General features: G+C 49.7%; 3 protein-coding genes, 2 long non-coding RNA genes and 2 pseudogenes across 14 annotated transcripts in view; 3 read left to right on the top strand and 4 right to left on the bottom strand.

Annotated features, from left to right (window-relative positions):
* Positions 1-5,521: 5,521 nt before the first annotated feature.
* Positions 5,522-46,827, top strand: PLEKHM1 (pleckstrin homology and RUN domain containing M1). 2 transcript variants are annotated; one of them, XM_039846791.1, is made up of 13 exons: positions 5,541-5,649; positions 8,051-8,263; positions 11,550-11,630; positions 13,575-13,822; positions 15,493-16,119; positions 22,692-23,091; positions 28,571-28,844; positions 31,508-32,428; positions 34,833-34,978; positions 38,385-38,578; positions 42,949-43,012; positions 43,576-43,733; positions 44,615-46,827. In XM_039846791.1, the coding sequence occupies exons 3-13, from the start codon at positions 11,583-11,585 to the stop codon at positions 44,724-44,726; spliced, it is 3,192 nt and encodes a 1,063-aa protein (XP_039702725.1). In that variant the 5' UTR covers positions 5,541-5,649; positions 8,051-8,263; positions 11,550-11,582; the 3' UTR covers positions 44,727-46,827. The 2 variants fall into 2 exon arrangements, with proteins under 2 accessions (XP_039702726.1, XP_039702725.1); XM_039846792.1 differs by lacking the exon at positions 8,051-8,263 and having other exon boundaries at positions 5,522-5,649.
* A 1,092-nt stretch (positions 46,828-47,919) lies between these two features.
* ARHGAP27 (Rho GTPase activating protein 27) lies at positions 47,920-76,142 on the top strand. 4 transcript variants are annotated; one of them, XM_039846793.1, is made up of 18 exons: positions 47,920-48,394; positions 49,338-49,471; positions 50,794-51,471; positions 66,447-66,848; positions 66,981-67,163; positions 67,401-67,481; positions 67,553-67,636; positions 67,981-68,048; positions 68,327-68,417; positions 68,887-68,991; positions 72,003-72,101; positions 73,056-73,161; positions 73,289-73,411; positions 73,485-73,583; positions 73,778-73,855; positions 73,956-74,090; positions 74,225-74,330; positions 74,435-76,142. In XM_039846793.1, the coding sequence occupies exons 3-18, from the start codon at positions 50,812-50,814 to the stop codon at positions 74,610-74,612; spliced, it is 2,598 nt and encodes an 865-aa protein (XP_039702727.1). In that variant the 5' UTR covers positions 47,920-48,394; positions 49,338-49,471; positions 50,794-50,811; the 3' UTR covers positions 74,613-76,142. The 4 variants fall into 4 exon arrangements, with proteins under 4 accessions (XP_039702727.1, XP_039702728.1, XP_039702730.1 ...); XM_039846794.1 differs by lacking the exon at positions 47,920-48,394 and adding an exon at positions 48,453-48,700; XM_039846796.1 differs by lacking the exons at positions 47,920-48,394; positions 49,338-49,471; positions 50,794-51,471 and adding an exon at positions 54,321-56,087.
* A 12,821-nt stretch (positions 76,143-88,963) lies between these two features.
* LOC120589254 (uncharacterized) lies at positions 88,964-90,134 on the bottom strand. The gene is made up of 2 exons (XR_005649431.1): positions 89,602-90,134; positions 88,964-89,410 (listed from the first exon to the last, which is right to left on the bottom strand). It is a non-coding gene; the product is annotated as an uncharacterized LOC120589254 (long non-coding RNA).
* Positions 90,135-91,043: 909 nt separating this feature from the next.
* LOC120589253 (uncharacterized) lies at positions 91,044-124,547 on the bottom strand. Of its 4 annotated transcripts, none has more exons than XR_005649427.1 (5): positions 124,368-124,547; positions 122,424-122,515; positions 121,949-122,027; positions 118,916-119,037; positions 91,044-93,858 (listed from the first exon to the last, which is right to left on the bottom strand). It is a non-coding gene; the product is annotated as an uncharacterized LOC120589253 (long non-coding RNA). The 4 variants fall into 4 exon arrangements; XR_005649428.1 differs by lacking the exon at positions 118,916-119,037 and adding an exon at positions 99,442-99,536; XR_005649429.1 differs by lacking the exon at positions 118,916-119,037.
* LOC120589306 (uncharacterized) lies at positions 95,819-95,936 on the bottom strand (annotated as a pseudogene).
* On the bottom strand, positions 102,874-102,992 carry LOC120589299 (uncharacterized; annotated as a pseudogene).
* A 255-nt stretch (positions 124,548-124,802) lies between the features above and the next one.
* Positions 124,803-126,397, top strand: part of MAP3K14 (mitogen-activated protein kinase kinase kinase 14) — a 40,319-nt gene continuing 38,724 nt past the window's right edge. Inside the window, exon 1 of one of the 3 annotated variants that reach the window (XM_039846788.1) lies at positions 124,803-124,950. The gene's annotated coding sequence lies outside the window, so the exon portion shown is untranslated. The remainder of the gene's footprint in view (positions 124,951-126,397) is intronic. The other 2 variants (XM_039846789.1, XM_039846790.1) reach the window with 2 other exon arrangements.

The raw sequence follows: 126,397 nt of genomic DNA, 5'->3' as shown, positions 1-126,397 counted from the left end.
AGGGAAGGAAGGAAGGAAGGAAGGAAGGAAGGAAGGAAGGAAAGGCTGATCCTGGACACTTCCCCTTGTCAAAAATAAAACCAGGTACCACTTAAAGCAGTAAGGACAGACTTCAATTAGTACTATACTACTGCAATAGTATAAGAGAAAGAGTCCATCATGAACTTTGTACTCTAAAGGGGAACCACTTAAAAGGAAGGAAGCCATGATTAACCCTAAAGAATGCCACCATCACCATTGAATTCTAGGCACGGGGCATGTGGGTGGAAAGTGTATTTTATGGCAGTGACACCTGGTAAGGTGTTTCCTCAAATCTCTGAAAGGGACTATTTAATGTCATGCTATCTCAGGCTCAGCCTCAGGCTGATGAAAGTGGAGGAGTGGGGAACGAGTGTCGTCATGAGGTGCGTTGGTTATGATAAATGTAGATTTTCGAGCTTGTTATTAAAAGTGATGGCCCATTGCTTTCTGAGCTGAGTAAGAGATTGCCTTAGTGGATTACAAGAGGATGTTATGCAGCAGCTTTTAAAAATAAGGCAGACCGGAACCATCTGTCTTCAAAATATATGTGTTACGTGAACAAAGCAAGATGTGGTGGGTATTTATAGTATGCTACTATACACTGTGCATCATATGTATAGAACTGCATGGTCCAATATAGTAGCCACTAGCCACGTGTGGCTGTGTAAATCCAAATTTAAATTAATACAAACTAACTGAATTTTAAAAATTAGCTCCTAAGTTACACGAGCCACGTCTCAAGTATTCATAGTCAAGTGTGGCTAATGGCTACCATACTGGACTGCGCAGATGGACTGTTTTCATCATCATAGTTCTGTTGGATGATGTTGGCACTAAATATCTCTGGAAGGACATACAAGCAATTTGTAATGGTGGTTGCTCTCCCAGAAGGAAACTGGGAGACTGTAGCACTGTATTCTTTTGTATTATGAGTTTGTATTAAGTATTTAAAAGATAAGTTTCGTTTTCATTTATTTACTTATCTATTTATTTATTTGTTTGTTTGTTTGTTTGTTTATTTGGCAAGGCAACCCTTGGCTGACCTCACAGATTGCAAGGACCTTGTCAGTTTACAGTCCCTTACTTTATTATTTTTTATGCCTACAGCACCTGGTCTTCCTAGGTGGTCTCCCATCCAAGTACTAACCAGGCCTGACTCTGCTAGCTTCCGAGATCAGCCAGTATCTGGCTTGTTCAGGGTAGCATGGCCATAGACTTAAAAGATAAGTTTTAAAAAACAAATTGGGATTTAAGAATCCCCATGTAGAGTCACTGTATCAGGACAGTGATTCCCAGGAGCTTACCTTGCAATTTGCCTAAAACAGTTACTAGGTATTATGATTTCATGTTTAATTTTTTTTTCACAGCTTAAATTTTTAACTCCTTCCACCATCTGTCTGCTCTTGTGAGCTCACAGCCATCAAAGTAAGCTAATCAGTAGCAAGGGGATGTTAAAGGAAAAACTCAACCAACTGTCAAGCACAGCTTTTTTTTTATTCTGAGATGTGTGAGGATGATCTTGATTTTATTCTGCATGAACAGCAGCCACAGTACCTGTTGGTGAGATTATTCCTAGTTCTGTAACAGAAATAAGTGTTGTGCCGAATGCAAACTTCCAAGTGCCTTGCCTCCCGAGCAGGTTTGAGAATCGGTGTAATAGGGGAAGGTGATCCTGCTTGTAACCTGTATCCAGGCCAGATAAGGTGGGAATGGGGGTACAAGGAGCTGACCAACACCAAATGATGCTTTGAGAGAAAGAATAAACACAGACTGAAAGGGGACAGGAGAATACGCATTGCTCTGCTCAAAAGGCAACTCCTGGAGCAGTAATTTCCAAGTTGTGGCCACAGGTCCTCAGAAGGGCAGTCACAGCAGGAGACTTGTCAGTGCGTGTGTGTACCAAGCTCTGTGTGCAGAGCTAATAAATCCTGTGTTTCCCACACATATAATTATTACATCACTAATAGCGATCATATATTGAGTGTGTATGCATGTTATCTCATTGAAATCTTACAGCTACCTGTGAGGTAGATCTTATTCTCCCCAGTTAATAGATGAGGAAACTGAGAGGGGGGAGGAGGAGAATAACTTGCCCAAGTTGACAAATTTAATATATTTAGTCACGAATCTTTATGTTCCAAGTGAAATATTTCCAAGTAAAATATGCTTAAACCAAAAATGACATATAACCAGGAAGCCCAAGGGCTTAAAGCTGGCTGCATCCAGGGCTTAAAGTTAAACATCATCCTCTCCCCATCTGTCCCTCCACCCTGCTTTCCTGTGTGATGGCTTCAGCCTCTGGAGGACTCATGCCCCTTGGCTTCAAAGATGGTCATTAATAATTCCAACTCTACACCACTGTAGAGCAAACATCTCAGAGGAAAGCCTATCTTCCAAAGGCCTCTGATTGGCCTGCTTGTACCATGTGTCAGGGAAAGGAGACTTTGACTAGTCAGCCATGGTCACGTGTACATGCGGGGGGCGGGGGATGGGATGCCTTGAACCAGTATTTCCCTCCTGTTTAATCACGGGTTGTAGAGAAGGCTTGACTAAAAGTCAAGAGGGAGTTTCTGTTACTGGCAAACAGGGATTGAGGTGGCAAATGGAGGAGGTTCAAAGACTGAAGCTAGGTTGAACTAATCCTTAATCCTAAACGCTCATCAAGTTTTCGCATGTTCATATATGCTATCATAAGTAAAATTCATTTCAAAGCATCAGTGCCTTCATGGTAGTTTTTGGTCGTTATATAGTTTTTCCCCAATTAATGGATACGAAAGGTATAACTACTATCATGAGGAGGTCCAAAGACAGTTCTGTTTTTTGATTAGAAGAAAGGGCTTCTTAACTGAGCCAACAAAGAAATTATAGAAAGAAAGAAGAGAAGAGAACCAGGAAAAGGCCCAACCCAGAAAGCAGTGAGGGGAAGTTTCTGGATGGCAGCTGAGTGACAGGCTGAGGAAATAACTAGAACACACTGGAAGACAGAACAGGGAGAGAGGGCTCTGAGGGAAATGGGAGGGGAACTGGAGATGTGATCATGGCAGACAGTACAGAAAGAGAAGGCCAGAAAATTAAAAATGAATGTAATCAGAGTACATTATTAAGCTCTATGGTGAGCAATATTTACATAGTCACAATTTTGTAAACCCAAATAACTGGAAATAGTAATAGTTAACTTCAAGAACGGACTGGGGAGTAAGGATGTAAAAGAACTAGCTCCTTGCCTATGTTACTGGAGATTCAGTAGACAGGCTCTAAAATGCATAAATCAAGAACTAGAAGTGCGAGAGACATGGAGATAAGCACCAGAAGATTCTGCTAAAAAGTCTGCTCCCCAGGAGTAACCAGGCCTAGTGAACTGGCTCAGGAAGATGGGAGATTGTTGGGGCAAGGAACTCCTGTGGATCATTGTTTTACCACCATTTCATTTCATTTAGTACTACTTCAACTGTAAACTATTTGTGCAATAAATTTTTCTTTAATTCATTATTTTGTGATCATTCTTTTTTCCAGCTTTATTGATGTGTAATTGAAAAATAAAAACTTTTAAATCCATTTTTTAAAAGTGAGCATGAGAAGAACCAGTTTCCTACAAGAGAACCCGGAAGAACACTAGCTATTCCAGTATCAACAGATGGTTTACATTAATACTAGTTTGATGATTCCAATCAGATACCAAGTAAGGATATATCTGGGGTTCAAACTAGAAAGGATCTCACTCCCGTGCTCAGAAGAGCAGTTAGAGGCAGAGACCTGACTAGATAGAGAAGGTGGGAATTGCCAGAACTGTAATAATAATCATCTTCCAGTGCTTACTACAGACCAAACACTGCCCTAAAGATGTTATCTATTTACTCCTCACACATCAACTGATATTCCCCCCCCCCACCTTTTCAGATGAGGAACTAAGGCTCAGAGAGTTTGGAACTTCTCTAAAGTCACACACTTTGACCCCTCTGCCTAAGGCTAAAAAGGGCCATAGGTGGTGTGACTTGACTTCTCTTTTCTGAATATAATAAAATTCAATTGTGAAATTTCTATCTTCAGTGCTATCTCAAGGGACCTATAAAAATACTGACACTGGGGCAGTTGTCTTAGCCCCACACTTGTTGGGTTGCCCTGGGCCTCTCAGAAGGCCCAGAAAATAGCATGAGGTAGATAGAGCTGGGACCCAAACCTAGGCATTCCTTGCTCCAAATCTCTCTTGCTCTGTCACCTCTCCAACTAGAATCAGAAAGAGCTGGGTGAGAATCCTGTTTCTACCATTTATTAGTTGTGTGGCCTTGGGCCCCCAAGTTATTTCTCTTAGGCTTGTTTTCTTATCTGTACTATGGAAAGAACAATGGAACCTACTTTCCAGGTAGTTGGTAAGGACGAATCACAGTTCCTGCCCCCAAACAGTAGGAGCTTCTGTTTTCCAGGAATGTTAAACTCCTGACCCCTCACCTCCTAGGTTAGGGCAGAGATTCTCACATTTTATTTCTAACCTTCCTGTTCAGCCATTAACCATAGAAGGGCACTCAGCACTCTCATCTATCTTAAAACAGAGCAGGGGCAGTTTATATTCCTGTGCAAGAAAGAATTACTGAAGGGGAAGCAGCCCCCACACAGTGTGGGGACGGGGGGACACCTCAACAGCACTGGGGCCTCGTCCGTCTCCGAAAGACCGATGGAGCACACACAAGAACAACAATCCCACCCCGTCCCCACCCCGGATCAGCGGAGCTTGCTACCAAGAACTGGCCTGTTCCCCAGCCAGCCTTGTAGCCACTCCTAAGGTCACCCCTGGAAATGCATCTTAGGGATATCTCCGCACCCCTACTCACACTCAGACCCTAGGCTCCCAGCTGAACAAAGCTTCGTCTGCAGTGTCTGAAGCACAGCAGTACACCCCCCACCCCCCACTTTTGTTGAGTCTATTTGAAAGAGAAATGTCACTTCTGCGATAGAAAGCAAACATCTGCAAGGGTAGATGAGTTTTGTGTCGCACCTCCGGGTTACATGAGAATGCCCAAGGGGCAGTCTCCCTTTGGGTGTAAAGGTGTAGTCAAAACATGTTTTTCCTGAGAACCACCAGGCGGGTGGCTCCAACTCAGGCCTGGGCTCTGCACTCCGGGCTGCGCTGATGCCCTCGGGAAGGCAAAAATAGAGTAGGCGTTATTTGTCCCGTTTTACAAGTGTACAACCTTCGCTGAAGGAGGCCAAGCGACAGCCCCAATGCTACGCAGATAGCGGTGAAGCCAGGCGAGGTCAGGAACCGAGATGCCAGGGCCTTGTCTGAAGCAGACCCTAAGGGAAGCGGGCAGTGAGGATGCATTCCGCCGGATCCCGGTGGCCATGCTTCTCAGCACTCCCTCTAAGATAACGGAGTCCTAAGCCTCCCAAGACCACACGTCTGCTCGGGGCTGGAAACCCTTGGGCATCCGGGAGCGCTGGTCTCACCCCGCCGCTCCTCCCGGCTCCGCGATTGGCTCTGCGGGCGGGGGGGCGTGGCCGGACACCAAACCTACGTGATGGCGTCAGGCGCCGTCGGCGCCGCTTCCTGTTGTCAGTAGCCGGGAGGCCGAAGTCGGAGGTTTTGGGGTGTCACGGACGGGAGTACCCCCGCCCTGCTCCCCTCTCTCTTTGGTGAGTTAAGGGGGTCGAGGGCGAGGAGGGCAGCGGAAGGGCGGCGAGGCTGAGATGCGAACGGGCGATGGGCCAGCAGCCCTTGCCGTGATCCCAAACCCCGGGTTGCCTTGAGACTCTCCTGCTTCAGAGCCCTTCCCAGCCCAAACCCTGTGCCCTCACTTCGCGCTCCGATCCTAGCCTGAGGGCCCCACTGCCACTGCTGGCCCGTCCCTATATCTTCTCCCACCTGTGACCTGACTCCAGCCCTTTCTCCCACCCCCCTCACCACTGGTCTTGGCGTAAATGCAGCCTTAGCCTGGACCCCACTCTAGCCCAGTTCCAACCGCGATCTCGGCCACATCCCTCCGCCTCCCTTTAACTATCTCATCCTCACTCCTCAACTCCTTTGGCAATCCCGATGCTCCACGCAAACCTCCTGGAGACCCATCATTCTTGTTTGCCGTTTTCTGAATCAGCTTTCTTATCCCTGTCTCCCACACCTCCCTATTCGGCTCCCCAAGATCTGCTCCTCCTAAACACCCCATCTCTGTCCCACTCACATTTAAGACCCACCACCAAAGTAGATGCCCTTATGAATTGACCTCTTCGTTGATAATTCTCATCACATCTCTGTCCCAGGTAACTTCCTAGCCCATGATGATACTTCCTTTCCATCTCCAACCCTCCTGAGGACATCCCCCATCCCTAAGTCTTTGCTAAACTGCTCTCAACTTTTGCTGCCCCAGTTCCTACCACCCTTACCCAATCTTAATTAAAATGAGGTCTCTGTGTCCTTTCACTTCTGCTGTCCCCACCTCAACCTTCACCCCAACTCTGCACCCATTCTTCCCTTGATGCTGTCCCCATTCAATCTGAGAACAATGCAGAGTCCCATGTCAGTCACACCAGCTGCCTCTCAACCGTCAAATCTAGGTGCTTGCTCAGAGCCTGGCAGTCAGAGACTGAGCAGCTTGACTGGTGTGGGCAGGGCCTCAGATGGTAAATAAATGGGGGGGATGGGGATAGAGATTCCCACCTTGGGTCAGGGGCTATTCCTAGGTGTCTGGTCCCCTGTACCTGTCCCGAGGGACTATGATTTTAGCATTTATATTGAGTTACTTGTGCTGACTGCAGGAATCATAGGTATCTTCCAAAAGCCTGGAAAGTGAGGAATCGCCATTCAGCCTGGAACAACAGAAGCCACCACTTATTCTTGGCTGGTGTTCTGGCCTTGCAGAAACTCAGGGAATAGTGCCGTGTGAGGTTGGCTGTGGTCTCAAAACCATATCTGTTTGTGTTGTCCTGGTACTTGTAAAGGACCCTCACCCAGTGCTCCTCCCAGCCAGAGCTGATAACAGATCAATTCTAAAACTGAACACAGGGAACACTAGATGCCAGAGATGATGTTACATGTTGTAACAAGTACAGGTGAGTCCTGGGGATGCTGAGACCTAAGTGTATATGGAGGCCGTTGAATCGCTTTCTCCTTTTTGCAGGGGCTGGATCATTGAGTTTTGGCCACCTTGGTTACCTGTGAATACAGGGAGCTGAGTTATCTCAGAGTAGCTGAGGCAAAGAGATACTCCTGAGACAGGCCTCATGCTCAGCATTTATAATCTGGGTTTTTGGATGCACATTCTCTCAAAATTCTGGTGACCTGGTTTCAGCGGGTCAGTCATTTGACAGTAAAGGGTCCCAAACAGGACCATATTCTTTGCTTGCCATTTATAGTCTTGTTCCTTTGAAAATTGAATGCCCTTCCACCTTCAGGATCTCCCCATTATATATATATAAATGAATGGTTTTCAACCTGTTGGCAGCTTGGTTTAATGGAAGGAGTTCCATAATGGCCCCTCCTCAAAGGAGTTGTATAATTCAGCTTTCCACAGTCTATGAAATGGAGAAAACTGCCCTGAGCCTTATTTTTATTTTATTTTATTCATCAGTTCAATTCAGCAATTATTTTTTGAGCACCATTATGTTCCATGCACTGTTCTAGACAATAGAAATGCAATGGTGAATGAGTCGGGCAAAGTACCTGTTTTTATTTATTCAGAGTGAGTGAGTTTTCATTTATTCCTAAGAGATATAAGACAAGAATATGGGGAAGATGAATGTTATTCAATGGAAGGAAAGAGGAAGGAAAAAAAGATACCCAGTGTTAACTGACTTCACATTTCCTGCCTCAGCCATTTGCCTTTGGTCTGGGAATCACAAGCTAGATGTTTCTCAACCTCTAGCTGGCATTCAGTTGCTTCAGAGTTCCCCCAGCACACCCCATGACTTCAGTATTCTTCAGGTAGAAGGAGGTGCTGTTTACTCATTTATCACTCACATGGCTGAAAGATCAGCTGACTTTCTGAATCAGAAGATAACTTTGTCATTCTTTTCCAACTGCTAACTTTGTCATTCTTTCCAGCTGAAAACTATGTCTTATCAATTGGTACAGCAGCTGGATGGCTTAGACACCAGGCTGTTGTTCTGAACAGCCAGGTACAGGATTGGATGTAGGCCATAGAGAGGAGCCTGTTGGGAATGGCTGAGAAGTCTCTGAGGAGAAGAGGTTGCTGTTTACTGATGGCTGGAGTGTTTCAAAAGTGTTGAAGCCAGGTCATCCATTTCTTCTTTTAATGTAAGTCTCATATAAGACATTTTTCTTTTTTTTTCTTCCTTGGTCTCTGGAGGAAGTGAAATCGGACATATAGAGGGCTAGGCCGTGTAATGAAGAAAAACAACCAGAACGCTTTGTTCCTGTGTGTTGGAACATTTAGGAGAGGACAGCTCTGAAACTTGGGTACTGTGGAAAGGACTTAGCCTCCACTGGTTGGGGCTACAGATCTAACGGGCAAGATTGTTTCTTGTTAATTTTAAACCTTATTCAATAACATGGAGTTTCTGAGTGCCTCTTAAGAATCTATAAGTAATAAGTTTGCCTGAAACTCTCTGAACCAAAAACCTGAGGTAGTTTGGGCTAGCGAAAGGTACAGGAGTTGGAATGAGGAAACCAGAGAATTCTGTCCCTTACCTGGGGCCTGTTTGTACTGAGCCTTGGTCTTCTCTGTATAACGGAGATAATCATCCTTCTCTTCCAGGATTGTTGTAAGAATTAAATGAGATCAGAGACTGAGCTCAGAGAAGCTTGGAGAGGGTATGTCAGTGCTTCTGGGGAAAAGCAGACTTAGCAGGGTTTGGAGTTCCCTAAAGGGCAGACAGAAGCCACTTTTTCTGCTAAACCCCACCTCTGCTCTTTGAAGAGCCCTCTGGTAGGACGGCCCAAGTTCTCTCCTTACTCTCTTCAGCCTCGGTCTCCTTGAAGCCACATCTCTCTTTGGTTTGGTTCTTGGTGTCCATGAAGAGTGTTGAGGACAGGAAGTGAAACCAATCCCATGGGATGGTAGATAGGGGGTCTGGGCCACCCAAGAGAATGATGCAGCACTGACTAAGCAGTCAGGAAACCCAAAGTCCTGTTCTGGTTCCACCAGCTTGTTCTCAGTCTAGACTGTCACATTCCTGCCTCTGAGTTGGTTTCCTGCTTCCTTGAGGGGTTATAGAACACACGCCATGGGTAGGGTGCTTTGTCTTCCTACGAAGAAAGATGTGCCCTAAATTGTGGCCCAAACTCCAAAGTCTCAATCCTGTTTTTTGAATTGTCCGGTGGCTCTTCTCCTTCTGAATCCCTCTATGCTGCTGTCATTTTGTGGCTTTTCTGACACTTTATTTTAGGTGACAGTTTCTTGTCTCTTATGTGACCCTACTCTGACCTCTCAGCATCAGTTTACTTTGGTTTTTCAGGAGACCATTACTTGGCTGGAGCACCCACTTACTGCAAAGCCTCCCTACTCCAGTGAATATTATTTTCAGTTAGTTAATGAGGGCTTAATGGGCCCAGGATATTATTCAGATTGTTGAGGTCTAAGCCCGTAAGGGCCTGACCTTGTGGCTGGCCGAAGGAAGGGCCGCTTTGGAGCTTGAGGCTCTGTCTAGTAGGGCAGGCCTGAGGGAAGGCCTTAGGCCACTGGAATTGCTGAAAGGGCTGAGCATTCAGGGTCTTGGAGCCAGAGTACCTGGACTTGGCCTGCTGGGCTGTGCAAGGTAGCCTTAAAAGAACCCAGCCTCCAGGACCAGACACACTTTCAGGAGGAACAGAAGCACAGGCCCCTTGCCCTGTTGCCCTGGTGGCCAGAAGGTGGAGCTGGTCTCCAGAGGGGGCCCTGAGGATTCCTGGGAGGTGGCAGCGGGAATGTGGTGGAAGGGCGAGGCAGCCAGACAGGGCTGCAGCCAGGGCCCAGTGTTCTTCCTGGCGGTGTGTCACACCCTGACTAAAGCTGACTCTGCAGGGCCATCCTCCATGTACACCTGCCTCCCTCTGCATGTCCTTACTTAGGGTACTTGACTCAGGGTCCAGTTTGCCTCGTGCCAACACCAGAGGCCAGGGATTGAATCAGAGCACCTTCCATCAGGGCCCCCAGCTGATGAGCCCTCCCCCAGTCCCCTGCTGTCTTCTTTGCCCCCCCACCTTTCCCCCACCCTTTAGCCCTCTTCCAGGAGGGCGGTGATTACACTCACTCAGGAGCCTGGGGTTTCCCTTGAGCTGGGGTTGGTGCCACCCTGGCGGCGGGTGGAGGAGTCAGCCATTTCAGCCCGGGGATCTTGGGAAGTTCCTTGACCTTGGTCAGCTTCTATTTCTTAGCTGTCAGGTAGAGGTAATAAAAGCACACGCCTAGGCAGTTATGAGAAATGGAATGAGACAATACATGTAAAGGGTACAAAATCCATTTAGCATGCCTTGGTTTTATCAACTTCTTTAGGCCGTGAGTTTTTTGAGAGCAGAGATAGCAAAAACCTTTTATTTTTGATGTCCCCTCATACTCAGCTGTGTGGTCACTAGAGATTTGTTTAGATGTGAATGTGCCTGCTGGTCCTGGTCTGTCCCAGTTGCTGGGGTGGGGTGAGGCCAGCCAGCAGCCCCCTCAGGCTCAGGCGGAAGCCTCCACCTCCAGCCCTCACAGCCAGCAGCCCCCTCACCCTCAGCCCCCACACCCCAACACACACACACACAGGAAACCAGCATCCCTGAAGGATTCGTCTGTGTACTGACTTCAACTACTTGTTCATATTCATTGAGACAGTGGCATTCTCTGCATGTAGATTTAGGTGGCCACATCCACTGGGATTATAGATACCGTTTGTCCTTGGTACATGTCGGGCTTTGTGCTAAGTGTTTTCCACTGTCATAATCTCCATTTCAGCAGTCCGATGCAGTGCCCCAATGTGCCTAGCTGGTTAATGGCAAAATTGAGATTAGAACCCATGTTATCCCCCATTAGACATGTCCTCGTTCTACTGAAAAGCTAGACCCTCTCAACCCAAGATATGTAGAAGATGTGTAGCAAGAGAGCCCCCCATTTGAAACTGTTCAGTTGTACTTTTCACTGCTGAGCTGGCAGACAGAGGACTGAGACAGAGGCCGAGGGGGCAGTTGCACGGCCCAGGCCCTGAATGGGACTTGTGAGGCCTGCTTCCTGGTCCCTGGTTGTTCTTGGCACCTTCAGCTGCAGCCTCCCCTTGCACCCTCAGCTCTGTATCTAAATGATCAGCCTTTCATTCCCTGGTCTTCGTGCCTCGTTTGGTGTGGATAGAGTTCTTTCTACCCACTCCTTGGGGCGGACCCACCGCTGGCACACAGGGCTCCTCACTTCCCAAGAGCCAGGCCCTCAGATTTTTTTTCTTCCTTGTTTCCTTTGTTAAAATCCGCTCTCAGTTTTCACTTTTGTATTCAGAGGCCTTTCAGTTGCAGTTTGAGTAAAACAGCTGGACATCTTGCTGCCTGCTGCGGGGCAGGATGGAGGGGTTGCGAGAGATTGGCTGGAGTCAGTGAGTTGGGACCTTGCTCATCTGGCCACCATCTGTCTCTGCAGGTGTCATGTGATTCCGCTGCTGCACGAGTGGAAATGCTCTCTGTGGTGGAGAATGGACTAGACCCCCGGGCTGCCATCCCGGTAGGTGGCAAGGGAGGGTCGAGGGTGGGGAAGGGGTGCACAGGACAACCATTCTATTGGTTTTTCGCACTTTAAAATGAATGGACACGGTCCATAAAGAGAGGAAAAAGTTATAGGAGACACAGGCTTTGGGAACCTGCCCTTTCCAGATCATCTTATTGGTGATAAAATGAGAATTTACAGAAAACAGTGATTTAACATAGATTACACGAAGACTAAGGATTTCATCACAGAAGATAAAAAATGACCAATAAGTACATGAAAAGAGGTTCAACATCATTAGACATTCGGTAAATGCAAATCAAAACAATAATGAGATAGTTCTTCGCACCCACTAGGATGGCTGTGATCGAAACGGCAGACGACATTCAGTGCTGGTGGGGTTGTGGAGAGATTGGAGCCCTCATACATTGCTGGTGGGAATGTAAAATGGTGTAGCCACTGGGAAAACAGTCTGATAGTTCCTCAAAAAGTTAAACGTGGGGTTACATATGACTGAGCAGTTCCACTCCTAGGTATATACCAAAGAGAACTGAAAACATGTATCTATACAAAAACTTGTGCATGAATGTTTATAGCAGCATCATAGCCAAAAAGCAAAACAGCCCAAATGTCTATTAATTGATGAATCAATAAATAAAATAGGGCATATCCATGCACTGAAATATTATTTGGCATAAAAAGGAATGAAGTCCTGATCCATGCTATCACATGGATGAACTTTGAAAACATGCTGAGGTGAAAGAAGCCAGACGCAGGGGCTGCATATTGTATAATTCCATTTTTATGAATTGTCCAGAATTGGCAAATTCATAGAAACGGAAAGTAGATTAGTGGATGCTAAGGTTTAGGGGAAAGGGTATAGGAAGTGACTGCTAATGGATTTCTTTTGAGGGCATTGAAAATGTTCTAAAATTAGATAGTGGTCATGATTGCACAATTCTGTGAATATTTGAAAAACCATCGAATTGTTTATATAAGTGAATTTGATGCTATGTAAATTACGTCTCATTAAAGCTCTTATAAAAAAAGAACATTTAACTTTTCAAAGAACATGAACTGTTTGGGCTAAAATAAAACAAAACAGCAAGATATTTATCCAAAATCTTATCACCTAACAATTTAAACCAGTTTTTCTGCGATCCCTTCCAGTTCTTCTTCAAACACTTAAGATAATTTTAACATATTATGATAGAACTATCTTTATATTTCTAAAAGAGTTATTGAACAAACATTTCTAATTTATCGAACAAACATTTATTGAGTACTTATACATGCCAGGTGTTGACACAGGTTAAATAAAAACTAGTCCTGCCCTTGAAGAGGAGGCCCCCACGTGCTGTAAACCAGGAAGTATCATTTCCATTTAACAGGCAAGGAAATCGAGCCTTAGAGTGGTTAAGTGGAATGTCTGAGGTGATTCAGCTGGTAACTGACAGCTGGGACAGAACCTGGCCGCCAGGTCTTTCTGAATGTAGACCGTGCTCCTGTTTTCTTGATCTTTTTATTGTTCTAAAGCAACACTTTTTGCCTCTCAGCTTCTTGATGCTCTGCAGAATCTTGGTCCCATAACTAAGGTGGAAAGCCCCGTCCTAGATGGATTTACCCAAGTCCTATCGCTGTAACTCTGATGAAGCCAATATTTAAACATAAGATTTATATGGCTATCAGTTCATAGAAGTTCAGCTTAAAAAACAAAAGATACACAGATATCTTTGCACAAAAATAATAACAGTATCTTTAGATGGTGTGTGTGATTTTCCTTTACTTTGTGCTTTATCTTTGCTTTGTATAATTAGCATGTGCTAGTTTTGCAGAAGGTGTATATAGATATACATAGGTGTGGACGTGTGTGGCTGTGCATGTGTTTGGCAACAGGCAGTTACATTCCCAGGGCCACCGTAGGATCTTCTGAAGGCCTGTGTTACGGTTGTTCCTACCTAGGTCATCAAGAAGAAGCTAGTGGGATCTGTGAAGGCGCTGCAGAAGCAGTATGTGTCCTTGGACACGGTGGTCACCAGCGAAGACGGAGATGCCAACACCATGTGCAGTGCCCTGGAGGCCGTGTTTATCCATGGCCTGCACGCCAAGCACATCCGAGCCGAGGCCGGAGGGAAGAGGAAGAAGAGTGCCCACCAGAAGCCTCTGCCTCAGCCTGTCTTCTGGCCCCTCCTGAAAGCTGTCACCCACAAGTGAGATCGGCTGGGGAGGTTTTGTTTTGGGGACGAGCTCCAGAGTGTGGGACGCTGAGTTCTTCTCCAGCTGTTCGGGAAAGCAATCAGAGGCACTCTGTGTTCTAGAATACAGATGGCTAAGGTCGGAGTTACTGTCAGACCAAGCCTCATCAGCGCCTCAGCCGTCAGGTAACAGCCTGGGCTGCTCCGAGGCCCCAGGCTGGCCACCATATTAGCAGGCGCTGCCATTTTTACCACACCCTGGCAGAGCTAAGTGGTTGCAACCGAGGTTGTGTGGCCTGCAAAGCCTAAAATCTTTACTGTCTGGCCCTTTACAGAAGAATTGTGCCGACCCTGCCTTAGAACGTTTGAACATCTGTGTGCTAAGTATTATACTCATAACAAGGTATGGCTTTTTTAAGAAAAGAATGGAATCCAGGTAGAGTATTTGAATATTCACCCTGAGACATTTGTCTTTGTGGCCCTGCTCCTAACCGCCTAGGCTTTGGAGCAAGTAGCTGGCACTGTGCCTCTAAGGGCTATTAAATGCCACCTTCAGCCCGAAGGTGCCTTGTGAGTCTCTTCCTTTCCATGCCTACTGCCATTGCCGTATCTCAGGTTCTTGCCTCACTCTGGGTGACAGTAGCTTTCTAATTGTTCCCCTTATCTCATTCTTTCTTAACATTTACTGAGCGTAAGCTAACCGGAGCCAATCACTGAGTCCTGCAGAGCATGGTCTGCACTCCCATATAAGAGACGTGCACGCAGGCTGTGCGAGTTGGAGGCGGGCATTGGCACCAGACCGAGGCAGTCAGGAACCGAGCTTGGCACACCTGAGTTCTGATCTTATCCAGAGCAACCCACCCTAAAGTGCGTGTAGCTGGGGTCAAGCCACTTTCCCGTGCAAAAACCTGTAGCCACAAGCTCCCAAATGCTAGTTTGGAGTCTAGTTCACTGTCGGGGCCCCAGAATCTGTATTCTGACCAGTTGCCCTGGTGATTCTGAGGCACAGCCAGGCATGGGGACCATTGCTCTACTTGGCCTCACCAGTTTGATACTCAAGACCCTGCATTACCTAGCTTTGCAACCGAATCACCCACTCCATGTTGTAATCAGAATACTCCCCAGTCCTGTTACAGGTCTATTGCTTTTCTACCCTTTATGCCTTTATTCTCAGTCCCTTTTGCCTAGAAGGTTCTCCTTCCATCTTCGCTTGTTGAAATCCCATAAGGCCCAGCTCAGATACTGCCCTCTCTATGGCATTTTTCTTATTCCAACCCAGAAAAGATCGCCGAGCCCCCACCCCAGCTCTACTAACAACAGGTGTGCCATCAAAAGGCGGTCACCTAGACGGAGGGCAGGGACCATGTCTTTATCCTGTGCCTTCACAGCTCCAGCAACCTTGCACTTAAAGGCACAGCAGACGTGTCCTGGATGTGAGCAGATAATAGAAGGAACCCAAAGGGTAGTTTAATGAAAAAGGCAATTATCCTTTATGACACCAACCTCAAAAAGTTGGGGGTTATAGCTTAACATTTCTCAATTCCCCTTAGAACACTATTATCCAAGAATTTTTCATGCCTACATCTATTTGCAGTCATTATTGTCTCTAGCCAACCAGTGGATAGGACCACATCTCAGTGATTTGAAGTCGTTTCTTAAAACAAGTCTGTTCTTCCCATTCCCAGACACATCATCTCGGAATTGGAACACCTGATCTTTGTCAGCACGGACGTGGGCCGCTGCCGGGCCTGGCTGCGGCTGGCCCTCAACGATGGTCTGATGGAGTGCTACCTGAAGCTGCTCCTCCAGGAGCAGGCCCGACTGTGCGAGTACTATCAGCCCACCGCCCTGCTTCGAGACCCCGAGGAGGGCGAGTTCCTCCTCAGCTTCCTGCAGGGGCTCACGTCCCTATCCTTCGAACTCTCCTATAAGTCCGCCATCTTAAACGAGTGGACGCTTACCCCACTGGCCCTCTCTGGGCTTTGCCCGCTCTCTGAGCTCGACCCCCTCACTACCTCTGGGACAGAACTACAGCGTAAGGAGTCTCTGGACTCCATTTCCCATTCCTCAGGCTCGGAGGACATCGAAGTTCAGCACTCGGGCCATAAGATCCGACGGAACAGGCAGCTCACCGCCTCCACCCTCAGCCTGGACACGGCCAGTTCGTCCCAGCTGTCCTGCAGCCTAAACTCTGATAGCTGCCTGCTCCAGGAGAATGGCTCCAAGAGTCCCGACCATTCTGAGGAGCCAATGTCCTACGATTCAGACCTGGGGATAGCAAATGCCGATGATTCAGACCCATCTCTGCAGGAGTGAGTACCCCTCCTCCACTCCTTCCCCTCCCTCTTCTTCCTTCCTTCTTCCTTCTCTTCCTCTTTCCCTCCTTCCTTCCCATCCTTCCTATACCATGTGATCATCTGTCACTGAGCACTGAACTCTTAGGGCATAAAGAAAGAAAGGGAACACTGACTGGCTTCCTCAGGGATTGGAGTTGCTGGGAGTTATAACTGGAAACAAAATGGGGGCAGCCAGGAGAGTGGATTTAGACAGGGCTCAGCTGGTTCAAGCTCCAGCTCGGTCCCGGGTGACCTTCAACAAATTATTTAATCTCTCTGATACTCAGTGTAAAATATCATCATCTAGATAGGAAGAAACTAATAGTTCAAAGCTATATTTACACCTTCCAAAAAATACGGTGAAGCAGGATGCATAAGGAGATTTTCTGTGACCCCACAGAAGACCTCCTGGGGGACACAAAACCTGAATGATGTGTGGAGAGGGTGGTAGACAAATGGGGCCAAGCACGTGTGTGGAAGGGGAGTACATGGAGCTACGAACTGGACTAGAGAAGGGAGCCTGGGCAGAGCCTTCTCGATTAATTTTTGAATAGATAATCTATTTTTATTGTTTAAAGATTCTAATATATATACAGTGAAAAGTCTTTCCTAACCCCGTAACCACATAATTATTAATTTCTTATATATTCTTCCGGTGTTTCTAAAAGCATTAACAAATATGAATATACAGATTTTTAAAATTTCTTATTTCTTATTCTCCCACCTCTTTCCACCAAAACTTGTATAAATACACTACTCTACACCTTGTTTTAGAAGAGATTTTTCATATCAGAGCATCTTCATTTTTTTTCCTATGGTATAGTTTTCCGCTGTATGAACATACCTTAGTTTATTTAATCAGCCCCGTATTTAATGGACTTGAGAGTTCGGTGTTTTAAATAAGCCGTGCATGTGCTCTTTTAGTTCTATGCAATTATCTCTGTTCAGTAAATTCCCAGAAGGAAAATTGCTGAGCCAAAGAATAAATGAATTTGTAATTTTCACAGATATTGCTTGTTTAGACTTCATCAGAAATGTTCCTGAGGCTTCTCGGCCTTGTCAATAGAAGGTATTATCAAACTTTTGGTGTTTGCTCATCTAATAGGTAAAAAATGCTAACCTTTTATTCAGCACTGCATTCAGTTGGACCCGTGTTCCTTCAGCCTGTATTTAGGACCTTCTTGCTGTTCCCTGCCACCTCCCACCTTCGGTTGAGGTCTTTACAGGATTCCCTCCTGGCATGTAAATAGCATAGGATTAGATGGTGTTATGGACCAGCTTGGAGCAGATCTGGTTTCAAGCCCCATTCCACCACTTACAAGTTCAGTAACAGTGGTCTCCAACCTTTTTGGCACCAGGGACCGGTGCTCCTATGAGAATCTAATGCCCGATGATCTGAGGTGGAGCTGAGGCGGTGATGCTAGTGCTGGGGAGCGGCTGCAAATACAGATGAAGCTTCTCTGGCTTGCCTGCTGCTCACCTCCTACTGTGCCTATCGATTCCTAACAGGCCACGGACCGGTGCTGGTCCATGGCCCAGGGGTTGGGGACCCTGCAGTAACATCAGGTAAATTGATGACTCTTTCTAAGGTTCTGTTTTTTCATCTTTAAAATGGAGAATCCTTTTAAAGATGAGGGCTGTTTGAAGATCAAATCAGATGCCTCTTAGTGAATCGCATACTCTAGAATGTCTGATAGCCCCCAGAAATGGCTTCTGAGCACATTAGATAGAATTTTCAAATGTCAGAAGGAAGGATTTAGATAGAACATCTAAAAGAAAGAAGCAGTTCCCCCCCAGTGTGGCTGGGCCTGTGGCGTGACTTACGCTCGTTCTCGTGTCTTAGTCTTTGTCTCTCCCTCCTCCCACAGACCAGCCAGCCTCCTCTCTGTCACATGTCTTGCCTTTATCTTTCAAGAGTCTTGTGATTGGAAAATTCCAGCTTAAGGTCGTTGAACCAGAGACACTCCACCATGTATGGGAAGTGTTGTCCTGGATATTATGCGGAACTCAAGAGAAGAGAGTCGGGATGTACAGACAGTGGACAGTGACAGTGAGATGGGGAACCAGCAGACTAAACACACAGATGCACAAACGCACATCCAGCACCTTCATTCCCTGAGCATCCACAGAGACCAGCATTTCTTGGAGTGTTATGTGTTAAGGATAAAGCTTCTTACCAACACTAAAGAGTTCGCTTAAGTTATTTTTATTATGTTACTTAAATGTTTGTAACTTAAAATGAGGCATAAATACCCAGTGCTTCTAACTATAAAATGAAAACATCTACAAATGAAACAAAGTATAAAACCCACAATATTCAAAATGAAATTTATCAATGTAATGTTTTGCTGAAACTAAGTTGCAGTTTGCCTTGTGAAGAGAGGATTAACTCTTCTGAGTAGCTTCTTTTATGTTCCTTGGGTCTGAATTATAATTATCACCGAGAAGCATAGTTGCGTGAGTAAGAATGGACTCAGGAGCCAGATTGCCTGAGTCTTCCATTAACTAGCTTTTTGACCTTGGGCAAGTTACTCAAATCTTTTTGACCTTGCTGTCCACATCTGTAAAATGGGATAAGAATGCTTCAAAGGAGTGCCTGGAAGATTAAATGAGTTAAGGTAGGTAAAATGCTTAGAGCGGTGCCTGACACATGGTGAGTACCCAATAGGTGGTGTTACTGTCCTTTACTGCTGAGTTCCTGTGGCATCAGTTTTCCTACAACTTGTCTCCGTAAACACCACTGCAAAACCTGGTTACTAATATTTGTCAGATGTCGTTATGAGGCCTTCCCTTGAGGGAAATGATTCTTAGCGTGTTGCAGCCCACCTTTGTGCATTTATTAGTGGCCCTTGACTGCCAAATATTACCACAAAGAACCAACATGATAGTCCACGTGATCAGGAAAACCAGAGGCTCAGAACCACGTGGCAAGGGTTTTCTATAAGGTGGCCATCCAAATTCTCCAGGCCAAGCTTTCTGTTTATTTCACACGTGTGTGTGTGTGTGTGTGTGTGTGTGTGTGTGTGTGTTGCATGTACTTTTTCATATTGTTTTCTAAATGAAAGTACAGAGTTCTAAAATTTTTGAACAGAAAGTTTTTGAAAAACACTGCCCTGAGCCAGACAGAAGTGAAAGGACTATAGTAGTTTCACTGTTTCATTTTTACGTTGCATTTCCTTCAAAATTTTTGAAATTTTTTTCTTTTGCCTTTCCTTCAAAATCTCTAGCACTTTTTCCACTTGATATACCGGGCTCTCTTCTTCTCATTGGGTGCTGAAGACCAGAACTGATTCTGGTGAAGCTCCGTGAACTTGATTTCACCTTGACTTTGGTTTTGATTTGGTGGAAGCTCTGATTTATCACATAAGCTTCTTGCTGTTTGGTGGTGTTTCTTTAGGCATTAAGTTTACTCTAACACCCAGTCTGCTCTGTCATTAAAATCTTTCTTATAGATTAGGATTCATTTAGAACTGATAACCATTTTGGTAATGCTGGTGAGCATTTCCATAATTCTGCTCCTTTCCTTAGATTTTTATATTTGTGTACATGGAGGCTAAGCAGTCTTATCAATGATAATAGAAACAGCTACAATCACAAATTGAGGTTAACATTTATTGAGTCCTTAACTTGTGCAAGACTCTGCTAAGCATTTTACCTATATTATCTCATTTAATCTTTGTCACCATCATAAAAGTGAGTGCTGTTACCATGCCTATTTTATAGATAATGGAATTAAATCTGTGAACTCTAGGTATCTGTTGTAAGGCACTTGGCAATGTGCTAACCAAGGCAAGAAGGATTCTGGAGCCCTGCTTTTAATCACCCACTTCACCACTTCCCAGGAGCCCATGAGGAGCTGGGACCTTGCAGGAGACATATGTCAAAAATCTGTCTCCATAGTTCATTTTAGGAGATGGCCTCATTCTGTTACAGTGGTTTGGACACATACAACCGGTTAGCGAATGTCCCTTCCTTCTTTGCCTATGGAAGTTAGCCCTTTGTTTCCAGAACTCATCATTGCCTACTCCCTGCAAGTTTCACTCCTAGATTTTTTTCAGTCTGTTTTTAGATGAGGCCGTAGAGCAAGAACTAGCACCCACCTGCCTCCCGCGTAACTATTCCACAAACACATTTACACCTTTCTCTGATGGGTTACTTTTTTGTTTATTGAGGTATGATTTACATACCATAAGATTCACCATTTTTAAGTGTACAATTCAATAGTTTGTAGTGTAGTCATAAGATTGTATGACATCGCTACTAGTTCAAGAACACTTTCATCACCCTGTAAGGAAACCCCTTACCCATTAGCAATGGATTTACCTGTTTTGGACATTTCATATCAATGGAATCATACAGTATGTGGCCCATTGTGACTGGCTTCTTTCATATAGTATATTTTCAAGATTTACCCATGTCGTAGCATGTATCATGGCTGAATAATGTCCCATTGCATGGATGTACCACAGTTTTCTATTCATCAGTTGAGTTGTTTTCCACCTTTTAGCTATTATGAATAACGTTGCTAAGAACATTCACGTACAAGTTCTTGTGTGAACATATATTTTTAATTCTCTTGGGTATATACCCATGAGTAGAATTCCTCAGTTATATAGAAACCTTATGTTTAACTTTGAGGAATTACTAAACCACTTTCCACAGAGGCTGCACCATTTTAAAGCTCCACTAGTAGTAGATGAGGGTTCCGATTTCTCTACATTTTTGCCAACATTTGTTATTCTGTCTTTTTTTTATTATTATTATTATAGCCATTCTAGTGGATATAAAGTAGTATTTCACTGTGGTTTTGATTTGTACTTCACTACTTTCTAATGATATCAAGCATCTTTTTATGTGCTTACTGGCCATTTGTATATCTTTGTTGGAGTAATATCTATTAATATCCTTTGCCTGTTTTTTAATTGGGTTGTCTTTTTATTATTGAATTGTAAGAGCAATATATATTCTGGATACTAGACCCTTATCAGATATATGATAATATTTGCATATAAGATATGCAAATATTTTTCCTATTCTATGAGTTGTCTTTTCACTTTCTTGGTAGTATCCTTTTGAAGGACAAAAGTTTCTAATTTTGATGAAGCCCAGTTGATTTATTTTTTATTGTCGCTTATGCATTAGATATCATATCTAAGAAACCATTGCCTGGTTCAAAGATCTGAAGTTTTACACCTGTTTCCTTCTAAGAGTTTTATAATTTCAGCTCTTACCTTCAGGTCTTTGATCCATTTTGAGTTCATTTTTTAATACAGTGTGAGATAGGGGTCCAACTTCATTCTTCTACATTGAACTATATACTTATCTCGGCACCATTTGTTGAAAAGACAATTTTTTCCCTATTGTAATGTCTTGGCGCCCATGTTGAAAATCAGTTGCCCATAAATGTATGGGTTGGTCACAAGTTCTTGACTAGAATGTCTTGAAGTGTTGCTTAGGGTTATGATGGTATAGATAAGGGCAGAGTTGAGCCAGAATACAATCAGATTAAAACTTGAGTTCTAAGGTCCTAGTTTGTGTAAACCCACATTAAAAGGAGTTTGATGTGTCTTCTGGACTCAGTCTAAGCCTTTAGAGCATATGTGTGCAAACTCTATAGCTCCAGACAGCTTTATTGTCATCTGAAAACCAGTGTTCATCAATGACGGAATCAACTGGATTCATAAGCCGAGGAAGGGACAGCAAATAGGTTCACTTCAGAAATGGAACTTGGATTCTCAGAAGCCTCAGGAGGAGGGCAGAGCAGCCACTAGCCAGAGCACATTCCAGAAGGCCCAGAAGTATGTTTTTGCACACGTGCGTGTGTATATGTGTGTGTGTGTGTACACAAAGGCAGTAACACTGGCTTCCTGTGGCCCCAGAAGCACCACTTAAAAGGAAGAGCCGGTCCTACTGGGAGTAGTGAGCAGGTGTACACCCCATACATACTTGTATATACACTCGCACACTTGTGTACACTGGTCTCCAGCAGCAATTTCTGGGAATGGGCGCCTTCTCTGACTCCACACTCAGTCCAGCTCTTAGGTAGACCAACTCTTGCACCTCCCTCAACCCTGCTTCCCAGTTCCTGTTCCGGGAACAAAGTGGGCCCTCACTTCAGCCAAGTCCATGTCCCAGGGAGTGGAGTCTTGGTGCTTCGGCTGCTGTGCTCGGGACCCCAGCTCTGAGACGCTCTTCACCGAGGCTCTGCCGCAGTCAGCTTGGAGAAATGATTGCCCACACAACCGTTTGGCCGAGTAAACACTCCAAGCTCACAGTTAGTCTGTTCGAAAAGTAGAGGCGGTCAGTTTCCATTCCCATCAAGTCTTTTTTCTCTGCTTCGTGAGCTTTTTCACCCAAGATTCTGGGCTCCACAACTCACCTGCCGACCCCATCAGAGAAGGAGGGCTGTGAATGATGAAGAGAGTCTTGTTTCTCTTTGTTTCTTAAACCACAGGACAGCAGTTTTCCATTCTCCCCACTGCCCCCGTAGCCTTGGGCATTCTAGCTGACAACCTGTCTTACAGGTTTCTTTGTTTAAAAACTTCTAGGGTGTTGTCGGAATTCAGCAAAGCCCAGGTAGACACTGTGCCAACCAACAGACTGAGCCGAGAAACGGAGATCCCCACACCGCAGGCCTCACTCTCCTTCCACGGCCTCTGCCTCAACACCAGCACACACCTGCACTTTGTTGTGCCTGCAGATCCCCTCCCCGCCCAAGCATCCTTCGGGACTCAAGATGGTGGCCAGGAGCAGGAGCCGCTTTCCCAGGTAGCTGGCACGCTGGGCTTGCAGCATCTGGGCTCTGCCCAAGCTGTCCCTTCAGGGAACACTTCAGACCAGCACCCTTCTAGTCCTGTGAGAGAGACGACCAGAGCAGTCGGCCAGCAGAAGCCTTCGGTGGATGACAAAGCTGTACTGAGCCTCGTGGTTTCTTCACCCACCAGTCTGGTGAGTGGTACAGGCTGTTGGCGGGGAGCTCTTGGGGAAATGTCTCAGAGTGGCTTCTGCCTTCTCTCTGTTAGCACCCTCTCCCTGCCTGGTGTTAGTGCTAATAGTGCCATGATAACAGAGCTAGTGTTTCTTGGTGTGTGAGCAGCGGATATGAGCCAGGCACTGCGCTGATCACTTCCCATGGGTACCTACTGTCACCTTCACATCAACCCTGAGAGAAGATAATTCTCATCTGACCACAGAGTCTCTGCTCTTAACCACTGCCGCTTAGCAGCTTAAGGCCTTGAAGCTTGGATGAGATGCTTTACCTTGCTGAACCTCGCTTTCTCTTCAGTACTTGTTATTATTAAATTAATATTGTCATATAACACCAGGCTTCGAAAATGCTCGTTTTGCAGCATGAACCACATTTAGAACTGTGCTATCCAATTTGGCAGCCACTAGCCACATGAGGCTACTGAGCACTTAAAATGAAGCTAGACCAAATTGAGATACAAGCTGTGTAAAACAAACACTGGATTTTGAAGACCTAGTATGGAAAAAAATAAAATTTTTCATTAATAATTTGTTGATTACATATGAAAATATTTTGATCTCTTGGGTTAAACAGAGTATATTAACATGAATTTCACCTTTTTACATTTTTTTAAAATGTGACTACTAGAACATTTAAAATGACCTGTGTGGCTCACAGTATATTTCTGTTGGACAGCACTATTCCAGAATAACAATCCACCATGTTGATAACCAAGGGAAGCCAGGCCTGGGAATGTCCTGGAGAGAACCGTGGGTAGTGAGACTTGAGAAGTGTCAGCCTGGTGCAGCAGTAGTCGAAGCTGTGAACCCAAGCTCTTGACCATTTCACATTTGTCCTTGTGCCATGGAAAGCAGAGATAGGAGTTGGTATGCACGTGTGCACATGGACACATAAAGCCTGGAGATTTCCCCAGCTGCAGTCTGGGGCTCATGTTGAGACAGTCTTACTTTTTCAAGTTCCATCCATGTGCTTTTCTCCTCTGGCCTAGAGCGTCCAGATCCTATAACTCAGGGTGGGACGGGGCCATGAAGTAGACTAGAAGAGGCGCACCCACAGCTCTTTTGAAGGTCAGGTTCTCCAGTTTTACAATCCCGAAGATGTCTTCAGGGCCCAGAATGTTACGGGACCCTGAAGGTTGGGACAAAGAAGTTGCCAACACGTGCTGAAGGTTGAAGAAAGGCTCTACAGCCCCCAGCTTGAGCAGGGGACAGAGAAGTGTCCCCTAGGAGCAGTGGCTGTGTGCCCCAACATGGCTCCACAGAGTGGCATTGCTCGTATTGAGTTCACTACTGTCTAGGATCTGGCTTCTGCTTTGCCGGCTCAGACATATTGTCTTGCCAGGGTCCCAGAGCTGATGCGGCAGGGCAGCTCACCTCGTTAGCTAAGCTCTTCCTCTGCTCACCAAGTTTGGACACTCTGGCCTCCTTGCAGCTCCGGATAAAGTATGCTCCTTCCAGTGCCAGGCGTTTTCACTTTCTGTTCCCCCGGCCTGGACCTTTCCCAGCTCCTCTTCCTCACTGTCATCTCAGCCTTCCCTGACCGCCCTGCCTCCAAAGCATCATCCCCCATTTGCCTTCTTCACTTTGTCTGTAAGAGTCATCACTGCATGGAATTATATTATCTCTTTATTTGTTTGCTTATTTATTTTCTATCTTCCTAACTAGACTGTTTGCTCCATGATGTGAAAGACCATGTCTGTTTACTTCTGTATTGTCAGCTCCAAGCACTATACTTGGGAGAGAGTAGGTATCAATGAACAGTTCTCGAACTCTCTGGAGACTCTTGAAATGCCAGCCTGTACGTTTACACTGAGAAGTGCACCATCAAGTACAGAGGATGGGCAGGCTGGATGACCAGGGCAGACCCCACGCAGGCCCCAGGGGAGTCTGGTTGCTGGAAAGTTGCTTGGGTAACACGGACTCGAAGCACCTGCTGCTGAGTCTAGTGTGAGCACCTTGGACGCCCACGTGCGGAGTCCATCTCCCTGGGGGAGCTGTGGGTCCCTTCATCCCTTCATGCAGTAGGTAGTCACTGGGCAGCACTGTGCAACCCGCCCGCTCACACTGGCCTGGTGAGCCCCCTTTGGACAGGGCGGGGCTATGCCTGTATGGTTTTCATCTTTCTGTGATTCTATCACTTAATCCCTGCTCTTTATTTGACACTTTGGGAAGGGGGTTCACTGTCAAGAGCCATTCAGTCTTTCTTTAAAAATTTTTTAAAAAATTTATTCAATGCAAAGCCCCTGCTATGGGCCAAGCACAATGCTTGGTACAGTGATGGAACAGGACAGACAAGGACCCTGCTCTTTGGGGACTGACACTAGATTAGACATCAGCATTGCACTGTGAGAAGTGCTGGGAAGGGAAGTTGCAGGGATGCGGGAGCTCGCTAGGATGACTGTATTTGTGAGATATGGAGGGGTGTAAGTTGGTGTCTCAGCTTAGCACACAGAGGACAATGTAAATCCCAAAACGTGGCCCTAATCACTACCCTATGGACTGCCCTCCCATTGCACGTGGCCCCTTCCTCCAGGTAGGGGGTAGAGGCAGACCCTTTGCCTGACGTAATGAGGACACACTGGACAAAAAGTGCTTTTTTGAAAGCAGTCTTGAGACCTGGTATCTCACTCCTCAGCCAGACCCCTCTTTTGGGTTTAGCTGTTATATGAAGTGTCCTTCTCTGCTTTATAACTGGGGGCCCCGGTGTGGGACATGGCCCCAGAGCTCAGTCCAGGCCAGTGTGCAGAAGCTCGAGGACCCCGCTTTGCCACTGTTCTTCTCCATTGCTTAAGAGAACAAAAGACTTTTTCCCCTGGAGTATGACCTTGGTCACTGGAGCGTGTCTGACCACTTCCTCACAGTCCCCTCACAGAGGTGCCCTCACCAGTGAGCATCCATCATCTCAGAATTCATATTTGTCTCTTTCTTTCCAGTTCCCTTACCTACTTTTGTTATTTTCTGTTAAAAATGTTTGGAAAGTCAAGATCTATTCCCTCATTCCTTATAATCCTGTACCAGGCACAAAGAAAAATGACCGTCTAGAAAGCTTTGTAGGTGCTAGGACAAAGATAAGCATGAAGGCCATGGGAGCCTGGGAGTAGGAGCGGGTAGGCTCCTGACTCAGAACTCCCACTCAGCTGACAGAGTCTTATAGCATCTAAATGGATTAAACTATCAAAACCAATCCTTCCGCGGCAGCCCCGGCCCTGCTCCCCTTCCTCGCCTAGGGTAGCAGGGATGGCAGCCTTGATTTAGCGGTTGGAAATAGCAACATCAGGGTGAGGTTAGTGGCACTTAACAAAACAGCTGCACTTGGTCCCACCCCTTGCGTGATTCATTTCCTCTGTGTAGACAGCCATGCAGGGTGCCCCAGCCATCTTCCTTACTTCTGTTCTTCCACACTTAAGCACAAAAAGGCAGGGAGCACTTGAAATAGTAAAGGAGCTGGAATCCATTCCCACAAACCCCCAGACCCCAGACCCACCCTAATTCCCCCAGCCAGTGAGCAGCTTCAGACTCGGAGAGACAGCCACAGAAGGGAAGGCACAGGGCCTGGCTGCCTGGGGCCTCAGGGCCCTGCTCCTAAGTGGGGAGCAGAGGCAGAGGCGGCCAGTGAAGACTCTGGGTCCTGCTCGCTCATGCCTCACTTATCTCAAACCCTACAAGCCAGGCCAAGAAACTCTACATCTCTTAGACAAATGGTGCTGGGACAACTAGCCTCCACTTAGAAAAGAATAAAAGTAGACCCCTTCTTCACGCCATACAAAAATTAACTCAAAATAGATCATAGACCTAAATGTAAGAGCTGAAACAATAAAGCCCTCAGCAGAAAGCACAGGAGTAAATCTTTGTACCTTGGCTCAGGCAGTGGTTTCCTAGATACAAAAGCAGAGATAAAAGAAAGAATAGATGAATTGGACGTCATCAAAATTTTTAAATTTTGTGCCTGAAAGGGCACCATCAAGAAAGTGAAAAGACAGCCCTCAGAACTGGAGAAATTATTTGCAAATCATGTATCTGATAATGGCCTAGTATCCACAATATATAAAGAACCCTTATAATTTATATTTGTTTCCTAGGGCTTCTGTAACAAAGTGTCATAAACTGGATGGTGTGAAACCACAGAAATATATTCTCTGCTAGTTCTGGAGACTCGAAGTCCAAACGCAAGATGTTGGCAGAGTTGATTCCTTCTGGAGTTTCCAGGAAGAATCTGTTCTACACCTTTCTCTTAGCTTCCGGTGTTGCCAGCCATCCTTGGCACTCCTTGGCTTGTAGACTCACCACTCTAGTCCCTCCCACCGTCACCACGTGGCCTTCTCCCTCTGTGTCTCTGTCTTCACTTGGCATTCTCTGTGTGTCTGTCTTTTCTCCTTTTATAAGAACACCAGTCACACTAGATGAAGGGCCCACCCTACCCTAAGTGACCTCATCTAACTAATTACATTTGCAACAACTCTATTTCCAAATAAAGTCACAGTCTGAGGTACTGGGGGTTAGGGTTTCAATATATCTTTTTTGGGGGATTCAACTTAACCCATAATACAACACAAGAATAAAAAGACAAACCAGTTTTAAAAAGGGCAACAGATTTGAATAGACGTTTCTCCAAAGAAGATATACAAATGACCAATAAGTATATGAGAAGATGCTCGGTGTCATTAGACATTAGAGAAATACAAATCAAAACCACAATATTGTACTTCACACCTATTAGGATGGCTATAATAAAAAAAAATAATAATAATAATAACAAGTGTTGGAGAAGATGTGGAAAAATTGGAACCCTCATACATGGCTGATAGGAATGTAAAATGGTGCAGCCACTGAGGAAAACAGTTTGGGAAGTTCCTCAGAACATTAAACCTGGTGACCATATAACCTATCAGTTCCACTCCTGGGTATATATCCAAGAGTACAGAAAACATAAGCTCACACAAAAACTTGTACATGAATGTTCATAGCAGCGTTATTCATAATTGCCAACATGTGGTACATCCATACATTGGAATATTATTTGGTAATAAAAAGGAATGAAGTCCTAATATATGCTACAACTTGGATGAACCTTGAAAATATGCTAAGGGAAGGAAGCCAGTTACAAAAGACCACATGTTATAAGGTTCTATTTATACAAAATGTCCAAAGTGGGCAAATCTATGGAAACAGAAAGTAGATTATTAGTTGCCTAGAACTGGGGGGGTTGAGGGGAGATAGGAAGTGATTGCTCATGGATATCGGGGAGGAGGGACTTCTTTACAGAGTAATGGAAATGTTCTAAACTTAGATCTTGGTGATGGTTGCACAACCCTGTGAATATGCTACAACGATTGAATTGTATACTTTATGGGTTAATTTTATAGTATGTAAATCACGTCTCAATGAAGATGTTTTTAGAAAACTTTGAAAACAGCCTATGTCTTTTCTTCTTTCCCCATAGAAAAGCAAGAGTTGGATCTCAGAAGATGACTTCTACCGCCCGCCCCAGGAACAACCCTCAGAGAGTCCTCCTGCACATCGCTCCGTGGCCCCTTCCACAGCAACTCCGGAGTCGAGGCCTGGTCTCCTCAGGCACTTTTCTCAAGGACCAAGGAAAAGCTCCTCCATGGGAGCCTTAGACAAAGCTTGTGTGCCTTCTCCAGAAAGCAGGAAAAGCAAGGCGCCTGCGGCACTGGAGCATAAGAACTTCAGGGTGGTGCACCGCAGGCAGATGGGTGAGTGACAGCCGAGTTCTGGGGTGGCCTCATTGCAGGGGCGCTGCCTGTCCGAAAGCAGTTCTGAAGTCCTCTTTTCCATTACCATCTGGGTGGTGTCTCCTCACAAGAAAAACCTCATCCCGAAATGGAATAAGGAGCACCCTTGCTGAGTCATTCAGGAATGCATTTCAGAAAAAAATACTATATTTTTTCAAATAATCTTAATAAAGTAATGCTTAAAATTGCCTACAGAGTACAAAGATACTGTTTCATATATTGAAATGGAAAATATTTTCCCTGAAACTACCCTATAAATCTTATTATACAGAATCCTGATTCTATCTATAGTCCAGAGCAAACCCTGCCTCTGGAAGGTCCAGGAGTTTCAAGTGCTCCTTCCCAAGGCCTTTATCTTAAATGGTTTATTTAACAGCTCTGGGCACTTTATCAGATCAGCTGTTTGTTTAGCATCCTCCATGTGCTGTTTACAATGAAGCCAGCTTAATCTCCACACCCTGTGAAATTCCAGAAAGCGTTAAATAACCATAACCTAATTTTTCTGTAACCTTCATAAATCACCTTCTTATTTCAAACAAACAGAAAAATGTGCCCTGGAGTCAGTCTCTTTCTCCAATTTTCTGTTTGGAGTGACCCAGCAGAGGATTCTGGCCAGATTCCTAGGGCCCTAGCTTAGGGAGAATGGATAGGGCCCCGGTCTCCATGCTGGCTTCTTTTAGGTTTTCCTCTCAGCCCATGTGATGGCCGTAACCATTGCCAGAGCAGGTGTGCTTTGTGCCTGAGCCGTCAATTTTCCTGAGGAGTAGGGAGACCCTCTACAACGGTTTGAAATCGCCAAGGCTGGTCCAGGCTGGGAGAGAGGGAATTGTGTGCCCTTTGGATCTCTTGGTGGCAGACCCCTGGGGAGCAGAGAGCATTGAGCAGTGTGTGGTACATAGGCACCCACTCACTCACTCATTCAGCAGCTATTTATTGAGCATCTATGATGTGCCAGGCACTGTTCTAGGTGCTAGGGACACACCAGGAAACAAAGCAAAGTCCCTATCTTCATGAGACTTATACTCGAGTGTGAGATGGACAAGAAATAAGAAAATTAACAAGAAAATGTATAGTACAGGCAAGTGATCATGACTGCTGTGGAAAACAATAAATTGGGGAGTGCCAATGTGGGGAGTGTACTGTTTCCTATAGGATGGCCAAGGGAGCCCCACAAATCAGGTGACACTTGCAGAAACGTGAAAGAAGAGAAAGGGGAAGGCAGGAGGCGATCTCTGTGGTTCCAGCACGGAGACCCTGTGATGGGAACATACTTGATGTGCCCAGGAAACTGGAGACCAGCGTAGCTGGAAGAGGGAGTGGGAAGGAGGCGGTTAGAGATGAGGTCAGAGTGAAGGACGGCCTGTGGGCCACGGAAAGGATGCTGGCTTTTACTCTGAGGGAAGTAGCAGCCATTGCCAGGTTTCGGGCAGAGGGGCATGCTCTGGTGTATTTTAAATGGGGGCATCATCCTGGCTCATATGTTGAGGGACAGCAGGGAGAGAGAGACCAGTTAGGAGGCTATCGCCATAACCCAGGCCAGGGATGACAGTGGACTAAACCCATGAGGTGGTGGTAGAGGTGGTGAAAAGTGGAAGATTCTGGATACACCAGCAAGATTTGCTGATGTGTTTGATGTAGGATGTAAAAGAATGAATATCAAGGATACATTCAAGGTTTTAGCTCAAGCGACTGGAAGGATAAAGTTGGCCACGTTATGAGATGAACGTTAGGAGAGAAGCAGGTTTGGAGTGGGACTCGGGAAGTCATTTTTGGGCATGTTAACTTTGAGAAGCCTGTTAGACATACACGGAGCAGATGGAGATCTGAATCTGTTCAAGGTAGGGTCCAGCCTGGAGATAAAAATTGGGGAGTTGTTGGCATAAAGCCCCGAGAGTAGATGAGATCACCTACGAAGGGTTTGTGGATTTGGCCACAGGGAGGACCTGGTGGCTTTCCCGATGGCAGTTTTAGCGGAATGAGGAAACAAAAGCCTGATTGGAGCAGGTTCAGGAAGGAATGGGAGCCAGGGAACTAGAGACGGTTCTAGTACCTCCTTAGGGGGTTTTCCATAAAAGGGACAGATAAACAGGGTGGTAATTAAAGACGCGAGTGCAGTCAGAGAGGTATTTTTAAAGACGGGAGAAATAGCAGCACGTGAGTGTGCGCGCACGTGCGCAGACGGGAATGATCCAGTAGAGAAGCGAGAAGATGTGGACGTGGGAGGGAGGGAGAAAATCCTTGTTTTTGAGTAGGTGGAGAGGACGACTCCTGCACAGATGGAGAGGTTGGCCTCAGACAGAAGCACAGTCAGTTCACCCCCGGTGACAGGAGGAAGCAAAGTGTGGGTACAGATGCTGGAAGTGGGGGAGATGGAGTAAGGGACATGTAGAGGTAATCTTTTGAGTGCTTTTATTTTCTCAGTGAAATTTAGAAACAAGGTCAGCAGCCAAGGGAGAGGATAGGGCGAAGGCACTCAGAGAATGTCCCCATGCAGCCCCGTGGCTGGCCTGTGTTCTAGCGGCAGTCACTTCGTCTGCACCCAGTATAGGACCTCAGGCTCCGGAGGTTTGCTCGAGTGGTGAAGGGGCAGGCCCATTGTGTAAAGTGCCTCTTTCTGCCTCCAGGGCTGTCCAACCCGTTCCGGGGTCTCATGAAGCTGGGCACGGTGGAGCGACGGGGGGCGATGGGCATCTGGAAGGAACTCTTCTGCGAGCTGTCCCCACTGGAGTTCCGCCTCTACCTGAGTGGCGAGGAGCGCACCTGTGTCGAGAACTGCTCCCTGCTGCGCTGCGAGTCTGTGGGGCCAGCCCACAGCGACGGACGCTTCGAGCTGGTCTTTTCCGGCAAGAAGCTGACCCTGCGTGCCTCCTCCCAGGATGAGGCCGAGGACTGGCTGGACCGGCTGCGGGAGGCCCTGCAGAAGTGCCGGCCCCAGCAAGATGACGAGTGGGTGAACATCCAGTACCCAGAGCAGCCCAGTGACACCCCAGAGGCTCCCCAGGGTGGCCTCCCCTCCCACTCGGACCTGCTTACAGAGCCCGAAACCCTCCAGGGCACACAGTTCGATTGGTCCTCTACCCAAATTCCAGAGCCAGACGCTATTAAAGAATCCCTCCTATACCTGTACTCGGACAGGACCTGGACGCCCTACATTTTTTCCCTGTCCTTGGAAACTCTGAAATGCTTCCGGGTGAGAAACAACGAGAAGATGTTAAGTGACAGCCATGGAGTTGAGACCATCCGAGATATCCTGCCAGACACGAGCCTCGGGGGCCCGTCCTTCTTCAAAATCATCACGGCCAAGGCCGTCCTGAAGCTGCAGGCCAGCAATGCCGAGGAGGCCGCACTGTGGAGGGATCTCGTGCGCAAGGTCCTGGCATCTTACTTGGAGACTGCCGAGGAGGCAGTGACACTGGGAGGGAGTCTGGACGAAAACTGTCAGGAGGTCCTGAAGTTCGCCACGGGAGAGAACGGCTTCCTGCTGCAGTACCTGGTGGCCATCCCCACCGAGAAGGGCCTCGACTCCCAGGGCTGCTTCTGCGCAGGTGCCGACTTGCCCTCCTTCTGCCCCCAGCTCACCAGCCTCCCTTTGCCTCCGGTGGGGTTCTTGGAGTAGACTCTGCACCCCTTCCTGATCCTCCCCAAGTGCCCCCATCCCACCCCTGGGGTGTTGCAACAAATGAGGCTGTTTGCAGATGTTTGCAGGAAATAGCGTCTGCTCCTCCCCAGCACTCACTGGGGCCAGCACCCCTGCTCGTGGGAGCTCCCTCCTGCCACCTCCTTCTGAGGGTTGGGACCTGTGGGTGGCAGCTCTGTTGCGTGCTGCTCTCTGCTTAGGGAGTTCTAGGGAGCTAAGCTTTCCACTGCCTTTGTTATATTACTTATGATCAAATGCTTTGGGAGCAGGGGCATGGTACCCTTTCAAATCTTTTTGCATGCTTTTACAAGTGCACACAATTTTTTTTAATTACAAAAATGGGCTCATACTACTCAGTGCTATTAGAACTTTCAGTGATAGCGAAAATGTCCTAGATTTGTGCTGTTCAATATAGTAGCCACAAGCCACATGTGACTACTGGGTAATTAAAATGTAGCTACTGTCACTAAAGAACTGAATTTTCAATTTTATTTAATCGAAATGGATTTAAAATTAAAAGGGCATATGTGGCTCACGGCACTATGTTGGACAGCACAGCTATAGACATTGTTTTGCAAGTTGGTTTTTTTCTAAAGATACATTATTGATATTGTTCCAAGACAATACATTTGCTATATCATTATTATTCTCAAATCTAACTCTTCTGAGCCAGATACTTTATTTGGATTGTCTCATTTAATCTTCTCAATCACCCTGTAGGTGTAGGTGCTACTATTATCTCTGTGTATAGCTGAGGACACTGAGTCACAAGGCTAGAACCTCGTCCTAAGTTCACACAGCTATTAAGTGGCAGAGCCAAATGAGAACCATGATGGTCCCAGAACCTGTGCTCTTAGCCAGGTCTCCATAGGCCCTCTCCACTCCCTTGTTTTCAAGACTTTGCGATATTCCCCTGTTCCCGTCCCGTCTTCAGCTCTTCTCTCCAATCCAGCCAGCCATTTCCTTCACCCTGGGCCCTCCAGGTGAACTGCGAGCAGTTTGCCTGCTGCACAATGCCAAGGCGAGAGTCGTGACTGCAAGTGGTTTAGGAGCTGCCCTGTCAGGGTAGAGCCTGTGGGATCGGAGGGGAAAGCCTGCTTCAGGCGTCTGGAAGGAAGTGGTCTGTGGTCAGTACCCCTGGAGGATAAGAGAAGCTAGGCAGAGCAGAGCTTTCTACAGAAACATCTTCAAGCCCATCCCATTCCACCCCTGCTCACCCCTCGCCCACTGCCCAGCAATTCACACTCGGTGCAAATGAATGTTAGGGGAGCAACTCTCACCCGTGCCTACCACTTGCCAGCCTGCTGGTGAGACGGGAACTGGGGAGCTTGGGCTTCCTCTCTGCCTGTAAGCACATAGCTCAATGTCCAGGCAGACACCAACTGCTGCCATTTGGCTCGTATTTCATAGTTAGCAGTGCACTTTTAAAACCTGTCCCATTTAATCTTTGTAATAACTCCACAACATAGGCAGTAGTAGCTGAATTGTACAGATACTGGAATAGAACCTGACGAAAATTTGGTGAAGGTCAGGATGAGGCAGTTGTTAAGCAGAAGAGCCAGCCCTTCTGGTCTCGAGGCTGGAAGGACTCTTTCCCCGGCTCCATGAGAGGCTGGGCGTCTGTCAGGATTTGAGCCAGGCCTTTGATTTGCCCTAAGCACACCCCACTTCCATGCCCTCTGCCCCCCATTTGGGAGGACCACCCACCTAGGGGCTGAGGCTGGGCCCCTCGCCACTGTCCTGAGGTATCCAACAGCTCTGGCTTCAAGCTGGCACCAGGTAGTGTCCAGACTGCCCTGCTTCCTGGGGCCTTCCTACCTGTTCTCTATGGCTGACCCCATGTCCCCAGCTCCTTCCCTGCTTGCCGAGGCCCTGACTTAGTTGCTTCCATTTCGGGGCCTAGTGGAGGGGTGGACCTAGAGGAGGCTGGTATTGGTGAGCAAGCAGTGGGAACGCCGAACAAGGCAGCTATGTCTAAGAGTACGTGTGGGCTCTAGGACCAACGCGACCCAACTTTGAATCCCAGCTGTGCCACTTAATCATGTGACTGGCAGGTTTCCTAACCTCTGTGCATCAGTTTCTTCCGCTGTGAAATGGCAGTGGTAATTCTTACAGTGTTTTGCTGTAAAGATTAATCAATAGGCTTGATTCTGAGTGGTGGGAATATGGGTGGCAGTTGTTCTTGTCTTTGTACTCTCCCTTTTTATCTTTATATCCTCTTGAAATAGCGAGCCCTTTCTGCCTTATTAGTCTGTTATTCAGGAGCTGGCTCTGGCCACGCCGCTGCTCACTCCCACCATCCTTCTCCTCAGGCTGCTCCCGGCAAATTGGCTTCTCATTTGTACGACCCAAGCTCTGTGCCTTCTCTGGCCTCTATTACTGTGACATCTGCCATCAAGATGATGCCTCAGTGATTCCAGCCAGGATCATCCACAACTGGGACCTCACCAAGCGCCCGGTACGTCTCGAACCCAGCCTGTCATGGCCACACAGGGCTGCTGAGTGACAGAGGAATGGTCACTGCTCTTTGCTGCTGCTGTTCATCTGTCAGGTTTGGCTCTAAGGAAGCCATGGTTCAGGCCCCATGATGCTGGGGAGCTGACCAAGAAAAATACTTGATGCTAATCTATAGCCCTGGGCAGCGCTCTGTCAGTGCCTGCCTCGGTCCTCAGTTAGGAGTCTGAGGGTGGTTCTCTGTAGCTCCCCATGCTGCAGACAAAAAAGTTTAGGCACCTGCAACTAGATAGCTGAATGGATAGACAGGATAGATCGGACAGATGAATGGATGGTTGGACGGTTGGATGTTTAGATGGGGATGGATAGATCGGCTGGCCAGCTGGCTGTACTTCCCCTTTTGTGCAGCAGTCAGCCTTTTGTGTTGTTGACATAAGAACCTGTAAAGAATTTTCATAACAATTTATGAGCCAAATTACGACAGTTGTGGGGAAGCAAGATCTCATATGCTCCGGAGAATGACAGTTTTGCGGTTTATTTTATACATTTGGAATTAAGGAGAGAATGTAAGGAAGATTACCTGAGGGTGAAAATTGGATTCCAGGATAGTTAATGTTGTGGGTGGTCCTGCCTGAGGAGGAGGGGTCTGAAAAGAGGCATTTCAGAAGTGTGTTAAGGCACACAGAAACCTTAGACAGGGCTTGCTTAAGGCAAAGATAAAGCTTTTACTAAAGAAGTTACAGGCGTGGGGCGTGATACCCACCATGACCTGGCCAGTTAGGGACTGACGATCAGGTCACCCTGTGAGGTTATTGTCAGTTAGGTTTATACAGCGCCCCTTTTTTGTCCACACTGTGCATCTATTTACATACGTATCTACTTTCTGGGATTATCCTGGACTCATACTGCTTTATGACGTGGTTTGTTCACTTAGTATTACATCTTGGGTACTTTATTATGTTCGCCAAATGCTTTTGAATAAGATGTGTTCTAAGATCGTTCAGGTTTTCCTCTTCTCCAAATGAGCTTACCCACTTTTCTAGCTGTGTTTCCATGAGCAAATTATGTAACTTCAGTTTCTTCTTCTGCAAAGGGGATTTATAACAGTGTCTGTCTTGGGCTCGTGTGAGGAATAGAGGAGATGCTACCCGCCAGCCACTTAGACAGTGCCTTACATTAGTACCCTTCCCCTCTCCTGAGACCGTCACACCTTCTGCCCCCTCATTCACATGGCCAGGGTTTGTCTCCAGCGGCACAAACTTGACTTCCTCCCAAAGGCACAGATTTTTTCTAAAACAGACACAGAAACACGAGGAAGCTATTTGCTTCTCTCAAGACTCAGGCCCACTGGCCATGCGTCCTGGGATGTGGACATGCGCTCATCCCAGTGCAAGGGACATGGCGCCCAGCGTCTGTGCCACCCCAGCCTCCACCTCCTGGAGACAAGAGCCCTAAAGATGTCAGCTTCACTTTGGCTTTTTTGTTGGTTACCTCATCCCCACCCCTACCCTCAGTGTTAAGTATTTAACTACGTGGAGAAAATTAAACCTCCAAATCACTACAGATGCAAAGAACTCTTTGTCCACAGAACACACTCACTATTTACAACACCCAGATACTTCTGTTGAGACATCTCCTTATTCATTGCTGCAATTCTTGTGCCACTTCCTTTCCAACTAGAAAATTACAGTGCTTTTCTCGGCATATCTGAGATCAGGAAATATTTAGCGCTCTCTCAAAGATCCCTGGCTTGGGAAAGACAGGAAAATTCAAACTAGAAAGTGGCTGGCTCGCGGGTTAGGGGCCTCTGGCTGACCCGCTTGTGCGAGGCCCGCCTGGCACTTGGCAGGACGTGAGCCCAGGACTGGGGCTTCTTTCTCGGTCTGTCACTTCCACGCCCACGAGATAGAAGCCGTCCCCGCGGAGCACAAAGCCCCCGGCTCGCCCGCAGCGCTCGGCGATTTTCCATGCACATTCCTGCGCATTATTTCATCTGTGCCTCACCCATGGCCTCAGGCCAAGTCCTGGGTAGGGCTGGGCCAGGGCTGGGGACCAGCAGCTTGACCTAGGTCACCTGTGCTTTGCCAGGTGGGCTGCCCCTCAGCTAAGGGCGGTACCTCACGGCTCTGTGCAGTGGGAAAAAGGAGTCTTCCACTGCTAGGGAGGTAAGAGATACTGGGGGATCTGGGAGACAGGAGGCCAGAGGCCTCCCCAGCCCCGCCAGTAACCATCTCCTGAGGGCCCTGTTACGTTCCTGACCCTCCAAGGGAAAGCTGGCCACAGCAGGCATTCGCCGAATCTGCTGGCGGCCCCCATTCACTGAGGGTACGCTACATGCCAGAAGCGGATGTAGGTTATCTTTTAATCTAAACTTAAAATAATCCCAGAAAGTAGGTTCTTTTATTTTCTCCATTTTACACATGAGGAAACTGAGTCACAGAGAGGTTAGGGAAGTTTCACAAGGTCATACAGCTAGGAAACGGTAGAGCCAGGATTCAAATCCAATTCTAACGTGAAAGCCAGACTCCTAACCACCGCACAGTAGTTGACAGAGGAGACTGTCTCATCTCCTCCAGCCTTCTTATCACAGCAGGGGGTAGACTGCAGGGGAGAGAGGCTGCGCATTAGTTGGTGTGGCTGCCTGGTGTGCAGAGACGATGCCTCAGTTCAGACCTGGGCTCCACTTTCTACAGGTGTGTTGGATAAGCCACTTTAGCTTCTCAGAGCCTTAGTTTCCTCATCAATAAAGTGAGATGATGACACCTTCCCCTTTGGGTTGTTAACGGGATGAAGAAGGGATACGGTCAAGGTCCTTAGCCCAGTGTCTAGCAAATAATATGTGCACAGTAATTGGCTTCGCCGTCAGGTCGGGCCTGAGGGTAGAACCTTCAATGCCCTATCTGTCAGGTGGAAGAGGCTGACATTGCTCACTCAACTCCACACGGAGACTTGGGGGAACCCAGGTGGTGCTGCCTGCAAGATCTGAGGAACCGGGGAAACCACTTGTTAAGCTATGTCTGATCTGCAGCTTCCTGTGGTTGGAGCGTGACTCACACCAGTCACCTGGTTACTGAGTCAGCCCAGGGGACAGTGCCTGTTTCCTTTAGGCAGGAAAATGGGGGCTGGGAGGACAGGAAATAATGGGAAGGGTCTGTGAGGCCCAGATGGTCCAGGAGGATCAGGAACTGGTGCCATGGAGAGTGGTTTGGGGGTCAGATAAATTGGGTTCAAATCCTGGCTCGTATGAGCTGTGGGCCTAGGCCAAGTCACTTCATCTCTCTGAACGTCAGTTTCCTCATCTGTAAAATGAAGATGGCACCACTTCCCTTGGAGGGTGGTTGGAGGGTGAGTGAGTGAGGTGCTCACCGGATGGCCTTTCTGTCCCACCCCCACTGCCTGGTGGTGCCCAGATCTGCCGGCAGGCCCTGAAGTTCTTGACGCAGATCCAGACCCAGCCCCTCATCAACCTGCAGCTGGTGAATGCATCTCTGTACCAGCATGAGGAGAGGATGCACCTCATTGGGCGAAGCCGAGAGCAGCTGAAGCTTCTTGGGGATTACCTGGGCCTGTGCCGAAGTGGAGCCCTCAAAGAGCTAAGCAAGAGGTGAGCGCCCTGGACACGGACACACACAGACACGCATGCTCACAGACACGCATGCACACACATACACATGCAGAGGGCCAGTGCATGCTCAAGGTGTCCTCTTGGGAGACGTGCCAGAGCTGGGTGGAAATCTCCTGCCCACTGGGCTCGGGGAATTCCCCATACATTTTAGGAGTGGCTTTTATTTGTTCATGTGTTCATTCATCTAAGCAGCAAATATTTATTGAGAATATACTAAATGCCCAGTACTGGGCTAGGTATGTGGGATACAACATAGAGCAAGGTAGGCCTGGGTCCTGCCCTCTTGAAGGTTAGGCAGATGAATCAGCTGCAGCTACAGCCAGGGCTGAGGGCCAGGAAAGAGAGGTCGGTTCTGGCAGTACAGAGGGGGTCGGCTAACTGGATTGGAGCAGGGCAGAGTGGGGAAGACTTCCTGGAGGAACTGGCATTTAAGATGAAACCTGAAAAATCGGTAGGAATAGAAAGGGGAAGAGAAGCAGGAAAGAGTGTTCCGGACAGAAAGAACAATGTGCGTGGGCCCCATACGTGGACAGAACAGAGAGAACTTTGGAGGGAGTGAGAAGGGAAGCGGGGCATGTGGCGAGAGGAAGGCTGGAGAAGCAAGTGAGGTCCAGACACAAAGGGCAGGTTGCCCTGGCTTCTCCCTTCCCCGGCCAGTCCTCCGTCCCGTGGCTGCTTTGCTCTCGTCCATGGCAGCATCCCTCCCACAATCCTCAGAAGACGGCAAGATTGGGGCGGGACCCTCAGGATGCCTTTCGAGAAGCTTCTCGGTACCCAGGGCCTGGGAGCCTGCTCGGGAGTGGGAGGTGATGCTGGGCTTCACTACAGACTTAGAAGGTCTTTCGGTGCCCATCATAAACACCTCCTAGCCCCTAGGTCACAGCCCAGGCTGTGGCCTTCTGTGGGACTGTGCTATCCTGGGGCCCTCAAGAGGCCTCAAGTGGAAGAGCTGGTGTGTACTGCCCAGGGGGCTTCATTGCTGTGTTTCTGGGGACTTGAAGAAGCTCACAAGCCCCTATACATTCTGCCCCCCCAGCCACTCCTCCCCACAAAGGTGGCACAGAGACCACCTATCTGATGGGCCGTACCTCCTCTGTCCTGGCTCCCTCACGGCACCTCAGGGCCAGGGCGGTACCTAGTGCAGGTCCCCTAGGACTCTCAAGGGGGCTGCTGCTGGGAGCTCTCTCTTAGTCAAAGGTCTCCTTCGCAGGGCCTGGAAGAACAGCCCTCTGAGGGTCACCATGAGGGGCCCTAGAAGGCTGTCTTCCTGGGAGGCTCTACCCATCTCTGCCTGGTGGGTGCCTGGGTCTTCACTCACTCCCATCCTTTCTGAGATTCCAGGACCCAGGGCTTCAGAGTCTGTTCCTCTGTCCCCCGTGACCAGAGTGGTAAAATCTCAGGTCAGGTGGGACCCTGTCACCTGACCCAGTCAGGGGGTCTCTGCAGACCTGAGCAGACCAGCTGCCTACTCGGGTTGAATCCTGGGTGTTGTTCCCACTCACATGTCCCCACCCTGCTGAGATTGGTCACTGGCCTTACTGACCTGCCTGGGCTGACCTGTGCTGGGGGCAGTCCCACCTCTTTCTCCCTGGCCCTGCTGTTCTCATCTTTGGGCAGCAGCCCTGCATACCTACTGTGTGCCTGGCCTACCAGAAGGCAGGGCAATGCCTGTATAAGTCCCCGTATAGAAGCAGGGCAGATGGGAAAGAGCGCACGAGTAGCCTCTGCCTGGCCTCAGACCTGCTGTGTGACTCAGGGAAGTTGCTTCACTTCTCTGAGCCTCGGCTTTCTTGTCTATACAATGGTCAGTCATCCCTGTGTTCACATAGCCTTCCTGAATTGTGACGAAGGCCGCGTGAGAGTCTGGGAAGGGACACAGACAGGCAGACAGATGGCCCTGGATTAGGGTGGCAGGTGCCGTGAAAAAGGGCACCTGATCCCACCTTGGCAGGGCCCCGAGGGCCAGGGAGGCTCCCGGAGGAGATGGCATCTGAGTGGAGGGTTGGTGGAGTTTCTTTTCTTCATTAAAGAAAAGAAAATGCTTTTCTTCTTTACAAGGATAGTACTCAAACAGTACAAGAAAGAATCAGGCAGAAAGTTCGGAGCACACCTTCTCCAGTCCCACCCCCACAGTACTGTTAGAGTGTGCTTCCAGACCTCACTCTGTCCTTACACAGAGGAAAACAGCAGTGCCACAGCACAGATGGCATCCCACAAGTAGTTAACTGGGGTTTAGAAGAATAACTAAAGAGAAGAAATGGGAAGGTCTTTCCTGGCTAAGGGGGCCTGTGGCATGGAGTGGGAGGGCATGCAACTCGCCAGGATCCACGAGGGGCTGAGTGCAGCTGGATTGTGGGTACGGGGGCCAGACCTAGAAGGATTTTGAGCATGGGACTGTCTCATTCTGACTGAGAGTTTAGAAAAGACCCACTTTGGCAGCAGTGGCACCCGGGCTGGTGTGGGCGAGGAGGCCTGGACCGCGTGGCCAGCGTGGAGAGTGAGAGGGTGAGAAAGGTTGAGAAGTAACGGGCAGCTCTGGGATCCCTTTTCCCTCAGCGGACCCAGCCAGGCGGCTGCCACCGGCAAAGGGGAACTCTTCTCTGACTTTACTTCCCACATCAGTTGTCAGGCCTGTCTGTGTGTGACAGGCCCCGGGCATGGTGGCTTGCAGGGTGGGCCCTGGGCCTGGCCGGCCCCCAGGCCTTCCATGACTGTGAGCAGAGGGCAGGTGACAGAGGAGACTCTCCATCCAAATCAGCTCCACCCTTCCTGCCGGTTCAAGGACAGCCTGTGCAACAGTCCCCCACTCCCACCCTGCATTCCCCCCCACTGCGTTTTCCTGGTGATAAATAGTGGCTTCCTGTTCCCAGAAAGCTGGGGTTTTCCTGAGGAGACCAGCATAGCGAACTGAGCGGCTGGTCGGCAGTGTCCTTACCCCACGGGACACAGTGCGGCCTGCCCAGCTGCTTGGTGGGACTCACTGTGTCCACCCTAGATTGGGTTCCCCCCAGAACACAACTGAGGCCGTGGGGTGAGCCATGGCCAAGCCCGAATTCCAGGTGCCCCAGGGCCTGGCGTCATCCTTCCCCCAGGCGTCTGGAGCATCCTGGGGCAGGTTCCCAAGCTTCCTTGTATTCGGAACACCCCCACTTCCCCCGCCCCCAAATCCAGCACCACAAAGACACACATAGCAAGGCCAGGCAGGCTTTTGTACCAGGGGAATTTCTGCAGATGTTTCCTCTCCATCCCTCAGGATGTAACGCCTGGGATCTCTGCCACTGGCAAGGTGGAAACTGGAGCCCAGTTGGTGGTTGAGCCTTGTCCTCCGTCTCCCCACCTCTGAAACAGGATCTGCCATGGTGCTGAGGACAGGTCTCAGTTCCTCTCACATAGCACCGAAACCAGATGCTCAAATATCTGCCTCTCAGCTGGATCAGGGGCTGTAGGAGGGTGGAGGCCACATCCTGTGCATTTCTATCCCCAGCATGGTCCCTGGTATGTAATGGTGGCAGGAACGACAGTAGCTGACACCTACAGGCATTCACTAGGTGGATAAGGACGCGGGCTCTGGAGCCAAGTCCCTGCATCCAAACCCCAGCTCTGCCACTTAGTAGCTGTAGGCAAGTTATTTAACCTCTCTGTGCCTCTCCTTCTCAGAATGGGTGTTATAATAGTGCCAACCTCACAGGATTACCGTGAGGATTAAAAGAGTTAATATATGTAAAACTCTCAGCCTAGTTCCTGGTACCAGTTATTAGCTTTCATCATCATCATCCTCATTATTATTTTTCATAGACATGTATTTTATTCGTTTATATAATTTAAAAATTTTTAGCTTTATCGAGGTATAATTGACAAATAAAAGTTGTCAATCATTTAACACGTACAGCATGGTGATTTGATAAATGTGTACATTGTAAATAGATTCCTCACACCTGGTTAATTAACACCCTCATCACCTTATTGTTTATTTATTTATGCATAATTTTTTTGGTGAGAACATTTAAGTTCTACTCTTAGCAAATTTCAGTTATGCAATATAATGTTATCAACTATAGGAGATAATTATTCATTGTTTACTATGTGCTATATACACTAAGCCAAATGCTTTAAATAAATTATTTAATCCTCAAAACAGCTCCATTTCTCAGGGGAGGAAACCCGAAGCGCAGGGAGGTTAAGCAGCTTGCCCAGGGTCCCAACGGCTAGTCACCTGGAAGCACAGGTGCCAGCCCAGGCCAGCCCAGGCAGGTCTTTCCTCCTGGCCAGCAATGTGGAGGGACGAAAACAAACAGACTAGCCTTGGGCTTGGCAACCCTCTTAAGGAACCTCTTGTGTTTTCTTTGAAGGCTCAACTACAGGAATTATCTCTTGGAGTCTCCCCACAAGTACAGTGTCGCCGACCTCCAGCAGGTGAGATATCATCCCCCTAGAACTCTCCAGAGAGACCCCATTCTGGGGAAATCAGAAAGGGAGATGGGGGGTGGTGCCTGAGTTTGCTGAGGCAAGACAGCCCTCTTCAGTTTCTCAGGACCTTGGAATGGGTGTCCCACTGTCTTTTGCTTTCTGGGGCAGTGAGTGAGCCCCCAGCCCTCTCCCAGAATAAGCAGGCACGCCAGCAAAGCCCAGGGTCACAGGGGCGCCTCAGCCCCTGCTCTGCATCTGGACTCATCCCTGGCTTGGAGGGCAGAGGGAGAAAAGGCCACAGGGCTGAGAGGTTGGGACATCCACTTCCTCAGGGGAAAGAACAGTGGGTTTGGGTCTCACCTGTCAATCCTGTTATCCCCAGGATGCACAAGGGCTGGACGTCTGCATTGCTCGGCCTGATTCAGGGGGGATTTCTTGCCCAAGTGGAAAGACACTTCTGTTGGGGTACAAGTCCTCAGGCAGGGTGCCATGGGCAGCAGCAGGCCACGTTGTGCAGATGGCCACAGCCTCAGCACAGCTGCCTAAAAGGCCTGCACTTACCCTCACAGATTGCAGAGGGGGTGTATGAAGGATTCCTCAAGGCCCTCATCGAATTTGCCTCCCATCACGTGTACCACTGCGACCTGTGCACCCAGCGTGGCTTCATCTGCCAGATCTGCCACCACCATGACATCATCTTCCCCTTTGAGTTTGACACCACAGTCAGGTATGTGGGACACCCAGCCAGCCGCCCCACCTTCACCCCCACCCACAGCTGGCCCCAGTGTTCCAGGGTGGCAAGCCCTGCACCATTATTCAGGAGCACAGAACAGCCCCTCTGTGCCAGTGCCACGGAGCGGTGAGCTTGTCCAGAGCAGCTGACACCCTGGGCAGTCATGACCAGCCCTAGTCCAGCTAGGGACAAGACAAGCCCTCACAGAGCTCCCCTGCTTCTCCTGAGCTATCATCTTCCTGGAGACAAGGTGGCTGCTGGCTCTGTCAGTGGGAGGCCTCCCGGGGCCTCAGTGTTGTCATCTGAATGGATTGAGGAGGGACTGAATGAGTTACTGTCCTGGAGAGTTGGCATAAGGCCCAGCACAAAGCGGGTACCTCGTAGGTGGTGCCTACCCCTGCCTCTGCTCCTGTCATAATTGTTCTTGTCCCCAGTTGTTGCTCATTACCAGAAGCTGTTAAATGAAAAAATTCATCAAACCTCCATTCCAACCCGTGTGGGAGTGGAAACCTGAACTGGTGGGAGCATTAATTCATTTTCAGTAGGTGTCCCCTGGCCCGGATTCAGCCCCTGAACAGACCGAGAGCTGAGTTATTTAAACTGCAGAGTGCCTTAAACATAGGAAGAAGTCATTTAGTGAGTCTCAGCAGATTTATAAAAATGAAAGAGAGAGTACCGTGTGTATCACGCGACCTAGGGGAAGCATTGCTGCAAGGCTCTCTTGTCCCGGGAAGGAGAAGTAGCGCCCACACGCCTGTGGTTGTGGGTAGAACACAGCCTGACTGCGGGGTCTGATCATGAAAACTAGCCAGCCTCAGGTCCCAGGGGAGGCCTCCGGCCCATTGGCACAAGGAGCACTTGCCGCTTTCTCCCAGGTGTGGTGAATGCAAGACCGTCTTCCACCAGAGCTGCCAGGCCGTGGTGAAGAAGGGTTGCCCCCGCTGTGCCCGCCGGCGCAAGTACCGAGAACAGAACACTGTCGCCTAACCCAGTCTCCTGTCCCCACCTGGAAGGCCTCAGGGTGAGGGTTCAGCTCAGCCATACCAGCTGGGTTTGCCCTCAGCCAGGCTACTCTCTCAAGGTGTCACAGCTGTCTCCCTTGTCAGGAAGACTCTCAGATGTGACCAGAGCATGAGCCTACCAGAGGGAGCCCTTGATGATGTACCCTGCACTTTCACATCTGCTCCAGGAAGTGGGAACACCAGCAGACGCCCCCTGTCTGGGGTGTGGGGGTCTTTGCTCTAATCAGGCCCTGGCTCACTGTGCTGATGTGGCACCTCCCGCAGGGCTGTTCCCACGCTGTGGAAACAAGACTTTGCAATTCCACGTTCCTGATTAAAAGGTCTAGTTTTTTAAGGTGGGTTTTTTCCCCTTCATATTTCAACAGAAATTATTTTTTTATTCTTAATCCTACACAAGTCACCCAAGTAATCCAGGCATTCTCACCCTGAGCAGATGCGCAGGAACTGCTCAGGCCTGGTCTGCAGGCGGGTGGGCGGCTGGGCGGACAGGCCACCCCCGAGACAGAGCCCGTCAGCGGGACCAGGTGCCTTTCCTTCACTTGCCAGGCGCTCGCTGCCAACAGCTCGAGCGCAACGTGCCAAACCGCCCATGAGGCCAGGTGGGGTCAGTCCCGATGACCACCTGCTTCCTCCCCGTCTCTACTCCCTGCCCTCATCGTCCCCACCTGAAAAGCCCATCACCTTTCTTCGTGTCAGAGCCCCCTGGCTCTTCTGTAGCCCGAATCTTGGTCCCTGCAGGAGAAGGGGGATGATTCGGAACCAGCACTGTCAGCACTTTGCACCTTCCTTAGTCCAGGGAAGGCTGTCACCTTGCCCACCGCCCTGCCCCATGCCCTCCTCAGCTCTTACCACACACAAGCAGCCAGATGGACAGGGTGCTGCTGCAGATGCTCTCAGGGGACCCACCTCCACCTGACGGCCCCCTGCTGGGACAGAGGAAGGCTGGGCACACAGAAAGGGCAGCAAGTGCCAGCCCTGCCGCTGAGATGTGCAGGGACCTGTGGGAGAAGCACCTTGTGGAACGATGCTTTATCTCAGTTTACAAAGCCATGAATTCACACAGCTTTGCTGGACTGGCCCAGGAGGGGCACTGCCAATGACTAGAAAATTTCTTTGGAGCACCATTGCCTTTTGAGAGGGTCTTGGGATGGGGTGGGATTCTGGAACTGTTTTTAATGTGATATTTAGACCCCTGGGGCGTGGGGGAATTCTAGGCATGATTTCTCTGCTGCCTTCCCCTCCCTCTCCTGGACCCAGCAGCCCTGGGATCCTCTGGCCATCCTCTCTGCGCTCAGCTTGGATTGGGGCCCTCAAGTGGAGATCCACCTGTCACTGTCAAGAGATGAACCTACTCCCACCTCTCCCTTGAGGTGATTCGTCTGCTGAGTCACCTGCCCAGCCCTGTGGAGCTGGATAAATTGTGCAATAGAACAGAGGAGGTACTAGGTAGGTGGGGGAGAGGGCTGTCACACAGCTTCTCTGTCCCCTCAAGGAAGATGGTGCACACCTGTGCATGGTACACCAAAGCCTCCGGAACCGGAAAGTGGATCCTTATCCCCATCCCACGCCCTCACAGCAGCATTAATGCTCCACCACAAACAGCCTGATCAGAGCCGGAATCGCCCAGAGCCCTGAGTGGGCAGGAGCTCAGCCTGGGGTGGGCAGTGCCACTTGAATCTGGCCTTGTTTCCTTGGGCCTGTGAGTACATTCTATATTCCAGAAGATCTGCCCTAGGAGGTGGCAGGAGTGTGGCCCTGGAAGAGCTCGCTTCAGTCCCCCCTACCCCTACCCTCCTGGTGATTAGTAGCATTAGAGCTGACCCTCTCCCCTTTACCAAAAGCTGCTGATGCTTTCAAATGAAGTGACTTTTACCCTCCACCCCCACTACCAACGGAAAGCTGATGTGAACCTCAGAAGTGGCCACACTATTTTTAAAATGTTGAGTTATGCAATAAACTGCAATGAGGGGCCTTGGCCCCAAGGAGTGCTTTGCAATGTATTGAAGAAACTGCTGCCATGTGATTTTTGAATGATTTTGCAGTAAAGATCTGATCTTTCTAATCTCCGGCCTTGCTTCTGAATCTTAATGTTGCCACTGACTTGGGGAGACCACGGGCCACCCATTACCATCTGAGAGGGCTCCACTCTCCTTCACTCTCCCGTTAGTCCCTAGGCACGGGAAGGGGGAACAGTTACAAGCAGGGGGCGTGAAGGAGAGGAAGTAACAAGCTAGTCTATAGCCACCCTTGCTACTCTGAGGAAGCAGGGACCCTGTAGGGCCAGATTTCAGGGGCTTTGGGAGGTTTACTCAATTACACTCATACGTAAAGTAACAACTGAAGCTGATGCCTGACATTCCACCACAATGACTTCTTTCCTGTGCCTTAAATGTCAAAGCACAGACTCCTGACACGAACGTGTGAAACCTTGGACTGTATTTCCCACTGGGCTGAGAGAGAAGGGTCTCAGGAAGAATGGGCAGTTAGTGCAGGGTCCCTAATTCAGGGTATGTGGTTTGCGGGCTCAAAGTGGCATTTACTTGGCTGCAGATCTTCCTCTGAAATTCCAGGAGAAGTCTAGGGGGTTCCTGCAGGGAGAAGACCACCACTGCCCATTGTGTGGATAGAAGAAACAGACTAACCCGCAAGGAAATCAGGTTGCAGGAAAATGGGGCTGAAAAAGATGACATTCAGGTCTGCAGTTTCCTGTTCTTTCAGCCCTCTGCCCATCCCATGAGCCCGGCTCACTTCCCTCCAGGGGGCAGTAGGTGGTGGGCTTCAGGAATGTAAGAGAAACCTGTTTTGGGGGGTGGTGTTTGGCAGGCCCACCAGAGGTCCAGGGACATGTGACCTACCTTGCCTTTGGACTCTGCCTTCATCCTCAGCAAAGTGCCTCTGAGGACACCTGTCCCCCTCCCCACCAAAGGAGGTCTGGAGACCTCAGTCCAACCCCAAAGAGGACACCTCCTCTCATAATAAAAGTTGTGATAATCATAACTAATATATTGTGTGTTCTTACAATAATTGTTCTTGGTGGATCTCTTTTAATCTTCCCAACAATCCTATGAAGTAGGTGTTACTGTCCCCATTTACAGGAAAGAAAAACAGATGCAGCGATTCGGCGAGGATCTTGAGTCCAGCCCCAGGAGGTTGCTCTGATGTTACCCTATAGACAGATTGGAGGGTGGCCCTCCTCCGCGACGAAGATCAAGGAGGGGGTGGGGATCAAGAAGTGGGAGGGAAATCTGGCCAGAAATTAGTGCGGAGGCTCCTTGCCCCCTTATCCCACCGTCCTGGTCCTGCTGCCTCCACCTCGGGGGAGACTGCCAGGTGTGGCCCAGGATCCCAAGAGGTGCAGGGGGAGGGGTGGCGTCTCTGCTCCTGGGGCGCTGGCCCGGCCCAGAGGGGACAGGAAGCCAGGACACCGGGGATTGTCTCTCGCAGCCGCAGCCCAGCCCCAGCCCGGGAGGAAGTTCTGCCGGGTGCTCTCCGCTGGTGCCTCCCTCGCTATATTGTTGAACAGGAAACCCGGCAGCGCGGGCGCTGAGCGGTGGAGGAGGGAGCGCCGGACGCCGAGCCCACGCGCGCCTGCCGGCACAAGTGGAGGCGAGGCTAGCGAGTGGACACCCCGAGGTGCCAGAGCCGCGCCGGACCGGGAGGGGGCTGCTGAGCCGAGGGTAGTGGCTGGGGTGCCGCAGGTGGTGGGTCCTCACCCGGGAGCACCCGGCGCCTGCCAGCGTTCGCACCGCGCTGGGACGGGAGCTGCGCGGGCCCGGGGGAGGCCGTGCGGAACGGGTCCCCCCACCCATCGGGAGAACGGGAGAGGCGAAGGGCGGCCCCCGTCTTGGGGCAGGAAGGGCCCCAGCGCCGACCCAGGCGTTGGCGCCGCTGTGGCTCGCGTCGCCGGAGCAGTGGACGCAGGGAACCTCCTGGCGAAGGGTTCGTCCTCGAACTCCAGGGATCCTCCCCGCTCCCCGCTTTCCTCCCCTTCTCTTCGCTCTTCCAGGGTCAGGGAAGGAGACGAGGCCCGGGTATCCTCCCCCCTGGGCCCAAGCTCCTGCGCTCTGGTGTGCGTCTCTGCCGTGGGAACCCTCTCCGAGCTTTTCCAGGCCCGGCTGAGCTGCTCCGGGACAGGGCCTGGGGGAGGGCGGAGGTGGGCCCGGAGCCGGTAGTGCCTGCAATCCGGCTGGAAAGGGCTTGTAGTTGGTGATTCAGAATGCAAGAGGCCTCGCTCAGATTGGGAACGCCCGGGCGAGACAACCAGCGCAGGTCGAGCAATCCCCGGGACGCAGAGGCGGCTTGCGGACAGCAGATCCCTCGTAGGGGGCGGGGGCAGGGTAGGGGCAGGACAATACCTTCCCTAGGCTCTGCTTGCGACCTGCTAGCGCCGCTTCAGTCACAGCCCTCCCTGCCACTGCCCCTCCCTCATGCCTTCTCTTGCTCGGGGCCCCGCTTCCAACGTCCTCACCGGCCCAGACTCTTTCAGGCTCCTCCTCGCCCCTCCCAGATACAGCTGCTTTGGTGATTGGGAGCAGCCCTCCTGAGGGTCCCTCTCCCTCTTTGCTTCCCTTGCCAGCTCCTGCCCCGCGAGGTCTCTCTAAGTCTAGCCCTTGGAAGCCCCGCCCAACGAGATGGCAGGGGACTAACCTGCGTCCATCCGCCGGCTCCGCCCATCCAGCCCATGGGCTCCCAGCCGCCCGCCCTACCGTGGTGAGTGAGCCGCGGGGGGTGGAGGGGGTGGGCAGGAGGTGAGGAGATGGGGTGTCCTCGCGGCTTTTGTTGGTTTAGCTCCTGGCAGCTCGCCGACCCCACCTCCAGGGCCGCGCGTGCTTAGTGACTCAGTTTACACCTCTTCTCTCATCGAGGAAAGCTTGAGAAAGTAGAGAAGGAGCGCTATGCGCCCTGCGGCGGGACCCTGTTACTTGGCTCCCTCAGCCTCAGCAGGCAACTGAGCTCCCAACTGCTGGTTCCTGGCCACCTTTGTGGGGCAGAAGGTGTGGTCAGTGTGAAGGTTTGAAGGGACCAATCATTTCCGGAGGAAGCCACGGACGCCTCGCTTTGATGGAGGGACGCAGGCAGATGTAGTTAGGCTCTGACCCCCTCCCACACCAGGAGCCAGGCTGAGCCGGCATGGAGTGAGTGGGCTTTGTGATGATCACTCCAGGAGAACTATGAGGACCCTCGGAGACACCGCATGGGTAGTCACTGACACAGGGCGTTCTCTAGGAGCCCCTCTCATGTGGCAGTATAGAGATCGCAGGGCTTGTAGGCAGGCCACAGGGGGTGCGGACGTGGAGGTGGGAGCTGGAGAGCAGGGGCGGTGCGGGCCGGTCTGGGCGGGCGGGGCTCCAAGTTTAGGTCTGCGGCGCAGTCGCTGGGGGAGGAAAAGAAAAACCGAGAGAACCGGTTCCCAGGCGCTCGCAGTCGCGGCCCCTTACGCCCAGGCTCTTAGACTAAGCAGAGAAGGGATACTCCCAGGGTAGAGCGGCGCGGGGCCGCTCCCAGAGCTGGCGCCCCAACCCTGACCCTTCAGGCCCGGGGCACAGACGCCTGGAGGGAAGAGACACTGTGGACGCGGATTCCCTGAGGGCTGCAGGTGTTAGGACGGGACGGCGCGGGGAATGGGCTGTTCTTTCCACTTCACAGACCGGGAAACTGAGGCCCAGTCAACTTTTAGGCAAATTGTGGCGTCGACTTTATCGCGGGCAATCGCCCCATCTGAGCCAAAGCGTCCCTAGCGGTAAAATTGGACCAGTATTACCCATAATCTCCACCCCAAGGGATTGAAGTGAGGCTCAAATTTAGTAACCAACGCCACAGAATGAAAGCATTGTCATAATTCCATCACTGTTATAAGAATGCGAACCTAAGTGATTATTTTATCCAAGTCTCCCGTTTTAGAGACAGGAAAACTGAGGCCTAAATTTACACGACGAATACAACTTCGGGACTCGGAATCAAGGTCTTCTCTAGTGCTGTGAGCTTCCCGGCTCCGTGGACCTGACCTCCTTGCTCCTCCTTGCTGTCCACAGGGAGAGGCCGTGGCCGCGATGGCTGCGGACGTCGAGGGGGACGTGTACGTGCTGGTGGAGCACCCCTTCGAGTACACGGGCAAGGACGGACGCCGCGTCGCCATCCAGCCCAACGAGCGCTACCGGCTGCTGCGCCGCAGCACAGAGCATTGGTGGCATGTGCGGCGAGAGCCTGGCGGACGCCCCTTCTACCTGCCGGCACAGTACGTGCGCGAGCTGCCGGCGATCGGCGACCCTGTCACCGTCCCGCCGCTGCCCGCGCCTCACCCCGGCCCTGCAGCCCCGGAACCGCTTGCCTACGACTACCGCTTCGTGAGCGCGACGGTGCCCACAAGCTCCGACGGCACGTCCACGGAGCCCCGCGGTCGTGCGGGCTCCCTGTGTGGCCCTGCGCTGCGTGGCGCCGCGACCCAGCACAGCAGCCTGGCGCCGGGCCTGCCCACCAGCTTGTACACGCGGCCTGCTGCGCGGGTGAGGCCCACGCAGTCCCTGGACGACCTGGCGCGCGCCTCCGCCGCGCCCCCTGCCGGCCTCCTGGGGAGCGCCGGCCGCTTCAAGGCCTGCAGCGTGGCGGGCTCCTGGGTGTGTCCGCGGCCCCTGGTGCGCAGCGACTCTGAGAACGTGTACGAGGCCATCGAGGACGTGCGCGGCCCGCCGCGGGAGGAGCGTCCCGGGCAGGTACACCGCTGGGAGCGGGTAGCCGGAGGCGGGCGGGGGAGACCCACTCGGCTTGGCATCGGGTTCAATGCGGAGCAGCAATATCCGCGGGTTTTGGATCAGCTCCCTCACACCGAGCCCCACTTTCCTCAACCACGAAATGAGGGGTACAGGCTCACAATTTCTCACCTGCAATTCCGAAGTGCCAAAACTCTCTGGAACCGAAAGATTTTTCGTAATTCAATTGATGGCAATATTTGACTTGAACTGACGTGCGATCGTTGATGGTCTTTTTTTTTTTTTTTTTACCCCATTTAGTGTGAATATTCAAATTTTGCTGCATAAATGCAAATGAACTTGATTAGAGCCGAGCTGGGAGCATTATGTCAACTAATAGCAGGTGTCTGCGCCGTATTGCCTTTCTAAAATCCGAACCACTCTGAAACGCATCTGGCGTGAAATAGGGGATTGTGGGCCTGCAGCTGGTTCTCACCTGCTTCGCCTTTCTTCCTGGAGTTTGGGTGTTCGGACGAGATAATGGTTAAGAAAGTCAGGGTTCTGCTTCCTTTTTGGCTGCTTCCAACATTTCAGTTCCCTCTTTAAAAAAAAAAAAAACTTGTTAGGTTTATTTCAGAAAGAAGTCCAGTTATAGTATTTTCTTTCTCAAATGTTAATTTGAGAAATCGAAAATAGAACATGTTTTAGAAACACTCTTATCCTCAGAATTCTGCCGGCGGCTCTGGGGTCTTGAACTTCAGGAACTTTTCGGAGGGGAGAGGAGGAGAATGCAGACCCCCTGTGACATCTGCCACCAGCGGAATAATGGTGGGCAATTCACTCCCTCTCTCAGGATCTGAGTTTGTCCTTTAACTCAAAGTGGTGAGGAAGGGGGCTGGATGGCCCTTGAAGCTTGTGAGGCTCTGATTTCTTTCTTTGTACTTAATGTAGTTACAATAAACATTGATGCCTACCACGTGCCAGGACAGAGTCCGAGATGTCCAGAGGAAGGAGGCACGGTCCCAGTCAGCCAGCTCCTCAGTCTTCCTTCTGCCGGTCTGCTTATAATGCAGAGCTCGGGATTTGAGGGTACAGAGAGTCGAATTTGACTCCGCTGGGTCACTGGCCAGCTGCTGACGAGCCACTTAATTCTCTCAGCCCCAGTGCTCTCGTGTGCAAAGGCAGGAAAATACCTAAGGATTAAGGTTGTTGATAGCTTTCAACAAGGTGAGGTGTGGACGAGCATGGCACGTAGTAGGCTGTCCACCAAGACTAGCCGGAGTTCCACTTGGTATCCGATGTCCTTTCCTCCGGCTCTGCGCGGCCTTCGCGCCGGTTTCTGCAGCGGGCAGCTCGCCCCCTTGTGGCTAGAGCGGAGAACAGCATCCGGCGGGTGGGGATGGGGACCCGGGACTGGGCCTAGGGAGTGTCGGCCGGGAGTCCGGGGGGTGAGGGGCGGGGACCGTGAGATCCTGGTGCCCCGAGCCTCTGCCGGCCAGCCGGACTCTGGGATAGATGCCTGGATGTCTGCGCTCCTTCTCTCGGCGCCCCTCAGTTCTCGGCGGCGCGCTCTGGGCCTCTCAACATTTTCTGTCCTGGAGATGGTGGGAGTGTCTGTTCCTCCAAGGTGAGCTCCTCGAGGTGGAGGACTGGCCTTGCCTTCTGAACCCCCGCCTCCCGCACAGGGCCTGGCCCAGAGCGTGTGCAAGAGTATGTTGAGGGGCAGCAGCGCCCTTTTCCCTGAGTCCCGGCTCTGCAGGTCTGCCCAAGGGACACCACCCCAGAGCCCAGGACCAGAGCGGAAGAAGGAGTAGGAGAAGACCCCAAGCCTGGTTACTTCCTGAGAAGAGAAACCACTCCAGCAGCCATGGTGGCTGCAGGGTGGTATCTTTGCTCCGCCCTCCCCCAGCTTCTAGCAGTTGCAGTGGTGTGTTGGGGGAGGGGCACCCAGGTGATGGTGGAGGTGGTGCCTCCTTAAGAAGGAACAGGCATCTGCCAGAGACTTGGGTGTTGGCAGAGAGGCTCTGCCTGGTCCCACTTGTGTCCTTAATGCACTGTGTGACCTCAACAAGTCGCTTAGCATCTCTGGTCCTGTTTCATCCCTGTGTGATAGGTATAATACCACACTCCCTGTACTGTGGTTTCTTCAGGTGTCCGCTGTGGGCCTTCCTGACAGCCCATCCCCAACACACCTCAGGAGTGGGGAGTTGGTTCTCTCCTGGGAAGGAAACCCCACTCTGCTCTTAGTTGTTCAAAGCAGCGTTTAGAGAAGGAATTTCCTGAAAGGTGAGCCTGCCTGTTTTCCTCTCGGAGGAGGCAGGAGAAGCAGGTCCTACCCTTCCCCGCATTCACTAAGCATGAATTGGTTGAATACCTGCCAAGTGCCAGATGAGTCTTCGATTCTACAGGTGACCGAGGCATAGCTTCAGCCCTGGGAAGGTCGCTGTCTGAGACAGGAGGCTGGCAGGAGGGTACAGATGCCTCAGTCCAGGATGGCACAGGCTGTTTGTGATAGAGATGCATAGGTGGAGGTATAAGATGTGGCACCTTTGAGGCCTTGCAGCCCCACCCCCACCCTGTGCACCTGGGCTCAAGGATGGGGCTCCGGTAAGGAGTGGGTGCTGTCTGGTGGGCAGAACCTCATGGACTGTCACCAGGAATTTGGACTTTACCCTGCAGCTGTTGGAAGGCTCTCAGCAGAGAGGGGAGTGGGGTTGAGAAAAGACCCCTGTGGTGGGGGCTTCAAGAATGGCAGACCTTCGTGGTCTCCCGGACATTTGGCGATGACAGGAGATTTGGGAGGGAGACTTGGTAGGACCCGGTGGCTGATAGCTGATGGGGGATGGGTGGATGAGAGAGAAATCAAAATGAGCTCCAACCTCCCACTTGGCACACTGAGGGGACAATGGGGAGCAGAAGGAGGGAGGAACAAGGCCGAACCTCTTTGGCCCTGCTGAGTTCAGGAGGCGGTTGGATAGCCGAGTCTGCCGCCCAGAAGAAGGCCTTTGGCTTGTGATGTCGGAGTCGGTGGACGCGGAAAGAGTGTGGACATGAGAACAGAAGTGCCTGAGACAGCCCTGGGGCCACCATATTCGGGCGACACACAAAAGGAAGAGAGAGGAAACTGCGAGAAAGGAACAGTCAGGGAACAAGAAGAAAACCAGCAGAGCGCTGGCCCAGAGGCCGAGAAGTGTCCAGACGAAAGGGGAAGTTAGATAAAGGCCACCAGACATCTATCGAAGTGGCCACCAGAAGTCAGTGGCCACCTTAGCAGGAGCTCTAGGGGGTTGCTAAAGGCAGATGGTCAGAGGCATGAAGGGGAGGACTCGGGCTGAGAGTGCAGACATCTCTCAGAAGCTTGACAAGGAAGAGAGAGACACTGTGTCCAGAGGTGGCTGTAGGTCAAGGGTGGAGCCTCCTGAGGCCTAAGTAAATGGGCAGGAGCTGGAAGAGGAGGAGGCTGAGGATGGCGAGGAGGTAATTGATGAGATGGGGTCCCCAGGAGAAAGGAATGAGGGAGGGGCCCAGAGAAGAGGAGGAGGAGGGGCAAGGATGTGAGGATGGAGATGACATATGGCCATTAGGGAGGGTGGGAAACAGCACCCAGTCGGTGGACCGCTGGACGAGGGGACAGGGCAGGTGGAAGGCAAGACAGTCGGCAGAGGCAGGGACCGCCTAGAAGAGAGGAGCCTCAACACTGTCCAGCATCTCACAGCCTTGTTATTCACCACTCACTCAACCAGCACACAGTGAGCATCCAGTGTATGCTGGTCACCCAGCTGGACACTAGGGACAAAAAGCGTCATAAGATATGACACAGTTCTGTGAGCTCTCACTCAAAGGCTCATTCCGCCAGCAGCTCAGAAGGCAGGCATAGATAACTGCATTTGCCCCAAGTACAAGTAGAAGTTCAGAGAGGTTCAGTGAGTAGCTGTAGATCGCACAGCCAGGAGGTGGCAGCATTCATGTCAGTTCCAGGCCTCCTGACCCCAAACACCACCCTCGCTACCAGGCTCAATCTCAGTCTGGTGGGCTTCAGGTTTGGTCACCCTGTTCCCCTCAGCAAGGACGGTATAAGCCAAAGGCAAAGAGGTGTTCACTTTTCTGAGTGGCCTGTATGTGCCCAACCCTGTCGTGGGCATGGGTGGCAGGGAAGGAGGCATGAATTCCAAACCCTCACCTTACCATCTGCAGCTGAGGGTGTAGTAGGAGAATGAGATGCCCCAGAAGAGGGCATAAGCACCTCCTTCTGCAGAGGGAGAGTTGGAGGAGAGGGGGCAGTAAGCTGGAGCACGCTACCTCTCCTCCCCGGTCCCCCTCTAGAAGGTGCTCCAGGAGCCGGTGAATTCTGGCAAGGAAGGGGCCTGAGACTCCTCCCTTGTGGCCGTGGGACCCACCCCTGGGTGAGAGGCCCTCCTGACTTAGGGATTTCAGGGTGCGGTCACCATCCCCGCCCAGGCTGGCCATCTGGACTGAAGCCCGCCCCTTCTGCTGGGGCATTGGCCACAGAGAAGAAAGAGTTACAGCCTGGGCCTCTGCAGCTTCTTATGCAAACAGCCTAGGAGGCACTTCACCTGAGTAGGCGGCCTGGACTGGAAGGAGCCCCAGGGCCCTCTGTTCTCCCTCCTCTTCCAGGAACTGTGAGTGACCCACAGAATGGAGTTGGGACCCTAGGGGCGAGGGGGCGTGCCAGGGCAGTTCTCCCACTCTCTTCCCTCCCTCCTCAGCTCCCCACCAGTCTTTCCCGGCACCCGTGCTAAAACCTACTGTGAAGGTGCCTTGCCCTCCCCTCTGGATCCCAGGCCTGGCGCCCAGTCCCTGGGGCAAACTCCAAGGGCAGCCCAGGCAGCTGTGATTGAGACAGAAGAACTGGCCTTGCACAGACCCACCTGGATTCTCCTTTGGGGCCAGCCAGGTGGCCTTGAAGAGAGCGTGAAGGTGGGGTGCTGGGGGGGTGGTGGAGTGGTAAGAACAGAGAGCTGGAGCCAAATAGAGGGTCCAGCAAGTCCCCTTGTCTGTATCCCCTCCTTTCAATAGCTCTCCCCACCCTCCTGGGCTGGCCCAACTGGTTTCTTCACACTTGGCCTGACCTTTCCCTCCCCATGACTCACCTGCAGTCCAGGCTGATCCAGGAGCCGCTGCCCAGCTGCCCGGCCTGTGACGGGATTGTGAAAGAGCAGGTTCCTCCGCAGCCCCCTCCCATCCTCACCTCAAGTTCTCAGCCACCAAGAGCCCTCCCCACCCACTGCTCCCAAGGCAGAATGGTACAACCTGTCACTCTGCAGGCTGGTAGTGGCCCCTTTGTCCCCTGGCGGGTCTCCCCCAAGCCTGGGCCTCATTTCACCTCTCAGTCTCTGGTTCTCTTCAGCCCCTGGGTCCAGGCCAAGCCCACCTGCCTCCCCACTTCCTTCCTGAGCCCCAGCAGCTGGCCTCACTCTAGACCTATTTTTCTCCGCCCTTCCTGGAGCTGTGTCCAGCAGTGGGAGGAGCCAGGTGGTCGGTACCGAATGTCGGCCCTGACGGTTGGTCAGTGCCAGGTCCTGGACATGGAAAAGTCCATCGTCATAACCAGGGTAGCTGATGATCAGAAGGCGGTCAGGGTTCCACATCAGCGCATTGGGGAGCAGGGGGACAATTGATGTTGGTTGGTGTTGAAGGAAATGGGGCTGCCAGGGCTGGGTCCCAGGGGCATCAGCGTTCTTGCTAAAATTCAGGAGGCTGTTTCCAAATTGAGGAAGGATTGTGGTGTCGAAGGGGGATTTCCAGAGCTGCTGACTAGGCGAGGTGACACCTGCAGGGCCCTTCTGCCCAGGCCAGGCTCTGGGCTCTTGTGGATGCCCGTCCACCGTGAGGCATGCAGGCGAGTGGGGCAGGGGTCTCTGTCTAGGCCTCCTCCTCTGTCCTGGGGGCTGGCCCGACTTGGACCTGAGAGAGGAAGCGAGGTGCCAGAGGAGGCTGCCTCCAGATCCTCTCGGCCATCACCCTCCCTCTTTTACAGAACTGGCATATACTCCTCACCTTGTCTGAATTTGTAAATTACTATACCGCTCCCCTAAAAAAAAATTTAACCCCATTGCAAATATTTAGCTAACAGGGGGAAAGTTTCAATCTAACGAGTCAGCATTTTGGTTTCTTTCTATCCGTTCTGCTTTCCTAGGCTTGTGTGTTAGGCAGTTTTACAGATACAGAGTTATAGTGGTGTTCAGTTGTCCCATCACCTCTTACTGACAAGTTCCTCTTTCTGCCATGATTTATGATGGTATCTTTAGCATGTCCTGGGCCCGGCCACGTTGTGGTCTGAAAGCAATGGCTGGTTTGGTTGTTCTGTTTGTTCCCTCTCTCCAGCCACTGGGCTGCCAGGAGTGGACTTTATATGTCTTCGCTTACCGGGGCTAGGGTCGAGATGTTGGAGTACCCACTTGATGAGGGACCCTAGAGCGCAGAATGAGTGGTGGTCTCTGTCGGTGGGCCTGGGCTGGCCCCTGCCGTCTAAGACATCAGCAGGAATTCTGCCCGCCCCTGCGTCCTCTGTGCTCCCAGCCTTAAGGGCAGAGAGCGCCCAGCCCACCTGCTTGCCTCCCTGTCAGCGTCTAAGGGCAGAGGGTCTGGTATGAGGGTGTGGTATGAGGGTCACCAGGCGGGCCCTGTCTGCCCCGGGACTTCCCAGGTTCTAGCCTCTGTCCCAGGCACTCTCCCTTGTGCCAGCCAGTCCTGCCCACCTGGCGCCCCCAGCCCCTGCTTGGCTTGGGCAGCAGAGGGTAGCAGTTGGGAGAAGAGGAGAAGCAGGACATGTTGAAGCTGACATATTCCCAGAATCCCTGGCCCCTGCATCTCAAAGGGAGAGAAACTGCTTTGTCTTTGGTAGGTTAGGGTTAAGGGAGAGCGGGAAGGGCCAGTCTGTCTCCAGATAAGAAATAATGACTACCTCATAAAGGAATAACACAGGATGCAGAACAGTAAAAACGTTGGAGGAGTTTTTTCCTAACTTTTTATTATGAAACTTTTCAAACAAAAGAGCAAAAAGAATATTAAAATAAATATAACTATACCTATTACCGAGATTTAACAATTACTATTTGCCGTGTTTGTTCTTTTTTCCCCAAGAAACGGTAAATTCCAAACTTCATCATATTTCACCCCTAAAAACATCAGCGTGCATCTCTTAATAAGGTTTTCGCCATAACCACGATACCATTATTACATCTGGTGAAATTAACGTTAATTTCTTAAGCTCGTCGCAGAGACGGGCCATAGTGAAATTTCCCTCACTGTCCTAAAACAAGTCTCTCACCGCCTGTTCCTTTGAACCAGGATCCAGTCAAGGGCGGTGCATTTCATTGGGCTGTCTCTTAAATCTCTCTTGACAAGCCCCTCCCTCTCCTTCTGCCCTGACAGAGACTTGGTAAAGAGACCAGACCAGTTGTTCTGTAGAAGGTCTATTTTAGATTGGAATGTTTGCTTCCTCGTGGCAATGTTCCCGTGTTCCTCTAACCCCTGTGTTACCTGGGGACTGGTAGGTCTGAGAGGCTTAGGCAGGTTGGGTCACCAGGGCTCAACAGCAGATGATCTAAGGGAAGCGGGGATCAGGGACGGCCCTTGGTCTCTGCTGAGCAACAAAAGTGATGCTGACATGGGGAGAAGGAGGGGCGTGAAGACGAACCCTGTAGCATTTCAGTGTACCAAAGACGTCCAGGTGGGCAGGTGGATTTCTGAACCTGGAGATGCGATTGTGAGTTGTTAACCTAATTAAGTCAGTTGAGCTTTCTCGGGACAGTAGAGTGAGAAATAAAGATGAGGAGCATCAAGGAGATAGGCAGAGGAAGCGGAGTATGGGCCCCGAGAACGGGGATGTAGCAGCTGCAGGAAGAGGAAGCCAACGAAGAAGCCATGCCTGAGGCAGTCCGGGAGGGAAAGGATTGTAAGGACTAAGTACCAGAGAGGAGTCAGGCCAGACAAGGACCAAATTAGCCATCAAGGAAGTTGTGGGAGACCTGAGCAGTGGGCTGACTGTCGGAGTGAGCGGATGGCGAGACAGTGGGGCACACGCATGCCTTCAAGAAGTTGGCTCTAAAAAGGAGGAAGGGAAAGCCGAGAAAGCACACTTTCTCTTTTCAAGATGGAGAGACCTCGAGTCTGTTGAAATGCCAAGGGGACAAAGCAGTCAGGTGGAGAGGGTTGGGGATTTCTGCTGAGGCAGCTTCTCAGCAAGATAGAGGCAATAAGGTTCCCTAGGCCCAGGTTGGGAGGTTGGCTGGGATGCAAGGACCCTGCACCCTCCGCTGGGGGAGAAAAGGAACCGGGTTGCAGATGCAGGTGCGTTTGACGGGGTGGGCAGAAGTGAGCACTGCTGTCACCTTTTCTCACCTCCTGAGGTTGGCTCATAATGGCAGTCGTTGCTGGCCAGCAGCTTCCTTGACAGGCCACTTCTGAGCCCTCCTGACCCAGCAGCAGGAGACCTCCTGGGTGTCTGCCAGCCTTGCTCAGAGCACAAGGCCTGTGAGCCGTGAAGGGGCTCCACCCCGGGGCCCACCCACCCTGGAAGAGCAGGCCAGGAAGGCAGCCTCATGAGGTCACTGAGAGGCTGGGGCAGAGTCCAGAGCGAAAGGCGCTCCAGCAAAACCCAAAGCCAGAAAAGCAGAAGTGCAGCCCTGCCGTCTTCCCTGTGTCCTGGTGGGTGTGAGAACTCCGGGCCCTGCTCATCTCTTTCATAGAAACCTGCCCTGTGAAGCGGGAGGGAATGACAACCCATCCTATAGATAAAGAAACTGAGGCTCAGAGATTCAACGGGTTGTCCAGAGCAAAGCCAAGGCAGAGTCTGCACGAGAAGCCAGGTCTTTGGACTCCTGCTCCTTTTTTTTTTCCTTTTAATCGAATGAGGCTTCTGCCCCAAACCCAAGGGAAGAGCCTTTCCCCAGGTCATTGTGTTTAGAATCTCATGCTACATGCATGAGGTGAGATCGCACTGAGCCACCTGGCGTTGACACAACATGTACTGCCCAGGCCCCAGCCTTGACCCGTGACTTCAGACTCCCAGAGGGTGGGGCCAGGCATGCCTTTTCCAGTATTCTGAAGCTCGAGGACCCTGCAAGTGACACTCAGCCTGCCACTACACATAAGTGGACACATTGCCCAGGGCCGGGATAGATACGGACAGACCTGGACTCTGTCCTAAAGGTGTGCTCAGGAGACAGACAGACGCCAGCACAGTTCTGTGCCTGTGGCTAAGCTCCCAGAGGCAAAGATCACAATTCATTCCCACTCTCCCTCCTCCCGCTCCAGGCAGCACGGAACAGGCTCAGAGTCAGCGAAGAAGGTCCTGTCCCCTCCCTAGACTCCTGAGCCAGGCCCTAGGCTCTAGTGGTGGGTTTGCAGGTATTTTTTTTTTGCCTCTGGCCCCAGAGAGCTGATAGGATTTTCTGGCTGCACCTGCTTAGGTTACCACAACACGGGGAGAGTTTGGGAGAAAAGGGATAAAGACAGAGGACTGGAGAGATGGGTGATGTGCAGCTGGCTTGTTCTGTCCCCTCCCCCACCATGTGCCTCTCAAGACTTGAGGGTGTGGTTGAGGGAGGAGGACCCTACTGGGGAGTCGCCACGTCCTCTTGCTGGGGGAGGGGAAGCCCAGAGAGGAGGCCTGAGGAGTCAACCTCAGTGACCAAGAGCAGGTCAGAACTGTGTGGGTTTTACTTGGTCCCAGTAGTATGGGGCCAGAGCCCAATGAGAGACCCCAGGCACGCAGGACAGGCCACTTCCAGGAGAAGAACAGCAGGTGGGGTCCTGGCTGCCTTTTCTGTGGTCCCAGCCCCTGAAACTGTCACTCCTGGTCCTGCCACATGGATACTTTGCTCTTCAATTCTTCCTGCAGGGCAGAGCTGAGGTCTTGGGTTCCCATACCTGCCCTCCTCTCTCCCCTTCCCAACCCCAGACCCTCCCTGGTGGCTCATAGTTTCTGGCTGCTTTGCAATTTACAGCTGCTCCCATCTCCTGGGCCTGGCTCCATCAACCTTGTTGACCTGTCACGTGTGTGTGTAGGGGATGGTCCTAGCCCTAAGAATATGGCAGTGTGCTGTGTTATGTGTGTGACAAGTATTCTGGGGGATTAGTCTGCCTCTGGGGTTCTGGCCTTCTGAATCGGGGCACAGGGGACAGTAGGGGAGCTTTTGAGAGTAAGGCATAGACCCCAGACTTTCTCTGGATGTGATCTCTCCAAGTGTCCCACACCCCAAATCTATATCATGCCTAGTTTACTTGGGTGTCCCTGTCCTGAGCCCATAGTGGGTACAGGAAAAGAGAGGCTTGGGGGGACATGGACGGGGAGAAAGGGGAGCCAGGTCTGGGGGGGCAGGAAGATTACTGAAGTAAAAGAACGAGGGATGAGGGGTCTGGGATCCACGGTGAGATGGTGAGGGTCAGAGCCTGAGCTGGGAGCTGGATAGCTTCTGGGGGACAGGCTTCAAGCTGGCGGGGGATGGGCAGTTTCTGCCTCTGGACTAGGGAGAAAGCACCCCTGAGGGGATTGAGATAGTTTCCAAGGGGTTGGGGGAGGAGCCACAGCTTCTCACCTGCTGTGCATGGCAGGGTCTGAATACCTACCTGCATGAGAGGGTTAAGGGAGGAGAGGCCAGGAGGAAGCTCTTAGGATAGGGTGGGGGAGCTAGTTCCTGGCCACCTTCTCTGGGTCCTTGGAGAATGGGGGAGGGGCACAGGCATACTTATTTATGTATGTAGACATGCAGTGAGGGTGTGTGCATCCCTCTTGGTGACCAAGGCTGAAGGAAGCAGACCCAAGTGGTCAGGTGGGTAGATGGTGGTGTGGTCAGGATCCCGCTTGTCTTCCACGTGGCTGGAGGAATCCAGACACCAGTTCTTTCTGATACCACATCTGCCCAGGCCCCTTCCTCTTTGAGACACCCCTCCCCCCTCCACAAGCTTCCTCTTTCCCATCATACCATCCCTGGGCCTTGAGGGAGTTGACAGCCACTCATTGTCCTGTCTACAACAGCTCAGGCTCCAGCACCCAGCTACCCCCTTGCTTGTCCCAGTCTGTGCAGCCTACCCCTTCCCCACCCATGGCTCCAGTGCCGTCCTCTGTGGAGCCTGCTTGGTGGCTGTGTCTGGGCTTGGGATTCAGAACTTTTGGTAATCAGAGCACTGAGTGGGGCAGCCAGTGGTGTCCCTGGACACATAAAAATGCCCCAGATCTGAGGCACACCTACCGTGTCTCAGTCTGTCTCAGGCAGCACTTCCGCAGCCCTGACAGGAAATGGGCTGGAGGCTTAGTCTCCCGCCATCTCAAGGCAACTTCTTGTTTCCCTGCTGCCCTGTGCCAGCCCCGGGGTTGTGCCCCTTGGCTCCACCCACAAAGCCTTCCCAGGGCTCTGTCCCAGCAGCTCAGAGGGGACAGGATGGTAGACATGATTGCCAAGCTGACCAGGAGGCAGAGTCGGCCGCCGCGGGGACAGGTAGGGGACCTTTGCATTGAGGGCTCTGAAGGGGACAGCAGAGGAGCCTACGAGGTCAAAGGGGCTGCCAGGGGCCTCCATTTCCTGGCCCTCTCAGGAGCTGGGAAGCTGGGGTCTGGAGTAGGGCATCTCATGGAGCGTCGGAATCCTCCTTTCCTTCCTTTTCCCTTCCCCGAGGCCTTGCTTTTCTGAGGGGGTGCTGTAAAGAGTTGCTGAGAGGTGGTGAGCAGCTTGGGGGAAGAGAGGCTGGCCTGCCATCTGCTTGTGGGAGAGAACTGAAGACAAGAGAAGCACTAGGGGCTGGGAAGCTGTGTGTGGTGAGAACTGGGCCCCTCTTGGCTTTATCCTTTGTCCTGAGGTGGAAGGATACTTCCTCTTTCCCACTCATTGTCTCCTGTGTCTCTGTCATGACGGGGTCTGGGCCCCTTGGTGTCCTACTCAGGCTCCCGTCGGTGGGCTACGTCTGGGTCTTGTCTGAGCCCTCCAGGAGTTGGGGTGGGAGTGGCAGGCCTGCTTTAACCTGGTGAGCTCCCCCTTGAAGGCCAGAGAGCATGGAGGGACTGGCCCCATCTGGCCTGATCCTGGCTGAGGCTCTGCCAGAAGAAGAAAGTGCCTCTGTCTTAGCACTGTGGGGCTCTATAGAGAATTCTAGAGTTTGAAGGGGCCTCAGGGCAGCCCCAACTCCCTCACAGGACTGCCACATCCCTCACAGGGGGTGGGACTCTGCCTCCTTGCCTCCAGTGAAGGCCCCTCACTACCTTCTGGGACAGCCCCAATCCTGAGAATGAGCATCCTTCAAAGGGGCACTGCCCTCCCCGCATTTGGCCTCTGCCTCTGATCTCCAGTCTGGAGCCCCAGAGTGTGATTCTACATCTTTTCTTCCTTGTGACAGCCCTGTCATGCTGGGAGTCTAAATTTCTACCTCCTAGATCTCTTCTGTACCTACTGGGGGTGATCCCCGTCAGCCTGACCAGCCTGGGACTCCCCATGGACTCAGACCAAGGCCAACAGCCTGGCCAAGTGGAAATCCCTGCTCCAAAGAATCTGGCTCCTTCCTGGCCGGTCCACCATCCATGTGCCCTTCCCACCTGCTGTCCCAGGGATGGGCAAGACCACTGCCTCGCTGAGTCCGGCTGGGGTACGTAGGAGGTGTGTCTGGTCATCCACCTTCCTAGACTACCTCTCTCATGTCCTCCCCAGAAGTCCCTTGTTCCTGTGCTTGAATTCTCATTCTCAGGAAGTTCTTGCTCAAAGCTAACCCCAGTCTTTCCTGTAATGTCAGATGTGTTTTTTTTGCTTGTTGCTAAAGTCTGGCATGGAACTGACTGGTGTACTCAAGCAGTAAGTGCTTTTGGTGGATCTGCTGTGTGCTTTAGGGCATTGGACCACTTGCTGGGGTGGGGGTGGGGTGACTCGGGTTAATTACATTATCTTAGGTCTTGTTCTCAAGAAACTCCTGACTTTTGGGGGGCAAAGAAGGTAGACAGATTGATGGACAATGAACTGATCACTAAGGCAGAATGCCATCCAACCCCACCAGAGTAGAGTGCCAGCAGGTTAGACTTCTCTCTGCAGGGAGAAAGCCTCACCCAAGGGAGGCTTCTGAGCTGGGCGCTAACGGAGGAGCAGGATTTGGGTAGGCAGGAATGAGAGCAGGGAGTTCCAGGCTGAAGGCACAACTGGATCAAAGGCACAGAGGTAGGAAGATGCCTTCGTGTTTGGGGGAGGGTCCACAGACTGGTGTGGTCAGAATACAGTATGCCACAGGAGGGCCGTAGTGGGTGGAGAGAATGGAGAAGTGGGGTGGAAGGTCCATCTCAGCCACACAGGAGCTGGTGGGGTGAGAGACAGGAGTGATAAACTGAAGGACTGGTGTGTCCAGCTCTTCCTTCCCCCTACTCGCCTGGGACCTGCCACCCTGTGTAAAACTGCCACACCCCCTTCTCCAACAGCATTTTTGTTTTCTTGTTAGCAGCAGTCATCATTGACATGCTGTGCATGTCACCCTTCACCCTGCTTCGCCCCCTCCAGCCTCCCCCGCCATCTGCACACATGTTCAGGCTGCCAGAGCAGGGACCCATGTCCATCTCTTCACTGCTATACTCCCAGTGCCTAGAACAGTACCTGGTGCTGAGCAGGCGAATCTTTGTTGGACAAATGAATATTTTTATAGGTACCTGCCCAGGGAGAGGCCTCCTTGAGCAGTAATGCTTCCTCTCTTGAGGAATTTACAGCTTAGTGAAGGTGTTACAGCAACAGCAACTTCTGCGATTAAAAAAAAAAAAAAAAAAGTTCATTGTACAAAATGTCTCACTTCAGAAAAAAAATGTTTAAAGGAAAAAACTAAACTAATCCAATCCCCATAATTACACCACTGAGATGACCTCTATTAGCATTTTGGAGGGTTTCTAAAAAACAATTGGAATTATGCTAAGTTTACCATCTTGAAATTTGCTTTTCTCCCATAGCATTATGTCGTCTTAGAAAACACAATCTCCTTGTACTATTCTGCTGCCTGGTAGTGCGGTTAATTATCCTGCTAGAGGGCTAAAGGTGATAGGCTGTGGTGGACACACAGGAGAAATCTCGGGAAAGATCTTGAACCTGACACCTGAGCTGAGTCCTAAAGAAGGACTAGGAGTCAGCCAGGTGGGAATGGGGGGGGGGGGGGGAATGGGGCCTGGGAAGGCTGCGAAGGAGCTGAGGCCTGTAGGAGATATAGCAGAGAGGCTGGAGGCCTCCAGCAAACTCACGGAGCTGCTGGAGTTTAAAGTTCAAGGCAAGGGGTAAGGAGTGGCAGAAAATAAAGTGGAAGACTGGCCGGTGATGGGCTGCCTCTGATGCCCTGTTAGAGGCTTAGACTTTGCCCTGCAGGCAGCAGGGAGCCCTGAGGGTGTGAAGCATGACTAGGCTTGTACTTGTTTAGACCAAACCCTCCAGCCCACCTCACTTTCCTCTGGAGGAGGAAAAGGGACTCTCCTTTCTTTACCTCTCCTTCCTCCCTCCCATCTGGCTCTCCTTTGTCTTTCCTTTGTCCGGAGCTGATTCTGAGGCCTGCAAACCCCATATCCAGGAAGTTCCAGCCCCAAATCCAAAGGCAGGACTGATTCCAGTCCGGGAGCTTTCCGCGGCCAGGAAGGAAGGAGGGGTGGGGGCTCTAGGTGGGGGCTGTAGAATGCGGCAGGGTCCTGCTCCCATGTGACATAAATGGGGGCGGAGAAAGGATGGGTTCCAAGCAGCTTCTCTGTTCTTCCCCAACCTTTGACTGCCCCGTGAGTACACAGCTGGGAGAACTCTGTGTATCCATATTTTATTACTAATAAATAATTCGTGTAATTGTCCTACGCATCTGGGGTATTTTATACTTTACAAATCACTTTCAAGAACTTTTCCTCATTCTCCTTTCGCTACGATTTCTGGGTAGACATTTGGCAGCCGGCGGAACTGAGGCAGGGAGTGACTCGCTGAAGTTTGCCCAGGTGGCAAGAGGCCCGGTCGGGACCCCGGAGCTGACCAGTCTCCTTCCTCTTCTCACAGGTGGACGACCCCCCGGAGCCCGTGTACGCAAATATAGAGAGGCAGTCCCGGGCCACTTCACCGGGCGCCGCCTCAGTCCCCCACCCTGACTCGGTGTGGGAGACGCACACGGACGCGGGCACCGGGCGGCCCTACTACTACAACCCAGACACGGGCGTGACGACCTGGGAGTCACCCTTTGAGGCTGCCGAGGGTGCTGCCAGCCCGGCCACCTCCCCGACCTCGGTGGGCAGCTGCGAGAGCCCCAAGAACGAGTGGGACCAGTACTGGGATGAGGAGAGTCGCAGGGTGTTCTTCTACAACCCGTTGACGGGCGACAAGATCTGGGAGGACGAGTCCGAGGACGAGGACGAGCTGGAGATGCAGCCGGGCCTGAGCCCCGGCAGCCCCAGGGACCAAAGGGTGAGGGGCGGTCTGGGAGGGCGGGGCTGGCTTTGAGAGCCTCTCCAGGTCTACTCCCTCCATCCCGCGGACTGCGGGCCAGGGTCAGTATTGGCTCTGAGAACCTCTAACTCTGTCTTCTGCTCCCTGCAGCCCCCTACCCCCGAGACGGACTATCCCGACTCGCTAACCAGTTACCCTGAGGAGGACTATTCCCCTGCCGGCTCCTACAGTGAGCCGGGGCCAGCCTCTCCCTTGGCCACGCCCCCTGGTTGGTCTTGCCATGTGGACCCGGACGGGCAGACGCTCTACACCAACCACTTTACCCAAGAGCAGGTAGGGGCAGCCAGTAGAGGGGCCCAGACAGCCTTGGGGACACGTCCCCAACCCTTCCTTTCTCACTAGTAGCGCCCCTTAATACTAAACTGCAGCTCTTGCGCGGGCTGTGTGCCAGCCCAGGACACTGACACCTGCACTTGACTCTCCAAACTCCTTGGGGCTATATTGGTTAGAGGAACGTTTTCCTCCCCTCTCATGAGGCGAGCTGGGACCTGACCTTCCCTTTCCCCACAGTGGGTAAAGCTGGAGGACCAACATGGGAAGCCCTACTTCTACAACCCAGATGACACCTCTGTTAGGTGGGAGCTGCCCCAGGTAACCAAATGGGGAAGGGAGAGTCCTGGGGGTAAGGAGGGGATTATATGTGACAGTGTCTTTCTCACCAGGTCCCAGTTCCTGCCCCTCGAAGCATCCGCAAATCCAGCCAGGACAGTGAGACTCCAGCCCAGGCCAGCCCCCCTGAGGAGAAAGTAAGGGAAAGGGGCACACAGGCCCTGGCAGGACCCCACAGAAGAAATAGGGGGCGTTCTGGAGGTCCTGGGGGCTGGCACTGGGTCAGGCATGTCTCCCGCGTGGGCCCCAGCACTAGCCGGGGCTGAATGAACCTGCACCTCGGGCATCCCAGGCTCGGAGCTGGGTGGGGTGGAGAGCTGAGAGGGATCCTCAGCTCCAGGCACCCCGGCAGCAGCAGCTGCAAAGAGAGTTCAGGAGAAACTCAGGCTCAGCCTACACGGAGTTGCTGGTTGAAGGGAAGACCCGCATCTGTCCACCGTGATTCACCTCCTTAACTGTCTCCTCTTTCTCTTTCTCTAAGATCAAGACCCTGGACAAAGCTGGCGTGCTCCATCGCACCAAGACAGTGGACAAGGGAAAGCGGCTCCGGTGAGAGTCTGTCTGTACCCAGAGCAGGGCAGGGTGGGCCCTGATGACGATGTTAACTGAACACTCCCTATGCCAGGCTCCTGTTAATCCAGGAGGATTAACAGGAGGACGCTGAGGACACTGAGGTTACCAGAGAGATGATGGGAGTCCACCCCTCACCGTTGGGTGCCCCAAGCTGTATTAAACTCTGTGCTCTGCTCCTGGGGGGTGGGAGTAGGGGCCTCAGCTCAGGGCCTAATCCAAGCCCTGCCACCCCGCACTTCTCCACTCCCACCCAGGAAGAAGCACTGGAGTGCCTCCTGGACAGTGCTGGAGGGCGGCGTCCTGACATTCTTCAAGGATTCCAAAACCTCAGCTGCAGGCAGCCTGGTGAGGCCCAGGCCCCCGGGGCAGGGATCACCCCATCTGCTCATGACTCCTGCGTCTTTATCTGACCTAGCTTGTCAGAGGCCAGGTCTGAGAAGGTGAAACATGAATGTCAAGGGAGCTGGGCCTTTGACAGGGGGTGACAACATCACATTCACCCCAGGACAAGCACTTACAGCCACCCTGGGCGGGCAGCTGGGGACTGGGCGCCCTGCTGGAAGGGATGGGGGCTGCACACTTTTCTCCTTTCCTCTCCTGGGTGGACAGGCAGCAAAGGACCAGCCAACCCGCAGGCTCTGTGGTTAAGAAGTACCAAAATCTCTGGGTTCCAGGAACCCTTGGGCCCCCTTCCTCTAGAGCTGTGACCCCATCCTGTCACTAGAGCCAAGGGAGCCTGGTGGATTGGAGCCAGGGCGCTATGGCAGGCCTGTCTGAGCTGAGGGCGCCCTCACCCTTCCTCCGTCTCTCACAGAGGCAGCCTTCCAAGCTCTCTACTCCCGAGTACACGGTGGAGCTGAAGGGGGCCTCTCTCGCCTGGGCCCCCAAAGACAAATCCAGCAAGAAGAATGTGCTAGAGGTGAGTTGTGGAGGTGGGGAGAAGAAGAGGGGCCTTACTGGTAGGTTGGGACCCAAACTAGGCAAGCCCCAAGAAGGGAGACCTGGGGGAGAATCGGGGCTAGAATTCTCAGGGCCCAAAGCCAAGGTCGCCTCCATCTCAGAAATCCATCCACAGTATTTCTGGCACGATAGGTTCTGCAGTTTCCTCTCCAGGAGCTGAGTTCACCAGTCCTTGGACCTGGAGGGTGGTGAGGAGTAGGGGTTCTCTGGGGGATGACACTCTGTCATGCCCAGAAGGGCAGCTCTCAGCCCAGCTGCTCTGGCCTGAGACAGGAGACTCCCCGCCCCCTGGCTACTTTGACAGGCTGGGAAACCTGCTCTGTCTAGTCAGAGCTCAGCTTCCTACTGGATTGAGTCTCCAGTAAATAAACCAGGGCAGTGGACACATTTCTCAGTTCCCCAGCAGAAAAAGAGAGGCCAGGTGGGGCAAAGGCGAGGACCCTCACAGTGCCACGCCCTTCACTGTCTTCATGTTGTCTTGTTTTTAAACTACTTTTACCCTCATCTCAGTCTCCTGACAACACATATGATCAGTTGGTAAAATCCACTGAAAAGCCAGGCAAAACAAGTCGGAGAAGGGGATCAAAGTGGAGAGGGATTAGGGGATAGATGAAGCACAGATGCGTAAGTTGTTGGGTCTTAAAAAAATTCCTGGTAGCCAAAGTGAAGAGAAGGGCGATCAGTTACATGGCTCTTAATATTGGGGTGGGGGTGGGGAACATTCTCAGACCTTGAGGGAAATCAAAGCTTTTTCCTAACCTTTAGCCCCTGAAGAAATTTTTGATGGGCAGCTTCATGCTAGTTTAGTAAGGGACTCTTGGGTCTGCTTCAGATGATGAAAGCCAAAAGCATGACCTCATATCTCATGCCGAAAAAGAAATTCTGCAAAGAGCTTGAGGGTATAGTTTTCTGATGACTCACCAAGCTTCATTTATTTCTAGACGGAGGGTATCCACAGAGCAGGGTTGCAGAACTGGTTTCATCTCATAAGCTACTCTAATCTGTAGGTCTGAAGTCTTCTCCAGGCTTAGCAGAGTAGAATGCTGTGATCAGCTAGCAATGTCTGCCATGGGTGTCAAATCGAGGAGGGACATCCATTTTGCTAGGTGTGTTTCTTCCCTGAGCTAGAAGGACCTCTTTCAACCAATGCTCTAGAAAGCGTCACCTCTATGACTGGGCTTTTGATGAAACTGAATTCAGAATTAACACTTCTGAGTTGTCTTTTCTGGCAAGGACTGGAAGGCAGATGGTACCCCCTGGAAGCTCCTCAAGCCGATGGGAAGGCTGGCAGTCCTGAATGAAAGTTGAGGAGCCGCCTCCTGGCTGGCAGGTTCCAGCCTTCCCTCTACTCAGGAGTGGCCTACAGGCAACTCTAAGATTTTTCTCCAGAGACAACCACCAATTCTATACCATGGCCAGGTTAGCTGGGCCTGGCAAGATTTTACAGCTGCTGTTCCTAGTCACCCCAGAGCCACAGAAAACTTCAGTAATAGTCCTCCGAAAACAGTTGGTTTGGGACAGCAGAGCTCACCTGTCCATTCAACAGGATAAACGTTTTGTGAAATATATTGCTATGTAACTATATGGCTTTGCCTTCTGCACGAAACTTTCAAAATATGAATCAATTATGTTTTGAGAGAGCTTCCAAAAATAATAATTGTTTTAGAAGCATCGTTAGGCTATTCTCTGGGATAATAGAGGTGGAACTCTGTCAGCTTAGAGTGGGGCTGTGCTAGCTGCCTGCTGAAGGTTTACTATTCTTTGTCGGGATGGGGGGTGGGGTGGAACATGCATTATCTTCTTTTTAAAATTTTTAAAAGCAGTTTAAATAGCATTCAAGTCTAAGTTTAAAAGGTGGGCAGTCAAAGATTCTATGATTCTAGAAGTTGTATCCTGTTGTCCGCCGACTCTGGCTCTCACTGGACCCAGGGGGCACGGTTGTTGTGAGCTGGCACAACCAGACGTTCACATTAACCTTGAACTCTTGGTCCTCACTCAGAGCCAGAGGCTGATGAGAGATCTGTCCAAGTTGCCGACCACCTCACTCTGTTCTTCGGAGATTTGTTAGGGAATAAGGACACTCGACAGCAGTCAGTTTGCAGATGAGCCTGGGCTGTTGATATCTGCTGGCTTCTCAAAAGTATAAAATAGTGGCTTTGGAAACCCAAACTCTGGGGCTCCTTAAGGAAGAATATGGCCTGTGGTCAGGATGAAGCATCCAGCAGACTTGTAGGGCAGTACTTCCTCCAGCTCACAGACCTCTCCAAACCATGTACATGTTTCCTTGGAGTGAATAAGAGTAAGTGGGTTGGTGCTCCCAACCTGCTAGTCAGAAAGAGCTTTGAGCAGTCAGAAAGCTTTCCCCTTGGGTTTTGTTCAATTTGTGTTTCTTGATAAAGATGGCTCTAAGAGGATGCATTGCCCAGGCCGGAGGGTGGGAGAGGGGTAGGACTTGTGGCTGCAAAAGGGAGACAACACTCCTAGGTCCCCAGTGTGTATATGGGGTGGAGGGAATGCTTGATTTCTCTGGGATCAGCCATGATCTGCCGTCAGGGCCTTTCTTCCTAATATTTTCTTCATTGTTAATTCTAGTGACAAGGGCCTCCACAGGGAGTTTCTTTCATTGCCTTTTTTTGCTGGCCAGTGCTCTGGGCAAGGCCTGCCATGTTCTGTGGTTCACGAGGAGGTGGGATGGGCATGGAAAAGTGTACCAGACAATTGAGCCATGCAGATCTGGTTCACTCAGATCTTTCCTCCATCATGCACTAGTTTTGTATCAACAAGGCCATTGTGTAAAGTCACTGAGCCTCAGTTTGCTTATCTGTAACAGAGATGTTGTCACCTACTGCTTTTAATGACGTAGAACATCTTGACCTGGGGTGAGACCCTTGTTCCATTAGGCTCTGAGTTCCTGGGGACAGGGATAGACCCAAGGAACCAGAGGTGACTGAGTGATTTGTGTCCCTCCAGCTGCGGAGCCGAGATGGCTCAGAGTACCTGATCCAGCACGATTCGGAGGCCATCATCAGCACCTGGCACAAAGCCATTGCCCAGGGCATCCAGGAGCTGGTAGGCAGAGCCTGGGGCCTCCAGGGCTGGTGGGGGAGGGGATGGCTGGCCATTATGCAGGGCAGCTGTGCCTACTGTGGGTGGAGCCCTCTACTTAGGCACTGGGAGCTCCATGGCACCAGTGGGTAGTGCCCCTCCCTACGGATGCAGTCCCCCCTCATGGCTGGATGGCAAAAGAGCTGTTGAAGAAACAGCCTTTCTTAAGTATGTGAATCCAGCCTCTGAGGATGGCCCTGCAGGACTCTCCAGGTAGGGGTGGAGGCACGTCCTACATGGATGTCCCATTTCAAGGGAGGCAGGAGGAAAAGAAAATATCTAAGAAACAGCCTGAGCTGGAACGACAGGCTGAAACTAGAAGATAAAACTTAAAAGGGTTGAATTGAAGAGTCTATCATTCAAAATATCAAGTGCATAAGTAGAGGTAGGACAGGCCCCATCTGACAGCTATTTACCTGGAAACACCTTGGGCTTTTTGACCCTTCATTCCCTAGGAGCCAACATTGGGTGTAGTGTTTGGCTATACTACTAGAGGTAGGAATCCAGATTCAGGGAGGTGATGCTGGTGTAGTTGTTGGTAATGCTCAGGTCGCAGCTGGAACTGCAAGCTCAAAACTGGGAGCCGCATAGGGAGGAATCTGACCTAGTGGGGTGTGTACAGAGTTGCTGAGTAAAAATATAGGAAAAAGGGGCCAGGAACTGGGAGGTGGGTAGGGCAGAACAAGATGACTGTCTCCAACACCTGAGGGGCTCTATGCAGCTAAGGGAGGTGAATGTTCTGAGGGTCCCTGGTGGAGGCGAGAGGAGTTAACCTGGTTAAGGGAAGAGTGAAATCTGCGGGGATGGGGTTGAGGGTATCGCCAGGCCTGCTGGGAGGGCACTTTGGGTCCTTCACCCTAACCCCAGAAGGATCCTCAGCTGGCCCCAGGCTGTCTCTCTCAGGCTGTGCGATTCTAGTCCGCAGACCTTCCCCCGGAGGAGGAAAGCGAGAGCAGCAGTGTGGACTTTGGGTCCAGTGAGCGCCTGGGAAGCTGGCGGGAGGATGAGGCGCGGCCCGGAGCAGGTGTGCGTGGGGACAGGGGTGGGGTAGGGGATGGAGGGCATCTTTTGGGGGGTGGTAACGATCAGGCTGGGGCCTACCGGGCCACCCCGGTGCCACCGACTGACTCGCCCCGCATTCCCTGCGGTAGCTGCGCCCACCCTGAACCCTGGGAGCCAGGAGAGAGACTTGAGCAAGGTCCGGCACAAGCTCCGCAAGTTCCTGCTGAGGCGGCCCACGCTGCAGTCGCTGCGGGAGAAGGGCTACATCAAAGGTACTGGAGGGACCGGGCGAGCGGGGCGCCTGCGGGCTCTGGGGCGCGCGGCGCTGATGGGCCTCTCCCCTAGACCAGGTGTTCGGCTGCGCACTGGCCGAGCTGTGTGAGCGCGAGAGGAGCCCGGTGCCGCGCTTCGTGCAGCAGTGCATCCGCGCCGTGGAGGCCCGCGGTACGTATGCGGCGGGCTGGGTGGGCCTCCGAGCGCCTGACGGCCTCCTTCCAGGACCCCATGATGGGGACACCCCGGGTGGGCGCAGGGGTGCGGGGGGTGGAGGGAAAGACCGGGAGCTCCTAAGTAGGGATCATAGATGGGGCTTTAGCCCCATCCCATTAAACCCAGAGTCAGCGCCTCTCTCTCTCCAGGGCTAGACATCGACGGGCTGTACCGCATCAGCGGAAACCTGGCCACCATCCAGAAGCTGCGTTACAAGGTGGACCACGGTGAGGCCTGTCCCCAGACCCTGCCCCAGGGCCTGAAGGCACGAAGGGGTGCTGACCTTTTTTTCCTCTCGTTCCCTCCCCCGACCCCCGCTTGCCTCAGATGAGCGTCTTGACCTGGACGACGGGCGCTGGGAAGACGTCCACGTTATCACTGGTGCCCTGAAGCTCTTCTTTCGAGAGCTGCCGGAGCCCCTCTTCCCCTTCTCGCACTTCCGCCAGTTCATCGCAGCCATCAGTAAGTGCCCGGGAGACGGGGCAGATGGGGTAGGGGTGCAGCTGGTCTGCCTCGGGCATCGCCTTGGCCAGGACCCCCTCGGTTCCCTTCGCCTAGCCGACCCTCTCTCTCCCTCTGACCCTTCCCGTCCCCAGAGCTGCAGGACCACGCCCAGCGCAGCCGCTTTGTGCGGGACCTGGTGCGTTCGCTGCCCGCCCCCAACCACGACACCCTGCGGCTGCTCTTCCAGCACCTGTGCCGGTGAGCGGGCAAGCTGCGGGAATGGGGAGGTGGACCCTGGCGGGATCCCCCCAGCCTCCTCCAGCTCTGTGCCCTGATTCCATCCCACCCCAACCCCGCTGCAGGGTGGTCGAGCGCGGCGAACAGAACCGCATGTCCGTGCAGAGCGTGGCCATAGTGTTCGGGCCCACGCTGCTGCGGCCGGAGACAGAGGAAACCAGCATGTCCATGACCATGGTGTTCCAGAACCAGGTGGTGGAGCTCATCCTGCAGCAGTGCTCAGACATCTTCCTGCCGCACTGACCCCCACTGCTGGCGCTGGGGACACTGGACTGGGGGAACGATGGTGGTCTTAGGACGCCACAGAAGCTGGAGGCCACACGACTGGACTCTATTTCTGAGACTCTCGGCCTCCCACCTGTCTCCAGGCCGCTGCGAACTCTGCACCCCTCGGTTCTGAGGGTATAGTGACCCCTGGTGGGCAATTCACAAAATGTGATTTTTTTTTCCCCTCATCTGTCCTGTTTTGAAGTTAATCGGGTTCTGTTCTTTATTACAGCACCACCTACTGTGCCTGTGCGAGAGTGTGGGGGTGGGTGAGGTTGTTTTCTGGGACGGCCCATGCCCCATGCTGGGAAGAGGAATTTGGGTGAGGGGCTTCCTGGCTTCCTCAGGCCTGCACCTGGTTGAAGCCTGCACCGAGACCCTCTGGGGTCCCTGGCACTGTGCGGTTCATGAAGCAGCCACCGACAACTTCCCTGCTGCGGAAATAGGACTGACCCTTGGCCTCCAGCATGGGGAGCTGAACGTGCCTTCCCCTCAGGCCTCAGGGCTGAAACTCCGGCCCCGCCCTCTCACTGGCTGGCTATGGACCATTTTCATCTGCTTTCTCGTTTGGCCTTCCGGGCCTCTGCCCCACCTGACCCATTTGTGTTCTGTGCAAGGGTTCTTCCTATTCACTAAATGTGTGCCCTGCACCTACCACCTGACATGTACCATTTCTATGCACAATACTATTTTACAGATGAGAAAACTAGGGCTTGAAGAGGCAAAGTGACATGTGCATGGTCCAGTGGGTGATCTGACTACCCACCTCAGGCTCCTCTCACACCAGGGCACAGCCTCCTGAGAGGGTGAAGTGGAGTCTTTAGGCTACCCTCCCCTCCACCAACCACAGAATGAGCTTATGGATAAAGCAAAAGAAACTAAGCTGGGTGGGTTCTGTCTGGGCTTGGGGAGGTCCCTGAAGGCGAGGAGGGAACCCACCCAGCTGTTTTTCCCTGGTGAGGAGGGGAAATAGCACTGGCAGGAGCGCCTAGCTCCTCTCAGCTCTCTGGCTGTCAAGTATGCCTACCTGGTACCTACTTTGCCACATAGAGCTGGGAGAGGCCTGCAGGGTGGGGGGAAGGAAAGCATAACCTCAGTAAAGGAAGTATGGGCCCTGGAGTCAGCAGCCCCTCTTCCCTCATACACAAACCACCTCAGTTTATGGGTCTCAGCCCCCTGCTCCATCCACCCATTCATTTATTCAACAAGCAATAATAGCTAATATTTATTGACATTTGCACCATGCCAAGCATTTTACTTGGATTCTCTCATTTGTTTCTCACAGCCTATATTTATTATCTGCTCTTCTGTGCCAGGCTCTGGGGCAGGGGAGCTGCACATTGCCTCCCTGGTGGAGTTTACGGTCTGGCGGGTGAGGCTGACCCAAGCCCACCCCTAATGCCAGTGGGATTGGGGCAAGAGTACAAATGGAGGCCTCATACGTCGACATAAAGTTATAAACCAAGCTAACAGCTGTTCAATAAAATATGTTCTATTCTCCCACTTTGACAAGTACCTTTTCATACTGACCTGGAGGGCCAAGTTCTAGTGTAAACTTTTTGGACTCTTTCGAATTCTCTGCCTAAATACGATGGCATGAGAAGAGTTTCCCACTTGCAGAGCTATCCTACCCCAAGGAGAGGTTCACGTGCACACACGTGTGGACACTCCAGGCCACGAGTGCAAACTGCCAAAACCCCTGGCAACCTGCTGCCCTACATGATCCATCCTTGAGAGGATGAGCCCAGGGCCATTTGTGCAGGGGATTCTGGATTTCTGCATATCAGGAGCATGGTCTAAAGGGAAGGGCCTGGGTTCTAAAGGGGCCCCACAAATTCCTCGTCCTGTGGGGAGAGGCACAGAGAAGGTACATGGCTGGGCAGGGACCCCCTCATCTAGGCCTAAGGGCAGAACCAGACATATATTAAACAGCTGATTACTTGGTGCTCTGAAGCAGGGTACTCTGAAAGTGTGTCACTGGGATGTGACTGTCCTCCAGGAACACAAGATACAGCTGCAGAACCCACATTTGAGCCAGCACTAAAGAATGAAGAGGGGTCAACAAGTTGAGGAATTAAAGGAAGAGTGTCTAGTCAGAGGGAACAGATATGCGCAAAGGCTCTGCAGCAGGAAGGCTTGTGGGGAGAACAGAATCTAAGACCATTGTGGTGGGAGCCTAGAAATCCAGTGGGCATGGGTGCGATGTGATGCCAGAGAGGCTGGCAGAGGACACAGTGCACAGGGCATTATGGGCCACAACGAATGGGGTCCTATGGCACCCACTGGTCATCAGGACAACAACAAGAAGATCTCTGGGCAGGGAGGTCTTGGGAAGTGTCAGCTCAGTGTTAAGATATTCCCACCTACCTCAGAGACTTGTGTGTATGCAATACACATGGCCCAGAACCTGGAGCAGGAGCATTTGTGAACTCTCCGTGGTTTTCATCCTGGGCCCTGGGGTGAGATAGCCTCTGTGGTGGAACCAGTGGGAGCCAGACACGAAAGTGTCCTGGAGGAGCCCCAGGGTACAGCTAGAATATTTGGTGGGCAGGACAGCACGTTGGACAGTGACTCACTTCTCAGAGCTCCAGAGCAGCCTTTTTTTTCAAGACTTTGGCCTGAGTCCCAGCAGCACTAAGGGAAAGGTACTTTGTCCTTTTGAGGGCCAGAACATCAGAGGTGGAAAAAGTACCCCCTTCAGGCCAGTACAGGAGAAGACCCATTGAGATCATCAAGCAAGGCCCCTCTGCCAGGCAGAACTGGGGCTATGAGGTCCAGTTCTCCTGCCCCACTCACTCCCTGCCCCACCCCACCACCTCCAGGGGATATTCTGTCGCCAGCCTCAGCAGACTGTTTGGTTTATTAAGGAAGTCGGCAGATTTCCTTTCATGGGCATCACCCTGTGCATCCCAAAGGTGCCACTAGGTTGAGAAGAGCAGATGGATATGTCCAGGGATTTTTTTCTTTTTATAAACTTTTTATTTTGAAAGAACTATTGACTCAAAAGAAGTCATATAAATAGTACAGAGAAGTCCATGTACCCATCACTTAGCCTCCCTTGATTGTGACAACTTGTTTATGTTTTGTTTTGTTTCTATGTCTTTGTGCATAATTTCATGGCATTTTATCATATACATAGATTTATATAACCGCAATCAAGATATAGAATTGTTCCATTGCCTTAAAAGCAGTCCCTTATGCCACCCCTTTATAGCCACACCTTCCTTCCCCTTCCCTAAGTCCTGGCAATCTTGTCTGCTCTCCATCTCTATAATTCTGTCGTTCCGACAAAGTTACATAGATGAAATCATAAAATATGTAACCTTTTGAGACTGGCTTTCTGACCTTCGTCTTGGTGGGGCTCCTAACCACCTCCCTGCCACTGAAAGAGGCCCCAGGTGTGTTTAGGCCATGAGAGTCAGGGTGGGCCGCGGGATTGAGGAATTGGAGTGTTGACGCATAACTGCCAGTAGGGGGCGCCAGAGGTCTTTTTTGTCCAAGGGGTTTATTCTCAAAAGTGAACGCAGAGGGCTCCAGAGAACTTTGGGGCTGCTGTGCGCGTGGACCAAGGGAACCCTGAAGTCTTGTCCCCCTCCAGGTTCCAGTCCCCAAGTTTCAGTGCATCCCTGAGCTCCAAGGCTGGGGGATGAGGCTGACGACGTGTAGTGGAGGAAGAGGCAAGGCGGGCCTGAACCCGTAGGAGGTGGGATGACGTGGTGCAGAGGGAGAGGCCTCTGGCTCTGCGCTGGCCCAGGGCTCCTGCTCCTAGGGTGGTTCTGAGCTCAGGCTGCCAGGCTGGGCCTTGGCGCCTCTGCCCCGTCCATCCCTCCCCATCCCTGATAATTGCCCTCAGTTCCTTGCCCACTTCTCCCAAGATAACACTCCCAAGCCCCTGGAGCGTGTGCTAAGCCCTCTGTACCCATACTCTACATCCCTCTCTTGCACTGCGGCATGCGCCCATCTGCTGACTCAGGCCTTATCCAGCAGGCACTGGGCTGTGTGGAGCTGGCATTCTCCAGTCTTTGTGAAACGTGTAGAGTGGGCACTTACTGGGATGGGCACCTGCTAACCGCTAGGGGAGGGGAAGAGAAGCCCCCCGGCAGCGTTCCCAGGGGCTCTGGCTCCTGCCTGCTCGGTGGTACAGTGCGCAGTGGCAAACACTCTAGGAGAAACCTGCGATGGCCCCATTGCCTTCCAAATTCAGCCCACTCTCTTGGCATGACCTCAACTCCGTCCCAGGCTTCTTGTCCCCAAGTGCTTGCAGATGCCCGGCTGCCAAAATGGTGCCAAGCAGCTTCCACATCCTTGTTCAAGCCCTTTCCCCTTTGTCAAGGGCCCCTGCTCTCATTCTCTAGCTCCAGGACCACTCTCCAGGAAGCCTTCTCCAGTGCCTAACACATAGTAGGTCCAAAAAGTGAGTGCTCCCATAACATGTCATCTGTACTTCCATAATAGAATCTTTTTAATGTGGCCTTGCCTAAGAATCTGTAGTTTACACATCCGCTTTCCCCAGAGACTTCTCATTCATCTCTTATTTCCTGGAGCCTGGCATTTGGAAGGGTTAGGCTAAGTAAAGTTTGATTGAATAAATGAATGAGTGCATCAGTGACAGACCTTTGAAACCCTCTTCCTGTGACCAGCTTCTGCCCTCCAACCCCTCTGATTATTCCTAGGATGTTCTCTTTGCTGGCACTTGTTCCCCTGCTGCCTCTAACACTGGCATTCCACCTCACCCTCTGCCAGGCTTACTCTGCCCTTCTTCCTTGGCAAGCTCACCTACTCTGACTGACAGCTTTAACTGCTGTACTTGCTCTAAGCCCAGAGCCCTGAGCCCTGCGTATACCTTGCTTGTCCTCATTTGTCTTTCCAACTATCTATCTTTGCCACAAACATTAAGTTCCATGAGAGCAGGAATTTTATCTGTCTGATCAACTGCTGCACCCCTGGCACCCGTACATGCTTAGCAAATATTTGTGAAATGAATCTCCTTCTGAGATCCTGTGAACAGTTCAAATTCAACACATTCCAGATTAATTTCATTATCTCTTCCTTCCCCATAATTTGCTTCTCCGGTCTTTGCTACCTCTGTCCTCTTAGTCATCCAATTTAGAAATCCCACAGTCACCCCCGACATCTTTTACTCCCTTGGCACATCGCTCAGCCACTCATTGCCTAGATACTACTGCCTATCTTTCCTGTTCCCATATCCACCCCAGTCCCTGGCACATCGCTAGTATGGACCCTTGACATTGACCACCTGGACCTGCTCAGCCTCTCCTAACTTGAGTTCCTTACCTCCGTTTTTGCTTTTCTTCACATTGCCACCTGAATGATTTTTCTAAAACATCAATCTCATTATGTCGACCCATAGTTAAAACCCTCATCGCATCCACATCCTTGACTGTTGTATTTCCCAAAGTGTAGAGCTCAGACAGTGGGTGGCAGGTGCAATAATCATAGGAGGTTCAAGGACAAAGGGTGGGGAAGGGTGACACGAGAAGTTGTAAAATGAGGTTATTTCTTTGCTGATTCTTTCCAGCCTTCTGAAGACCTGGAGGAGAAAGTCTCCGTGTGGTGCCAGAATGTTTTCGACACCTGTTTTTCCCTTGCTAATCTCTGAACACAGATCAGGACTCTAGCCATGCTGCCAGCCACAGATATTTAGCTAGAATATAATCATATTGTCTTATTTTTATATTATTTATTTTACAGGTACCTTCTACCTATGACATGCGATATTGGGTTTTTTAGTTATGGTAATAATGGTTTATAAAATAAATTGATTTAGGAAAAGATATTGCAAATCATATATCCGTCAAAGGACTAACATATATAAAGAACTCTTACTTACCAATGAGAAGAATCAATAGAAATTAAAAAATCAAATAGCAAAATGAGCAAAAGACTTAAACACTTCATAAAAAGAGGATATATAAGTAGGCAATACACAGATGAAAAGTGCCCAACTATATAAGTCATCAGGAAAATGTGAATTGAAGCCACAATTTGATAGCCCTGTATACCCACCAAGACTAAAACGAAAGACTTTCAGTATCAAATGTTGGCAAGGATGTGGAGCAATCGGAGCGCTGATTCACTGATAATGAGGATGTAATTTCCAACAACTACTTTGAGAAACTGGCCAAATCTACTAAAGCTGAGCATACCCATCCTACCTTCTGACCCAGGAATTCAACTCTTGGGTAGCCAACAGAAATGAGCACATGCGTTCACCAAGAGTAATGCACAGGCATGTTCATAGCAGCTTTCTTCAATGATAGCCAAAAATTGAAAACAATCTATATGTCAGCAGTAGAATGGATAAATACATTCTGGTATATTCACATAATGGAATACTATGTCAAAGTGAGAACGAATAAATTAAGCTATACAAGTGTTGAGCCAGACACACACATCACACACACAACACATCACAATACACACACACACACACACAAAAGAACAGTCTTTCTGGTTCCATTTATATGAAGTTCGAAAGCAAACAAAACTAATTTATGTTGTTACATGTTAGAGAGTGGTTACCTTGTGGGGCTGGGAGGAGGCACAAGGCCAGCTGCTGGGGGAATGGCTCATAATATTCTTTTTTAATCTGGGTGAAAAATGTGTTTGTTACAGGGGTGAAAAGTAATTGATTTGTGTATTTCTTCATATGTATGTTATACATCATGAAAAATTTGCTTAAATTTAAGTTTTTAAAAATTGAAACATTTAAAGACAAGCATTAAGAAAATGAAAGTCTGAGGATATGACAGGTCTCTCGAAAGTGGAGTGCAAATGGCAGGTGTTCGGGGCACTCTGCCCTCTAGAACCAAGTCCAAATGGCCATCCCTGGCTCCTCAGAGCCTGGGTGTGGTGGTTAGCAGCACAGAGTTTACACCTGAGCTCTGCCACTGACTGTAGGACTTGAAACAAGTTACCTAGCCTCTCTGAGCACCAGCTTCTTCATCTATAAAATCATCTTAAAGGGCGATGCACCTGATCAGTAGAACCAAGTGGCTCAGCACTGGGCGCACAAGGTGGACTTGATGAATGGAGCCACGGCCAGCTCCCTTCAGGTCCCTGAACAAGACCTGCTGTTTCACACCTTTTTGCACCCCCAAGAGTCTGTACATGCTGTTCCCCTGGAATGCCCTTCCGCCTGGTGATCACACTGCCCATCCTCCAACACTCAGCTCAAGCACCTCCTCCTATACAATGCCACGCCCCTCTGCGCCATCAAGGACACGTATAATTTACATGGTTTGCTATTCCTTTAGTGGTTGGCACCTGCTTATTAGAGAAAGCTCTCAATATATACCTGCCAAATGAAAGAACAAATGCTCTTGGAATGATTCTAATTTCTCTGCAGTTTCCTGGGGAGGCAGGGTATGAGCTGGTTCCTTTTGCGTGCTCATCAGAACATCAGACGTGCAGCCCTCCCTGCCTTAGGGACCTCATCCACCTCTGTAGAGAACTGGCACCACGAGATGTGTTGTGGGTGAGTGGTTATGACCATGACGTCAGCCTCAAAGGTTAGGGATGTCCCCACGTTATCCCAGTTCCCCTTACCAGCCTATATGGATAGGTCACCCATGAGAGCGCCTCCAAAGTCTGCTTAACTTCTCAGTAGCTTAACAGGTTCCCGAAGCCAAGCACTTGCTGAGTGAGACAGAGACAGTTTGTTTGAAACTTTTACAAGTCATTGGTGAGGCAAGGAGGAGAGCGGGGCAAGTCGTTCAGATGTGACTTCACACGTGACCAAGTCCATGGCACCCTTGGTGGTCTGGCAAATCGAGACATAGTCCCTTAACAAGACAAGTGCTCTAGAACCCCATGTGACACCTGTGCACTGAGACCCGGCGCCAACGAGCGCGCCACTCTGCACCACCCCCCTGCACCCTGTGCCCTCTGGGAACACGCAGCCACGTGAGCTGAGGCTCTGCTCCTGCCAGCCCCTCAGCCCACAACATTGTGCCTGACCTTTTGAGCCTATGGAATTCGACCCAAAGGTACAGTTACCACCAAGTGATGGCCCTGTGCTGGTTGGGATAGGGATGGCAAAGACAGGAATCTCAGCCTTCCTATTTCTTAAGTGGAGACAAGTACAGATGGAAATTCACAGTACAGGGCAGTGAGTGTAGTGGGGGAGGGGCACAAGGCCCTGAGGGCAGGCAGAGAAGAGGTACCAGATTTAGGAGGTGGCGGGGTGGGGTGATGGGGCAGGTGAGGGGGCGAGGGGGGGTAGAGAAAGCTTCTGGAGAGGTTAATGTTTTCATTGCTGATCATGTGCCCTCTGTCCCACCCACAGAGTATAAACTCCACAAGGGCAGGGACCTCACTTCTTGTCCTCAGCTATTTTCCCAATGCCTGAATGTCTGGGACTGTGATAGGCACAAAATAGGTGTCCAATTAATATCCATGAGGTTAACTGGGTAATAGCTGAGCTAAGTTGTGAAGGATGAGTGGATAGTGCAGAATGCTTTCTGAAGGTTACTACGTCAGCGAAGGGCTGGCAGTGGGAAACAGCAGGATGCAGCTGGGGTGGGTACGGCAGGGACTGGCCTGGGTGAGGCAGGCTGGGCAGGAAAGGCCAGCCAGGGTCCTCCCCTCCCCCACTCCTTTCTCCTATACAGCCCCCCTGCCCCTGGCACTTCGTCTACACTTTCTTCACATCTTAAATCTTGCCTCCTGTCACATGAGTTCATTCATCAGCACTTCCTTAGTATCTACTATGTGCCAGGTGTGGTACTGGAGCCAAACACCAACTATGTGTGGCTCAGGCCAGTTTCCAGAGTGATTTTCCACCCAGTATGGTAGCTCATCCTCACAGCAACCCTAGAGAAAGAAACCCATCCATCCATCCATCCATCCATTCACTTAGACATTTAACAACTATATATTGAGTGCTTAGTATGTGCCGGGTGCCAGGGATGTAAAGCAAGCAAGATGAACAAGGCCCCCACATTGGGAGTGGGGTGGGGAAGAATAAACTCAGAAGCAAACCTACAGGTCATCTTAGGTTATGATAAGTTCTGTGAAAGACACGACAAACAGGGTGATGTGATGGGCCGTGACTTGGAGTGACTGGCGGGCTGCACTGGGTGTGTAATAGGGAAGCCTGTCGGAGAAGGTGACATCTGAGAAGTCGCCAGCCATGGAAAGAGCACAGCAGACCGAGGGCACAGCAAATGCAAAGGGGCCGGGGCGAGGCAGAGCCCAGGGCATCGGAGGAGCGGGAGGAAGGTGCTCCTCAGAGCTGGAGAACCAGGCTGTTCGATGGGGTGAAGTGGGGAGTGGAAAGGACAAGGTTGAAAAGGGAAGCCTCAAAGGTTAGGGATGAGCCAGGTTACGAAAGGCCTGTAGACATTCGGATTAACTGCACAGTGAAATGGGAATGCACCAAAAGGTTTTACGAGGTGAACTGATAACATTCTGATCGATGTTTTAACGAGACCACCAGGCCAAGGTGGAGGCAGCGGAGGTGATATCTGCTTTGACCTGTGATCTTTGTGGGCAGTGAAACTATCAAAACCAGCTGTAGGAAGCCTTGGCTTCTCTGCCAAACCTCTTTCTCCCCATCTCGCCCCATCTCAGACAATGATAGCACCGTACACCCTATCGCCCCAGCCAGAAATTTCTAAGTCCTTCCTGAATCCTTTATTTCTTTCACCTTCACACCCGACCAGCACTGTCCATGTTCACACCGGGAAAATGGAACAGTTCCTGGGCAGGGCCCATTGGAGTTGAAGCCCAGGCCGCCTAGCTATGGGATTGTCTCAGCAGCTTCCTGCCTCTCTGGTGCAGATGGGGAGAAAGTGGAGAGCTGGCTTCAGCCACAGTGAAGCTCTGCCAGGCGAAGATGACAAAGGGAGCAGGAAACAAGAGTTGGGGTTGTTGCAGGAGCACAATCAAAATGGTAGGCCACGGACTCCAGGGTGGAAAGGAGAGAGGACAGAAGGGCAGGGGGTTGGTGATGGCAGGTGAGGAGATGGGAGAGTCACTGGGTGGGGGCTTTTTAAAAGGAGCCTGCCTGGGAGAAAGTGAGCTGGAAGGCTACGAGGTATGGTCAGGGTGGAAATTCGGGGACGGGACTGTCAGCAGTGAGGGCAATGTCTGGGGTGTGACCCTGGGAGTGGGCAGCTGGGTGGAGTGGATAAAGTGATGTCTGGAGGGAAGGAGGTCGGGGTGCTGATGAGGCATCCGTGTGGGTGGTGGAGTCACTGAGAATGAGGCTGGGCAGGTGGCAGGCAATGAGCGCCCCCAGAATGCGGGAGAGCGGCTGGGAGCTGAGGGCTGCCAGCGCTGGCAGGGGCATGGGCGGCATAGCTGGTCGGTGTGTGTTCAAGGAGCCAGAGGGTTGCAGGAAGGAGGAGGATTGGTTTGGAAGCTGCACAGGAAACGAGGAGGACACTCTCTCCAGCTCCGGCCTGAAAGGTGCCTCCTCCTGAAAGGGCTGCTGGGAAGTCTCCACCAGGGCCAGGAGGTCGGGGTGGGGATGCCCCGAGAACTCCGAGGCCCCCAGAAAGGGCTGCAGAGGAGTCAAGAGAGAGGCCTGCACAGGGAGGTGGGCCAAGCTGAGGCCACACTTGGCAGACTTCCCACCTAGCTCAAGTAGAAGAACGGGCCGGCTGGGTAGGACAGGTGGGAAAGAGAAGGATGTGGTTTATGGTGGCAGAGGGCACTGTGGAGGGAGAAAGGGTCCCCAAAAGGATGAGAAGTTAACTAGCTTTTTGCACAGGTTAAGTAGCTTTTCTAGAACTGCCCAAACTGCCAGAACTGAGGCTCCTAGCCCAGCTGCCTTTCCAGGCAGCGGCACTAGTCTCCCCCAACCCACCCCCTCCTTCCCTCACTCTAGAGGGAGGGGTTCCCTCCCAGCCTGGGCCCCCACCCCGGGGCTGGACAGACCCAGGTGCAAGTAGGTGAGGGGCACAGGCTGCCCGTGCTCCTTTGCAGATAATCTCCGTGGGCACCAGAAAGGCACTGCCTAACGGCACAGAAACGCTCTTCAACCACGAGGAGGGTTGGTGGGGAGCTGGGGGCGCTAGATTAGCCACCCGCAGTCTCCCCACCGTGTTTGCTGTGGAGATAGCAGGTGCCTCCCAGAGTGCCACAGCTACCTTATCCGTGTGTACAGGTGGACTCATTTGATGCTACCACCGCCTTCCCCCTGCCAGGCTCAAGTGGCACTCCGGGAGGAAAGTGAGAAGACACTGGCCCTGTGACCCACCATCTCGGCTGTTATAGAACGGTAATCCTTATGGTGTGATGGATGGGGGCTGAGGTGCTTTGGGTCAAAGCCTGACAATTGGGAGGGTATCAGGTGATCAAAGAGGAAGCTCTGACTAACTCAGTTCCCTCTTACCCATTCCCCATCACCAGGCAGATGTGGGATACAGGGGGTGAGGCCCGGACCCCAAACCCTGGAATTTTACAGATCAACAAGTGATCAGTGTGCCAGATCTGGGATTCGGGCACACATGAGGGGGCTATGGGAGCCCCAAGAAAGCACCTCATCTGCTTGGAGGGTCAGAAGCCCAAATATGCTTATGGGTTGAGAGTCTTCATGGAGCCCGGTCCAAGGGGTGTCAAAAACCCGTAATATGTCTTCTAGTTAGAGAGGACTCAACCCGTGGCTTAGTGACAACTGATAATGGTAACAATCCTAGTAATCTTCACTTGAGCGTTAGGGACACACTAGGCAAAAGCACTAGTCCACTTTCTCAAATCATCCACCAGTGCCCCTGACAGGTAGGCCCCATCATGGTGCCCATCTCACAGAGGAGGGAGTAGTGCCTAATCTGTTGTTGGTCTGGCCTCATAGCGACGGACACACCATCCAGCCATCCGTCTGTCCATCCATCCCTCCATCCCTCCATTTACTTATTCAGGGAATGTTTATTGAGCACCTACTAATTGCCAGGCACTGTTGTAAGTGCTGGAGATGCAGATTACAACACAGATAAACTCCTGTGAGTGCCTGCTTTCATGGAGCTCACACTCCACTGGGGAGAGAGATAAATAATAAACAAAGAAGGAAAAGAAACAGATTAGAGAACAGGTGTGGTTTAACAGCCCAGACCACTGATGCCTTCCAACCCAAAGACCATGAGAGCACTTTGTCTGGGCTGGAGCCCATAGGGATGAGGGTGCTAGCTTAAGAGCTGGGGGCAAACCCCCAGAGCCAGTGTCTCTCATTATTGTGAGCCCAGGGTGTAAGGGGGTCTGGCCCCCTGAGTCCATCCATCTCTGGAGACCCTGACAACATTGAGTTTCCAGGCCTATAAGCCAGATTTGGAGCCAGTCAAGGTTCCACCTGTTAGTGGGGCCTGACTGAGAAGCTCCCGGCAACCTTGCAGGAAATCCTGGCTCTTCCATTTCTCTCTGCTCGCAGCGTTCCTCGCTGTCTGCTGTTGGTGCCGGCTGTTGGCATAAACCTTGGCTGGGACTGTTGGTCGGGCACTTACACATGGTCCAGTTTTTCTCAAAACATGATAGCCTTGCTCTGTCTACAGCTCAGGGCTCCAAAGGTGAGTGTCCCTGGACAACTCTAAGGAAACCAAATTGTCCTTAATACTTAGCCTTGGAAATCACATCACAACACTTCTGCCATACCCTATTGTCACCATATTCTATAAGATCGGCTTAGCTTCAAGGAGAGAAGACAGAGACCTCTTTTCTAAACCGGCAGAGTGACAAAGAATTTGGTAGACATTTTTTAGAACTACTACACACAGCTAAGAATGGTGGCACTGGAGGTAAGCTTGGGATGTCTGATGGCAGAGTCCACACATCAGGCCATAGGACTTCACACGATGCCAGGCTGCCAGGAAAGAAAGGGAAGAGTCTTCGCTAAGGCAGTAGGTGTGGGCATGAAGAGGGGAAAGTGGAGTGACGGAGAAGGTGGAAGCTCTGTCCTGTCTCTCATGGACATCTCAGCCTGGGTATGCAGAGGATTGGGGACCACTGAGCAGGATGGGTAATTCAAGGGGTTGGGGTGTGCATGCTCAGGGAGGCCCTTTTCCGGGGGACCTAAATAAGCACCTAGCACTGGGGAGATGGAGAAGGAAGGTCCTGCACTCGGTGAGCCTGGACAGAGCACAGGCCACTCTCCTCAGGGCTTTTGCAAGGAGCTGGTGAGGGAACACTAAGGCCGTCAGTTGCCGTTGCCTAGATTGTAGCCACCACAGTGAAACTTGGGAAGTGAAACTTTTTCAAGGCCAACTTTCTCATTTGTTGTTTGAGGTCAGCTTTCAGTGGCTCCCCTGCTTGGAGCTACAGGCAGAGGTCTGGAGGCCCTCGCCGGGGGCCTGAAACACACCGAAACTCGCTTGGGGGATGTGGGAGAGGGTGTGCTGTGGGCTCCCAGGTGACCCCTTTTGGGAATTCCCAGTTGGGAGAAGGGCAGTGAATTCACAGGGCCCTTCTTTAACACTACTGTTGGGGGGAGGGGTGAGCAGGGACTCTGGTCTAGGGGGTCAGCCTAGGTTGTGGTGGCAGCTCCAGCAGGAAAGCTCAGCGTGACCTTCAGTATTCACTTCCCTCTTGAATGCTCAGTTTCCTTATCCATCAAATGTCATGTCAGTTGATCTTTAAGGCACGCGCTCTCCTGATGTCGCCAGCTGATTGCCCTAGCCTCAAGAGACATCATTCACTCCAAATCCATTCTCTTAGCCCCTCGCCAGAACCTGCTTACAGAACGAACACCAGAAGGAGATGTTCCTGAAGACGAGGGCATGGATTCAGCCCAGATCCACCTGGATCTCAGGCCGAGTCTTCAACTACACCTGCCATCTCCCGGCTCGCTCCATTCACAGGGAGGATGGGGAGAGAGTGTGGATAAGGTGGGGTGGGCCAGCACGACTGCGGGGACACCGCTGGACACACCAACTCTCCTTCCCCAGGGATTGGGAGCATCATCTCCAAGCCCTTTTCCATCAGCACCACTGTCCAGCCCCTCACCAGGTGGGGCACTGAGAGCAGGAGTGCGAGGGAGGAGCTGGCAAAATTCAAGGCTTAGGCACCTGCCGCATACCAGTTCAGGCTGCTATCCCAGACTGTCCTTGTGGCTAGGACTTCTCCTCGGGGCTTGTCACAATGGTTATTCATCATTCCGGGTAACTGGTGTTTAATATTCATCTTCCTTGAGAGACCGGAAGCTTTGTGAGGGCAGTGACCAGGTCTGGTTCACTGCTTTATCCCTGAAATTTGGAACTGTGACTTGCATATAGTAGGTGCCCAATAAATAAGTGTTAAGTGAATGAATGACTGTACGAATAAATAGTTTTGAAGTGCTTTCAATTTAGTAGGGAAGATTAGGCACATACAAATACTGTGATAAAAAGCCTCCTGTGTTATTCAACATTTGTCATTAATATACCAGCTAACATATACTGGGGACTAACTCGGTACCAGACTAAAGTTGCCAGATTTAGCACATGAAAATACGGCACATTTGAATTACCTTTGAATTTAAGAAAACAAGGAATAATGTTTCAGCATAAGTTTGTCCCACGAAATATGGGCATCCTGCATTTTATCTGGCAGACCTATGCCAGGTCTCACATCAACCCTCCGGGGTGGAGGTCAGGGATAACTATTATGCCCCTTTACAGATGAGGTCACAGAGAAATAAGTAAACTGTCCGAAGTCACACAGCTGAAAAATGTCCAAACCAAGGCTGGGTCCTGAGTAGTCGGAACCCCGGTCGGCCTGCAGTCACCGTGTTGTCTTGCCTCCCAGCAAGTGCCCATAAGTGGTGGGCACTGGGCCCGGCTCTGGGACACAACAGGAAAGGGTCACTTACCGAAAAGAGCAGTGGTTTAGGCTAAGTAGATAAGAACAACTCACCAGAGGAGGGTCAGGGGAGGGTGGGGGAGTCTTGTGGGAGATGGGTTAGGAAGAGATCACCAGCCCATTCTCAGCTGTGACTGGCCTGAGCCCTGACTGCTCAGTAAAATGGGCTTACCTAAAATCCTGGGGGCCAGCGGGGTTTCGGGACTCCAAAGTTTTTGGATTTCAGAAAGGAGATCCAGCGCGTGAATTGTTATGTGATGTGGTACCTCCAGGGGACCTGGAACAGCCTCCTGTAATCGGACATGTACATTTCTGCAGCGAAAGCTATGAGGGGCACCGTTCTGCAGGAGAAATAAAGATTATAACTTAGTCTCCTGTCAGTTTAAGTCAGGTTTTGCCATCCCATACATTCGGTTTGCAGGCATTTGGGGATTCTGGAACTGGGGACGAGGGAACATGGATCCGTTCGAAGGTCCGTGGGCCGCTGCACAGAGAGGGAGGCGCTTGTCCCGAGGCTCCGCTGCTCTCCTAACCCCCCGCCGGCTGGGGACCAGGAAGGAGACAGGGCTGGTGGGAGCGGAGGCGGCTAAGGAGTTTCCAAATAGGAAAACCAGAGGCTGTGGGCCCCAGGACAAGGCCGGGCGTTCCCGGGGTTCCTGGGCCGTGAGTCACCGGGTGTGCAGCAGGCAGCACGCAGTGAAGTGTCCGGGCCAATCCACCGGCAAGGGGTGGGAGGCGGGCGGGAGCGCTGCGGGGACTGAGAGACCATCCCTCGGGTCCCCAGCAGCTGGCTTTTGCTCTGTGGGTGTTTGTTGAGGGGGAGGGGGAGGAAGAACATACCCCTTTGTCCCCTGCTCTGTGTCCCCTGGGGGCAAATGACCCTTGGAGGCCCAAGGGCTGCACAGGGGGCTTCCTAGGGGAAGAAATAGGACAACTTCCATTTCTATTGCTTTGTAATTCCTCCTTAAAATTTTTAATGTAATTTATTTTTCCAAATAAATACTACATGCATGTACTTTTAAAATATAAAGCTATAAGGATCGGGAAGAGATATCTGTACCCCCATATTCATAACAACATTCACAATAGCAAAAAGATGAAAGCAAATGTCCACGGAGGGATGAATGGATAAACAAAAGGCGGTATATACAGACGATGGAATATTATTCGGCCTTTAAAGAAAGGAAATTCTGACACAAGCTACAACATGGATGATCTTTGAGGACACTATGCTATGTAGTCAAAGACAAAAAGGCAAATACTGTATGATTCCACGAGTATAAGGTGCCTGGAGTAGTCAAATTCATAGGAACAGAAAGTAAATGGGTGGTTGCCAGGGGCTGGGGAAGCTGGAAATAGGACAGAGTTTCAGTTTTGTGAGACTTAAAGCATTCTGGAGACGGACGGTGATGATGGTTGCACAACAGTGTGAATGTAGTTAATGCCACAGAACTGTACACTAAGCTAAGCTCAGAGTGCTCCAGGGGGCAAGACTCTGCTGGTCGTTTCCTCCCTCCCTGGTTGGTCCTCCCTCCCTAGCTAGTTCTTTCCTTTTCTTCAGCATCTTCATCATCACTACTATCATCGTTTATTGCAGATGTACCCTGTGCCTGTCCCATCTCATCCTCCCACCAATCCCGTGAGGTGGAGCTTCTCCGCTCCCTTCTGCAGAAGAGGAAACAAAGGCTTGGGGAGATTATGGGACTTGTCCACAAGGGACAGAAGTGGAAGTCAAACACAGGTTTGACTAAATCCAAAGCCAATACTTTTGACTGGTCTACGACCCTGCACGTGAGGGGCTGAGAACCAGTCCACACTCAGCCTTCAGATGATTTTCCTGATTCTCAGCAGACATCTTGGAAGTACCTCTGGGTGACACAATGAGAGCAGTGCAGAGGAGGAATTTAGGGATAAGATTGAGGTGTCCTCTTGTCCTGAGCCAGGGCAGCTGTAGAGCAAATGCTATTGGGGGCAGAAAATGAATCCTGGAGAAGCTGAGGGTCCCGCGGAGTAGACACCTCTGCCTAACCCCCACCCCAGCCTCAGGCTCAGCCAACAGGGTGGGAGGGGGGAGGTTAAGCCCACAGCAGGAGGGATGTCAGATACCCAGGCTTTCTGTGCTTTGGCAGGAGAAGGCTAAGCTCTGTAATCACACTTTGTGCTTTCACTTTTCCTCTGTTTCTGAGTAAGCATTTCTATCAGAAAACTCCAGCCTTGTCTGAGCTGTACTTAAGGAAGAAGGATCTGTAGGCACCCAGGGCAGCCCAGCAGAATGGGGAGAAGCAGAGGGTCAGGGCCCCTTTGGTAGACAGTATCAGCTCCCAGGAGCTGAGATCTGATGAGACCATCCTTGGCTACGGAACCAACTACGAATGCCTCCCAAATTCAATCCACGCCCTTTGGCTCTGCATTCAAGGCCTTCCCTCACCTGGCTTCTGCCTTTGCTCCTCCTCGATTACCCCCAGGTTTATTGCTTACATTGTTCCTTCTGGCCAGAATTCTCTTCCTTCCCATCCCCCTAGATCCAACATCAAACTCCAGTCATCCTTCAAGGCCTAGCCAGATACATCCTCCTCCAGGAAGTCTTCCTCAATTCTCTTAGCTGGAAATAACACCTCCCTCCTCTGAATTCCCACAGCCCTTGGTTCATACTTCTCTGAGGGCACATTCCACTATCCTACCAGCAGTAAGTGTTGACTGTTACCCCACCGAGCATCCATATCCCTTCTGATCATATCACTCCGCTCTTCCTTGGGAAGAGTCACGTGATCCAGAAGAAGCTGACTCCACCCGAGGATCCAGAAGGGGGCATATGACCCAGCCCTAGCAGTCAGAGCATCATATCTTCTCTCCAACCACCTCCAGTCCCGCCCATTCCTGACCACTACAGAGGTTGCTTCACGGCTGGGGCTGCGACCCAGTCAGAGCTGGTTAAATCAGGGCTCACTGGTGTGACCAGGAGATGGGCCCATTCTTTCACATGGGACTGATAAACACAGAATATGGCCCTAGGAATATGAACTTCTCCAAAAATGAGGCCAAAACGGATAAAAGCAGAGCCAGGCAGCTTTCATACAACATGTTATAAAGGACCTGGATTCAGCCAAGCCTGAAGCTGAAATCTTTTCAGACATAGGGACAAAATATTCCTTTTTTAAGATTGGTTTGGTGTTGCATAACTCAAAGCATGGACTTAGGGTACCGGCTAACTTAAGGGACTAACAGAGAAGTAAAAGATTTCAGCTTTGATAAACTTATTTAGAATTTTGCAATCAGAAAATCTAAAGACAATATTAATTTTGGCCTACACACACCACACACATATTTTGAAAAAAAACATTTCAGAAAATAACATTTGGATTCAGAAATCTAAATTACTTTCAGAAGTGAGAAGCACACAATCTTTTTGCTCTAGAGGTCATGTGACTGCAAGTGAAAAATCCCTGACTGATACATTCCCTTGAGCTCTGTTTTTCTGTAGCTAATGTCCTACTTGAGCCTACAGGATAGAAGTTCTTGGAAATCAGTGACTTTGTTTTTGTGCTCCCACCATGCTAAGCACAGGGCCAGGCCCACAGGGATACTCAGAGATGAGTGTTTGAGGACTGGAAGGATGAAGAATGAACACTCTGTACTGGCCCTCCCCGCCCTACCCAGGGGACAGCCCAGGGCCCTCAGCCTCCCCGCTTCTCCCTAGGCCTGACCTGGTAGTGGGCAGCCCTGCCCTAGGCTTCCTGCCTGCCACACCTAGCCAGTGGCTTCCGAGGCAGCGGGGGTCAGAAAGCAGTGATTGCCCTGATTGCAAGAGCTCTGTGTCCCCAGGGATACTTCTGAAAGACAATGTGAGTCTCGGAAAGACTTCCAGGCACTTTGGCAGACATCTGGAGAGGGGCCAGTGGCATCTGGGCCTTAGCTTATGAAAGCTGTCTGCTGGGGGTGGAGACAGAGGGGCTGTGCCAAAGGCGAGCAGCTCTGGAAACCAGTGATGGGGGGAAGACTGATGGTTGGCCGAGGAAGAATAGGAAGAAGAGGCCAGGCCTGGGGGCCCTGATGCTTAGTGGGCTCAGGAAGACCCTCAGTATTCTCCCTCTGCTTCTGGCAGCCTGTCTTTGGGTAGCCATCTTACTCTGGGGCGCTATACAGTTCATAAAACCAAGTGCCTAAGGGACACTACATTGTCAGTAGCAACTGGAACAGTGATATATTTGGTGGCTTGTTCTGGTGTATTAGTCAGGACAGACTAGTCTGCTGCAGTAACAAATGAATCTCCAAATCTCAGTGGCCTAACACGACAGAGGTATATTTCTCATTCTCACAAAGATGTGAAAGTTGGGCAATTCTTCAGGTCGGCTGTCCTTTGTACCATGACCCAGTGATCCAGGCTGCTGCCTTCTAGTGGCTCCTCCATTTCAAGCCTCTATAGTCACCACTAAAGGAAGAGAGAACAGGATGGTCAAAGTCCAGCACTTAAATGCTTTGGTCCAGCAATAACACATGTCTGTTCACAGCCCATTGATTAGAGTTAGTTACATGGCCCCAACCTGACTACAAGAAAGGCTGGAGAAGCACATGGCTATTCAGTGAGCATGAGGTGCTTCTGCCATATGGGGTGTCCCACGGAAGAGGGAGACAGGCACAGAGAAATTAGCAGGCTTTGAAGTTGGAGACCTAGATTCAAACCCAAGCTTTTTTATTCATTAGCTATGTGACCTTGGGAAAGTTCATTTCTCCGAGCCTTGTTTTCCTCATCTGCAAAGTGGGGATAAAAATAAAAGTCCCAACCTCACTAGATTGTTGGGAAGACTAATCAGATATTGCTCATAAAACATGCTTAGTGATGCTTGGCATAAAGTAAACACTAATAAATGGACACTATTTGATTAGCCTCATTTTGTTTAGAAAAAGTCAAAGACACTCAACATCTGATTGAAAAATATAGCTGAGACATCAACAAAGCTTGCATCAGCCCATAGCCCCCCTTTCTACAACTGCCCCCCTCCTTTGCTCAGCCCAGGGTCCCCTTGCTCTTCTTCCCTCTCCTCTAGAAGGACCTAGAAAGACCTTCAGGGTGTGAAAATGCTACCCCTCTCCCAGGTACGTGTATCTGAAGCCTTGGTGTTGGCTGTGGGGAGAAAGTCTTGGTCCTCAGCTGAAAGAATCACAAACCTTACGAGTGGAAGAAAAGGGGGAGCTCTGTCCCCAAATGTTACTCCAGTTTATGTTTAGGGCAAACACGGTGCCCAGAGAATGGAAGACCTCAGTGTGGACAGTAAGACCCCTGAAAAGCTTCTGGGAGGAGGTCATATTTAGGCAAGTGCCAAGAAGCAGGGGAAGCTTGAGACGATGAGAGGGAAAGCAATTTCAGGGACAGAGGGAGCGATGAGAAGCCCAGATTGGGAGTGGAGCTGGGGACAATCCCTCATATACAAACAGCCCTCCACAGTTTAAAAAAGCAAGGTCACACGACCGGATAAAAGTCAGCAAGCCGGGCTCAAAGGAAGGGACAGCAAAACCTACACTCTCCTTTCTAGGGTCGAATTGTCACTGGGAAATAGCTGCCAAGCCAGGGGCCACATTTCCCAGGCTTCCTTGCATCTAAGTGTGGCCCCATGACAGGTTCTTGTCAATGGAATGTGAGCAGAAATATGTGTGCCACTCCTGTGCCAAGGGTTTTAAGAAGTGGTTATGCCTTTCATGGGGTGTTTTCCTCTCGTACTAGGTGGGTGACGAGGATGATGGTTCGACCAGGGGATGGCAGAAAGGCAGAAAGCCTGGTCTCTAAATGGCCGCATGGAAGAAAGCCACCTGCAAAACAGGAACAACTATTAACAGGTACATGAGTGAGAAAGAAACACAATATATTTGGGGTTTACTTGTCACAGCAGCTAGCATTGTCTTAAAACGTGATAAGTACACCTTTCTTTGAATGGGCTGTAAGAGCATCATGGGAAGTAGAGAGGGGTGACAGCCCCACAGGGCACTGCCAATGCACCATCCAACACACAGCCCTGTTGCCTAGCAACAAGGTGCTCCAAGCCTTTCTCCCTCCTCTCCCCTCACACAACCTTCCTGATGAAGCAGGAATAGAACCTAGGATGGGTGGTATTTGGGCTTGTTCAGCTTTCTGCTTCTTCAGACTCCTCAGAGCATGAATTGGGAGTTTTTGCCCTTGCGGGAGATGTGGGTAGCTAACTCTAACTGGGTAGGGCGACGTGATTAAATTTGGCCAGAGAAACCATTGATATTTGTAGGGGAGAGCTGAAAGCCAGCCCAGAAGTTTGGCTGTGATTTTTTTTTTTTTTTTTTTTTTTTGGCGAGGCAACCCTTGGTTGACCTCACAGATTGCAAGGACCTTGTCAGCTTACAAGCCTTTATTTTTTTATTTTTTACACCTACAGCACCTGGTCTTCCTAGGTGGTCTCTCACCCAAGTACTAACCAGGACCGAACCTGCTTAGCTTCCGAGATCGGACAGATCGGGCTTTTTCAGGGTGGCATGGCCGTAGACTGGCTGTGATATTTTTCGCAAAGTAAATCTCAAGTATTTTAGCCTCCATCTTCTTCCCTCAGGCTAAGCCAGCTAAGGGCCAGAGACTACGGCAGCTTCTCATAGAGAGGGTAGAATATGCTACCTATACCACCAAGGCCAGCTTATTTGTCCACAGAGGACCACGCTCATCCCAGACCATGGTGGCAGCAGCCCCACTAGAGCACTGCTTGAATGATGCAGCTCTGGAGGTTGGGGAGGAGGGACACAGGAGCACTTTCCCAAGGCCTCTTGGCTCTGCCCTGCCTTCCCTTCCCGGGAGAGTGTTGAGGATGGACCTCCCTTCTCAGGAACAAGGAGAAAGAAAGGAAGTTGGTCTTCTGCACTATACTGTGTATCTAACCTCTCTCCCATCATATGGCCACATTTTATCTGACCCTCTCAGATCCTCTACAACTGCCTGTAAATAAATTGCATCTTCCCCATCCCCACTTCCCCATATGTAGGATCTCCTGATGGACTGTCTTTTCTGTCACAGTCTGGCATTCGGTTCTGCTGCCTACAATAGAAAATGAAATTTGAAAAATTTTTATTTGCAATAGCATAAAAAAAACCATGAAATATTTAGGAAAATATTTGACAAAATATGTATAAGACTCTGCACTGAAGATGACAAAATATTGCTGAGAGAAATTCAAGAAGACCTAGAGAAATGGAGAGATATGTTCACAGATTGAAAGACAATGTCGTTGAGAAGTCTGTACTCTCCAAAATGATCTTTAGATGCAACTCAATTTCAATCATAATCTCAGTAGACTCTTTTGTAAAAATCAACATGTTGGTATGGAAATGCAAAGAACCTAGAATATCCAAAGCATCTTGAAAAAGAACAAAATTGAAGAATTTACCTTATCTGACTCCATGACTTATTATAAGGCTACAGCAATCAAGACATTGATGGAATAGAATAGAGAACCCAGAAATAGACCCACAATTAAGCGGCCATTTGATTTTTTATAAAGTCACCAAAACAATCCATTGGGAAAATGAAAGTCTTCAACATATGGTGCTAGAAAAACTAAATAGCTATATAGGAAAAAAAAAAAAACACTTTAATCTCTGCCTCACACGATTCATAAAGTTGATTTGAGATAGATTATAGACCTCAATCAAAAGCCAAAACCATAAAGCTTCTAGGGACTAGAAGGAAAGTATTTGACAAAATATTTTTGGGGCTAGAGGGTAGGCAACAGTATCTTAAAATAAGTCACAGAAAGCAATAACTATTCAAAACTGATAAATTGGTCTTCACCAAAACTGAAAATTCTGCTCATCAAAATACACCATTAAGAAAATTACTGCAGACCTCAAACTGGGGAAAAAAAATTTGCAAAACATATCTGACAAAGGATTTGTATATCAAATATATAAAGAATAATGACAAGTTAATAATAAAAAGATAAAGAACCCAATTTTTAAAACTACAAAAGTTTGAATGAACACTTCACAAAGGAAGATATACAGATGGCCAAGAAGCATATTTAAAGAGTGCTTAACATCATTAGTCATCAGGAAAATACGAAATAAAACCAAAATGAGACACCAACATACACCTACCAGAACAGCTAAAATTAAAGACTGACAAGATCAAATCTTGGCAAGGATGTGGAGCAATCAGAACTCTCCTACATTGTTAGTAAGAATATAAAATGGTAAAACTACTTTGGATAAAGATTTAGTAGTTTCTTAAAACAAAAGCTATCTATGAATCAGCAATTCCACTTCTTGGCATTTATCTGAAAGAAATGAAAGCATATGTCCACAAAAAGAGCCACACAAAAATGTCCATAGGTGCTTTATTCATAATTGCTAAAAACTAGAAATAGCTCTTTTGGAATGGAATATTACTCAGCAATAAAAAAGAAATTAACTACCAATGCACGCAACATTATGAATGAATCTCCCATTATGTTGAGAGAAAGAAGCTAGACACAAAAGAGTATATATAATATAATTTATATGAAGTCCTAGAACAGGCAAAACTAATCTATGGTTAAAAACTAATCTATGGAAAAAAATCAGAATAGTGGTTGCCTGGGTCAGGGGAAGAACGGACTGACTGGGAAGGAGTATGGGGGACTTTCTGGGGTTATGGTTGTTACTATATCTTGATAAAGGTTTGAGTTATACAGGTACAGGCATTTGTCAAAATTCATCTAATGTATAATTAAGATCTGTGCATTTCTCATTTATAAATCTTACCTAAAAAAAAAAAAAAAAAGATAAATGAGTATTGAACTTAGTTAATTATACACCTCCTGAAATGTTCAGGGGTAAAATATACTAATGTCTGTAACTTTCTGAAATGGTTCAAAAAAAAACAAAAAAGATGGAAAAGGATAGTGAATGGGTAGGTGGGTAGGTGGATGGATGGATGGATGGATGGATGGATGGATGGACGGATGGATGGATGGACAGAGGGATAGATATGTAGATATGTGATTAAGCAAATAGAGTAAAATGTTAACTATAGAATCTAGGTGGTAGATATATGAGTGCTCATTACAATTCTAATTTTCCTTATGTTTGAAATTTTCCACAATAAAATGTTTTGGAAAAAAAGGCAAAACAAACAAATCTTCATCAGGAAGTCTGGATCATTTTCTCTTCTTCTAAGAGACCATTGAGATTATTCCATCAAGCCCCCAATTCACTGAACAAAGTTGCTATCACTCTGTCATCACTTAGACACTTGTCCCAAGCTGCCCACCCTCTCTTCGCCCCGCCAAACCCTGCCCCTGGGCTGTCTGGAACTTCCACTCTACCATACTCTCAACCTCTTCTGGAAATTTCCCCACACCTCCTGGTCTTAATGGAGACGAAGGTAGCCTCTGAGACATTGCCTCCCACTCAAGAAGAAGCTATTTTTTCTTTCATATTCCAAGGGGGAGGTGTTTTCTTTGCTTCCCGCCACTCCTTCCAAATCATTTTTCGTCTTCCTTCCCTCAAAAACTCTAGATCCTTCGAAGTTCACACTGGCTAAACCTCTGCACCTCTCCCCAGATCATCCTCCTAGTTAATCTCATCTCTGGTTCCAGGCACAGCCTCATTCAATCCCCATGATGAACTCAACATTCTTGTGAATTCACTGTCCCCACAGATGACTCTTCAATAATCTGGCCTCTCAGTTTCTTGACCTCCTCACCTCCAAAGTTCTTTTCCTCTACACCAACTCAGCCACCCATTTCCCGTAGCACATTCTAGACCTTGTCCCACCTCTGACATCTTGATTTCAGGCATCCCACACCTGGACACTATCACCCTTCCCTCAGCTCTTTACTCTCATTCTGCTTCCGCACCAGTGCTCTGGAGATCTCCAACCCAGTCACCTCACCACTTTTCCTCCACAGCCCCTTCCTTAATCCCTTATTCCCTTCCTGCCTTCCCACCAAAATGCTCTACACCTCCCCTCCTGCGTTAGTTTTCTCTATAGCATTTACCACCTGCTAACATCAATAAAACTTACTCATTTTATTAGTTGACTCTCTTCACCCAGGAGAATGTATATTCCATGAGGAGAGGTGTTTTTGTCTGTTTTATTCCCTGATGTAACCTCAGCACCTAGAAAGGTACCGTGGCATGCAGTAGGTGTTCAATAAATGCTTGTATAAAGAAAGATGAAGGAAGGAGGGAAGGAAAGAAGGAAGGAAGAAAGGAAGAAAGGAAGAAAGGAAGGAAGGAAAGGAAGGGAAGGAAGAAGGAAGGAAGGAAGGAAGGAAGGAAGGAAGGAAGGAAGGAAGGAAGAAGGAAGGAAGGAAAAGAGCGAGGTAGGAGACCACTACAATAAGAAACTAGAAGCAACCCTTGAGGGTGACAATTAAAAGAATGTCCCTGCTCCTCTCAAAGACCATTTGCTCCACATGGTTCTTGTGGATCATGCCATCTCCTCGCATCTTCCCAGGAACTGGACTCTTAAGATGTTCTATCCTCTCTGCCATCATCAACTTCTCCTTCTGAATCAGATCATGTCACTTGTCTCTGTCTCCCATCTTCACAAATTCTTCCTTTGACCCTTATGCGCATCCAACTACTGTGTCATTTCTTTGCCCCTCTGCCTCAATTCCCATTTATTCTCAACCCACTTCGGCAGCCATATTGGCCCAGGAAGTGTCCCTTAGGATGGGAAATCATGGTGTTAGAATAAAACGGAAAAACATATAGGGCCTGGGTTCTTAGTGAGCCCCAAGGAATGACAGTTCCAACCCTGGACTACCTTCCTCCAGGTTTCTATTTGGTCTGAGAGAAATAAGTTTATCTTTTTAAGCCATTGGTATTTTGGGCTTTCCTCTTATATGAAGTAAGTGAATCCTAAGTGATAGGTCTTATCTCTCCTACAAGACTGCAAGCAATTAAGGCTAATAGCTGTATTTCTTTTATTCAAAATGCTTTGCGGAACATGGATTCTAAATAAATGTTTCTTGAAGTAAACGAGCTCTTGAAAACTACTCAGAGGCATCAAAACAGTACCAGCCTAGGGTTTGCAGCTAGGGTTTCTTTGTTATGTCGACAAAGGCAAGAGAAAACATACTGAGGAAGTGAGAGGAAGCGAGAGGTTGTAGGTAATGATTCATGTTTGGTTTCATTCTGTTTGTGTGAAGGCTGATGAAATTTATCAGTCAGAGGGTACAATGAGTTCCACTTCTAGGTTTCTTTTCTTTTTGTAACAGCTTTATTGAGATCTAATTTGCATACCATGCAATTCACCCACTCGAAGTGTACAATTCAATGGTTTTTAATATTCACAGTTATGCAACCATCAACACAATTTTAGAACATTTTCATCACCTCGAAAAGAAAACCCATAACCTTTAGCAGTTGTTTCCCATTCCTCCACTCTACCCCAGTCTCGAGTAACCACTAATCTATCTACTTTCTGTCACTATAGACTTACTTGTTCTGAACATTTTATATAAATAGGAACATATGATATGTGGCCTTTCGTGTCTGGCTCTTTTCACTTAGCTTGTAAGATTCATCCATGTTGTAGCATGAATTAGTATTTTATTCCTTTTCGTTGCTGAATAACACTCCATTGTTTGAATATATCACATTTTATTTATTCATCTGTTGAAAGACATTTTAGTTGTTTCCATTTGGGGAATATGAATAATTATGAATAATACTGCTATGAACATTCCTGTACAACATTTTGTATATGTATGTTTTTAATTCTCTTGGGTACGTACCTAGTAGTGGAACTGCTGGACCACATGGGAATTCTGTGTTTAACCTTTTGAGGAACCCGCCCCTCTGGCCTGCAGCTGCTTGTGTGGGTGTTGCCATCAGCCAGAGGTCTGTCAGGGCCTCAGTTAGGGTCAGATGAGTTTTTCACTGTTTTCCAAAACAGCTGCATCATTTATGCTCCCACCAGCAGTGTATTTCTCCACATTCTCACCAACAGGTGTTATCTGTTGTAGTGGTGGTGGTGGTTGTTATCATTGTTGTTATTTTTATTATAGCTATCCTAGTGGATAAAAAATGTTATTAAGGTTTTGATTTGCATTTCTCTCATAACTAATGATGCTGAGCATCTTTTCATGTGTTTATTGGCCATTTGTATCTCTTTGGGGAGGAAATGTCTATTTGGATTCTGTGCCTATATTTATTTTTTAATTTTTAATATTTATTTTTTAATTAGGGTTGACATGCAATATTATTTTATATTAGTTCAAGTGTACAACATAGTGGTTAGACATTTATATACTTTACGAAGTGATTCCCTCACCCAGTCTAGTACCACCTATGTTTTCCTGTTTTTAATTGATTTATGTCTTTTTATTGTTGAATTATGAGGGTTCTTTCTATATTCTGGATACTAGGCCTTTATCAGATACATGACTTGCAAATATTTTCTCCCATTCTAGGGGTTGTCTTTCACTTTCTTGATAATGTCCTTTAAGACACAAAAGATTTCATTATGATGAAGTCTAATTTATCTGTTTTTTCTTTTGTTGCTTGTGCTTTCTTGGCGTCATATTTAAGAAACCATTGCTTAACTCAAGGTCATGAAGATTTACCCCTATATTATGTTTTCTTCTAAGAGTTTTACAGTTTTAGTTCTTACATTTTGGTCTTTGATCCAATTTGGATTAATTTTTGTATATAGTATGAGGTCAGGATCCAACTTCATTCCTTTGTATGTGGATACCAAATTGTCCCAGCACCATTTGTTGAAATTCTTTCCCCATTGAATTGTTCTGACATCCATGCCAGAAATCAATTGACCATGAAAGGGAGGGTTTATTTCCAGACTCCTGATTCTATTCCACTGATCTTATGTCTGTCCTTATGCCAGTGCCACAGTATTGGATTACTATAGCTTTGTATTATGTTTCAAAATTTGGGGTGTGAATCCTCCAAATTTGTTTTTTTTTTCAAAATATTTTTGGCTATCCTGGATCTCTTGAATTTTTATATATATTTTAGAATCAGCTTATCAGTTTCTGGAAATAGACAGTTTTCAAAAGTATAAAGTTTTCAAGAATATAAAGTTTACGCTTCTTTTGTTAAATTTATTCCTAAGTATTTTATTCTTTTGGATGTTATTGTAAGTGGAATTACTTTATTTTCAGGTTGTTCATTGCAAGTATAGAGAACTACAACTGATTTTTGTAATCTGCAAACTTGCTGTACTTGCTTATTAGTTCTAATAGTTTTTAATGGATTCCTTAAGATTTTCTATTTAAAAGATCATGTCGCCTGGGAATGTAGACAGTTTTACTCCTTCCTTTCCAGTCTGGATGTCTTTTATTCATTTTCTTCTCTAATTGCTCTGGCTAGAATCTCCAATTCAATGGTGGTTTTTTGATGTTTGTTTGTTTGGTTTTTTTTTAACAGCTTTATTGAGGTATAATTGATATACAAAAAACTTGCAGATAATTATTTATTTATTTATTTATATCTACAGCACCTGGTATTCCTAGGTGGTTTCCCATCCAAACACTAACCAGGCCCAACTCTGCTTAGTTTCCGAGGTCAGACAAGATTGGGCACATTCAGGATGGTATGGCTGTAGACAAAACTGCAGATATTTAATGTATGCAACTTGATGAATTTGGACATATGCATACACCTGTGAAACCATCACCACAAAAAAGGTAATAAACATATCCATCACCTCCGAAAAAGCTCTTTTGTGTCCTCGTGTTTTCTTTCTAGTGGTAAGAACAGTTAACATGAGATCTATCCTCTTAATAAAATTTTTAGTGGACAACACAGTATCATTAACTATAGTCACTATGTTGTACAGCAGATCTCTAACTTTTTCATCTTGCATAACTAGAACTTTATACCTATTGAACAACTCCACATTTCCCCCTCTCCTAGCCCCCCAGCCACTATCATTTTACTCTTCACTCAGTGTATATTGAATAGAATAGGCAAGAGTGGACATCTTTGTTTCATTTTTGATTTTAAAGGGAGCTCATTCAGTTTGTCGTCATTAAATATGTTAACTGTGGGTAAAGATGTCCGTTATCAAGTTGAGGAAGTTCTTTACTATTCCTAGTTTCTGTTTTTATCACTAATATTTTGGTCAAGCTCATGTCTTGATCTTTACAACATTCTGAGATAAGGCCAAGGCCTGGGAAGATTTGTCCTGGGTTCTCAGCTTGAGTATGCATCACAATCAACACTGGTTCAAAGCAGAGTCCTGGGTCCTGGCTCCAAAGACTCTGGCTCAGAAAGTCTAAAGCAGAGCTGGGCAGTCTGTATTTCAGACAAGTACTCCCAAGAGATTCTGAGATGACGGTCCCTCATTTTACTTTAAGAAACATTAATAGACTTGCCCGAGCTGACCCAGCTATGCAGCCACAGAGGATGGGCTAAAAAAGTGATGTTTCTTCATACAGGAGTCTCAGAGACTTCAGTGTGTTCATGTCCATTGTGCCCATCTAAGGGGCAGGCTAGAGTATGCGCCATTTCCCAAATACTTTTGTCCTCAAAATCTTTTACTTTTGGAGGAGCACCCCATAGAATTGATGCTTCACAGAGCATACTTCGGGAAACACTGCCCCCAGAATTACTCAAAACTCCCATGGGGCTTTGTTCCAAGCACTCACCCCTCTAGCCTGCAGCTGCTTGTATATGTGTGGCCATCAGTAAGAGGTCTGTCCGGGCCTCAAATAGGGTTAAATGAGTTATGCATTTGCCTCAAGAGTAAAACTTCAAGAGGTGCCAAAAAAACTCAATAATCAAGATAAATTATTATCTGGAGGCTGGGTTGACAAGATAGCCCATCAGGCAGCCAGCGGGATATGGGAGGGTATAATAGTGTAGAGGAAGCTTAAGAATCACTGTGAGTGGGACCAAGAGCCAGGGTCTGTCCAGTTGGGGTCCAGCCCCAGGGCAGCAGGATAGTCAAGCGAGGTCTGTTCCTGTCACCCCCATGAACGGTGAACCCCTCCACAGTAGGGTCGAGTCTTCCTCACCTCTGAGCCCCCAGTCTGAATTCACAGTGCCTGGAACACAGAATCATTCAACTCCCTCGCAGGCAGAGCAAAGGAATGATGCCAAGTTTACTCACCTCCCGACTATGATTTGCACATCTAACCCAGTACTAGGCACAGAGAGACTCGGTCTGTCTATATGTATTTTTAGGTGATTGAGTGGATTTTATCTAGAAAGCTTTTTTAGGGTATCTGAGCAGTCTGTGAGGTTGCCTTACTTTGGATATGCTCCCAACTCTGAATTGGGGGGAGGGGGCTGGGTGCCAGAGAATTTCTGGAAAAAGTCTGTCCTTTCCCGAATACCCTTCCTCTCTGTGTCCAACAGAGCTTGACCTCAAATGTGCAAGTGCTAACATTCAAATAAGTTGGGCTTGAGCCTGATTGGGCTGGCGCTAGATGTCTGTGATTTGTGCAAGCATCATAGCCTGAGTGGGCTCTGTAGTTGGGAGGCCCTCAGCCCTGACGTCGGAAAAAAATCTGAAAGGCAAGAGTGGCTGCCCAGGGACACCTTCCTGGGTGCACCCTTCGGGCTGGTTCCAAGACATTCCCCTGCCTCAGCTCTATTCATCCCTGCATCTCCTTAAAAGTGCTTTATAAGACTCCTGCCTCTTTCTTGGAATTTCCATTTATCTTTTTTTTTCCAAGAACTATAAAATCTTGTCAATTAATTGGTGACCATAGGAACAAGAACAGGGTTCCCTTTAAATAACTTGTATAAAAAGATTATTACAGTGGCTCCACACTGCCTTGCTCAAAAGAGGAAAACATTTTCACTCTCTTAGGCAACATCTAACTACAGATAAGCCTCCAGTTGATTATAGAAGATTCTCGTCTATGCAATAAAAAGGCGATCCCCCACGACCTCTACTTGTCAACATCTCATAAGTTTACTTTGAGTTGCTTCATAACCTCAATAGCACAGTGATATCTTCTGAGAATTATGCTTTATAATAGCTTGATTGTGTTAAACAAATAAACTTCAGAAAGAAGGGCAAGCTAGAGTCCAGGGGAGCTACATGAATGTGCAGGCTTTAGGACTGCAGGCAGGCTGGTCCTAAGGGATTGTGGAATTGAACCTAGCTGTAGGATGCTGGCTGTCAAAGGAGTGTCATTTCATGGAGGGGGAACTGAGACCCAGGGTCGGGGAGAGAGGTGATTTGTCCATATTAACACAGTGGCAAAGCTGAGGTTAGGACGTGGGTCTCCAGACCCCAGTTCCTATCTCCCTTTGCCTTCCCACTACCAGGGCCCGGCCCCTCTGCTCTAATCCCCTTCCTGCTAGGAAGGCAGAAAAGTATCTGACAGCTGACTGATGGAGTGTATAGGAAAGAGAATCAGCCATTTCTCTACTGAATTCGTCCTTTGCATTTTAAGTCATTTATCTCTATTGTGCCATGAAAAGTCTTTGTGCTGTGTCAAATGAATTTCAGGCAGTTGGGAAGAAAGTGGTGAGAAGTTAGGAGGCCCCCGAAGTCACACCTGGAGTAAGGCAACGGTTCTCATCCTTGGCTGCACGGTAGAATTACCTGGGGTCATTTAACAGTCCGGCTGTCCAGGCCGCACCCCAGATCAATTACATCAGAATCTCTGGTGCTGAATTCAGGCAGTGAGATTTTTTTAAAAACTCCCCTTTGATTCCAACATACAGCCAAGTTTCAGAGCCATGTAAAACCATTCTAAATCATAGGATGCTAGCGATGGGGGGGAGGGAAACAGCTGTGGTTGTCGTGATGAATGTCCACCATTTATGTAGACGAAGCTGTGAGATCTTGTGCAATAGGTTCTCAGCCCTCATTCCCACCCATCCCTGTCACCAGAGGGAACCCTCATCACAGCAGCTCACGTTTATCGAGTGTGTGCTCTGCCCTGCCAGGCCTGCCAGGTGTTCCGCTAAGTGCTTTCTGTGCTTTTGCCTCATTTTCCCCACAGCTGCCTCACGATCCAGGTGCCATTATTGTCCGCACTTTGAAGGCGACAAACCTGAGACTTGTTGAGATGGAACAGGAACCCTGGTCTGAGAGGCTCCTAAGCCAATCTTCCAGTAAATATTTGTTGAAGTCATTATAATGGATTAATATTCTATGCTTAAATCCAGTAATAGCGTCAACAGATATTTCCTGGGTGCCTTTTGTGGGCTGGGCAGTGAGCTGAGCTCTGGGTGTAGAGTGGTGAGGAGGACAGGACAAGGTCCCACCCACCCTCAGGGAGCTGGCAACCCAATGAAGCAAATGGACTCTATTCAAAAACTCCACTCAAACACTTGTGCACATAAATGGGTCATTTCCAGACGCTGAAGTCCATGAAGGAGGCCAACAGAAGGCTGGAATGGGGAGTAATGGCAAGGCCTGCTTCAATCAGAGCGGTGGGCAGTGAGGAAGTGAGACCTGGAGAAGGAGCCAGCCTGGTTCCCCGGGGCAGGGAGTATGGCCCTGCTGGGCTGGGGAGGGGCCTGAGCAGTCTGCTCAGCCTCCCCCTCTACTGGGAGAGCCAGAGAAGGCCTCTGAGGGTTTCAGGGAGACCAGTGACAGGATCAGCTTTGGGTCATTACGAGACCACCTCCCAGCAAGCAGATTCACTGTCAGTCTCAGTACCTACCAGATGGGTGACCTGTCCTCCTCACTCCTATCCTCAACCTCCTCTGGCAAAGAAGGGGCTAGACCAATGTCATCTCAAGCCACCAGCCCACAGAGTCCATGCGTACAGAGCTGAGGAGCACATTTGTTACCCAGCCGCAGCTCAGATTCTTAGGAAATACCAAAATCACAAGACCAAAGTGGCTTAACTCAGTCAGAGGAGCTAGAAGGTTTTAATCAGAAACATCACAGAAATGAAAACCGTAATCCAAACTCTATCCCTGCCAGCTGGAAATTCAATCTCTTCTTCAAGGTCTTTGAAAAGCGTTCTCTGGACACTACACAGGAGTCACTTTTTGCGCTTAAACAGTATTATTCATGGGCTAGAACTTCTTCATCTGGGGCCTCAGTATTCTTCACTGAAATCTAACATGAATAGCAGCTTTCACTGTATTTCTACTTGTGAGATGATGTATATTTGAAGATAGCAAACTGTCTTCCAATAAAAAGGTTAAAATTAAAGAAGACTCTAAACTCTGATGTAACATAGTGTCTGTTTCCTTAAGCCATTTCCTTCCCCGGGTTCTGCACCCAGTAGGTGCCTAGCCGTGTTGCCAGGAAGGAAACAGCCAGTGAAGAGGCACAGGAGCACAGGAAGGGGGCGGGGTCCACCTGGAGCCCCAGCCAAGGAACGGCTGAGCGGGTCCTGGTCCAGGCCCAGAGCAGGGCACAAAGCCCAGCTCCTCGGGGAGCCCTGTGGGAGACAACTACAGACCTGCTGCCCTTATGAGCCCCCTGTCAGCTACCCCAGCATGGTCCTGAGCCCTTCCACAGTCACTCCAACCCTTGCAGCCTACATTATCACAAGAGCCTCCTTCCCCTGATACACAGACAGACAATGGTTGACATGAACATCTTGGGGTGTCAGATCTAAACCTTTGTCCCAGCACTGTGTCTGCGAGCCGTGTGGCCTTGGACAATGCACCCTAACCTTTCTGATGGTTGATATCCTCTCTGAATAAACAGGGTGAATGATCACATAAGATACTCCTCATGGGGTTGTTGTGAGGACTGAGGAGGCGATGGGGTGCAAGTGGTTGTGAGCTGGATTCACATGATTCTCTAGTTCATTGCGGCCTTGGTTCTGACTCAGAAGCAGGGGTCTGTGAGGGACAGACGGGAGAGGAGGGAAAAGTTAAAGATGCAGGAACCCTGGGGATGTCCCCTCACCCCACACTAGGCGCCTTGCAGCTGCTGTGGTCTACCTCGGGCTCTGAGGCTCACTTACACTGCGAAAACAGTAGGGGCCCTTCGGGGCAGGCCCTGGGCCAGACACTTTTCACAGGATCATCTCATAAGAGCATCGGATGCAGATGTTTTCATTCTCCCATTCCACAGAAGACAGAACTGAGGCTCAGCGAGGTTCTATTGCTAGGCTGAGCCAGGCCTTCCCCTCTCAAGTCTGAGCTGAGTGCTACCCACTGCTGTGTGGCCATGGGGGGCGGGGGGGAGGGGAGGGAACAGTTTCTACTGCACAGAAAAGTGCTAGGAGTTTCCCCCATGAGGCTGACTTATCTTTCAGGCACAGGGCCCACGATACTTTTAGGGGCCGATGAGAATGTTTTCATTTTAATTTCTTTTAAAATCAGAAGATAAATTGAATAAAGTAATAATGAACATATAAACATGTATATTTATCTTTATACTAATGCAGTTGTATAATATACTTTTAAATATTTTTTTGTGGAGGAAGGAGTCCACAAAGGGCAAAGTCTTATGTGGCCCTGGTACCCCAGAATTCTGTCCCCACATGGGAGCCCTCCTCGAGTCCTCTTGTCCCCTGGAGGCTAAGCAAAGCCAGGCCAGAGCAGACCCAGCCTACTGAGCCAAGCCTTTTGGCAAAGCAGTGAGGCCCTGGCCACCCTGGCTTGGCCCGCAGAGCCCCCACCCCATACCCTGTGCCCTGTCCTGCCTCCAGAGCCCCCCACCATCGCAGTGTCCTCACAGCCCAGAGCCGAGGAAGGGTGTGTTCTGATTCCTGGCAGAGCCCGGCTTCCTGTTTTTCTGTAAGTAGACGAGGTCAGGCTGCTGCTGGAAAGGGACATGGGGACCAGATATGGGCCAACAGATCCCAGCTGAGCTGATGGGCTCAATGGCTGAGGGAGGAGGGGTGGGCAGGCAAGCCGCACTGGGCTCCAGGACCCAGAGGGGAACCGCTCTTCCTGACGCCCCCGCATACCGTCCACAGACCTCTGCAGCTCTGACCTCCTGAGCTTCAGTGTGCTCATCTATGACACAGAGAGGGAGGCTCTGTAGTGCCTGCCCACCTGCTAAGAGGATCCAAGTCAGGCTGAGATGGAAACAGAAAGAGTTTTGTCAACCATGAAGACCCCTCCGCTGACAGCACAATAGGACTGGTGACCAGGGGCTACAATCACAACAGCATCCGTTCATTGCCTCCCTGTCCTGTGAAGGGCTCTGTCCTTGTGTAACTTCATTGTCACGACTCCTATTTTGCCATGGAGGAAAGTGAGACTAAATGCCTCGCCTCTGGTCCCAGAGATAGGAAATGACCAATGCCAAGCTGTGCCCACACCACAGCCATCTCACAGCCCTCTGGGACTTCTGCACCCTTCCCCTTCCAGGGCATCTTTGAGTTCAAATTCTAGCTCTGCCACTCACAAGCCACTATCTTTGGGCAAGTTTCATAACCCACCTTTGCCTCAGACTCCGCATGTGAAATGAGGATTATAATGGTGCTGACCTCATAGGGTTATTATGTGGATCAAGGCAACGATGCATTATTTCGTCATCAGCATCCTCTCACCCTTCTTCCCTTTCAACCTCTCTTGCCTCACTTGGCCTCACTCCTTTCTTCCACCTGCTCTCTGATTTACTCCTCCCTCATCCCTTTCAGAGCCTTGCTGAGATTGGGAGGGACATCCAAGAAGAGGAGGCACAGGCCAAGAGTACACAAGGCCACAGCCAAGGTCAGAACTACATGGACAATGCAGCCCCGTGGGAGAGCAGGGTTCTGTGCTGCATAGGGCCTCCTCTACTACAGAGCCATCTTAGGTCCTGGAGGAAGGGTCCAGAGGGTCATCCATGATGCTCACTCTCAGCCAGCAGCTGAAGGTCTGAAAGGGAAGATAGACTGGGCCCCACAAAAACTGGCTTTTCATCTGGGTGACCCTGAGCATCAACAAGAAACAGAAAGACACAGAGCATCCCATCTTCAGCAGAAGCAAGTCCAGGGCAGCCTGCCAACTAGCTCACAGACTTGTGGGATGTAGAAGAATAAAACAAGAGTTCTGTGCCCGGTACGGGGGTAGACACTCAAGAAATATTTGTTGAATGGATACATGATTCCATGTGGGGGTTGGGTAGAGAGTGTTGGAGGCAGGAACAGACGGAAGATGGGGACCAGAAGGGGTACCAACAGCCACATCTGCCAGGCTGAATGTGGACCAAGACAGCAGCTCAGAGGTAATACTACTAGCTAACCCTGGCAAAGCACTTCGCATGTGCCCCTGGTACTGTTCTAAATGCCTTACCCACGTGACTCGTTACTTCTCCGAACAGCCCTGTACAATAGTTCTGTCATCATCACTCTTGTTTTACAGACAAGAAAACAGATGTAGAGAAAACAAAACCAGGCCTTCCAGCCTTAGGAGCCATGCCGCTAACCACTGAGCTCTCCTGCCGCTCAATTCATTCTTAAGAGGGAATATCTTCAACGTTCAGGTCATGTGTTGATCTTTTCAGATCAAATATGTTTTTTGAATCCATGAAGATTTGGGGGGCTCCTTTGGTGTTTTTTTTTTTTCCTTACTCACATTGTCATCTGTCTTTTTAGCAGCTTCAGGATGTTGGCCACCTGGGTTCACAACCAAATCAACGTCAGCGGTTAGGAGAGAGGTGGTGGTGAAGGTGGTACAAATGGAGAAAGTGAACGGCTGGGAGCTCTGTCTTAGAGGGAACAGTGAAAGGACTCCCTGACAGTTTGGATGTGGGTGTGAGAATAATTAAATGATAGGACAAATGAAAAGCGAATGATGTAAAGCCAGAAATGGTCCTAAAACGCAAAGGAAACAGGCGAGGGGATGGAGGAGAGCTAGCGATAAAGAGATTGCAGACTGAGCAAGCCCTGAGCTCGTTCCTGTGGCCCAGAGCTTCATGCCACCCTGCGATGACACAGGGTTCCAGCCGAAAGACCCAGCAGATGCTCCTGCTGTGGGCACCTGAGGCAGCCTGATTTACGCCTATTGTCTGCACATAGTTGTCATCAGTGCCTGGGTGGCAGATGCTATGAGGCACAACCCAAATCCCCAGCTGTCAGGAATGCTGCGGGAAGATGCCTTCAGCTGTCAGCCTTCTTTAGGAATCGAAGAAAACAGCCTCAGTCAAGGTCACACCTCCTTCCACAGACGGCCAGTATCCAGTGACTGATCAACATGAAAGTATAAAAGTCAAGTGCCCTTCCCCCAACTGGTGACGAGGCTGCAAGGCCATCTCATCTCTGAGCCCCCTGTGGGGTTGACTGAGGCCTTCAGTGAGTCTGTGTCACATCTCAGTTTCTCTCTCTGCCCAGTCTGGCTTCTGTCCCTTTCTTTCCACAGGTGTTGATCCCCAAAACACTCCTCATGAACTTTCTGCACACGAATCTCCATCTCAGACAGAATCGGCTTCCTGTGAAACTCTTACTCTCAAAAGTGTCCTATTTAGGATAATAAATTACACACTCACCCTAGCTCTATGAGACTACCAGTTCACAGAGCTTGTCACAGCTTATTGTAATTATTTATTTACTGTCACTAGACTGGGAGCTCCCTGAGGCAAGCAATATGTAGGTCTCATCCCCAATCATGCAGAACAGAACCCAGGGCTTGTCAGGGCAGGCACTCAATAAATATTTGTTGAATGGATGGATTAACCACCTTATCTGAGCATTTAGAAACCAGGGCAGCTGGGGTGGGAGCAGGGGGGGGTGGAAGGAGGAGGAGGAGGAGGAAGAAGCTGCTCTGAGCCTCTGAAACACAGTAAGTAGCAACAGGACACATGCATCCATGCCCCCTCCCCAATCTGCCTTTGCTTTTAGCTCCTCTTGACTGTACTGCCTCCTCCCGACAACATCCCGCCCTTGACTGCCATCTTCATGTTTATGGTTTCACTCCTTCATTCATTCACTCATTCATTCATGTAATACCTATTGAGCCTTTCCCGAGTGCCAGGCCCATTGCAGGACACCGGCATACAGAGTTGAGTACAACCCAGCCCTGTGTCCTCACAAGTTAGAAGGGGAGACAGATATGTGAACGACTCTCGTGATACGGTATAAGAAGTGAGAGTACACCAAGGCGACCCCTGATTCTTATTTTAGCAAGATTTCACCTGCATTGATGCTGGGTGGAAGGATGAAAATGGATCCTGCAACCTCAGGCATGGCTCTGATCTCAGCTGAACCCCACCCACCCTGCCCGCACTGCCGTTCCTGCTCCCTCCTCCTCCGCCCCTTTACTGAAATCCATCAGTCCTGTGGCCCAGACCAAGGTCACAGTACCTTTCAAGATGACAACTAGTGAAATCATAAAAAAAGAGCTGTGGCAGCGGGGGGTGTCAGTTGTTCCTTCCCGGGTAAGGGTCATGTTTTAAAGATTGCCGAGAGATAAACAGCCTCAGTTTGGTTGCCTACCCCAGATCAGGTGGGCAGAGAGCTTGATCCTGAGTGGGAAGAGAACCTAATTTATAGAACCTAACTTATAGATTTGTCTGGCCTCTTGCACAGCAGGAAGGCAGCCGGCCACCCACCCTTATGGGTGAGGTTCTGGGGAGACCCAGTTGCCCCCCGCCCCCGGGAGGAAACCTGGAGCCAGTCTGTGGGGCTGGCAGTGCTTGGGAGAGCTGTCAGGCCAAACTGCCTCTCCACCCAACCTCTCGCTTCCCATTCTCATCTCCTGTTAGTCAGAGGGGCCTTGGCTGCTGCTGGAGCTCGCACACAAAGCAGAATTCCAGGAACTCCAGGCTGAGCAGACTCCTGGCTGTTTTCTCAGTTCCTTTTTGCTTCTTCTTAAAGGTTTCTGGTGCCGGAGCTCAGCCTCATGACCTTCCATGCAGAATCCTGGCTGATTGTCTCTGTGCTGCCTACCTCCCTCCCCCACAATTACACTTCTCCTCAACGACTTCTGAGAATCCTAGAAGGTCACTGCTGGAAAGGACCGTATAGATAGCGAAAGAGGAAGCTGAGAGGCTCCAGCCCAGAGAGATAGCCTCCATCTAACTGTTCTCACCTGGAAGACTGCATCTCCCGAGAGTCCCCAACCTCTGGAAGTGCAGACATTAATTAGGCACCAAGTGGTGTGGGGGCACTGGAACCAGAGCTTCATCCTTGTGTCCCTGATCCTTTCTATAGCTGATGAAACCAAAAGGTTTAACTTCTAGAAACGGGTAGAAGAGTTGCTAACATACAAAACCCAGAATATGAAGAAAAAAGGCAGAGAACTCCCTATCCCACCCCACAGCAGCACAAGGGGAGATGTAGAATTTTCGAAAAGGAAAAAGAATATCTAGAGGGACTGTTAAACTGAGTGTCTGTGGTAGGAAGATTGAGTAGTAGAAGTGACTCCAGGCAAAAAGGGGATAATCGAATTGTTTTAGAGAATTTAAGAGGAGGCTTTTCTTAGCCTGTGATCAGTCCTGTGATTACAGTGACACAACAGGCTTGGGCAAGTGTATACAAGTACACTATAACCCCCTTCCCCTCCCAGATCACCATTCCTCTCCCTCCTTGGAGCCACAGAGAATTCTGGGTAGAATGGAATACATCCTGCCTTCATGAGAAATGCCTCTGCATTTATTTATTCATTTCTTTCTTCAACAAAGATTTTCCAGCTCCTGTTCCAGACCCTGATGAGAAAACTGAATCAAAGTTGATGTGGTGACTGCCCTCATGGAGCATACGATCCAATGGGGACAATTAAAGAATGCCGCAAAAGAACGTGGGATATAGTGCTATGTGGGCAGAAAAAAGAGAGAATGCTAAAGAAGCACAGATGAAGAGGAACTTATCAGGTAGGAAGTCAAGTCTAACTCAATTTAGGAGATGACAGTGGGTGAATCAAATGACAATATCCCAAGCTCAGGGAGGCTGATTTTCCCCAAGACCACACATCTAATGACAGTCACTGACTCAATCTCACCTCTATAAACTGACTTTCTTTGAATCTCGACTGCCACTCTCTACCTAAGTGCCCTTGGGTAAGTTACTTAACTTCTCTGTGCCTCAGTTCCCCCATCTGTAAAATCACAATAATTAGAAACCTGCCTCATTGGGCTGTTTGGAAAAGTTAAATGCATTAGTACAGCGATCCTCAAAGTGTGGTCCAGGGACCCCTGAAAGTCCCCAGGATTCTTTCTAGGGGTCCAAGAGGTTAAAACTATTTTCATAGTAAGATATTATTTACTTTTATTGCTCTGGTACATGGAAGGTCCTCAGTAATTAATTATCCGCAGTTCATCTCCACCAGATTTTAGAGCTTGAAGATTTAACTGCTAATGGATGACCTTACTTTTTGTGGTTCCTCAACCTCCAAACGCCCAGATGCTCCTTCGGTGCATACAGCTCTGCTTGCCTTCACCCCCAACGTGACCCCTCCACTGGACCCTGACTCCTCTCATGTCCCACCACAAAGGTTCTCTGCCCCAGGGCCTTCAGGCACCACCCATCCTCTGACCACAGCTGACAAGCACTGCTACCAACTTACTACCATCTACTTGGCACAAAGAGCACATGTATGAAAAGCACTCGTTTACATTTGCAACCACTAAGCTAATTGTTTGTGTCTGTAGCTAACAAGCTGTGGGTGATTACAGGCCCGCTGGTGATTGCGGGATTGTTGAGAAGGTTCTGGCTTTGAAATCTCCTCAAAGGCCTATTTGGGTTTAGTTGTTTCATCGTATTATATTTTAAATGAATTATTGAGCAAGCCCCAGCCAGATTATGAAAATCTGACTAAGGATGCTGCATGAATGCCCCTGGCAGAGGAGTCTCTGAATATCTCCAGCGCCAGCAATGACAAAGTGGCTGGGGCATCTGGGGAATTCAAGAGAAAGAGATTGTCTGAAAGAATTCTAATTGATAACAGTTCATTAAAAAAAAAAAAAGTAATGACCGAAAATTCGGTGAAATCTAAGCATTAGGATTACCAAGCAAATAATAAATGATAAACAAATAGGCTACCTAGGAAGAAACATGGAGGAAGGGCCATTTCAACACTAAAGACCAGCGAGGATACAAAAATAAATGTCAACTACCTCTTTTATCAAGAGCCTCCCTTTTTCTCTCCTGGCTTTGTTTACATCAGTGATTTCCTAACCTCAGTCATTTGCATATCACTTTCATGGGTTTTTTCCACCTCTGAATTCCATCTATGTTGTTATTTATTTAACATTCTTTAAATTGACTCACCTTTACTTTTTGTTAACTTAAATTATTTTGAAAGGAACCTTCGTGCTTTGAAAGGAACCTTCATACTTTGACTCTAGATGGAAAAATCAGTATCATCTGCTATGTAAAAATAAATCCAGTAAAAACCAAACATTATTATTAAACTCTAGTTAGGCTCTTTGGCCGCCAAAGGCTCTAATCCTGAGACCAACACTCTCTATTTGAAAGATTAGCAAGAGTTAGAGAGAGGTATTAAAGACATTTGGCACTAAAGTGAGACATTCTCACCAAAATGAGTCTTTCTTCTTGACTTCATTAGAAGGATTGAAGGAAAGTATGACCAGCTTCTAGGGATTTATCCTATGGCAGCTCCTTGATGCAAGGTCTATTATGTTCACAGATCTACCCTGTGCCTAGAGCAGGCCTGGTGCATAGTAGGTACTCAGTAAATATTTGTTGAATGCATGAATTAATTAATACATAAAATGAAATAGGTACAGATGTTTACTGCAACAATTCTTATAATAGGAAATGAATGGAATCAGGTAAGGGGACCAGGTAAATCATATACCAGCCATACAATGGAGTAGGACGAGACAGCTTTATATGTACTATATAGAACTCACTGATGTGTAAAGTGATATAAGCAAGGTGCACAGCAGTTGTTTATAGCATGATTCCAATTTTTTTTTTTAAAGAGGCTATATGAATTTATGTGTTAGTAAATGATAAAATGTATCTTGAAAAACACACAAGAAACTGGTAAGAATGGTTGCCTCAAAAGAGGGGAAACTGGAGCACATTCTTTTGAAATGTATATAAAGCACACATACCAACTATTCAAGGAACAGACAGTGTAAAAAAGAAGAATTAGAAAGAGAACAACTTTCTCAGCATGAGATCCGATGTTACTTAAAGCTGTGGGCCACCCACCTCACCCACCTCCAGTGTGCCGCTGGGGAACCCACTTTGGGAAACTGTGGTTTATAGGAAACTCTATCAGGATGATACAGATTTTCTGACAGCACAGACTGACATCCGTTCTAATCTCTAAATCTTAACACCTGGGTTTTCCCTCCACTTAATTTGAGCATCTTTTATCTTAATTGGGTAAAACATATCTTGGTCCTCATCACCTATCAGCACAGAAGTAGTCCTTGACTGACATTCCAGCATCTTCTCCAGCCCATTAAGTCATTTGTCTCCTTCCACAGTTTTTCTCATGAGGTTCCCTTTCTCAGAAAATAGGAGTGGCACGCTCAACTGACCTGGGCTACAGACCTGTCATTCTTTACTGTTCCACATGTTACACAATCCCTCTAAAGCAAAAACTTATTACATATTAAGTGTGATTTCATTCTGAGGCCATTTTTCACTGTTGGGGTTTCTCAAGTTGGATAAATTCTACAAATCTCACCATACCAGTCAGTACTGCATGCCATAGAAACCGAACTGCAATGGCTTCATCACATAGCCAGAAGCTAGAGGTTCCTATGGAATAGGCAGTTCCTGGTTGTATGATGGTTTCTCGAGGCCACTGGGGACTCAGAGCCCATCTAGCTTTCTGCTCCGCCATCAGAGAATAAAGTTATCATTCTTATGCTCAAACACTGGCTGCTACACCTCCTGGCAATTCCACACTGAAGAAGGATGATAAGACAGACAGAGGACAAAAGACAGAAGGACATGTGCCACCTAGGTTGGACCTCTTTAACAAGTTTTCCCTGTAGCCCCACCCAGGGACTTCCATGTACATCTTACTGGGCAGAATTTTGTCACATGGCCATCCTAGCTGCAAGGGAGCCCGGGAAGCATTTAAAACTGAGCAATTTTACCAATCTGAACAAAATTAGGATTCCAATCTTAAAGGATAGGCAGGATAACCCATGAGCAAAAGATATTGCAGTATTTTAAACTAGCATTACATTAGCTATTAGTATGTATAACTTATCTCCCCTGGTAGTAAGGGAAAGGAAGGCAGGGAAGTTGAAATCGAACGTGGACATATTTGGGGAAACAATGAGGGAGTAGGTTAGATACCTAAGATGAAATCTGGGAAGCCACAGGAACAGGCTTCTGCAGCTGACAAGGAGCCACAGCAGGTTCTTGATCTAAGGAATGGGCTTTTAAGCCAATTCAGTTCCACATACATTTACTGAATACCACCTCACCACGGGGTGATTAGAAGCTGCCCGCAAGTGCTCACTGTCCGTTAAGAGCACAAAAGCAGGCAGTTAACTGGGAAATGTGATATCTGGAGAGGAAACATTTCATCAGGGCCTTGAGGGATGGGGGTGCTTTGACAGGCAGAGGAGGAGGAGTGCATTTCAGTCTGCGAGACAGCCTCACAATGTACAGGGTGGTTTGGGGCAATGGTAAGAGGTACTGAAGGGTGTCTGCAGGGAAGTTGTGGAAAGAGCAAAAAAAGGTAAGTTGAGGCTGGACTGTGAGGACCTTGAGAGCTCGTACTTATTTGTAAGCAATGGGGAGCCATTGAAAGCATTGAGCAAGGAAGTGATATAACAGGCAATAGGAAGGATTGGAATGAAATGACAGTAAGCAAGAGGCAATGGTGAGACATCAAGATAAAGGGGAGACACAGGGGGCCACAGACACATTATGGAGATAGAGTCGACATGGCTTGGGGTGAGAGGGCAAGAAGAGGCTATGGAGACCCCTGGGCTTGGTGGTGATGACATTAACAGAGGGAGGTGGGCGAGGAACAGATTTGGGGCACTATGTAGAGCTAGAAATGTCATGTGGCTAGAAGTAGAATTGCTTTATGGGCCCCTGGACATTCCAGTTCAGAGTGCAGGATCGAGGTCAGAGCTGAAGGTGTTAATTTGGAAGTCAGAGCCAAGAGCCAAGATGGCTACACTGTGTCCAAAGCTGACATTTCTTCCTCTTCCCAAACCTGTCGCCTATGGCTCCTGACCTCAGTAGCAGCATCCCAGAATTGCCCCTCCCATCTTCCATCCATGCCCTGTCATCTGACTTATTTTCTCAATTCTGAATCTCTCTGTATTTTGTTCATCTATCCTGGCTCCCCATCTTCTTCTACTTCCCTCGTTTAACCACCATCACCTCTTACTGCAAAGCCTCCAGTCGGCCTCCTTGTCTGTAGCCTATGCAATCTCAATATACAACCCTTTCACATTGCAAACAGAGAAATGTCTCTAAAATTCCATTCCAGAAATGTTATTTGTCTTTCCCCTGGCTCAGCCTACTAAGTATGGCCTACAAATCACAGCCTCAGGGCCAGAATGACTCTCTCTTTCCTCGTCCCTTGCATCCCACATCCTGATTCCCCAAATATTTTAATATGTCCCTTGTCTCCATGTATTTGCACATGTTATTTCTTCTGCCAGAATGCCCTTTCTGCCCCCTTCACCTGGCTTACTGCCAGTGTACCTGGCAGCAATCAGCTCAAGCATCCCCTCCAGGAAGCCTTCTTTGATCTCTTCTATGTATTCTTACCTCACCCAAAGCTTCCTTCTACCCTCGACATTGTATTGCAATCTTGTCTGTCTCTTCCTTGAGAGCATGCCTCTGACTCAATCATCTCTCTCTCTCTGTGTCACAGGGGCCTAATCAAGTACCTGGCACAAAATAGATTCTCAATTAATGTTTGTCGAACGATTAAATGAAGTTAGGAGTGGATAAGAACCCCCAAGGAGAGAATGAGGGGCTTAAAACTGAAACTTGGGGAGTGCCTCAATCTTTAAGAATGGGAGAAAGAAAGAGAGACAGAAAGTACGGTATCTCTGAAGCCTCAGGAAGAAGATGGGCCCAAAATACCAGTGATCTTCTTACTATCTCTGTAGTTTTGCATTTTCCAGATTGTCATATAACTGGAATCATACAGTATGTAGCCTTTTCAGATTGGCTTTCTTCACTTAGTAATATTCATTTAAGCTTCCTCTCTGTCTTTTCATGGCTTAAGAGCTCATTGCTTTTTAGTGCTATGTCCTATTTCATTATCTGGATGGATCACAATTTATTTATTTATTACTATGGAGACAGTAAAAAGATCAGTGTTTGCCAGGGGTTGAGAGAGGAGGAAGGAATGAATAGGCAGAGCACAGAGGATTTTTAGGGCAATGAGAGGACTCTGTATGATACTATGATGATGACTATATGTCATTATACATTTATGCAAATTCACAGAATGCACAACACCAAGAGTGAACTATAATGAAAACTATGTACTTTGGGTGACTATGTTAATGTAGGTTCATCAGTCATAATAAAGGTACCACTCTGGTGGAGGATGATGATCGTGGGAGAGGCTACGCATGTGAGTGGGCTGGGGGTTGGATATGAGACATCTCTGCTCAATTTTGCTATGAACCTAAAACTGCTCTAAAAAAATAAAATGTCAGTGATTGCTCGGAATATTTTCCCTTCTAAGTCCCCTTCACCTTTCAGGTCTTTTCTGAGCCCCCTCCACTAAGTTAGTCCCCCATATCCTCTCGCATCTCATACCTGTGCTAGTCCTGGGCTGTGTGGCCTCCCATAGGTCTTACCTTCTCTGCTCTGCACTCCAGGTAACTGAACCCTGCGGGCTCCAGGGCCAATGAGAAGCTCTGGCGGGAGACCAGAGAGTGGAAGGAAAAGAGAATCTTCACCCTCTCAGTCTTGAGTGGTGTCTATGGAACTACTTGTGTCACCTCTGTGGTTCCAACTTCTTCCAAGTAACCCCGGCCCCCAGCCACTGACTACACTGCTTCCTCCTCAAGTCCCTCCAACCCAGGGTTAGTAATGGATTCCTGGTTACCTTGCCATCTCCAGCTGAGCTTCTCAGCTCTTCCATCCTGTGTGACCAATTCTTGCATTAAATTCCTTATCTAAAAATTCAAGAGTGAGTTCTGCTTCCCCAGTTGTGCCCTGCCTGATACAGTATACTCTATCCATCCTCTCATCAATGTCATCACCTGGAATGACTTAAGTCCTCATCAGTAATCACTTGTTCAAGGTCTACCCACCTACTAGACTGGTCTGGAAGTTCTGCACTCCCTTCCCAGAGCCTGACACAGGAGATGCTCTGTGCATCTCTTTGTGGCTGGCTGCAGTATAAAGCTGCGGTAAGGTCCTCTGACTAGGAGGCAATTAGTGAGTGTCCATGAAGAGAAGGGGTGGTGGTCAGAAACCAGACTGCAAGGGGTAGCTGCAAGGAGGAGATGAAGCGAAGACCAGGAGTTCCAAAAAGTTTGGGAGTTGAGAAGAAAGAAAATGTTGGGCCAATAGTGTAAGGAAAAGCCAGGACAGGGGAAGGATCCTTTCTTTATTCATGTTTTTAGGCTGCAGAGACTTGATCACATTTGGAGACTGAGAGGAAGACGCTAAATGGGGAGGAAGTGAAGGGCAGGAGATGTGGGGACATTGCAGGTGGAACACATGACCTCAGTGGGCTCTTAGGAGGATTAAATCCACCAGAAGGGATGAGGACGCATAGTATGTTGAGGCAGCTGGAGGCAGGGAAGTGAGTTAGGAGGGGATGCCCAGTCAGGCAGTGGGAAGAATTTGAGTAAAGCCTTAACCCAGGGCTCCCTTAGAAGGCTTCAAATTTGGGAGGGATCTCAGAAAGGTATGCCCAGGACCTGCTCTTGGTAAGTCATTTTTTCCCAGTGCCCCAGAGACCCCCACTGGTAACTTCACCCTTTGCAGAGATTGGCCTCTCTTCTCCTCACTCACATCACACGGCCCCTCCTCTTCTCCAACAGCTCTATGGCTGATCATGCCCCCTTCCACCTCCCCACGGGGGCAGAATTGGTGAAGGGTAGTCAGGGTCCAGAATCTGCATGCAATGATGTGCTGATAAATGTTCGACAATCAGCTTGGGGGTGGGTGCCTCTGGTTTATACTGTTTGCCAATTTCTATGATGTAAATACTCCTATCAGGTCCGATTTCAAGCTACCAACCTGAAATCGCCACTGATCAGAGTAGGGAAAGAGCTCCAGCACACTACTGCCTGCGTCCATTCCCTCTTCTTTCTCCCTACATCTCTAGACTGCATGACAGCAATGGGGCAGATCCAAGCCAAGGAGGGCAGTGACGGTACCACAGCTGCAGCCTCGGGATGGCCCCTGATTAGGAAAGTAAAATTTCCTCTCCTTCAGGAACATCTGCTCCCAACCCCCAGTCACCTCTGAGCTCAGCCTCACATCTGCATTCTGCTCAAGTGTAACTTCGGGATCTCACAGGAATTTGGGGCCTGAGGTTGACAGACACTCAGATGATTCACTAGCCACTTTCTCACTAAGCATGGCTGGCCACCATGAACTGTGCTGACTAAGGCAGTAAAAAAAACAGAATATAATTTTATTTCTTCCAAAGAAAACAGAAAAAAAAAAAATGATCTAAGGATAGCATTCTTTCACTGATACACAAAATTCACTCACTTTTCATCTTCTACAGAACTATGTGCCCTGTGGGCAACCGGCTCCTTGAAGCCCAAAGTCCCTATGTAGAGTTCTGTGTGTAGGAGAAGAGGGGCCCTGGGGTCATACCTGGTTTGAATACTAGGTCTTCTGTTGCGGCAAAGTGACCTTTGGGAGGTTACTTCCCTCTGAGACACAGTTTGCTCATCTGTGAAATAAGGATGATAATAATAGTACCTACTCCATGGGGTTAGATTGCAAGGGTTCTCAACTAGGGGCAATTTTGCTCCCTTGGGGACATTTGGCAATGTCTGAAGATATTTTTTGTTGTCACAACTGGGTTTAGGGGGGTGATGTTACTGGCATCTAGTAAGCAGAGGCCAGGAATGCTCTTAAACACCCTATAACGTATATGACAGCCTCCCACAACAAAGAATTATTCCAATCCAAAATGTCAATGGTGCCAGTTTGGGAAACTCTGCACTAGAGTGAATATCCAGTGAGGTTATGCTGCACATAAAGCACTTAGAAGTGTCTGGCTTCTTTTTTGTAAACTCTCAAAAAAACAAAAGCTGCTATTCTTTTTGAAAGAGCACAGTCTTACCCATTTACTTTTCCAGACTTGAACCGCTGAGGTGGGATGTAGAAATTCTTGAATGCTGAGAACCTGGCTCACTGCTCCAGATGTGAGTCACCCTATAAATGTCGATTTATTTTTTTAAAGCAGAGCTGGGGCTGCACAAGTGACTCAGGGCTAGAAGCCTTCCCAGGTTGACGTGACTTAACTGGCTGGGTTGGAAGGAAGTAATTTTGCCCTGAAGCTCTCTTTCCAGAAGGTACAAACAATTCAAGGCTCAGAGACTCAGTTTCTCACCTCACCCCACACATGGTGGGGCTTGGAAAGGCCTAAAAAAAGTAGCTGAAACCTCGAGGGCTGCTTATCCCATATACTTTCCTCACTAGCCTGTAGTGGTTTGTTCCACCTCTGCAGCTTGATGTGAAATTCCTTCTTGGGAGTTGCAGCTTTGGGTCACCACGTTCACTCTCTCCAACTAATACATATTAGTGTTAACGGATACATTTAAAGATGGATAATCTTGATAGGGTGGGTGGGGGCAGGAAGGGACCCAGAGAAATGCCAAGAGAAACTGGGTAAAGTACACGGGCACTCAGTGTTCTAAAGAAGGAATGGTGATAGAGGGAGAAGGCAAAGACGAGCCAGGGAGCATCTGCAGACCTGGGCCTCTGCCCACGTCTTTCCTGAGAAGTGATGTGCCCAGAGGCAAACAGGTGGTGGGAGAGGCAAGCTCTCTGCATCCAGGCTTGTTCATACCAACCTGTAACCCACCATCTGGCCAACCTCTACCTCTCCCTGAGTCACTGAAATGAAAAACCCTGGGGTTGGAAGGAGTTTTAGGGGCTCCCAGCTTCTTTCTGACCCACCATCTTGCAAGCTGGTCAGTGGCAGAGCCAGTGTATGCACCAGAGACTGTCCAGGTCTAAAACATGGGCTCTATCAGAGCCACAACCTCAAATGCCTCAGGGGCCAGACAGATGACATAAGGTTAAATGGCTGGGTGTAAGATGACAGGGGCAGGGGCTGTGAGGAACTGCAGGCTCTGCCCTAAGGCATTCAAATTCAAATTTTAAAAACCTTGGGCAGGCCAAATAGAACCTATCTATGATCTGAGGCCCTTAGGTTGTGAGTTTCTGACCCTTGCCTAAATAAATGGACTTCCATATTCCCCAACAAAGAAGAGGTCTGTTGGGTGCAGATCTCCAGAAATAGGCTTTGAACTACCAAGGACTATCTGAAAAGTGGTCCTGAGCAGGTCTTTGCTCCAACACTTCCAGCAATGAGGTGATCCTGACCTCCCAAGACAGCCTCGGATGGGGCCTACCTACTCCCACTATTAAAGCCAGTTACCACGCTGCCTGCTGTGGACCACCGATGGGGGATGGGGTGCCCAGGTAGGGGAATATCTTTCATTTCACAAACTTTTAAAGTTTGGGTTTTTTCTTCATTACAAATAAAATACAAGCTTACTGTGGAAACACTGGAAAATACAGAAAAGCAAAATTAGGAATGAAAAATATCCATCTCTCCCCTAAATGTCCCCCACGGCAGTTCCCTTTCAGAAAGAGCCACTGTTGACACCTTGCGTATTCAGATTTCATTCAGGCCTCTTTTTTCTTAGGGAAAGCACTACTCTTCTTTCCGGCTCTGTAACCTGGAAACCCTCCGAGGGGATGCTTCATGCAGCGCTCACACCACGTAGCTTCTCCTACTGTGGGAAGAGGTTGCACCATGCCATCCTCACGCTCTCATCAGACTTGGCTTCCAACACACAGGTCTGACCTGTGTAGGCCCTTGGCTCCCCAAGCTTCTCGAGGGCAGGCACTAGAACCTGTCTTACTCGTCCTCAGGGACTCTACAGCGCTGAGCATAGAGTAAGTGCTCAATAAAAGTATTTCTAACCGTGTTCCCTCCCCCCACCCCTGCCACCTGCCTTAGTCGCCAAGGCCTCGAGCAAAGAGTAAAAAGAACCTGGCCAAGGAGGCAGAGCGCCTCGCCGTCTCCAAGGTAATAGAAGTCCGAGGCTGGGAGTGCCCACGCATGCGCACAGTCACTCTTCCTTCCCGTAACCTCCTGAAGAACGCAACCCATAAAAAAAAAAAAATGCCAGAAGCCGAGCGCGCATGTGTAGTTAGACCGAACCCCCGGCCGCCTCCGCCTTCTGTCAACCCGTCTGCCCAGCAATGTCTTCACTATAAATATTGTCCGGAAATAGTGCCCATTTCTGTAAACGAAGCCTAGCTAACCAATCGTTGCTAAGAGCGGTATGACGAGACTAGCCAGGACGCGCCGGCTCATTGGTTAGATTGGAGAGGTGGGCGGGGCGAAAGGGTAGAGGTGAGGCCAAAGCTAGGAGGCGCGAAGCGAGGCATACTTGCAGCCGCTGGGGGAGGCGTGGCCAGGGCGATAAGGAGGCGGGGTCCGAGGCTGGGGCGGGCCGACTGTGGGGCTGGGCGACTGTGGGCCCAGAGCGCAGCGGTCGGCGACCGGCGGCGGGAGAACGCGGGCAAGGGGAGCACGACAATCGCTGGTTGGGGAGATCGGCGCTCGGCCGGTAGGTGACTGGGGGGCACCCCGGGTCTCAGAGCAGGAAGCACTGGGGATGGGTCGCCCCTCAGCCTGGGGCCGGTCTGCGGCCTGGCCCGTTGCCCCAGAATAATGGGGGTCGGCGGCGCGGCCAGTCGGACCCACTTGCGCGCGGGCCCTCGGCCCTGGCAGCCGGCCGCCAGCGCTCCCTCACGCTGGCAGGGCCACCGTCGCATGCCCTGCTCGCCCCGCACCCCAGAAGACGACACGCTGTCCCGAAGCGCGCGCAGGGGCGCCCTGCTTCCCCTTCTCCAACACCCCGATTCTCCCGCGCTCAGCTACCCCCACCGCCAGGCCTGCCCCTCCTGCTCCGTTCCCTGGGTTCCCTGTAGGATGGGGCTCGCCTCGGCACAAGTCGGAAGGTGTCTAATGCACAAGTGCACCCTGTCTGTGCGCCTTCCCACCTGCCCTGGCAGTGAAACCCTCTGGCCTTCCCTGGAAAGTTCTTGGGTCACACACCCCGAGGCGAGGAGAAGGAACGGAGCCTGTCCTTGGCATTCAGCGGAGCAGTGGCCACTCGCAGCATCCTCCTGCTTCCCCTGACGCCTCTCTAATTCTTCTGTCCGCTCCACTCGGCACTTTAGCTGTCGGTTCAGATATAGTATTCCCATCTTGGAAGCCTATCATGGCCCCTGGCAACCTGCAGCCTCTGGGCACCAGGCAGATAGAGGACACTTGTACAGTGCAGAGTTCCATCTACCCAGGAGCCTCTTTGGTGCTGGGTAACTTCAGTAAAAGCGTTTCTTTCCTTATTAAAGTTAAAATGTTGCTCTCAGTCCTAAAGAATGGACTGGGGAATGAGTATGGGGTGGAGGGAATGAGTGAAAAAAAGGGACAGAAATCAGTCGTGTAATGGGGGACAGTGAACATCAGTGACTTGATTAAAAACTCTAAAAGCAAGTGAAATGAAATGATGAGAGGTGGGGCCTAATACTAAATAGCAATCTGAAGCTTATTCCAGGAAAAATGTTGAAAACCCCTTAACTAGAAACATGGTCCTTCTGAAAGATGAGAGGGAGATAGTATCTTAACATTAGTGATGTGTTTTTTATAGTATCTTCATACCTGTAGCCTCCTTCCTTTAGACATCTGTGTGATAAGATAGATAGTATTGTCCTGTTTTATAGGTGAGACATTTGAGTCTGGGAAGAGGAAGGGGTATGTATCTTGACTTAAGCCTCATAGCTAGGACTCGGGGTGGGGACTTGAACCTGGGCCCCTGGAATCTTCCCCAGGCTCCTTCCCCTTGTCCAGGACTATATCCTGGGACTTAGATGCCTGAAGGAGGGAAAAGTTTTTGGTGTGGTATTTATGTTCTCAGTGTGAGTGAACAGGTGCTTGTCTTGCTTATGATGTGTTTGGATTTACTTTTGGTGTTTTTTAAAGTGATGTCAAAGTCAGTTCCTTTGGTGCAG

This window comes from Pteropus medius, unplaced genomic scaffold, assembly GCF_902729225.1.
Source record: "Pteropus medius unplaced genomic scaffold, Ma_sr-lr_union100, whole genome shotgun sequence".
NCBI classification, from domain to species: domain Eukaryota; kingdom Metazoa; phylum Chordata; class Mammalia; order Chiroptera; family Pteropodidae; genus Pteropus; species Pteropus medius.
The sequence above is the reverse complement of the archived record's forward strand: the minus strand, read 5'-3'. Positions and strand labels throughout refer to the sequence as shown.

Coding starts and splice junctions, on each gene's coding strand:
- PLEKHM1 (XM_039846792.1), top strand. CDS start 11,583: ATGCTCTCTGTGGTGGAGAATGGACTAGACCCCCGGGCTGCCATCCCG. Junction 32,429..34,832: donor CCAGGGCTGCTTCTGCGCAG/GTGCCGACTTGC, acceptor CCTTCTCCTCAG/GCTGCTCCCGGCAAATTGGC. Junction 38,579..42,948: donor CTCAAAGAGCTAAGCAAGAG/GTGAGCGCCCTG, acceptor TTTTCTTTGAAG/GCTCAACTACAGGAATTATC.
- ARHGAP27 (XM_039846793.1), top strand. CDS start 50,812: ATGGCTGCGGACGTCGAGGGGGACGTGTACGTGCTGGTGGAGCACCCC. Junction 72,102..73,055: donor CCCAGGGCATCCAGGAGCTG/GTAGGCAGAGCC, acceptor GTGCGATTCTAG/TCCGCAGACCTTCCCCCGGA. Junction 74,091..74,224: donor CCAGTTCATCGCAGCCATCA/GTAAGTGCCCGG, acceptor TCCCGTCCCCAG/AGCTGCAGGACCACGCCCAG.